This window comes from Scleropages formosus, chromosome 10 (assembly GCF_900964775.1).
Source record: "Scleropages formosus chromosome 10, fSclFor1.1, whole genome shotgun sequence".
NCBI lineage: Eukaryota > Metazoa > Chordata > Actinopteri > Osteoglossiformes > Osteoglossidae > Scleropages > Scleropages formosus.
Genome location: NC_041815.1, coordinates 26553700 through 26697878, shown reverse-complemented (window position 1 = coordinate 26697878; position 144179 = coordinate 26553700). Strand labels below are relative to the sequence as shown.

The following is a 144179-nucleotide window of genomic DNA, read 5'->3' as shown; positions in this document are numbered from 1 at the left end:
ATTTATTGGAGATAAGCGCAGTGAGGGCGCGCAGATTGAAGAGCTACTCAGTTTAGCAGAAAATGTGCTGATAATTGGATTCATTGTCACCTTGTGATGAAGAAGAAACCGCGATTCCTCTCGCAAGGCTTTGTTATTTCCAGGCGGTCGTCCGTCTTCCTGAAGTTTTGATAAAGGACGATCGAAAATTCGCTCGGATGTGTTTCCAAGGACTGCCAGTTTAGTCTCGCAAAGCTGACTTAATGCCCCCAGCGCACGATTGCTCCCCTGCAGAAGAACCTGTAGGCAATGACTAACCTCGGTAGACTTGTGACCTCCATCTCCGAGTGTGAGTCGTATCCTTTTGAAGGCGCGTTGGGAAGGAGAGCCGTTCGATCATCCCTCTGTGGCAGAAATCACGTGTGCAATACAGGGTCACGGTGGTCCAGAGCCCATCCTATAAGCATAGGGTGTGAGGCAGGGTGCACCCTGGACAACACACACAAATTCATTCGCACAGACACACACTAAGGAAGGTGTAAAGTTCCCGGTCGACCTGAAACACGTCTTTGAACTGTGGGAGGAAACCAGAGCACATGTGGGGAACCCACAGGAAGACGGGAGAAGATGCAATCGCCGCGCAGATTGAGACACGTCCGAACTCGTGCTAGAACCCGCAGCTCGGGACCGCGATGCACCAGCGGTGCCCTCCGTGACACTGCGCCGCGCTGCAGGTGAACCAGAGATGCGCATTTCAGAGTAATGCAGTGCCTTCTAGGATCGGTACCCCCGAACAGAGCGCTCCCCACTGCCTGTTATCGTACTCCAAAGTGCACCGTGTTCAGTGACAAATGACAAAATTTTCCGCTGGATAACAAGATTATAATGATTAAAATGCTGTTCAGGAGGCAGAGAACAGAGCGGAAACACACCGAGAAAGAATACACTGAGGTGTTGCCGTAGTCACGGCTCGCATTGCGGCTCTCGCGTGATTACATGCATATTCTTCGCATCTCGACACGCGGCACGTGGGTCTCTCGGTAGAGCTACACCGTCCCCACAGTTATGAAAGGTTTAATTTAATTTAACTTAATTTAATTTTTATTTAGGGGGGCACAGTGGCGCAGCGGGTTTCACTGGGTCCTGCTCTCCGGTGGGTCGGGGGTTCGAGTCCCGCTTGGGGTGCCTTGCGACGGACTGGCGTCCCATCCCGGATGTGTCCCCTCCTCCTCTGACCTTATGCCCTGTGTTGCTGGCTCCGGTTCGCCGCAACCTCACTTGGGACAGGTGGTTTCAGACTCTGTGTGTGTGTGTGTGTGATTTTTATTTATTTATTAATAGGTGTGCGTCACTTTGGAGAAAAGCGTCTGCTGAATGAATAAATGTAAATGTAATAATTTAACACATTTATTTACTCAATGCCTTGGCATTTCTAGGGCCCTAACGGTTAAGACACAGTTGCTCGGCAGGTGACCTGCTCTTGTACAACGTACCGTTAAACAAGGAGACCTTGTTTCGCTCCGGTGAATATTGCGCTGTGTATGAAACAAAAAAAAAAAAAAAACCACATTATGCTAATCTGGTTGGATAAAAGTTTTTGCTTAGCAAATAAATAACAATCCAATAATAGAACCCTTGGCCTTTGAAAACATCCCCCAGTGGGTTGCGAGGGCGAAAGCAGACGCGGGGTTGCGGGACGAATGAAAGGCAGTCTTTACTGCTTGTGATAAAATAATTACTTAATACATCTTTGTAATAATAAACCTATTATACAAGATCAGACAGGCTCTTTAAATCTGTCCTGGACACTTGCCGCCCACCAGTTAATATATTTGGGCTTTAAAAAACCTCTCTTACTCTGCCAAAGCACAAAGTGAAAAAAAAACCAGAGCCACCTACACACACAGGGAGGCACGCAAAGCGCACACGCTCGCAGAGCGATGACGGCAACATCGCAGCGATCCGTCATTCGGAGTTAAATGGACAGTGTGACTTTTGTCATTTACTGTCCTCCAGCTCGTGGCAGCTGTCAGTTTAGCGCTTATACGAAACGGTAATAAATCCCATTCCCTCATCCCAGGCGGAAGGTCTTAGAGGAGTCCGGGGGCTCGGGAGGATTTCTCCTCGTTACTTTGACGCGCGATGTCCTCGTCCGGGGGATGTGGTGGCGCGGTGCCGCAGCGGGTTGAACCACAGTCCTGCTCTCCGGTGGGTCTGGGGTTCGAGTCCTGCTGGGGGTGCCTTGCGATGGACTGGCGTCCCGTCCTGGGTGTGTCCCCTCCCTCTCCGGCCTTGCGCCCTGTGTTACCGGGTAGGCTCCGTGACCCCGTATGGGACGAGCGGTTCTGAAAATGTGTGTGTGTGTGTCCTTGTCCGCCCGGCCCAGTTAAGAAGCAAAGCTGTCTTCTCCTCCGGAAGACGACAGCGAGGGCGCGTCTCGTCCGCCGCTCTGAATGGGCAGGCGGCCCTCGCCCGGCTCACGATTTTGCGACGCGTTTTCCGTTCGGCCCGTTCTCCGCGCGCGGGTGCTCGGCTTCGGCGGCGTCTCTCGTTCCCGCGCGCGGCGAGGCAATGTGCGCGCGTGCGTGCGTTTCGGCAGCCGCGAGGCTTTCGGAGCCGCTCGGCGTAGAAAATTTCATCTTACACCTTGCGTTTTATTTGCCGGCCTCATCTGTTTCAGAACAGCCGTTGCACAAGGCCTCCATTGTGCTCCTGCGAGTTTAGCCTGTGCATTCCTCTCTCTCGCTCAGCCTGCAACTTCCCGCCAACTAATGTCTCCTTCGTATCCCTATCTCTGCTTTCCATCTCTGCGCAGCCCCATCATCTGCGCTCGTTTTACTCCCGCTTAGGTGGGGGTGCTGTGAAAGAATTCCGGCGTGCCACCGAGACCTTGCAAACATTTGCGGAGATCTGCCGATCTCCATTCCCATTTCCGTTCTCATTCGCATTCTCGTTCCCGTTCTCTTTCCCGTTTTCATTTCCATTCCCCGTGCCCATTTGTGTACTCATTCCCAATTCCCATTCTCATTCCCGTTCTCATCCAAATTCCCATCCTGATTCCCATTCAAATTCTCATTCCCAGCCTTATTCCCTTCTCATTTCCATTCCCGTTCTCATTCCCATTTTCTTTCTTATTCCCATTCCCCATGCCCATTTCTGTTCTCATTCCCAATTTCCATTCTCATTCCCGTTCCCGTTCTCATCCCCATTCCCATCCTGATTCCCATTCAAATTCTCATTCCCATTCTTATTCCCTTCTCATTTCCATTCCCGTTCTTGTTCCAGTTCTCATTCCCATTACCTTTCTTTTTCCTATTGTCATTCTTATTCCCATTCCCCATGTCCATTTCTGTTCTCATTCCCAATTTCCATTCTCATCCCCATTCCCATTCTGATTCCCATCTCCATTCCAATCGGGAATTGGCAGGAGCTCTGCCAGGACCTCCATCTCTGTCAAAGGTGTCGCGATGAGACGCCAGCTCCTCTGCGGTCGATACTCAGATGGCGTCACCATTCCGACGGCCCGACACATGGAACAAACGGCACGGAACTGCCGAGTGAAAACAGGCCACTGTCTTGTATTTTTGTTTAAGTTGATAGTGTTAAGTCATAATGAATAAAATGAGATCTTGGTGCGGAGTAAAAAAGGGGTGTTCGGTTTCTGTTCGAACCCGACCAGCTTGGGCTCAATTTAGTATCCTGCAGCGTATACATATAGTGGCCGTGTGAGTCATGAAGAAAAAGAACAAAAACGCTGAATCTGAACACTAGGCCATTATGAGTCTGCTAGTTATATATCATCCTTCTCCTGAATGGTCATAATAATAATGGAAAATACTGTGTAAAGGTCAACATGGGAAATATGCTGGCAAGAGAGAGGTTGATTAGCCCGTAAAAGCCAAGGCATATCAAGTATAAATTAGAGAAATACAGTAAAACAAGATGTGTTCCGGTGTGTCAATATCTATAATAACCAGTCCATATTTCACATGTCCTTTAAAATACGTACACGCGTTCAAAGACTCCCAGAAAACAATTATTCTTTTGCTTTTAATCTCATTTTATGTTAAAATCTATGTGTTGTGTAAGTCTATATGCTATCTATCATTTACATTTACATTTATTCATGGAGCAGATGCTTTTCTCCAAAGCGATGCACATTTTAGAGAAAAATACAGAGCGGGGTAGCTGGTAGTGTAGCTGTTGGCGGTTGACTCTTGGACTGCCTTTGACCCCAGGTTCGAATCCCACCTTCAGCTTGTCTCCCTGTGAGCACGGTATTTAACCTAATGTGATCCGGAAAAAAGTACCTCGTCGTATAAATAACTGTAAGTTGCTTTAGAGAAAAAAAAATTCCATCAACAGAAGGAAGGTTTGGATGCAGATGTGTGATTGTAGAATACAGCGAATTTGTCACATTCTACCATATGAACCAGTGTACATCACACCAGTAGCTGCATAAAGGCTGATCCATTATTCAACAGACTTCTTAAATTATTACATATAAATATACGTTTATCATGCACTTACAAGATCGGGGAGGGAGTGAGTCTGAAAGAGGTGAGTTTTGAGACCCTTCTTAAATGTAGAGAGAGATTCAGCAGTTCTGAGTGAGAGGGGAGCTAATTCCACCACACTGGAGCCAGACCTACCACTGTACGTTTGTATCAGAGGTGTTTTGAGTATAGACGGTAATGGCTCAGCAAGAAGCAAGAATATACTGAGTTAATGTGTTTCTTTTCATATACGTTTGTAATATATGTTTCTTTTAGCTGTGACGTATGCGGGAATGTGCGCCGACGAGACGGTGAGCTTATTTATTTCGAAAGAGTCAACCTCAGCCCCTCTCCCTGGTGGTGTTGCTGTCTTCCCATTATGGCGTTTTCTGCACAGATTATCATTATGAGTGTGAAATTAAGGAAACGGTGACCCCCCCCCCGAGCTTTAAATTAGAGAACATCTGGGTGGCTTTGCAAGTGTCCGTCATAAAACCCCAGCAGAGTCCTTCTAGCTGGAGTGTCCTAAGTGGTGGTCCAATTTCATGCTGTCGCCGCTGAAATTGAGCGGCGACCTCCGCGTTTAAAGGGGAAAGGGAAGAAGCTGGAAGATGCCTCCGGTTCTCCGAGCTCGTGGCTGACGGAGCCGCTTCGCCGTTTTGGCCCCCGGCGAAGGGAGGGGGTCAGAGTTGGCCTGGACTTCGCCCCCTGCAGCTTGTTCGCATTAGGACAGTAACCCTACTCTGTCTTCGGCCCTCGCGGCCCCGGCGCAGGAAGTCAGGTCAGCCAACAGACAGGCGTCTGCTTTCATGTCTCACCCTACATGCGTTTCATTTCATGCCCTTATTAGATTTCATGGGCCGTAGCGGCGTCCTAATTAATGTCGAAGCGCCTTGCCGTTGTGCGAAGCGTTACGGGAAAGCGACGCACCCCAGTGTTTGGAAACTAAACACATTAGGGGGTTTGCCAGCTCTGGCGTGACCTGCAGAGGGAGGGCAAGGCCCAGCAACCGCCCCCGGCTGCTCCTCTTGCTCCTCCGAAGGTAAATCCGGACGTCCGGGTGACCTCGCTCGAACTCGGCGTAATCGCATCAGCGCGACCGATAGCGTCGTCCGTTCGGTCGGTTCACGTTCCCGCACTCCTGCTCCTTCCCGCCCGACCGAGAGCATCCTCCCGTTTCATCCTCGGTGAGAGGCGGCTCGGAAAAGAATTTTAAACACGCCGAGACCCCGAAATGCGTTTCCATACATTGCGAGACGAAGGCGCTTCTCCAAAAGCTCTTTTTCGCAGCTTCGGGAGAGATGGGCGAGGGAGGAGGACGATTCAGAGGGAGCAGACAAGGAGAAATCAGCGTGAGGGGAAGGGAGAAGGAGATGAAAAGAGACATGGAGGAGATGGAGCGATGACAGATGGAGGGAGGCTTTGCGTGCGCCGCTATCGTCAGGCTTTCTGCCAGTGTCTGCAGGGAGCCCCGTTTCCTCCTGCATTGTGCGCGTGTCAGTTGTCCTCTGTTCCCTCGCCGCCCAACTCTCCGCGTTCTCCTCCTTCTCAGACTCACCTCCTCGCCTTCCTGGGGTCGACGACATCGCACAGCCGCTCGTGCGCCACCGTGATCAAAAAAGGGGAGACGGAGGGGCAGCAGGCGGCGCGGCGGTTGGAGCCGTGACCTCCTGTTCGAAGGGCGCAGATTCAAATCACAGCTCCTGCTCTAGTACCTTTACCCTGAACTGATGCAATGAAAGATAAATGCAGTAAATGATCATTCTAACACGCTTAGTGTAAAGTGACAATGTTTCAAGGTGCTTTGGAGAAAAGTGACAGCTAAACAAATCAATAACAGTGAAGTCAATGATGGAAAGCTGTACTCTGATTTATTAGGGGAAGAACAGAATTCGCACAAATGAGAAGTATAATAATGTCCCTTCACTGGTATAAACAAGGTGTTTTTATTGATTTATTTGTCTCACATTACTGTCTCACAGAGCCTGGGTGGTGCGAGAGGACATGGGTTCGATCCCCATTCACTCTGAGTGGAGTTTGCACGTTCTCCCCGTGTCTGTGTGGGTTTCCTCCGGGTGCTCTGGTTTCCTCCCACAGTCCAAAGACATGCTGTTCAGGTTCACCCATAGTGTGTGAGTGACAGAGAGAGTGTGTGTGTTCCACTGATGCCGTCATGGGCGGCCGAGAGAACCGGGACGGCAGGACCCAAGTCCGGAGTCGTTCATTTGGATTCAGGGGATCAGGCAAGTTCTCGGTGTCGGGGACAGGCGAATGGTCGGTCGATCGGCAGTCGGGATCAGAGCGGGGATCCATGGGCGAGGTCAGGAGACGAAGCGAAGAGTCTGTCGATCGGCGCTCGACGTTGAAACGAAGATCTGTGGACATGGTTGGGAAACAAGGCGAAGGGACGGAAACCGGAGGACGGGAACTGAGAACAAGGGTCGAGTGCGCACTGGACGTCACGAAGGAGGACGGTCGTCTCTGACGAGATTCCGCAAAGGTATGGGTGCTGAGGAGGGTCATTTAAAGGGTGAGCAGTTAATCAGGTGCTGGAGCAGAGTCAGGTGCTGGCGGTTGAGTTGTGGGTGTGGACGTGACAGATGTATGGATGAGTGACCCATTGTAAGTAGTGTATCTAGCAGTGTAAGTCACCGTGGTGAATAAGGTGTGTGGGCTGATGACGCTACATAGAGTTTATTGGAAATCGCTTTGAAGAAAAGCGTCTGCTAAATCAATAACTGCAAATGGAAATGATAACCCTTCCTCACATCAACATGCCGCAGGCCCGATCTTCTACAGCTTCTGCTCTTAAGCAACTTACACTTGTTTACCCATTAATACAGCCACACTACCAGCAGCGTACAGCACACTGCCTGCTACGTGTCGTTATAATCTCTGCAAACCGTACTCGTTGCACCACATGCAGATGTATATTCCGGTCAAGCGAAAGATGAATGAGCCTCTAAAGTGTGTCAGATTTTATTCAAGGCTGGAGCCTCAGAATTTGGCAGCGTCGTGTCGGCTGATGATGTCAGCGCAACTCACTCATCTTCCTGCCGTACTTTTAATTGACACCAAAGGCAGCCCGGGCAGCCTCTCCGGGGACGCAGCCGATCGGCAAGAGTTTTTAATCAAGGAACAGTTTGCTGAACGATCGCTTTGCTCTTGGCAGCCGCCGCAGGTATTGTCAGCAGTATCTGCAGTCCACTGACGCTCGGAGAAGTCTCCTCTTTTTCCCAGCGCTGGGGAAAGAGACGGCACCGCGGGTAGGGAGACGACGCGCCGGCGCTCGCCGTGTTACCTCCTGGCACAGGAGCAATACGGTATTGTTTTCAAGTTGTTACACGTCGGCATCCTCACCATGAGCGTCCACTTTCGAGAGGACGTTCGTACTATTTGACACTTTCCTCCAAAGCAACTTAGTTATTTACCCATTTATACAGCTGGGTAATTCTACTGGAGCTATTTAGAGGGTTAGTACCTTCACTGAGGGTACTATGGTATTAGTAGGGTTTAAATTTTGATCTTTTTGGAAGACAACGGCTCAGAATTTACATCGTGTAAATCAGGGGTCCCCAACCCCCCGGTCCGCGGCCCGTTAGGAACCGGGCCGCACGGCGGGAGGCGAGCGAAGCTTCATCTGTATTTACAGCCGCTCCCCATCGCTCGCATTACCGCCTGAGCTCCGCCTCCTGTCAGATCAGCGGCGGCATTAGATTCTCATAAGAGCGCGAACCCAACTGTGAACTGCGCATGCGAGGGATCTAGGTTGCGCGCTCCTCATGAGAATCTAATGCCGCCGCTGATCTGAGGTGGAGCTGAGGCGATGATGCTAGTGCTGGGGAGTGGCAGCAAATACAGATTAACATTAGCAGAGAGGTTTGACTGCACAGAGACCATAATAAATCAATTGCTTGCAGACTCGTATCAAAACCCGGCGAGTGACAAATAAGCTGCATCTGGCGGCAGGCTTTAAGTCAGAATCCGACACTTATTTTAGCCTTGCCCGCGTGGCCCGCCCTTTATTTTATTTACCACTTCCGTCCGCGCCTCTTTCCCGCACTTGTCTCAGTCACAGTTTTGGTAAGCCCACAAGCTAAACCTAGCCAAAATGAGTAAAAAACAAACGTTATAATAATTACAATGTAATGCTAATAGAAATGAAGTGCACAATAAATGTAATGCACTTGAATCATCCCAAAACCACCCCACCCAGTCTGTGGAAAAATTGTCTTCCACGAAACCGGTCCCTGGTGCCAAGAAGGTTGAGGACCACCGATGTAAACGTTCATATTATTCTGACGCTTTTCTCCAAAGTGACTAACGCTGTTATTTACTCACTGAGACAGCTGGGTAATTTTACTGGTAAGTACCTTGCTTAAGAGTACTACAGCTGCAGATGGGAACTGACCCTATGACCTTCTGGTCCAAAGGCAGCAGCTCTAACCACTACACTAGTAGCTGTCCTGATACATAGACTTAGAGTTAAAATTGCAGCGTCGCAGCTTCAAGATGGAAAGTTCGGGGTATTGTGTCGACATTACTGCGGTACACCTGCCATCTGATTGCGCTCAGAGCGAACGTGCTGGAAGCCCCAACGCTACGCCCAGGACGACGGACGTTCCCGCGCCCCGCAGCAACAAGGAGGCGGGCCAACGTCGCGGCTTTGATCGCACCCAAGAACGGCACCAAAGCCTCGACCTTCTGGCAGTCTTTGTACTTTGTTTACTTGTTTCCGTAGTTACGTAAGTAAGCGCGCGGCTAATGGTCGGCAAAGTATTCCGGTGACAGAGAGACATGTTTGCCTTCATAGTTATTGCAGTTTACACACTTGTTTATAGGAAGTAACCGATTCTTGCTTCCTGCAAATGGTCTAAGCGACTCTTCTCAGTGTCAGGATGGACTAATAGTTTTGCCCTCTGTGTCTTTGGACTCGGCGAGGGCCTCGGGGAGCAGTGTGTGCGGGAAAAGGTTACGCTCCGCCAGGTGTTCTCGCCACCGGCCGAGTCATCTCTATCCTCAAGAGCGTTCCCAGGATGGACCCCCCCCCGCCCTTCTCGCCATCCCCCCTGCCATCGTAAAGCTTCGCCATATGGGGCCGAATTAAAAAAAAACGCAAAAGGATGCATAAATTTTGGCACGGCTCGGTGAGGACGGCAGCCGAATGGGGGAGACGACGGATCGGACTCTCCCCGGGGCCCGGCTCGCCGCTGGCAGGTGGAGACCGTTCTGACGAGCGGACAAATCTGCACTTTCGCTGCCAGGACGGACGACCGGGCTAATGATCCGGCTTATTATTCTCGGGCGCACGATTCCCGGCGTCCGTGCCACGATTCGGAGATGACGGCTATATTTCGACAGAGACGTGGCTAGAGCAGGCGATCACCTTGGCAAACAATATCAGTCCCTATGTGAAAATGACTCTTCAGCTGTCACCCAGATGAACCTATGCAGTTGCGCAGAAATATTACTACGGTCGAGTCCCGGTAAAGCTGGTACAAGGTTTATATGTACTCTGACGTGTTTCTCCAGAGTGACTTACACTGTTAACCTACCAACTAATTTCAATAACTGCTTGTCCCAAGCAGGGTCACGGCAAGCTGGAGCCTATCGCGGGGACATTTGGCGCAAGGATGAAGTGGCGGGGGAGGGGGGCATACCCTGGACAGGATGCCAGTCTAGGTACCCAGGCGGGCAAAGATACTGGAGCAACTGCAGGGCGAGCACCTTGCTCAAGGGCACCACAGCCGGGGGCGTGGATCGAACCAGCAACCTCCGGAGCCAAAGGCAGCCACAGAAACCACGCCGTTAATCTACTTATAATTATTTACCCATTTACACAGCTGGGTAATTTTATTGGCGCAATTGAAGGTAAGTAGCTTGTTCAAGCGTATTGCAGTTGTAGATGAGATTCAAACCAGCAACCTTTTCCATCCAAAGGCAGCAGCTCCAACCGGTACGCTGCCAGCCGCCCCTACCGAGTGTTTTATAAGTACCGAGGGACGCCTCCGGCACATGCTGTAACGGTACACGGTTTGAAGAGTTCGCCGAAGTTCGCAACCCTCGGAGTTCGAGAAGTGTCTCCGGTCATTTCCCATGAGGCGGCGCTCCCCGTGCCGCGGGTTTTAAGTATGGCCGGAGTTAATATCCACTACACTGAAGAGCTGAGCGCATTCTCTACGCTCCGGGCAGAGTAGATGAGAGCTCTTGACCTTCACGTTCAGACGGGGTGGGGGTGGGTGTGGGGGGGGCAGAGAGTCGCATCGCGGACCTCGCGCTCCTGGCACGGTCCGACCCGCTCGCGCCGTGCCCCCCGTGACACCTCAGAGGACGTCTGCCCTCTGCCCAGGAATGCCCAAGTAACCCCCCCACTTCTTCTTTTCCCAAATCGTAGAAACCTGCTGATTTATTCAGGTTTTCCTCCAGGCTTTTTCGCTGCTTTGGTTTTGATTTTGTGCCCCAGCTGCAGGGAGTAAATATGTCACTAGGAGTTTGCAACACAACTTCGCTGTTTGTGGGATCACTTCCACGGAGCTGATTTATACCGCTCAACGGGTCAACCGGTCACGTTTCTCCCGCTTTGTCCGTCGTGGGCTTTGCTTCTGGTTCCGATTATGAGCTCGGCTGCAGTTGGGCACGCTGGGACAAACCCGCGCTTTGCGTTTTCCCCACCTGCGCGAAGCGGGTCCCGGGCATCTCGAGAGAGCGGCCGTGGGAAGCTTCACTCATTTCGCATCTTAGCGAACGGTCAGCCCGCGCAAACTGGATTCGTGCAGAGCATGATGGGAGAAGCCTCCTTTGGCGTTACAGTGCAGGAAGTAGCTGCGCGGGGTGGACGGGAGCTGTGCGGGACTGGATTAGAGACGCGGCACATCGCAGATCGGTTCCGAGCTGCTCGAGGTTTTGTCGCGTGAAAGACTGCGGCGCGGCACATCGGCGCAGTGGGTAACTCCGGCGCCTCACAGTTCCCGACTCTGGGCTCAAATGTGGGTTTCAGGCCAGCTCAGTCTGTTTCAGTTTGTATGTTCTTCCCATGTTTGTGTGGGTTTCCTCCAGGCGCTCTGGTTTCCTCCCACAGTCCAGCAGCACGTTTCAGTTGAACTGGTAATTTCGATGAAGCGATCGCTCTGCTGTGGGCCGCCATCCTGTCCATGGCGTACCCCGCCTCGGGCCCTTGGGTTGCAGGAAAGGCTCCGCACCACCGGACCCCTCACCGGACGAACGGTTGATGCAAGAAGGGGGGAAAAACTGGAGTAAAAGCTCCAGCATGTGCAGCCTGCGAGATGCATCGCTAACCACCCAGCGGTACAAGGTCCAGGCCCTTTTCCACGTGATTCAATGGGCGGAAGGTAAACTTGGGTAACAGGGAACCACAGAGGGTCACGTATCAGTCCAGCAGAGCTGTGCGAGCCAGAGGTTTTGGCTTTTCTCTCTAAGCCACTTCCCCCTCCTTAGCCTAAATAAAATAATAATGTCATTGGTAATTGGAATATTACATTTCAGAGCGCTGTCCGCTCTCGCTGTTGGCTTTAGGACGCAGCTTGGCCAGAGCAGCCGCACCACTCCTGCTAAAGGACTTAAGAGACAAGGTCCTCATCTCCTTCCAGATGTGTCTCCACTCTCTCTCTCTCTCTCTCTCTCTCTCGCTCGCCTCCTCTCTCCTCTCCTCTTCACCTCGAGCTGCTCACCTCTCTCCGCCTCTCCTGGCGATCCAAGCACAAAAAATTCCAGCGCCTAAGGCATAAATCATGTGCTCGATCAATGAGGCCAAAGTCAGGCTTGTCAGGCTAAATCAAAGCGAACCTGGTTGGGGTTCGCGGCTCCCGAAGCGCAGGCAAAATATTGTCACCTCGTTCCCATTTCCGCTGGAGTGAGCCTTCCCTGTACAGCGTTTAATGCAAATAATAACACCTTTCTCTGAAAGTGAAATGCTTAATTGGAATAATTACGCTAAACATCCGATTTTTTTTTAGCTGAAATGTGCTGCTATTTGATGAAATGCAGTTTTTTTTATGGAAAAATGATTCATAAACATAGGCACAGTTGCTTTAAGTGAGGAAAAAAACTGCAATAATGTGATTTAAAATGTAAAATGAAATAGATTTTTAATAACACGCTTGTTTGACAGTTGCTGTTGACAGTTGCCCCGGGCAACATAAAATATGAGTCAGTCAGTGGACAATTTTATTTCATTATTAATTTTTTTTTGCAGTTTTGCCCAAAGGGCGGTCTAAGCAATTCATGTGTTCACCTCTATAATACAGTTAGAAAATACATAATTAATTAATAATGTACATAATATGCGCTTATTAAATAAAATGTCAGTGGTTCCAAACACATGTCAGCACCGTTACCACTGTCGTTATGGTGCCGCACCGCGGTTGATAAAAACAAGGCTGACATTCATGAGAAAATGTGATTTTACCCTCCGCAGGGCAATTGAGTCGAAAGTCGTCTAAGTACAGGAGCGCATCTCTAATTTGATGAGTGTTTTCTCTTCAGTTACACCGCAAACATCCCTATTAAATGAATTCGCCGACAGTTACGTTGGAAAATTCCTGGGAAGGAAAGCGTAGGTTGGCCGCGTCTCCTCGACGCAAAATGGACAATAAAAATTATAATTGTGGCGGTTGTGGTAAAACTTTCTTACGTGGTAATTTAATGATGGCCAACTTCTCAGAAGCCTCGCTATTCCCATCCCGCCAACGCTGACGGTTCCCCATCCTCCCCTCGGCGGGGCACGCTGCCCTCATGCATCTCCATCGTCGTTCCTTAACCATCTCTCTCCGTGAGCAGCTTGCCAAGTCTGCCCTTGTTGTACCTAAGTGGGATCTCGGCCATCGGCTCAGCGGGTCTGGTCACCGTGGTCACCAGTGGTCACCTCACGGCCCTTTACCACACCCACCGCCTCCCCTCCCTCCATTCCCTTACGCACGGCTTCCGGGGTCTAAATCGTTCTCGTATATAGACGAGGATGTGTCAAAGCCGCAGTCGTTACTATTGGTTATTAGGGAAAATTGTAGCCCCACATCCACCCCCTCCCCACCCTGTCCCTTAGTGAATCTCTACACATGTTTCTTTAATAAAGGATCGTGGGGGTCTGCTGTCCCACGTGTTGCGGGGTTCAGCCGCGGAGCAGTCGGTTGTCTCCCCGTTCCTCAGTGACCCACGTTCTCGGGTTCCGCCCACAAAGCTGACGGCGATCACGCGACGGCCCTCGGACCCTCACCGGCGTCTCCGAATCCGTCGGCTTTTCGGCCGTGACGGCGACCGTCTGCGCGCGCCCTACCCGCCCGCGTTCTCCTTCTCTTCCTCACCGTCTCCATGCCTGTCAGGCACCTTCCAGTCAGGTCACTGTCAGCTTCCGTCCTCCAGGACAAGCCGGGCGCTGGACTTGTGTGCGTGCAGGTGAAGGCACTGCTTAAAATGCAGTTTTACCATAATAGATGCATTCATGCGATAAATTTGCATTTGACTGTTTAACCTTTCCCGCCGAGTGGCCTTTTCTCTCGCGGGGTGTAGCTGTCCGAGGTGCAAGTGGCAGCAAATCCTCCAGGTAATTTCGAAAAACAGGACATTCCTCTCCGTAAGATCTGCTGCCAGAGGGCAGGAAGGGCCAAAATTTGAATGTTCAAGATCAGAGCTCAGACAATAAAGAGGAAAGAGAGAGAGGGAGAGAGAGAGAAAAACCGGTGGCGAAAGGACGAAATGAACAGAGCGTGGTATTTGGTACCCAGTATGCACGAGTAGCGCTGATGTCTCACAGAGCCTGGGTGGTGCGAGAGGGTGTGGGTTCAACCCCCGCTCAGTCTGTGTGGAGTTTGCATGTTCTCCCCGTGTCCGTGTGGGGTTCCTCTGGGTGCTCTGGTTTCCTCCCACACTCCAAAGGCATGCTGTTCAGGTTCACCTGTAGTGTGTGAGTGAAAGAGAGAGCGTTTCACTGATGTATGAATGAGTGACGCAGTGTAAGTAGTGTATCTAGCAGTGTAAGTCACCGCGGTGAATAAGGAGTGTGGGCTGATAACACTACTTAGAGTTCATTGGAAGTTGCTTTGGAGAAAAGTAATGTAAGTACAGAGGAGCAATATCCTTAAAAGAAGCAAATAGGTCCCTGGTTTGTGTTATTAGTCACCTGAGTGCTGACAGGGCTGTTGGCGGGAGGGAGAGGTGGTCGGTGCAAGAGCAGGGAGAAAAGGGCCGTTTGTGAGCTCGGCTGTAGGGATGGATTTAAGTCGTCTTCCTGCAGTTCGGGGAGATCAGCGAGCGAGACTCCTGTCATCACCCCAGACCTCCCTTATCAGCAGGGCTCTCCGTTGCTCTCTTTCTCAGTCTGTCGAGCTTCTTCTTGTCTCGGGAAAAGGAGCGGCACCGGTTGGATCCAGGGCACCTGAACGTTTTAAACCCATCCTTCTCTGTAGGGTCGCTGTGTGGCGTAACCTTACCTCTGGAGATTTATGCGGATTTATTTCTCCGCTCATTCCGGACCGACGTGTCCCTCCCTAGTTCTACCTGTGAGGTGTGTGGCGGCTGTTCTGCTGTCTGCTCAGTCACTCGTTGTCAATAACTGCTTGTCCGATGGAGGACTGTATGAGCGTAGGGTATGAATACCTCCTTTTCATTTTGAGTGACCTACAACCCCGAGCTACCTAGAGATGTTTTCCTAGCCTTTACCGTAGTATCTATAAATTTAGGGCAATGCTTTTCTGTGAGAAGGTGGGTTTTGAACCTACAACCAGTGAGTCAGAGAGTAGCAGCTTTAATCACTGTACAACCTACCAACTCTGTGTGCCTGCAGACTAAGAGCACGTTAGAGTCACCAGATGACTGGAAACACTTCTTTCGACTGTGGGAGGAAACCAGAGCACCCGGCGGAAACCCGTTTGCGAACCAAGGGAAAACATGCAGACTCTACACAGGCTGAGCTGGATCCGAACCCAGAGTCCAGGAGCTGTGACAGATTAGTGCTCCGCCGCTGCCCCACGTTTGCTGGAGACTGAAGGGATCGTCTGGACGGCGCTCCGGCGAAAATGCTCTCTGGAGCAGGACGCTCTGCACGCTACAGTGAGAAGATCTCAGGCTCAGAGGCGGCGGTTGCTAAGACCAGGCTCTTCAAGGAACGAGAGGAGCTGAGAGAAATGGAGCTCGCTGCTCTGCAACCTGGGTGCTGGCAGGAGAGGATGCGGAGAACGTGGGTTCACCACGGGTCGCCGTACCTAAGGGGACGCGCTCCCTTGTTCCGAGCAACAGCCTCCCTCCGATGAACGCCCTACCTGGAGGAACATCGGGAGATCTGGTGACCTTCCTTACATGCTCCTCCTTGGGGGGGGATGTGGTGTCTCTCAGTAACCGGAACACCTTCTCTGGAAACGTGTAAAGGACACCACGACGGGCGGAAGTAAACCACGGTAAAATCCCCGCGGGTTGTTGCTGATGACACGGAATGAATGAAGGCGAAAAAAGTGGAAACTGCAAGCGTACAGCTACGCGGGACTCTTGCCACACCACATATTTGCTGCTTCGTCTCCATAAAGCACAGCGTTTTCCAGCGGCTGCGCTTTCCGTTGATGTTTCCGCTTTCGAAAGCGGAGCGTGTTCCGTCAGCCGGGGTGCCTGACGCGTCACACCGGGCGTCACGGGTCTGACCCTCCGCCGGACTTGCGGCAAGTGTTGGCAAAGGAGGGGAAATGCGGGGAAATGCAGCTTGGCGGGATTTCAGGAGGTCGAGCATGCAGATGCTCACCGTTACGGACTGGAGGTGCGTCACCGGACTGTGTGTGCGGGAGAGAAAGAGAGAGATAGTGGGATCTCGGAGCATTTTCAGACATTTCTTAGACGTCGGCCCCCACGCGTCTCACTGCCCTCCTCCCCCGGCGGCTGCTTCTCCCTCTCATTCTGGTCTCTTTATGAAGGAGCTCCCAGTAATGTGCTCTTCTGCCCCCCTGTCATCTGTTCTTCTCAATTAAGAGAGACCACCCTGTTTGTCTACAGAGTTCCTGATCCCAAAGCCAAATAAAAAATATATAAATAAAAAAAAAAAATCTCTATTCTGCACACATGAGGTGTGGGCTTTGTGTGTGTGCGCGCGCTCTTCAGTGACGGCACGCTAATGACAGTCTTTCCTTCTCTCCGTTGGGTAAAACCGGCCCGGTTAGCGCATAATGGCGCATGGGCTTTGTGACAGAGCAAACTGCTTATTAAGGACTTCACCGGGAACCTGCGGCGAAACGCCGAAGAGGACGGGCTGTCATCGAAATCTCCCCGAACAAAGGGGTGAGGACATCTGTGTTCCACCTAAAGCTTCCGTCAGCACTGGTGTTGGAGGGGGTGTGTTTTGAAACTGTAAAGAAAGAACCTGAAAAACCGTGACGTGCGTCTCAGCTATTTATTTATCTGCCACTTTTCAATAAAGTGACTTACAGCGTTGAGCTAAATACAATGATTTACGTTTATTCCACACTTTTCTCCAGAGCAACTTACAATGTTGAGATATTTACAATTATTTACCCTTTTCTACGGCTGGGTTCACTGGGGCAATTCAGGGTAAGTACCTTGCTCAGGGGTACTACGGGGTGGTCTGGTGGCACAGCAAGAAGCACTGCTGTCTCCCAGAACCTGGGTGCTGCAAGAGGATCTGGGTTCAACCCCTGCTGAGTCTGTGTGGAGTTTGCATGTTCTCCTTGTGTCTGCGTGGGGTTCCTCTGGGTGCTCTGGTTTCCTCCCACACTCCCAAGACATGCTGTTCAGGTTCACCCATAATTTGTGAGTGACAGAGAGAGTGTTTGTGTTCCACTGATGTATGGATGAGTGACCCAGTGTAGTGTAAGTAGTGTATCTAGCAGTGTAAGTCTTTGGGTGCTCTGGTTTCCTCCCACACTTCAGACATGCTGTTCAAATTCCCTGATAGTGTGTGAGTGACAGCGTGTTCCACTGATGTGTGGATGAGTGACCCAGTGTAAGTAGTGTATCTAGCAGTGTAAGTCACTGCGGTGAATAAGGTGTGTGGGCTGATAACACCACATAGAGTTCATTGGAAGTTGCTTTGGAGAAAAGTGTCTGCTGAATAAATAAATGTAAATGTACTACAGCAAGAGGTGGGGATCAAACCTGCAACCTTTGGGTCCAAAGGCACTAGCGCTACCTACTATGTTACCAGCTGTCCCCTGATTTACTACTTTACACTGCTGGGTAATTTCTACTGTGTCAGGTCAGGGTAGTGGGGGTGTGATGGCACAGCAGGTTTGGCCAGGTTCTGCTCTCTGGTGGGTCTTGGGTTCAAGTCCCACTTGGGGTGCTCTGTGATGGACTGGTGTCCCATCCTGGCTGTGTCCCCTCCCCTCCAGCCCTACACTCTGTGTTGCCGGGTTAGGCTCCAGCTTGTCAGGACAAGCGGTTTCAGTCAGTGTGTGTGTGTGTGTGTGTGTGTGATTCAAACCCGTCTCCTTTCTAACTTCTACATCCCCCTAATTTTGAGATACCTCATTTTATTCAGGTAATTTTAGTTCTCACACAGCGCTGAACGAAGAATCGGAGGCAAAATACAAATAAAAGGTTAGAAATAAATTAAATTGCTACAATAATTAATGGCATTCATCCAAAATATTCAGGAAAAAATTATTCCGTGTAATTTTAATAAGTGATATGTTTGTGTTTCCACACTGGCGTTTCAAATTCCTGCACCTTTGTGCACGTGTGTGTGTGTGTGTTGTGCATTCTCCACAGACTCCTGTGGTTTTATAGCACACGGTGTGGCACGGCCGTTGGGCTGCACGCCGATCGCTCCGCAGAAACATTTTTAATAACTGAGCTATGAGGAGTTGCAGGCCAGCAGAGACTGGGTCACTTTCCCCTCAAATGGTGGAATTTAATTAAAACCCAGACCATTACGACCGTTTACAAGCAACAGATGGTAAAATGTGGATAGGTGTCGTCCCCCCCCCCCCCCCCCCCCCCCCCCCCCCATACCAAAATACTGATTATTAGCTGCTGTAATATTTTACCCATGACCCAGTGAGGGACAGACCCCTGGCTATTACGGCTCAGCAGTTATAATGTTCTCCTCCTTTATCTCTAATGCTCTGTAAATAATCCAGCATTTGTGTGTGTTTTTCTGCCTGTGTCTGTGTTTCCTTTTTATGCAGATGAAGTCCAAGCGCAAAGAGACGGGACATGTAGCGCAGTCATGGTCACCCTTTCCCTGGTGTATTTCCACACTTCTTCAGATGTGCAGAGTTGGGGCTCGCGTGACACTATCAAACACTTCCTCAGCTTGGGACATTCTGGCGAGGGTTCGAAAAACATGGTGAGGTAATAAGGATGGGAAGCTTGGGGGCGCAGGGAGCAGTGCTTGCTGTCCTCACAGCACGCGGGTGATGCAAGAGGATGTGGGTTTGATCCCTGCTCACTCTGTGTGGAGTTTGCGTGTTTTCCCTGTGTCTGTGTGGGTTTCCTCCGGGTGCTCTGGTTTCCTCCCACACTCCAAAGACATGCTGCTCAGGTTCACCCATAGTGTGTGAGTGACAGAGAGTGTGTTCCACTGATGCATGGATGAGTGACCCAGTGTAAGTAGTGTATCTAGCAGCGTAAGTTACCACGGTGAATAAGGTATGTGGGCTGGTAACGCTACATAGAGTTCGTTGGAAGTTGCTTTGGAGAAAAGTGTCTGCTAAATAAACAAATGACTTTCCCCCTCAGATCACACCTTTCCAGAGAGGTGGAGGGGACGGAGGTCACTCTTCACAAGGGCACTTCTGCGGCCGCAGGACCGGGACTCCGGGGAGGCCGACCAGCTCGAAAGCGGACGCGTGACGACGGCGCTAATGGAAACCCGGCCCTGGGCTCGGCCGCCACCTCGCTCTCCTTGCTATCCTAACGAACGTGGCTCCCCCCCCTCGCGGGGACGGGTTATTGCTATGTAGAGCGCGGTTTGTTTCTCCGACACGCGGGCGGGGGCGATCGTTTCCGACACCTCGCCTGGGAGCAGAGCGCGCTCGCTTGTGCACAAACTCAGACGGGCCTTGTGGCTGTTTACTCGCGCGCCTGTCAGTCTGCTCCCAGCTGGGGCTTCTCCGTTTTCATCCTCGTCCCACTGTCTGTCGGAGTCGGCCCGGCAGCTGCGGTCCATACATATCCATCTCCTTCCCGCTCGCTCGGCTGCTCCGCTTCCGCTCGGTTCCGGGGACCGGCGCTAATAAAGACGGTCCTCTCGGCCAGCACCTCCACTACGAATAAATGCGGTGAGCTGCTACAATATTTATAAGACCCCCGGTGGCAGCCAGATTGTTGGAACCCCCAATATTTCTACGAATACATGGCTGTGCTGGAGAGGAAAACAGGGGGCTGCTCTCCAAAGCCCACCCAGGATTGCACCCTCTGTGCCACCCGTCCTGTGGGCGTAGGAGGCGCTAGCGATGGCGCGCGCACGCACGGCGAGCTCGCAACAGCAGAGCCGGAAACACAGCTGAAGCTTTCTGCAGCAGTACTGTGAAGTCGCGGTCTGCTCATCTCCGGAGCGCCGCGTTTGTACCATTCCGTATTGTTCGGCTCGCGTGGCACAACTTGCATATAATTTACATGTATTCGTTCAGCTAAAGCTCTTTTCTGCATCGTCTTGGAGCAACGGGCTGGACGGAAACAGCGTACGCCACTAAAAGTCAAAACTTATGATGAAAATGCACAGATACAGTAATTGTTACAGTTTATGGTATTAATTTCTCACTTCTCTAAACCTTCTTGTAGTGTGACATGGAGGAGTGTGTGAGGGTCAAAGACTGACTGGACAGGTAACGGTGAATGTACTCCACGGTTTATTTATCCTTCCTCTGATTCTTTAATTGTAGTAACTAAACAATGAAACCCAAATTGTTCTTACTAAACAACTACTACCACATTCACTTAGACACTTTTCTCCTAAGCAACTTCCAATGAACTCTATGTAGTGTTATGAGCCCACATACCTTATTCACCGCGGTGACTTACACTGCTAGATACACTACTTACACTGGGTCACTCATCCAGACATCAGTGGAACACAGTCTCTGTCACTCACACACTATAGAGGAACCTGAACAGCATGTCATTGGAGTGTGGGAGGAAACCAGAGCACCCAGAGGAACCCCACACAGACATGGGGAGAACATGCAAACGCCACACAGACTGAGTGGGGATCGAGCCCATGCCCTCATACACCCAGGTGCTGTGAGACAGTGGCTCTACCTGTTGTGCCACCCCCCTGCACAAGTACAACTACTCCTGTGATTCAAAAAAACTTGAGAGTACAGGACATGAACGCAAATCAAACCTCTAACAGAAAGCTCTCAAATTCTTTCTTAACTCACTTAAACTCTATCCCAGAGCACCTAAAGTTCAAACATTTTCTCACAAAACATTCTTCTTGCAAGCTTCTCTGTCCACAAAAGAAAAAAGAAGAAAACATCGGTCTCCACTCTGTCTTTTTAAAGTCCTCATTGTTCAGAATCGGCCGCACCTGGTGCTCGATTCCCCTTAGTGAACCCACACCAGTTGTGGCGACGAGTCCCAGCAGGGAGTGGGCTGAGCATGTTCCTGCTTAGCACATTTAGGTTTATACACTATGCAATTTACAATTATTCACCCATTTATACACACACACACACAGTCTGAACCACTTGTCCCATACAGGGTCATGGGGAGCTAGAGCCTAATCCAGCAACACAGGGTATAAGGCTGGAGGGGAGGGGACACACCCAGGACGGGATGCCAGTCCATCACAAGGCACCCCTAGCAGGACTCGAACCCCAGACCCACCGGAGAGCAGGACCCGGGCCAACCCTCTGCGCCGCCACCACAACCCCCCTTCCCATTTATACAGCTGGGTAATTTTTATTGCATCACTTGGAATTAGGATCCTTAATCAAGGGTCTGAGCATAAGCAAGGATTGAAACCCAAGTGCCACCAGGTTAAAAATGCTCTTATAGGCCATGGAAGCAAATTTTGCAAAACGTGGCGTGGACTCGGCTGCCAGGTTGGAGAGGCCGCGGTCTGCGTGTCAAAGGCAGAGCGGGCAGATGGGGCTTTGATTGAACATTTTGGTGACATATTCCTCTCCACCCGCAGCTGGGATGAAAGGGCAGTTTCCCATTAAAACACCTGTATATTTTACTGAGCCAATCTGGGTTTGAGGGGGGTGAAAAACCAAAAGCTTACAGTTCTGAAACAGTTCTGCTCAGGATAGGTACCCACAGCCAGCTGGACCCGAGTTCTGATGCTGGATCTCGGTTTGAGCTCCTTTTTTGGAACGGGGGGGACAGCCTCGCGTCCGCGCATCCCGAGTCGTGGACGAGTAGACGTCTTTTTACTCCGTCCAGCCTTCCTTTGTCGCAGAGACGCTCTCCCGGCCCTTTGAGCGCCGCAGAACCTTTGTCTTTGCGCGGATGAAAATAAATACGACTCGCCGACTGCAGTCTGAACAGCACATCAAACGACATCAAAGACGAGCCCACTGTTTGTCTCCGCCGTCCTCCTTTTTGTCCCGTTGCACCTTTCAAAAAATTACCTCTCCCGATGCTCGCCGTTTGATGTCGGCATCAATAGCGAGCGGGGTTTTTGTTTACGGTGGAATAAGAAGTCGTGCGTGTAACGCAAACGCAAAACGCCGTCCCCTTCCATTAAGGACATCAATTCTTGAGTCATGGTTTCAAGTGGTGCTCTCAGTGGCTTGAATTCATCATGCTAATGCGGAACCGCCACGGTCCCCCAGCCGCCGCGCGTTTCATCCCTCCGAGCCGGGCGCTGCTTTCAATTAGCGAGGTCCACAGTAATTTCCTAAGCTCAGGTTTCCTGGCGTGGACGGGTTCCACGGGCGCGCGCCCTACGGGCCTCCGCTCATCATGGCTTCGGCCTCTTACGTCTGAAGAAAGCCAAGGTCTCCTTCCAGAATGGATGTAGCTTGTTGGTGAATCTCCATCTATGATGGAGCGTGGAAGAGCAGCTCTAGTGAGTGCTTTGCCTCAAGGGAGTCTTCTCCTTCGGGCCTTTTGCACCGGTACAACGTCGGATCGCTTCCGTCTTCCAGTCGTATGAGGTTCTGCATCGTGCCACGAGAACAGGTTCCTTCTTGAGATGTTACAGAGATGTTGGATGTGTTTCTAGCCCTGGGGGCGGAGTCAAGGTGGAGGTAGAGTAGATTGCAAACTGGCATACGGAGGCTTTCTCTTGCGGAAACTCCGAAATCCCCAGGTGCAGGTCTCTCGGGCGGGAAGTGGCGCAACATCTGGCGAGAACACGTGCTTCGTTTACGTTGTGTCGCCTGGCTGCCCGAGGAGCTACGGGAGCGAAACGTAACCACTGACCAGGCATCGAGAACATCTCGGGCAATTCCTTTAATATCAGCCACAAGCAAAAACAATGAGAACTTTTCTTTTCCTGTTTCTTATACAGTAGGTACCTTGTGGTGGTGTGTGTGTGTGTGTGTGTGTGTGTGTGTGTGTGTGTGTGTGTGTGTGTGTGTGTGTGTGTGTGTGAGAATTAGAAGGTATGTTCTGAGCAGCTTTTCCAATGTATCTGCAGAACCTGCCTGTAATATACAGTGGGGGTTTTTTTTCTCCAGAATTTTCGTGCACAGTAACAGAAATTTGCCTCTCCACTGATCTTATCACTGCCTCTCAGTGATGCTTAGCTTTCGGAAAATGCACTAGGTGTCCATGAGCACGGCTCAGAATATAGTCTGAAAGGTATTCTGGAACGTACCATGAGTGGCACAGCGAGAAGCGCTGCTGTCTCACAGCACCTGGGTGGTGTGAGAGGACATGGGTTTGATCCCTGCTCAGTCTGTGTGGAGTTTGCATGTTCTCCCTGTGTCTTCCTCTGGGTGCTCTGGTTTCCTCCCACACTCCAAAGACATGCTGGTCAGGTTCACCCATAGTGTGTGAGTGCCACAGAGAGAGTGTGTGTGTGTTCCACTGATGTATGGATGAGTGACCCAGTGTAAGTAGTGTATCTAGCAGTGTAAGTCACCGCGGTGAATAAGGTGTGTGGGCTGATAGCACTACACAGAGTCCATTGGACGTCACTTTGGTGAAAAGCATATGCTAGGTGAATAAATGTAAATGTGCCGGTCTTTAATAAATTCAGTTCTGAGGCTTATAGGTTGCATAGTGAGACTTGTTGTTAGAGTTGGTGCCTTTTGACCCAAAGGTTCCAGGTTTGAATCCCGCCTCTAGTACCCTTGATCCAGACACTAACCCTAAATTGCTCCAGTAAAATTTTCCAGCTGTATAAATGGGTAAATCGTTGTAAGTTGCTTTGGAGAGAAGCATCATCGGAATGAATAAATGTAATTAGTACAGGTGTTGCATTATTTCTCTCTTTTTGTTTCCATTTCCTGCACCATCTGTGGTCAGTCAGCGAGCTTTTTGGGGAGACCAGCATTACAAAGGTCGCTAGTGAGAAGCGCCGCGGTTCAACCTGTCAGCATCGCACAGTGACGAAATGGATTTGCAGAATGAAGTCATCGAGCCAAAACTGTGTGACCGTCCTCCTCGTTAGTGCACGCTCAGGAACTCGCTCTGAAACTGGGATTGCGCGCCCAAGCGTGACCTCGCTCGCCTCGTCTGGGGCTTCCTGGAATCCCACGCAAATAAAAGCCGAGGGCCGCAAATGGAAGTAAAACAAACGCGGCGTTTCGCACCGTAACTACCGTGTTCGGAGGCCCTCGCCGCCGCTCCAAGCGATACCAGTTGTTAACCACAGTAACCTATAAAAAGAAAGGGAAAAATGAGCCGCATTAATAGCCTTGCATATTAACAGATGAAGGGGTGACGCTAATTGCCATTGTGTAAAAATGGCACCGAGAGGAAGAATACGTCAAGTCCTTAATCTGACCTTAATCTGCACGCGCTTCACATTCCCTGTCGCTTGTGGGAGAAAGCGGCTCGCTGAGATTCCCCGCTTGTTTTCCTGCAGACTTCGCCTTTCCCCAGGTACGTCGCAAACAGGTTAAATCGAGAAATTAAACGGGAGTAAAATGCGAAGGCAAACGTCACCTCGGACTTCCAGAATCACCGCGATGCACTTGGAGAGGCCAGAGGGCAATCTCCGCTGAGCTCGGTGCCATTACCTTCTGGCTATTTGCCTTAATCAGCATCTTCCTCGGAGGCACAGCCTGCAGTGAGCTCAAGAAGTGATGGATAAATAACATGCATAATTCAACCTTCAGCGGCGCAGCCGCGGAGCAGACGATTGCCACAGTTTCACTACAGACCGGAAAAGCGGCTTTGACTGGTACTGAAGAAGATCGCCTTCTTTGCAGTGGGTTATGACCGCCTGATGGTCACGGAAACTTCTTCTTTGCCAGAAGGACTGGGAGGTAAAAATGTAATAGTTGCACCAATAATGGAATGGATGGGAACGAGCTCCCTCTGCCACTCACAACTGCTGAATCCCACTCAGGCTTTCAAGGAGGGTCTTAAAACACATCTCCATCAGACCGCCTCCTGTCCAGATCTCCTACCCGCTCCGTAAATTTGCACTGCGGCCTCTGTCACCATTACCGTTGCAGTTCCTATCGGATGTACGTGCTGCGTTACCCACGTAATGTTTGCTGTGCTTTGGGACCCGTTTCTCTGCATCCATGCCTGAACTGGCGGAGAGCGCTTCTGTTTTCGCCGAGCCGAACATCGCTTTGGAGGAAAGCATCTGCTGAACGAACGAAAGGTAAACGAATAAATGCAAGGGAGCCTTATGGGAAGCGAACGTTGTTTCGTGTCGCCGGAGTCGTACGGAGGAAGGCCGGCAGCGGAGAGAAATGGTACACGCGTCCCGTTGTTAGGGGGCACGGAACGCAAGCCAGGCGCCATGTCGTGAGCCGAGTTTGCCTCTCGAGGTGGAAATTTGCAGCCGTTTCTGAGTGCCCGCGCTGTCGGCCGATCTTACGGGGGATTGGGGACTTGTTGTGACATCATTATTTATGCGTGGCGCGCGAGCGCATGAGGGCCCTGGCCGGGAGCGTAGCCCCGGTCCGCCCGTCCCGCCTGGCCCGCCGCGGTCATTAGGACCCCTGATCCGGCAGGGATTAATGAGGGCAGGAGGAGTCACGGCTCCTCGGAGACTCTGATTTATCGCGAACGCGCTGAGCCCGTGCCAAGCGAGTCCATGACAGATCTGAGCGTTGTAATTGCCTCCCGGCACAATGAGGTGTGTCAAATCAGGAGAGCGAGTCTGGCCTGGCAGATTACCTGGATTTTTCAAAGACCCGAGGCTGAAACCACGAAATTCACTGGCAGCGCTCCTTTTCTCATCTGCGCTTCAGAGTCGAGGCGAGACAGAACCAAAGGGCCCGCTAATGACGACTCTCGAACAACCGCAGCCCGTTTTTCGCAATTCGCACGCCCTCAGCTCCATGTGAAGATCGGCGCTTCGCGGCAAGTCCGATTTCAAAGGAGGAACTCGGCGCCGAAGCTCGGGCGGGTGCCTCGGCGAAAGTGACATGCAGCGCGGACACGTGCAACTGGCAGGAGGCCTGTGCCTTAGTCTAACCTAATGGCGCCGATCCCGTTTACGACGTTCTCCAGATCCGCTCCATCGGGTCGACGGTTGGGCGACGACCCGGAGAAAGTCTTCCGCGTCGGCCGCTTGACTGATGAGAGCTTCCAGGTTCAAAGCCAGAAGCAACCTTTGGAGGAGGGTCAGAAAGCAGAGGTTAATGCTGGAGATTTTCAGAGCAGATGCATTTTGCCAGTTGAAACTCATCTGGCATCCGTCTGATTATTTAAATCACAGTAATTAAGTTCTTTTGTTTGGATGGAAGGGGCTGGGGGGTGGGGGGGGGGGTGGGGTAAAGCTAGTTCTAGACCAGTTCCAGCAACTGGAGGACTGGAGCGCTTTGAGCTGTAGGGAGGTGTCGCAGTCCCAAGTGTACCTCACCTTCCCCCACCATGTACTTTCCCCTGTTTTACTCTACCCTTCAAAGTCAAAGAATGGGGGGGGGGGGGGGGGGGTTAAATTAAGGGCAACGTCCGTTTTCCTGCTTCTGGGTTCTGCTCTGGGTTCCTCCATCAATCTGATTTATCGGTTGTTTTCGTACAGGTGTGTTTCCAGCAGTCATCTGAAAGTGTTCTTCTGCTTCCTTCACACCTGAGTGACGCTTGTCCAGTTACAGCTCTCTTTCCACCTTCTCCACCGACCTGTGTGTCCCACTGCTCCCAGTCTCACCCTAACCCTACCCCTAACCCTAACCCTGACCCTAACCCATGTCTCTGGCTGTTCACTATCACAGAGCTGCTCATCACACATTTGGAAGCTCATCTTTTTGTCCAAATTCATCTTCTTTATACAGTCAGCGTGAGCATTTGCGCGTTTCTCGTTCAAGCACACGCATCACCGCTGTGTCCCAAGTAGCTGCTCAGCTGCCGCTGTCAGTCAGCGGAACGTTCCGGAGCAAATCCGGCACCTGCCTTTTCTCCGCTCGCTCTCCTGTCAATGTTCATTCTCTTTTTATTGTTATTATTTCAAACATGTCACTTTTATCTTCTGGGCTCCTTTTTGGTTCGCTGGATACATTTGGTTGCGATACAGACGTGCAACACGACCGGGTTGGCGTGAAGGTGGCAGGTGGATCATTTCACACACACACACACACACACACACATATACAGATGACAAGCATTAAGCGAGGGTGCGGAGGGTGCTCGGTGTTCGCTGCGGAGTAAAATGACCCTTTGGCTATCGCTGTGACAGCAGACCACCAGCATGGTCTGTTTCACCCCCTTATTTTCTCCCTTTTCACTCATGCGCTGCACTCGCGGACTGCAAGAGGCTCCATTATCGACCCGTTTCTCCACCCAGAAACATTCTGATGCATCCAAACCTTTTACCCTCTAATCAGGGATCACAATGGTGTTGAGACTGTTACTCGTTTTCCACTGTTATTAATTACATCGACGCAGAGCGCATCTCTCGTGTGAAAAAGGATGTTTTCTTTACGAAGAGCCCGCTGGCTCCACGTACACAAGCTCTTTGCTTTCCACGCATTTTTTCGAAGCATAAACACTGCAGAACAAAAGGAAAATGTAGCATTCTTTGGTTGTTTTTATTCCCAAATAAATAAAATCAAGTGTAAGTGTATTCAGCGTTTTTGCGTCATGGTTACCTTGATAACTTATGAGTTACCATGAATTTTTTAATGGTTACAGCCATTACTTTGCACTCAAAGAGCTCAGGTTTGAATCGCACCTCCTGCTGCAATACCCTTCGTCAAGGTACTTACTCTGAATTGACAGAGTAAAAATTACCCGACTGTATAAATGGGTAAATAACTATCACTGTAAACACTAAGTAACTTTGGAGAGAAATGTCAGCAAACTGAATAAATGTAAATGCAATATATTGCAAAACTCTGCTATATACTGTGGTATAACTGTGCAGTGCAGGGTCACTGCGGTCTGGAGCCTATCCTGGAAGCATAGGGCATGAGGCAAGGTTCGTTGGATGGCACAGCAATCCATCAGAGGGCAATCGCACACACACACATCCACACTGAGGGCAATATAGAGTCACCAGTCCACCAGAAACATGTCTTTGGACTGTGGGAGGAAACCAGAGCACCTGGAGGAAACCCACAGAAACAGTCTATCTTGTTGATTTTATTATGATGATGAGGATTATTATTATTATTTTCTTACTTATGCTTATCAGGGAGACTCAGCCAGTGAGATTGACATAATGGAGTCCACATTTTAGGCAATTCGAAGCGCATGCTGTCTCCTCTTGAGCAGAACGCACTGGAGAGCACCGCTCCCCATGGAACACCCATGTGCCATAATGCAGAATATGAAACAAGGCGCTGCGTATGGGCTTTCTGTTCCTTCGAGAGCGACGCTCCACACCGTGGAACACAAACCGATGTTTAAAGAGCCCTGCTCATTGTCAGCACACCGCATAAATCAGCGGCGGCTTCTTATCCTTTCTTTGTCGGTACGATTCAGCCTGTCTTTCATCCTGCTCGCTTTCATTACGGCCGCGTCCGCTGAACGCACACACACACACACAAACACATCGTGGACATTCATGAGCACAGAATCACTGACCACAATAAATACACACCAAACACAACCGGTGGAAACAACTGCAATCTGAAAGGTCACCAACATCCATAACTGTCAAATACACTTTGTTCTGAACCCTCCCCACGTGTCCAGCACCAGAGGAGAACCATTTTGGGGTCACTTGTTACATCCATAGGTCCCTCAACCAGACAGGTACTCCCCTCCCCTCTCAGTCTAAGACCCCACCCACCTTTACATTTATTTAGCACACTCTTTTCTCCAAAGTGACTTCCAATGAACTCTATGTAGTGTTACTATCAGCCCACACACCTTATTCACCATGGTGACTTACACTGCTAGATACACTGGGTCACTCATCCATACATCAGTGAACACACACACACACACACACACACACACACACACACACACACACACACACACACACACACACTATGGGTGAACCTGAACAGCATGTCTTTGGAGTGTGGGAGGAAACCAGAGCACCTGGAGGAAACTCACACAGACAAGGGGAGAACATGCAAACTCCACACAGCTTGAGTGGGGATCGAACCCATGTCCTCTCCCACCACCCAGGCTCTGTAAGACAGTAGCGCTACTCGCCGCGCCGCCATGCCACCCGTTTATGTAACATAACAGCAAGCACCTTTTTTATAAACATACTCACACAAAGCACACTTGTTCTGATAAATAATATGTGTGTTTATGCGTGACATTCAAACTGGAGTATTTGTCACATGAGATGGGAATTTGTGTCTCCTCCTGCACAGGAGGTGGCCGAGGAATCCGCCCCGGTCCTCCTCGGTGAAGGCAGTCCGGCTGCTCCGCAGAGCTCGGGTGCGGCGACCTCATCGCTTGTTGTTAAAGGATTATCTGACAATCGCTGTGATGATATCCAGTCCAGCACAGGCACGCAATCCGCCACAGTCCAAAACATCTGCTCAATTGCTGACTTTATGTTTAGAACCTGTACTTATGACAATGACTACAGTCTATGTTTTGTCCTCGGTATGTTCACCATAATGCTGGGATCCGTTCTTATGGGATGTAACCTGTCAAGCTTGTTTTGTTGCTTCCCACTCCGAGAACAAGTTGTTACATTCTGCCAGTGAGGAGACCACAGACAGATGATAAATAACAAATGTCTGTGGTTAGAAACGAACAGGTGAAATATTTCTCTTCTCTTATATTCTTTTTATTTCGGCAGGTGCTTCTCTCCAAAGCAACTTCCAGTGAACTCTAGGTAGTGTTACTCTCTAGCCTACACTCCTTATTCACCACGGTGACTTACACTGCTAGATGCACTACTTACAATGGGTCACTCATCCATACATCAGTGGAACACACACTCTGTCACTGACACACTACAGGGGAACCTGAACAGCATGTCTTTGGACTGTGGGAGGAAACCAGAGCAAAAAGAGGAAACCCACACAGACAGGGGAGAACATGCAAACTCCACACAGACTGAGTGGGATTCGAACCCACATCTTCTCACACTACCCAGGTGCTGTGAGACAGCAGCACTACTCGCTGTCCCTCCATGCCACCTGTTTACACAAATAAATACAATTTGTACTGTATACATCATAGCACACTCTTCCTCCTGTAGGGTGGAGGGTGAAATTTACTGAAATTATTGCATTGTTATTCTGATTTGCGTTGTAAAGCAACCCACTCCTATCACCCCTACTTTATGAATATTTGAGGAGATGGTAATTTACTGTTTTTAAAGGCTGCCTCTTTGTAGGATATGAAGACCCGAACCGCGGTACCGCTGAGTGTCGACCCCGAGCGCCGGAGCCATGGACGCGTTAGTGATTTCCCTCAAAGGCAGAACAGGAAAAGAGTCGCACAATTGGATTTCCTTCCTTTTCTTTCGTCTACGCAAAATTTAATTAAAGCTGAACTCGTCGCCGGTATAAAATGTCATTTTGTGCCTGCTTTTTAGCGTTCCAATGATAGGCTTCAGCGTGGCACGTGGCAGTAACCCATTCCACTTGGATTTGCTCTGCCTCTTTCACATCACACTGTCATCATGCATCCCTGTATTCTCGTCTTTTCCCTGTTATTTATAAATTTGCACCCTAATGGTCTCACATGAAATGTGTTGGAGCCGCAGTATGGATTTATTCCATCCGCCGCTGCTTTAAAGCCAGCAATTTTCTCTACAGCTGCCATGTTCTTCACATCCAGCAGTTGCTTTTTCCACAGACTAAATGGCTTTGTTGTGTTTCAAGAGCTCTGACCTGCAAGTGGGAAAAACACCGGGTGCCGACGCACCGAAGTAACACCTTATTTTGAATCAACTGCATGTTTACATTTATTCATTTAACTGACATTTTTCTCCAAAGTGAGAAATGTGTCATTGGGTGATTTCGTTGTTATGCGAACATCATAGTGTAGTTATACAAACCCAGTTGGTATAGCCTCGATCATAGAGTGTACTTATACAAAACTGGATGGTATAGCCTCGATCATAGAGCGTTACTTATACACACCTAGATGGTATAGCCTCGATCACAGAGTGTTACTTATACACACCTAGATGGTATAGCCTCAATCATAGAGTACTTATACACACCTAGATGGTATAGCCTCGATCACAGAGTGTTACTTATACACACCTAGATGGTATAGCCTCGATCATAGAGTGTACTTATACACACCTAGATGGTATAGCCTCGATCACAGAGTGTTACTTATACACACCTAGATGGTTATAGCCTCGATCATAGAGTGTACTTATACACACCTAGATGGTATAGCCTCGATCACAGAGTGTTACTTATACACACCTAGATGGTATAGCGTCGATGCAATAAAAAGACACGGTAAACACAAGATTTACGATGCTGCTGCCGGCATAACACAGCATACTGTTTTACAATAAACTTTTTTATAAGTAGAAAGAGTACACTGTAAAATAATGATAAAAAGTACAGTATAGTGGATAGATAAACCAATAACATAGGTGTTTATTATCATTATGAAGTATTATGGACTGCACATAACTGTAAGTGCTATACTTTATACGACTGGCAGCACAGTAGGTTTGCTTACACCAGTTCCAGCGTGAGCAAGTGGAAAAAAAAATTATCGCTAGTGATGTTGTAACCGTCAAAATGTTGCGCTACGATGTTACGATGACCACGACATCACAAGTCGATAAGAATTTTTCAGTTTCATTATAATCTTATCGGTCCGCTATCATATATGTGGTCAGTCGTTAAGCGAAATGTTAAGCGGCGCATGACTACTCATCCATGCTTGTACAGGTGACGCTACACACACCTGTCTAATTGATGCGCTAAGAACACTCTTCCCATCTAACAAGTGTGTGAGACGGGTGAATCTCTCGCCGTGCCGCATTTGCTGCGTCAGGTCTTACACTGCACACCCGAAGGGCTCGGAAGATGCCTCTGGCCGTGTTGCACTTCTTACTGCGGTCGAACCGAGCGGCCAGGCAGAAATGCCAGTTGGAAAAGGTCTGTGAATTAACGAGAAATGTGAGGTTTAATGGTCGTGAGGCTGTGCAGAAAAAAGCAGCACAGGAAGCCAGCGCCCACTTGAAATGTTCCCCTTGATATAAATCTGTTTTACTCCTTAAAATATGTCGCAGATGAGATGGAGATGTTATGAGATAAAGGAGCACATCTCCCAGGGATTAGCGGGGCCAGGGAACCGCGAGCGCTTTGCTCCAGGATGCCACAGACACCCGGGTGTCACTTGCTCCCGGCGCTCTCTTGGTCAAATCGTCCCGCATCCCCATCTGGTGGTTTTCAGTGTGTCGGGTTCGAAATGGCAGGGGAAAAAAAACCACCACGTGCCAAAAGTGTAATCCAACACTGTAATCCCAGCGCGCAGCAGGAGCCGTTTTCCCCAGACGGGTATGTGTGAAAGACTGACCCCGTTTAAATGAACTGTCGCAGCTCCAGTCGCAGCCATTGTTCCCATGAACTATTGTGGTCTCAACTCTTACTGCGGTATCGTGTGCAGCTCCTGGGTGTCGGGTGTGAAACTCGTTATAAATTACTCAGATGCAGGGAAACATAAATGCTTGTCGTGAAAAGAGCGAAGCTTTCGTTTTCTTGATTTTTTTTTTTTTGACACACAATGGCTTTGCAGAACCGATCCTGATATGTAACACGTCGAACGAGTCGCAGACCCGTGCGAAGCCGTTCCGGGCAATCCTGAAAGGAGCGAGACTTTACCTGACATGCCTCCGTCAGCTGCGTTCTCAGTCTCGCTGTTTTCTGTGTCTCCTTCCCCAACGAAGCGGTGCCTCCACAAGGCCGAGTCGCTGAGAGCACCGCGAAGGCCTGTGTGTGTCGCTTTGTGTGTGTGTTGGGGTATGAGGGGAAGCTAGGGGAGGTGGGCCCAGCGAGTTGCTGAGGTGATGGGAGTCGGGAACATGGGTCCTTGCCGGGGGAGTTGGCAGGGAAGAAGGGTTAGGGTGTCTGGAGAGCTGGATGGCAAAGGGGTACGAGAGGGTGAAGTGGAGAGGGAGTCCTTCCCTTTCCATCGGACCATTGTAAGACCCCCAAAGTGTAGTGGCAAGACTCTCCATCTCTCCATCAACCAGCAGCTGGCAGTGTGACTCGGGTTGGGGAGGGGGAGGTGGGTTCGATTAATTACCACCCAAAGGTGCTCCATTAGGAAGATGGGGGGGGTCATTCTTTAAAAGACGTTTTGAATTCACCTTTGTTCCCTGCAGATCTCAGCAGAAACACACACACACACACACACACACGTGGTGCTCCTGCAAGAGGGTTGCAGCTGAGATACCTGTTTCAGGTGTCCACCATTCTGACCCTTGACCCTGCGAGCACCTGACCCCTGGACGCACACAATGAGCCAAGCTGTCAGAGCTCCCTTTGTCCGCCGTCTTGTCAGTCGTCGGGGAGGGGGGGGGCGTCCTCCACGTCGCCCAATACCTGGCTGACGGCCGGAGAGATGCCCCACAGGTGGGTCACGTGAACAGAGCGAGCGGGGGCGGGGGAAACGTTTCAGGAAGTGGCTTTTCCCACACGTCGAGTTTCCGCACTCAGAACTTCTTAAATTCAATAAAAAGCAACTGCCGCTCGCCAGGTCAGAGGTCAATCCCTGCGTGAGATGTATTCACGGGCCGGGGATGAGCTCTTCATTCGGCGGTGAATAATCCATTTGGAGGACAGCGCAATCCTTCTGTGCGTCTGCCAGGCAGCCCCTCTTCATTTTCGCTCGGCTTCCTGAGGTACGAAGCTGAGAATGAATGGAAATGGATGGAAACGCGGTTCCTCGGTCCCCCCCGACGCAGCTTCGCCAGGCGGCACGAAAGAGGAGATTCCCTCTCTTTTTTTTTTTCGGAGGGAAACGCGAGGAGCGCAGAGGCGCTCGGTACCTTCCTCACGATTCTCAGAGACAGATGCCGTTCATGAAAGGAAGGAATCTGGAAGAGAGGAGAGATGAACCTTCCAAACGCAGAAATCTGGAAATAATTGCATGTGTCACCACTAAGAAGTATGTCTAAATCCCCTCTGAATGGATCTGCCTTTCAGTCCTGGCATTTAGGCTCGGCAGCGAGACAAACCAGCCCAAGGTGTCCAGCTATGAAGTCATTGAGCTGTCGAGGGCTCAAACGGCCCCAGCTGGGAAGAAAGACCCTCACCAAAGCCTCTCCCCTCCGCGCGCGGCGCTCAGAATCCGCCGTTTGTTATGTATTACCACCAGGCTGCGGTTGCCATGGCAACTCCCGCTCCCCCATGCCGAGCCCGGAGTGAGGCGCATTTAAATGGAAATATACCTTAAAACGATACATTTTAAACCCGACTCTTTTTCTTCCTCCCCTTGTCACGACACATTCTGGTACGACTCGTTGCACAGTAAAGGGAGCCCCGGCGGACGGCGATGTATGGCCCCGGCAGATTAAAAGGCCCGGTGCAGCTACTAATCTTTCCATGCGAGGGTAACAATAACGTCCCGAGGAGCTGGGTTAAAGGACGCCGGTTTGATTTAATTCAGGGTGTCGTGTTCCTGCAGCAGCCCAGTCAGCATGTTTAATTTGCTCCAAAAGTAGGGAAAAAAGACAAATTGGATCAGGAAGAATTGAAACGTGGTGCGGCCGACGACCGAGGTTCGCACGACTCTCAATTTAGAAATAATTCATCGAGTCATCGCCGTTTTTTTAGTCGATCGGAGCGAAAAGAAAACGTCGGAACCTGATGTGCGGGGCGTGGCGTGGCTGAGGTGCCTAAAGGGATTTTCTCTTCAAAGTTGCTCTTTCGTTACGCCTGTGTGCCGCACGCACGCCCAGGGAGCGCCTTTGAAGCCCGAGGCGCCGTGGGCAGCGGAGGTGTCGCTCGGCCAGGTCGCGTGACCCTGCGCCCCCCGCACCCGCGGGTGTGCGACCGAACCTGGATCAGCTGCGTCACTCGTTTCTTTATTTTAGGAGAAATAAATCCGAAATGCAGCAAAGGTGCAGCGGGCAGCACTGGTGCCTCGCGTTCCCTCGGCTGTAAGTTCGGACGTAGGTTCGAATCCCACTCAGTCTCTGTGCGGATTGTATATTATCCCCGTGTTCGTGTGGGGTTCCTTGGGGTTCAACAATATAACATAGGCGTTCTGTTCGGTCCCTTGTCTCATCTGGAGTAAACCTGGTAGTGTAGTGGTTAAAGCTGCTGCTTTTAGACCTAGAAGTTGCAGGTTTGAGTCCCACCTCTAGCTGTAGTACCTTTGAGCAATGTCCTTATAGTAAATTGTTCCACTGACTTTACCCAGATGTAAATAATTGTTGTTATCTTAACACTGTAAGCTGCTTTAGAGGAAAAGTGTTGGATAAATGCAAAGCCTGGTTTGGTGTCACTTGTGACCCTGAAGGTAACAGCAGAAAAATGAGGTGAAACGTAAACGGAAAAACACCTGTTGCCTACTACCGTGGGGCTGCATCTTATAGGAAAATAATGTTTAGCATCTCACTTGATTTTAATGACACATTTGACAATCAAAAGAAGTGGCCAGACTCGGCAGTTTGCGTTCGCTGTGGCTCGTCTACGTTCACGACTTTGAGCGCATATGGTTGCTGAAATGGGAAGCGCTGCTGACGGCACTGGTTCCGAATCCAGCGCCGGAAGAAGGTACCGTGACCGCATAAAGAGGATGATTAGTGCATCCGTCACCCTTAATGATAGTGTGTCGTGTGCGTTCCGCTGCTAGGGCGACTCTGTGGCACAAGCGGCGTTTGTCCCACGGTGTACGAACGGGGACAACCACACCATTGTCTGATGTTCAGTGGAGTGAGGAGAAGGAGCGGGAGGTGGGGGTGGGGGCAGGGTGGGAGTGGGCTCTCCTCTCCTCCATGATCTTCCTCCTGGGCGCAACATCACTCCAGCGCCTGCATTCAGCTGTCTGGACTCACACACTCATTGTCTGCTTTACATTCAGTGGAACAACCTGTCGAGGATCACTCCGGCAGCACCGCGGTAAACCCGTTCGGGACGTAGGGCACGCAGAGTGACGCCTCTTATAGCGGAGCAGCATCTCCCTTCTGCTTTCGTTATTATCGGTTATTCATTCACCTGACGCTCCCCTCCAGAGCATCTTACAATGTTAAGTTGTGACTCACCATGATTTCACTATTTATTCAGCTGGAGCAATTTGGGCTAAGAACCTTGCTCTGGGGTACTGCAGCGGGAGAGGCTACATCCTTCAGGGGCAAGGCAGCTGCTCTAACCGCTGCGCCCCCTGCTGGCTACTGTCTGAAGAACGCAGACCAGCTGGTTGAGCTGCGGAAACACCACGTCTGGAAATGACACCACGGGCTGTTCGCACACAGGCCGCCTTCGCCGGTTTAGTGCCGAGCGCTGCGGCGACCGCTACGAGCCGTCTGGGCTCCATCTCCGGGGCGCAGTCTTTGGGGACCGACTCTCGGGAACCCTGGGAAACAGCTGTCACGCCGCGGAGGCTGTTTTGCCACCTCAGTCTGCCCCCCCCACCACGTCTCGCACCGGCGTTTTGCGCACAACCGGGTGTCGCTCGCCGTTGCCTTGTCCCGCCAGCCCTCTAAATGTCCCCTTCGTTCGGATCGGATGGACGGTCGAGCGCTTAGCCGGGGCGAGGTGGGGGTGGGGGGGTCCGAGATGGGTTCGGGGGGGTGGGGAAGGGAGCTCGGCGCTGGGGACGGGGACGGGGGGGGGGGGGCACCTTTCCTCCCCCTTAATCCAGTCTTTGTGGAGGGGCTTAGAAGTGCGCAGGGGGAGAGGAGTCCAACTCCTGAGCTCCTCTGCTGCTGCTGCTGTAATTCCCCGGATCTCAGCGAGTCTCAGCCCAGTTTGAGACGTCGGCTCTGAACCAGAATCTTCCGTCTAAGTCGCATTCCTGAGGGAACCGGAGCCCCCCCCCCTTCTCCCTCTCTTTCTCTCTCCCCCCCCCCCCCCCCCCCCCCGTCTCTCTCTCTCTCATACTCAAGCTCCTCTTTCTACACAAACTCTTTAGGTAGTGACTACGGCTGGGCAGCAGGTGGCGCAGTGGTTAGAGGCACCACCTTTGGACCCAAACAACCCAGGTTTGCCTCCCACTTTGCCCTGTCATTCCTTTAGTCGAGGTACTTACTCTGATTTGAGACGGTAAAAATAGCCCTGCTGTATCAACTGGTAAATTAGCGTACGTTTCTTCGGAGAAGAGTGACGGGTAAATGCCCCGGCACCTGAGACACGACACACCCTCATTCTGGAGGAGATGGTCGTGTTTTTCCAGGCGCCCCGTCGGCCCCGCCGTGTTGAACACGGAGCGATAGACAGAGCGCAGGGTAAGTGAACCATAAATACTGGCTCCTTATGCATTTGTTGAGAAGCCAGAAGAGTCTGGGAGAAACTTTTATTTTCTTGAGAGGGAAACTAAGTGCTCATAAATCACGCAGCCTTCCTCTCCTGATTGTGTGCAATCACACCGTGTTTTTGAGTAATTGTTGCTAAATTTCATTTACACACCTGCATTGACTGAGCTGTTCGTTTTGTTAGCGAATTCAGCATTCTGCCCCCTCCGCTCCGTTACAGTTAATGAATCATTTTACCAGCTCCAGCTGCAGAGATGAGTCTGTTTTGCATATAAATGTACCCTCTCTCTCTCTCTCTCTCTCTCTCTCACACACACACACACACACACACACACACAGATAGAGGAGGACAGATACAAGTATTTTAAACATAAACAAATACAAACACACTTATTTGTGATCTACAACCCCCACATTCACCAACATTCACTCTTGCTTGCAAACACACACACACACACACACACACACACACACACACACACACACACACACACACACACACACACATGCACGCACGCACACTTTTTCTCTGGCCCCCTCTTTCTGAGAGGTGCTATAGGAATATTATTCGCTGGAACAGCATGTTTTTAGAAGAGCTTTCCAGGTTCCATCCATTACACACTCCGGAGCTGTGTGTTTTCCCGCTGAGGTCTTTTATGGAGCCCAGTCCCAGAATAAATGTACTGCATAAGATGGGACTGGAGGACCTGTTCAGCCCATACTGGAACCAGTGCGGCCACCGCACTGGGGAAGAGACTGGCTCGGATCTGAGCGGCGCAATTTAAAGTGCTGGAATAAATTTTCCGGAAAAATCCCTGGGGGGGGGTAACATCAGAGTGGAACCGCTGCTGGTTCTTTGAGTGGAATCTGATCTCATGCGAGGACCTTCCTTCTTCTCAAACTTTACATCTATTAATATGCAGAACATGCAGGATTTTTTAAATGCCTGCATCTTCATATTTGCATACTCTATAATCAATTTCATAATATAAATTTTGCCAGGATATCGCTTGGTGGGAGAAATCACAGACGTTCTGCTGCAGCACGGAGATGCTGGACAACAGACGACCTGCGGGTTCAAATGCAACATGAGGAAAACGCACAAATCAAGAAAAGGAAACATTTGCAGTGAATAATGTGCCGTATTTAGAAATTGGTTTATAGGGACGTACCGGAAAGATGCTGTAAAGAAATGCTGTATTGTTCTGTAATCCATTAGGGCTCCGTGTACGAAGGTTTGGATGCAGGCAGTTAAGTCTAAAAATGAGGCTGTGACCTTGCTGCATACAGCATCGACCGTGCTCCCCACCCCACTGGGGGCTGAGACCGCCTCCCTACGGCGTCTGACTACGGAAAGACCGGATCCGGTCTGGAAGGACCTGGATTGACCTCGCATGGCGCTGTTTTCACATCGGATGTGCATCATCTGTTGCTCCCACCTCTGCGTTCGCTGATGGATCGAGGAGACAAGGGAGCTGCGATATGCGTTTCGGCGCCATCAGCCTGAACCTTCAGCCAACGCTTCCCTCTTACATTCCCTCTGTCTCTCTCCTGCTCTCCGCTCCCTCACACGTCTCTCATCCGCAGCCGGTCCCACGTGCCCAGAAAAGAAACATCCTGCGCACGTCTGGTTTCTGTTCCAGCGCGTCTGCCTGGAAGATTGGAGCCGGCCTCCAGTCCTCAAAAAACAAGCAGGAGATATCTTGCCTGCTGCACACGTGTACCTTTGCATTATTTGCATGCCACAGGGGTACAGCAGCAGGGCGAACGCCGCGTTTTTGTCTATGTGGTTCGGATATGAGGTCACTCTGATTGGATTCGATACTGCCGAGCAAAACGGTTGAAATGCGCATTGAATAAGAGGTCATGTTCCGATTTGCCAGCTGCAGTCGGCATCTCTTCCTTACATTTATTTTTCAGACACTTTTCTCCTAAGCGGCTTCCAATGAACTCTACGTAGTGTTATCAGCCCACACACCTTATTCACCGCGGTGAATTACACTGCTAGATACACTACTTACACTGGGTCACTCATCCATACATCAGTGGAACACGCACACACTCTCTGTCACTCACACACCATGGGTGAACCTGGACAGCAGGTCTTTGGACTGCGGGAGGAAACCAGAGCACCCAGAGGAAACCCACATAGATGGGGAGAACATGCAAACTTTACACAGACTGAGCGGGGATCAAACCCACATACTCTCACACCATCTAGACGCTGTGAGATAGCAGCGCTAATCGCTGTGCCACCGTACCACCCACGCTGATGCATTTGACTGATGCTTTTCCCCAAAGTGACTTGCAACGTTAAGCGACTTCCCCATTGATAGTCCATTAGTTCCTACTGGCGATACTTACGGTAAGTGTCTTGCTCAAGGGTACTACAGCAGGAGGTGGCATTTCCAGTCTGCTGCTTTTCGATCCAAGGGCTGCAGTCTGAAACCCTATGATACCTGCTGCCCCCCTTCACTTCATGAAACTGGAGAAATTTCAGAACTCGTTCTGGCTGGGAAGTTCTTAATCTGTTTTCCCACTACTGCCTTTTGCTTCCTTGTCCTTCTGGGAGGTAGAAGGCTGACTGGACGTGTTTCGTGGAGCCCTTCGCCTCCTTGCCAGGAACACTTGTCAGAGAGTGAGGTTTTTGGCTCGCGCCATAATTGAAGTTGAAAAGGGTGGGAATGGGTTGCGGTAGAGCTGATGAATTGGAAAGCGAAATATCCAGTCACAGAGCCCGGTTCGTCTACAGAGCTCCTATCACTGGATCAGCTGGTCACCTGGTGGTGCGATCCATCACCAGTAGGTGTCCTGCTGTCATTAGCAGCATCTGATTTTCCGGAAAAAACCTTGTTGTTCATGGAGAAAAGCCTATTGAGGTGATAACTGGAGCATCGTGGTTACAGCTGCTAACTTTGGACGCAGAGGAGGCACATCTGAATCCCACACCCGGCTGTAGTGCCCTTGAGCAAGGTACAGATACTGAACTCCAACCAACCAAGCAAGCGATGTCAACAACCGCTGTTCTCGAGCGGGGTCGCGTCGAGCCGGAGCTTTACCTGGAAACACAGAGTGCAAGGCTGACGGGGGAGGGGACGCACCTAGGATGGGACGCCAGTCCATCTAATGAACTCCTAGAGTAAAAATTACCCCGCTGTATAAATGGTTAAGTCATTCTAAGCAGCTATCCTTTATGAGCTGCTTTAGTGAAAAGTGTAGGTTAAATGAGTAACCCTAAGTTAACCCTAACCCTAACCCTAAGTTAAAGTTGAGGTTTACTTATCCCCCTCTGCCGGATTTCCAGACGTGGCCTCAGTGCACCGGCTCGCCCAGACAAACACGCCGAACCACAACGTGTTTCGGCTCAGCCCTTCAACGGGGCGAGCGCCAACACACAAGAGTGATCTCTAAGTGTTTTGGCCCTCGTGAAAGAACCGAACTGAAACGTGAAGAAAACAAACTGCGCAGCAGCGCTGCTAACAGATGGATCGGTGGCTCCGCGAGGGAGGCCGTCTCGACCGCGTTTGAACCAGGAGTCCCTCCACGAGCGCTGCTCTGAGGCGGACGGGCCAAGGTATATTACCCCTTTCCGTAGCCTAACTGCGAAGCGGTGGAGACGCCGACAATTTCAGAGCACACGGAAATCTAAAGCGCGTTGGCCTTTTGCATTTAGGCAGCGCCCCGGCAAGGTTGATGATATGTTAAGAGGAGTCAGGTCAGACCAACGAGAAGGTCGGCTTTGAAGTTCTGAACGGATTCGGTGGAGAAGTGTTCAACGGAAAGGAATGTAGAAGACGTATGCGCTCAGCCGGCGCTCCCTCCGTCTCCATCATCAGATTTCCAGATACGGCTCAAGCCGCAAATAAACTGCAGATAAGTGAGAAATGGCAAATAAATGTTTCGGCAAGAAACTAATTCAGTCGTAAACGAACAAACGGGAGCGGAGTGAAACGAAAGACTCGGTATTAAATTGAAGGAGCAATGGCAGATAACAAAGTAATAATCCTGGTGATGAACTGGTCCATACACCTCCGCCTTTGTTCTGCGATGGCACCACTATAAGAGCATTCACCGTAAAAACTCATATATAATAACTACAGAGAAGGAAAACAGACAAATGTAAGGGAATGAACTTGAAGCCTTGCAGCGGTACTTTCTAAAGCTTTACATGTAGCCACAACGCACATTTTCATTTACACTCAACCTCTGTTGTTATTCAGTCTCCCGATACCCGACTTTTCACTTATTTAATCCGTTATTGGTTATATTAGTGCAGATTATTAACACCGGTTACCTTCAATCGCTCTCAATTTTCATTTATCCGGTCTGCAACGTACGGTCCAGGCTGCATCATTTGGTCCGGACGCAATGAACTGAGACCCCTTTTCAAATGTGTCCAAAGCAGCTGTGCATCAGAGAGTGTGAGATGCACTGCATTGTGGGAAACGTGTACCCACGCTCTCGGTTACATCCTGGCACTCTACATTTATTCATTTAGCTGACACTTTTCTGCAAAGCGACTTACGGTGTTAGCGTACCTACAATTATTTACCCATTCATACGGCTGGTTAACGTTACTGGAGCAATTTTAGGGTAAGTGCTTTGCTCAGCAGTCCTACAGCTGGAGGTGGGATTCAAACCTGCAACCATTGGGTCCAAAGGGAACAGCTCTAACCACTACTTGTGTTTCATGCTTTTTAATCTTTCTCAAAGCCAGTCCACACACACTATCATGGTAAGTTTAATTTATAAAATAATAGTACTTGTATTTTCATTTGTAAAATATCTATATTTTATGCATTATCTTATTGTTAGTAATTCTATTTTAATGCTCTGCACAAATTTTTCCTTATTTTCTTTATATTAGGGTCATCATTCAAGGCCCAACGGAGGCGCAGCAGGTTTTGCTGGGTCCTGCTCTCTGGAGGGTCTGGGGATCAAGTTCTGCTTGGGGTGCCTTGCGATGGACTCGTGTCCTGTCCTGGATGTGTTGCCAGGTTAGGCTCCGGCTCGCCACGACCCCGCTTGGGATACACACACACACACACACACACACACACACACACACACACACACACACACACACACACACACACATTTTCAGAACCACTTGTCCCATACGGGGTCACAGGGAGCCGGAGCCTACCCGGCAACACAGGGCGTAAGGCCGGAGGGGGAGGGGACACACCCAGGACGGGACGCCAGTCCGTCGCAAGGCACCCCAAGCGGGACTCGAACCCCAGACCCACCAGAGAGCAGGACTGCGCCACCACACCCCTCCCCCACTTGGGATAAGTGGTTGGAATTTTTCCATGTAAAGAAATAATAAATCAGTTTATTATCAGATTTTTTAAAAATATATATATTTATTTGGTCTGTTTTTGTGAAAAACAAAAAGAACCAGAAAGCAGGCATGTACTGTACTGGTCTTTTTTAACTTTAATGTTATACCTCAAATTTAAAAATGCATTTGTGTTATGGAAACCTGATTGTAGAGGTTCTACGGTCCTTGTGGGGCATGTGAAAATCTCCCTGAAGTACCCGAGTCACCGCTCCAAGGTGGCAGTGCTAGTAGCCCTGGTCTGGTAGAATGCACAAAAGAGCCAATAAATCCTGGTAAAATGATTGCTTATCAGGAAATGAATTGGCAGTAAATAAAGTAGAGGTCGCCAGGCCTAGTGTCCAGGGCCTTGGTAGGATGAAATAGCCACCGCTTCGTTTTGAATCCCGGTCACCACTCTGCCAAAGCGCAGTGTGCCAAACTGATGGATTGAGAAGTAAGACAAAGAAGTAACGATGCAGACAGAGGCTGATGGCGCCTGTCTGGTCTGTCTCGTCTCCTATTCTGTTTCGTGTAGACTGTCACTCTTCATACCCCCTTTCCTGATGCTTCTCCTCAGTTTCACTCCTTCTCCCTCCCTCACTGCCTTTTTCCCTGGGAATCAAAGGGAATCCTCAATGTGTTTGCGATTTGCAGTTTCGGGGGCTGGGTGGGGCGCAGAGGACGCTTTGACAGCCTGGTGACAGGTCGGGAAACAGGAGGATGCGAGAAGAGCGGGCTGATCCGTGGAGGTCTTCTTGCCGTCTTCCTTGCACACACCGCAAGCAACTTATACCCTCCTACATCACTTTTGACCCGGAGTTGAACCCATCCTCAAAGCGGAAGGACTGCTGAGGGGGTCGGGTCAGCGGGAAGGGGAGGACACACCCAACGAGCTGTGGAGAAAGACTCAAATGAGGTGCTGTGGTCTTCTGAAGACAAACCCCAAAAACTCACACGCACACCAGCACAAAGGCAGTAACCGCTTACCCCAGTCATGCCTCCACGCTCAACTTTGCTCCATGGAATGAAAACCAGAAGGATCGAAGCCCCAAAATCTCTCTCGTTGACTAACGAGCCTCGTGACACAACGTGCCCCAATTTGATAAATGTCTGTAAACACGGGACTTGGACCCTCGTAGAAGAAGTAACGCCAAACCAAATCTGGGCGGAAGGTGGTTTCTGTGCTTCTCTGTTTAATCGTTGACACTTGGAATAACATTGACTTTGTCAGTGTGTTTGGTACGGTTTTCCATCGAGATTATAGAAGAGGGAGCCTCTCGGGGTGGGTTTTCCACCACGGGTTTCGGGGATGGGGGGCGAACGAGTCGGCGCACACACTTGCGTTCGCTCTTACGCTTTGGACTTCCTACGTGCTTCTCATAGACCAACTTGTACCGCAGCATGACTGTCGCCTTTGCAGTGGAACAAGTGTGTTTGTTTTTTTTTTTCACCCACGAAACACAAGCTCGAAGGGGCCGAGGTCATCGAAACGGCGAAACGCGGCCGAAATCCCATCGTGATCGCAGCTACGATGGCGCTCTTGAAAAGGAGCGCCGTCTTTGTGCAACGTGAAAAGAAAGAGCCGCTCATCTCCCACTCCAGAAAATCGCGCCGTGCCGTTAAAGAGTTATTACAAAGCACACGGCTACTGATACTGACATTTGTACAGATTAACTTGTCAAGCGCAGGCTATAGAGATATCCCGAGAAATCTGTCTTTTTTATATACATTTTTTTTTTTTTCTTTATTTGAGGAATGTTAATAGTTGCTGGATACCTGATACGTTTCCTTGTCTGTCCCCGGAAAGAGCTCTCGAGGTTTTAAATTCAAGGAGAGCGAAACAGTTTAATCTTTTAAAGAATTTTTTAAGATACTCCATGCCTTTCAGAAAAGTCATTTTGATGGTAATGTAACCCTTTGACAAATGGCTCGGGCCGCTTCAATCAGCCCGGCACAAATGCACTTTCCAACAGAATTTCAATGCGCCATATGGCTTGGCTGTCAAGCTCGTCTGACATAAGATTAAGATTTCTCAAGATTGATAGTTAGTAATACTTTATTCTCCATCGTTACCATGTATTTTAATCCTGTACCGCAGCCCCACCCTCGATTCCCACCTGCCTCCCGCTCCCGTGTTTCAATATACATGGAATTATATCTTAGTCGACATTGTTTTCGGTCTGTGTGGGTGCTCTTATGCGCCTGGAGTTGTTAGGGGTATATATTGCGAATGAAATATTTCTTCGGGGAGATGCTTTTATTGTTATGTTCATGGAACGCTCTCCGAGAGATACTCCCCGTGAAACGCGTGGGAGGATGAGCAAAGGGAGCTGTCACGGAGACGCTCCTCGCGTTCTCCGTACCCCTGCTCATCCTTTCGGTTCGCTTCATCCCACTTGTGATGTGCGTTGATATACACCAGCAGGAGGCCAGCTAGACCAAAGCAGTTTTTTTAAAAAAAAAAAAACAATTAAATCCTGAATGTGTTTTATGGGATTTACAGGACATCCCCTCAGCACCGTCTGAGAAAAGTTGAAGAAAATTCTGAAATGGACCCACGGTCGTTTTTTGCTGAAGGAAGGAATCGGTGACGGCAGTAACTCAATATTTCCTGGTGTAAATATTCACTTACACGGATATTTAATCTTTTTTTCTCTGTCAGACACTTATATCAGGTCCAGATCTGCGGTGCACAAACTAACAAATCTAACTGCTCCGCAAATGATGATCATGACTGTACAGTATTTTACGTTGCTGTACTTCACAGCTCCAGCTCTGCTCATTCAGACTCTAAGAATGTTTTTTTAATAAGGCAGCTGCCTCACAGCCTTGGACTGCTACTGGCCGTGGGTTCGAGTCTGTGCAGAGTCTGCATGTTCTCCCCGAGTTCATGTGGGTTTCCTCCAGGTGCTCTGGTTTCCTCCCACAGCCCAAGCAGGTGTTTCAGGTGAGCTGGTGACACTCAGTTGCCCTCAGTATTTGGCTACCATGAATTGGACTGGTGTCCCGTCCAGGATGTACCCTCCCTAGGCCCCGTGCTTCTGGGATCGGGTCCAGACCGCTGCTACCCCGCACTGGGCAAGGAGTTACTGACAGCGGCTCAATGAATGTTCGTTATGAATGGTTTTAATGAGCCACTTCTGAGTTGGTCCTGACCCAGTCCCGAGGTCTGTTTTGACAGAAACAAGAAAGCCGCCCCTGACACCAAAGTGGCCAAAATAAAAGTTATTGATTTCACCTACTGTCTGCAGTTCTCATTTCCACTACTTCCTAAATCTTCTGCAAGTCCCTCTTATATGTTTCCACCTTTCTTTAACTGCCATCGTAAATTCCTGTTTCTGCCTCAGTTCGGGCTCTTTAATCCCGTTCCACATCCTCCCGGCGAGCCCTCGGGGCCTTTCCCAGTGTCATAATGTGCTGACCCAGAAAGCATCCAGTTCTTCGGACATCTCTCCGGTACTTCCAGCCCCGCCGGGACGCGTTTATCTTCGGTGCTTCGAACCCGATGGAGCTGCCTTCAGTGTCCCGGCCCTGGTCCGGTCCCCGGCGCAGCCCTGTTGACAGGTGCTCTGTCCTCCAGGCCAAGATTGATGGTCCTGGCTGCGTACAGTCAAGGCCAGTGACTGGGGAGAGACTAAACCCTTGAGATATATGGCCATAACTGCCCCCTGCTGTTAAGCCCTCTCAAGTTATGAATAACCCCTCTTTCAGTTCCCGTGTCCCCCTCAAGGTCAGATAAGCCCACTATGTTTTATTATAGCAAACGGTCTTTAAGTTTCGCCGTTCTGTGTGAGCGGGGGCCCCCTGAAATACGTGTGCCGGAACACCACCCGGATCGCTTCACTCACTCAGACCCTTAAGATTTAACTGGCACTTTTCATCAAAGTGTGCCAGTGACACGTGCATTTTTAATACTGACAAACGTTGCTTAACAACAGGGATACGTTCTGAAAAATGTGTCGTTGGGCTATTCTGTCGTCGTGCGAACGTCATAGAGTGTACTTACAGAAGCCTAGGTGGTATAGCCTTGATCGTAGAGTGTACTTATACTAACCTAGATGGTATAGCCTCCATCATAGAGTGTACTTATACAAACCTAGATGGTATAGCCTTGATCATAGAGTGTACTCATACAAACCTAGATGATATGGCCTCGATCGTAGAGTGTACTTATACAAACCTAGATGGTATAGCCTTGATCGTTCTCCTGCAATCCATAGCACCTTCTGCTTCTTGGAAGTAGATTTTCAGTTTTTATTTTATTTTTACTGAGCTGGGGTCAGACTTTGGGGTACACCTCCGGAGAAAGTGTCGGGATGGACAACAACGGGCCCCGTCATCCCACCGCGACGCACCTGCTCCAATACACACTCGTAGCTGGTGTTTACGGAAATGGCGGGACACGAAAGGCGTTCACTCGGTCCATGCTTTGACGAGCGCGAGCGAGCCTGTCCAACGGAAAACGCCAACACACACGGATGACCATCCCTTTTCCGGCAAAGCGGCGGCGCATTTTTTTCCTCTAGCTAAGCAAAGCCCGTAAGACACTCCTCCGTGCCGCAGAGAGAGAGGAGGAAAAATGAAAGGAGAGAGAGTATTTTATAGTCTGCAAAGGGCCATAAATCTGACGTCCTGTCAAAGCGAGTGGATGGAGGGACTCCTTGGGAAAAGTCCCCCAGCGAAACAATGGCAGCTCCAATTCCTCAGCTCCAGAGACTCAGTCTTCATTGGCGCTCTCTCCCCTCCTCCTCCTCCTTTTCGCTTCTTCCTTCCCCTTTTTTTGTTCTCGAGGTGACTGTAAATGCTGACTCTGTACAAGCCTGATACTGCTACATATATATTTATGTTATTTTTATGGGAGTAATGAATACTGTATGAGTGCCCCTTGTTGCTTGAAGCATGAATACAAATCAATAAATATTTTGCTTTGCCCAGTATAAATGACATCTCACCCCAGCCGTGCTCGTCCCCTTCTAAAGGTTTGCCTCACCCCTCTAAACCCTGTACTTCAATGGGTTCCGTCCAACTTTGACAAACAAAAACAATGTGATGGAAATTAAACGCCCAGTCTTTTTCCTGTTAATAAAAAGCAAAAAATGATAGGAATTATGGAAACAGTAGCTGTTGCTTTGCAATCAAAGGACTGGGGTTCGAATCCCAAATGCTCTGAACTGATACACAAAAAATGACCCTGATCGATTGGATAAATAAAAAAATTCATTGTAAGCAGCTTGGTGTTCAAATTAACACTGCACATTGCTTTGGAGAAAAGTCTCAGATAGATGAGTGTATGTATTCATTTAGTTGATGCTTTTCTCTAAAGCAGCTTATAATGTTACTTCGCCTGTTTATGCAGCTGAGTAATTTCAGATAAGGATATTGCTCAAAGGTATTACCACTGAAGGTGAGATTCAAACCTACAACTTCTGAGGCTACAGGAGCAGGTCTAACCCCTATGCTACTAGGTGCCTACCTTAAACTCTGCTGATATCGATGTGGTTCTTTCCAGGCTGCCCGACGTGTCTGCGGTTCGAAGGTGCGGTGCTGAACAGAGAGGGAGACAACAACCTTCATACCTGTTATGGGTTCAGCTCCGTGGGCCTTAACAAGTCGTTGTGAACGCAAGGTGAGCCAACCTTAAGCCCTAGTGCGGTCCCCCCTTCTTCAAAGACGTATTTTTTTTGAGTATCGATTGAACGTCTCACCTTTTCGTTTCTGCGCATCGCTGCAATGCATACGGAGCAAGTTCCCCGCGGCCCTCGGTGGTTTAGTTAAAATCCAGCGCTTGTCCAGAGTGTGATCCGCCCGGCGATGCGTTCCCACGGCAAGAGGGAAGTCAGAAGGAGAAGTTAACAGCGCAGAGAATCTGACGTGTGTAGGAGCACCGCATAGGAGCTGATTATATCACCTTCCGTTATGTAGCAGATCATTTACACGAGCGGGAAGAATGAGTAGCATAGAGTGAAATTGCCCGCTTTAATGTGGATGTTCGTGTTGTTCCACACAAACTCTGCTGATCGCAGCAGCATATCAATCTCGGTGAGTTTCTTATCGATCTCGAGGCTGTTATTGGAAGGATTGCTTGTCTGGCTGGTGTGATACTGGGGAAAGGACCAAGGTTTCCTTTAAATGGAATTTGCAAAAGCGTGTCTATTTTTAAATGAACTGAATTCCTGGGTCTTGTGCAAAAGTATGAATTTCTCTCTCCCCGCAGACACATTAATCACCTCCGTTTCCTCCACCGTGGGCTTCAGGGACAGCCTCGCCCCGTCGGGAGCCTTTATTTTAGCCCTTATCTGAACAACGAGAGAGAGAAGGCGTTGGAGGCGAAGGAGAGATTGGAGATGGGAGCTAAAGGCAGAAAGACACCAGTAAAGGATCATCAGATGAGAGCAACTGGAGAAAAGGTTTCATATCAACTTGTTGAATTTATTTTTTTCAGTGTACAGTATGTGGTTTAAATCATGTTTGCCTCTTGCTTTGAAACACCTTTAAATGCTCAACAACTTCGCCGTTCCTCGCCCTGCAGCTCCCCTTCACATGCACCCACTTGCCGCTCCCATGGTCACACACTTGGCTCCATCGCCCCTCGTTTCTATACTTGGAGTTCTTAGGTCTGTGGTCCGAAGACGTTCCCGTCCGTCTCTGCGGGAGAGGCCCAAGGGTGTGTTTTCGTACCAGGGCTCTTCGGCAAGGGTGCGAGAGGGCCAAAAATACAACAATGGTTGTTGTCAATATGCGACATTCAGGTGCTGTTTTGGAGCAGCACAGTGGCACAGTGGGTAGTACCAGTGCCTTGCAGCTTCTGGGTTGTGGGTTTGAATCCAGCTTAGTCTATGTGGAGTTTACACATTCCTTCTATGTTTGTGTAGGATTCCACCAGCTGCTCTGGTTTCCTCCCGCCCTCCAAATACATGTGTTTCAGGTGAAGTTGCTACCCTTAGTCTGTGTGTGCTCAAGTGAAGGAGTGTGTTTTTGGTTGGATGACTGGCATGCTGTCCAGGGTCTACACTGCCTTAAACCCAATTCCTTGGATAGGTTCTGTCCCACTGCAATCCTACACTGGGCAATGATAAGAAAGGTTTAATTATGTCATTTTTTTTTCATTTTCCATTCACACACACACTGTCTGAACCGCTTGTCCCATTCGGGGTCACAGGGAGCCGGAGCCGGAGCCTAACCCGGCAACACAGGGCGCAACGCTGGAGGGGGAGGGGACACACCCAGGACGGGACGCCAGTCCATCACAAGGCATCCCAAGTGGGACTCGAACCCCAGACCCACCAGAGAGCAGGACCCAATCCAACCCACTGTATCACTGCACCACCACGCTCCCCCATTTTCCATTCAGTTTAATTATATTAATCATACTTTTGGTGTTAGTTTGTATTAAATGTCAGTTTTTAGAAAAAATCACACATTTTTGAAATTAGTCAATTCTGGCAAATTTTGGCACCGGGTTCCAAGCACCGACTATCTCAGTACATTTTAGGATGTGATGATTTCTAGAATGTTCTGGTGTCTTCTAGAGTCTTCCAATGGCTGCAAAGCACCAAACTGAAACTGACGCTGTAGAAGAACTGCTGGTGTTTTTGTAGTCAGTAAACTTTATGTAATCTTAATCGATGCAAAAATCGACATAAGTAAGATCTTTGTGTAATTTGGGTTGTGCAATTTAAGGAGGGGGCTGTTTTGTCAGTTCATTGTGACAGTAGGTGCGGGTGGGTGTGTGTGTGTGTGTGTGTGTGTGTGCACGACACACACACACACACACACACACACACACACACACACACACACACAAATCTATAGATTCTATAGATAGAACAGCTTTCCTCCTCCGCTCGAGCTCCTCCAGCCCTCCACGATGCATCTGTCTCGCTGCTAGCTGTCCGATCCACTGACACTGCTTAGCGAGCCTCATTATCCACATTATCTGCTTGCTCGGCCCATAAATCTTGCGGTGCCGTGTTTGGACTGGTGGGGATTTTCTCGTGCGCCTGCACATGTCCGCACGGCGAGGCCCTCCGCCTTATTTACGTTAGCGGGAGAGTTACAGCGCGGCCGGCGGGAGGTGACGCCGTGCGCTGTGTTCACCGGCTGCCGCTGTCCCCGGACTCTGGCGAGGGGAGCGTCCTGCATTCCTTCTCCGTTTTTCACTGCTCTTAGAGGCATTCCTTGGCAGCGGCTGGTTCCGAAGCGTGGTTTTACACCGTGCCCCGCACCTCTACTACCATCTCTCTGCCCTCTCCCTCCCTCCCTCCTGCCTCTCCTGCCCCCCCTTTGCCTGCATTGTGCGGTGCGAGACGAGAACCGGAGCCTCGAACGAGTTCTTCGCACTCAATGGATGGGATAGAAAGACCAGATGAAGCAATTCTGCCTTCAAACCGGCTCACCTGCGCGGCGGGTGTGTATGAAGCACCCTGGAGCGTGCGCCGTGGCTCGGGCCGCCAACGTGCCGAATGCGCACTTGAGTACGCAAGTAGGGGTGGTGTTAAACCGGTGTGAAAAGTGCTCCTTTCACGCACCGAACCACACAACCCGACCTTCTGTAACGAGGCCATGGAAGCTGAGGGAAGTCGTCGGTTCGCGTGGCAAGTGTGACGAAAAACACACACGTGAGGAATAGTCAATGCGCTGTTTTTGTGGAGCGAGAGGGTGCGACGCGCCGTACGATCGGGAAGCCGTGTGTTGTCTCTTCCTGGGCTATGACCTCATCCATCAACGAGCAGCAGTTTTATACCACATTCGTCTCCTTCATTATATCGCAGTTCGCCATCAGTTGCGGTGACTTCACCTCATTAGTCAGCTGTCTAAACTTGTGTGTTTGGTGGTTTTGGAGCAGAGGACGTCATCTGGCTTTGTTCTGTTACAGGTCAAGGGGAGTTAGAGGAGCCAGACCATGTTCCTGTCTTTATTAAGGGACTCTGTCCATCCATCCATCCATCCATCCATCCATCCATCCATCCATCCATCCGTCCAGTCTTCCATCCAGCCGTCCATCTATCCATCCATCCATCTATCCACCCAGCCATCCGTCCATCCGTCCGTGATAACAACCTCTCCAGTGAAGGGTTCGGGTGGGTTAGAGTCTATCCTAGAGCCATAGGGTATGAGGCAGGGTACACCCTGGACAGGATGCCAGTCCATCACATGGCAATCACACACACTCATTCCCTCGCACACATACACACACTAAGAGCAATGCAGAGTCTCCTGAAACAAGACTTTGGACTGTGGCAGCGAACGAGAGCACCTGGAATAAGCCCATGTGAGGGCGAGGAGAGCATGAAAACTCCACGCAGACTGAGCAGGACTCGAAGTCCCATCTGGATCCAGATCCCAAGATTTGTGAGGCACCAGCGCTACACCACTGCGCCGCCCCAGAGGTACCTCAGTCGTCTTCCGTCATTCTCTCGTTCAGTGGTCACTATGGTGCCTTTCAGAAGCTACAGGCTCCTCCCACACACCAACATCCCCCGTGTTCCTTGACAACTAGGAGGTGTAGAATTATAATTTGTTTAAGTTCTGCCCTCCTGTCCACCAGGCCTGAGACAAGAGAAGGTGCTCCCCTTACCGCGCTCTGGTCCACCCACAAACAAACTCATATGGATCCGACGACCCAGTTTAATGGTCAATTACTGGGGTGAAGTTACGGTTCCCGCAGTAACTGTCTCTGAATTTGCATTCTGAGGGTTCATTGGAAAACTAACTGCACTCACGAGGTACCATATTTACCCTTGTGAGCACCGTATATCCGGCGATTGACCCCCCCACCGCACTCTAGGGAGGGGACCGGAGAGGAGCTGACGCCAGACGCTGTCTGAGGCCGAGTTCGTCCCCCGCTCACCTTGTGTCCATTTGGACCAAACGCACAAGCGCGGAGGCCGTCTGGTGGACGGCACTTATTTATTAACCCAAAATATCATCCCATCCCGTCCACCCTCTGCCATTTAGGGTCTCTATGCCGTGAAGGATGTCGCGCCGAGTCGAGAGCCTCTTCGCTGGCAGGTCGAACTCCCGCCGCGTCGTACCGTGGCTCCACTTGGCTTCGCTACTCAATACTTTAACATCGGTAATCAGCGGCTGCAAACCGTCTCTGTTGCTCCACCTTTTTGGCTGATCTCATCCCACCTGCGCCCCATTCCCGCACCGTCCCGGAGCCGGCATCTTAATCCGTTTTGCCGACCCTTCTTAGCGGTAATTTAGACAACCGTCCGCTCTCGAGCACATTGTTTAATTCCACGCACATTCTCTCGTTCCATTATTATAAGTGGCGCTGAACGTCGACCATATGTGGACGTTTGAATTCGGGTGCCGTGGTCTGGAGGCCGAGAGCTTCGCAGACGGATTCACGCGGCGCCTGCAGCGGCGCAGTGTTGTGCTTGGATGGCGGAGCTAATATTAATTATCTGCTTCGGGTCGTCGGCACAAACCGGTGGGTTGTGCGGACGCGTCTCGCTCCGAACCGGCTTTTGCGTGTGCGGAGCCCCAAAGCAGGTCGTGTCCGCCAAGGCCTCGTGAGCGAAGGCGCGGGTCGCAGATCCAATCTTAGTGTGTCGCTCGAATAAACAGCGGCATTCCTTTGGCAGATGCCTTGTTTTACTTCCACTCTCCAAGCCGTCTGAAGAAAAATGCGAAGAATACGGCCAGATGTGCGATCAAAAGGTGGAAAAACACTGTTGTTTGGAAGCCAAGTTCCAGTCGTCACCGCGGGAGGGAAAAAGGCCCCCGGATCAGATCCAGCACACAAAGGCGCCGCGGCTGTTGCCAACTTTGGACCGCCGGCTTTTCTCAAACTGCCAGCGACCACGCAGCCTTTCGCAAAGGAGCTCCTTTCTCTCCAGCCCGCTCTCTTTCTCTCTCTCTCTCCGGGTGAACGAGCAGGCTGCGATAAGTGACGGCTGTTTGTGTTATCTCTCCCCCCCGGCCCCCCCCCGGATACCGCCGAGGATCACCGTGTCACGGATCCAGATCACGGGGATCGGACCAGCCGCTGGACACCACGACTGCGGGCTCTCGCTAGACTCGCACGACCATGCGACTACACTAAACATCAAAACCTCACTCTGTTTTTCTGTTACGCAGCTGGTAGTTTAGTGGTTAGAGTTGCCTTGGAACCCAAAGGTTGCCGGTTTGCATCCCACCTCCAGCTGTAGTACCCTAGAGCAAGGTACTAACCCTAAATTGCTCCAGTAAAGTTACCCAGCTGTACCAAATTGGTAAATAAATGTATGTAAAATAATTCTTTATTCTTGTCCCATGTGGCTAGACGGACGTGCATATTCATAGAAGAGGGTGAGCTGAGGAGATAATGGAGGAAAGAAGGTAGGTTTGACTGGGTGATGCATTTTAGTGCAGGGGTGGCCCTCTGACCCTTGAGCACTACACCGGGGGTATTGAATGATAACCACTTGGGGTCCCTGATGACCAGAGCCAGTGCGCGCCACCTCCTTGCGTGATAATGTCATTTTTTCGACATAATATGACAACGATCCGAAAATGAGGATGCGTGTTCCCCCCGGGTCGGCGCTCAGGGACTCCGCCTCGTCGGTGCCGCGTTGCCGTAGCCCCAGGGAGGTCTGGCATTGCCGCGCCGCCGCGAAAAAGGCCATTACGACCGCGCCGGGCTCTCTCCGGCACCGGCGACGTTGGGGTAAATAATGCGGTTCACGCTTAAGGGCGGCTGCTGCTGTAAATACGTGAAGCTGAGAGGTGGCAGGACACGGCAGGCCTGCGAGCGCGTCTTGTAAAAATCGGCGCCCTTGATTAGACACGTTCCTAATATTGTCCTCGGCTCACGAGCTCGACCTCACGCTGGTTCTTTAAAAGTGTAAAATGCTGCATTTGGAGCCTGTTTCCCGTGCACCGTAACAGCGAGCCGCTTAAAAGTCCCACAGGGTCGCAACTGTGCTGTAGACCTGGGTCTCGATCCAAGTCATGGAGGAATTACTATCGAAAATGCCAGATTTTCAAAATAATGTCCCTTCAATAAAAGCCCGCGAGTCTTTGCCAAGAAATCTGGTTAATCTTTATAATACCTGTACATTTGTTGCCTTCACATTTAAAACTATAAATATACGGCATGCAGAAGGTTCTGGAAAGTGTGCTAGACGCTCACGTATAAAATCCACGACTCGCTGGTCTGTGTCCAGGTCTTTAAATGAAAGCTGAAGGAAAATGTTTGCAGCTCCTTGAAACGCAGCGAAACAAAGCAGCCTTGTGCGGACCAGGACCGTGTGCGATATATTCCTTTAACTTAAGTCGAGGAGGACGAAATAATAATAATAATAATAATAAGGGAAAATAAACTATATTTTGCCAGGTGTGCAGGTTGATGTGGTGGCTCAGGGGGTAGCGCTAGTGCCTCACAGCTTTTGGGTGTGGGTTTGAATCCGGCACAGTTTGTGTGAAGTTTCCGTGTGTTTGTGTGGGTCTTCTCCAAGGTTCCAGATGAATTGGTGACTCTAAATTGTGTGTGTGTGTGTGTGATTGCCCTGTGATAGACTGGCATCCATCCAGGTGTACCCTGTCCCACACCCTGTGTTTCCCGGATAGACTTCACACCACGGTGACCCTGCAGCGGAGAAGTGGTTAACGTTCGTGGAAAAAAGGACTCAGGTTCACACAAGGACGACACAGAGTTACACTCTGCCTCTTTGTTCTCAGGCCCCGTTGTTCTGTTTTACACTGATTTTACATTGATCTAGTTCGTTGAATTCCTGCTCTTGCCGAAGGAGCTGAAAGCAGAAATTTAGCAGGGATCGAAAACATTCAATAAGGCAGATAAATTTCAAAACTGCTTCAAGACAGAATATGTCAAAGGGTGCTGAAGGAGAAGAGCAAAAAACATCCATGAGTTCAAACACGAAAACTTTTGGGTTCTCGACTCTCTCGGTGATTCTCAGGCCTTGCGAGAGTGTTTCAAGCCCGTGGAGATTTGCTACTGCTTGCCGCTGTCCACCTCCTTAACCACCCGCCTCTCCACCCCATTTCCATCTTCACCACCTTCCCATCTCCATCTCCACCCTCATCTCCATCTCCACTCCCTTCTTCATCTCCATCTCTGTTTCCATCTCCATCTCCTTCTCCATCCTCTTCTCCATCTCCATCTCCATCTCCAGCCTTTTCCTCCACACATCCTCCTCCTGGCTCTTCCCTTACTGCTTCTCCATCCTCTCTGTTCCTCCCAAACATCCTCCTCTCTCCCCTGTGGAAATTTCACCCTCGTTTCTATGGCAACTCCAGAAAAAAAAAACGGAACATCTTGTTTAGCTCTGTCCCTGGCGAGAATATAAATCAAGCCTGTACCATTGTCATGTTCCATAGAGGTCTTCGAGAGTCGTGCTCTGTAAGCCTCGTGCGCGTGGATGTCTTGCTCTTCGCTGCAGGTTGTTCGGCCCAGAAGATTTGTGAGGTAATAGTGTACGAAGACAAGGTTACAACGCAATATCTTTCACAGCTGTATTTTTTTACAGATATTCACAGCGAGCGACACACACTGTATGGCAAACAACCACACACACTTCTATTGGACAGTAAAAAGAAGCCTCCAGGATTGACTTGGTTCCCTTTGTCTTTATTACTGAGCGTCTATGAAATTTGCTCTTTTATTATATTGAATATTATGACTTTGAATAAATATCGTGTGTCATTTGTATACAACCCTGAAATGTAGCACACACTCCGGGCAGCGGTTAGTGCCGCTGCCTTGGGATCGAAAGACCTGGGCTCATTGCCCGCCTCTGGCTCTAGGATCCTTGGTGAAGGTGCTTACTCTGAATAGGTGCAGTGAATATTACCCTGCTGTAAATGGGTAAATCAGTGTAAGCTGCTTCGGAGAAAAATACAGTGGTGCCCCCTTAACCATGGTTCCGCTTTCCGCGGTTTCAGTCAACCGCAGTCCAAAAATATTAAATGGAAAATTCCGGAAATAAACAATTCATAAGTTTTAAATTGCGCGCCGCTTTGAGTACCGTGATGAAATCAGTACAATAGGATAGTGTTAGAGAGAGAGAAAGAGAGGGTGGCGCAGCAAACAGTGCTGCTGTCTCACAGTGCCTGGGTGGTGTGAGAGGGTGTGGGTTCGATCCATCCTCAGTCTGTGTGGAGTTTGCATGTTCTTCCTGTGTCTGTGTGGGTTTCCTCTGGGTGCTCTGGTTTCCTCCCACAGTCCAAAGACATGCTGTTCAGGTTCTGCTGTAGTGTGTCAGTGACAGAGTGTGTGTGTTCCACTGATGTATGGATGAGTGACCCAGTGTAAGTCTGTGGTGAATAAGGTGTGTGGGCTGATAACACTACATAGAGTTCATTGGAAATTGCTTTGGAGGAAAGTATCTGCTAGATAAGTAAATTTAATTTTAGGTTATGGCCTACAAATGCATCAATAGAACTGCTCCCAGATATCTACAAGACTTGATCAACCGCTACACCCCAACCAGACCGCTACGCTCATCTACTTCTGCCCACTTGGTGGTCCCGCGCACGAAAGGTAAAGCACGGAGGTTTGCGGTTCTGGCTCCGTCGTGGTGGAACGACCTCCCCCTCTCACTCAGAACTGCTGAAACTCTGTCTACATTCAAGAGGGGTCTGAAAACTCACCTTTTCCGGACTCACTTCGCCCATCATCTCTGAAGCTCATATATAGTGTAAATGTTCATGCACCATAACTTCGTGATTGTGCCCAGATGAGCCTTTACGCAGCTACTCCTGCATTGTATGTAAATGTTTGTGTAAATTTAAAAAAAAACAAACAAAAATCGTAGGAAGGTGATCAGGAATCGTCTATTCTGAGTTCTATGCACCTACTCGCGTGATAAAAATCGGTGCATAAAGTGGAAAGAAACAAACTAGGTTTACTTAAGAATCGCACGTCTGCAGCCACGTCTCTTTCTCCTAATGCAATGCACAAATTCTCCGAGATGTGCGTCACTTTCGGAGAAAAGCGTCTGCTAAATGAATAAACGTAAATGTAAAGCGAGACCACATTCGCATTTTTATTACAGTATATTTTCCTAATTGTTCTATTAATAGTTATTGTTGCTCATCTCTTATTGTGCCTCATTTATAAATTAAACTTTATCATAAGTGTGTATGTATAGAACAAACATAGTACTGCACATATAAGGTTCGGTACTATCTGCGGTTTCAGGCATCCGCTGGGGGTCTTGGAACATATCCTCCGTGGATAAGGGGGGGCTACCGTACCGAATAAACGAGTGAATTGTGATAAATACTCATGTCCAGCCAATTCATAAATGGCTCGGTGCAGCACGCTCCCGTGACGGGTCTCCGCAGAAGGCAACGCTTTCCGCTCTCCGTTGTGGTTCCAACCGTCGCCTCCCGCACTTTTCCCATCGTGTTCGGTCGCCCTCGTCCGTCGGCTTCCGAGCCCCCCGTCAGCTCCTGCTAATTCCCGTCGTCGGAGGAGTGTTGGAAAAAGGCCTCGCTGCCCCATGTGCTGAGTGCTGCTCTTATAGAACTTTAATAAGCCATCACATGCATGGCTGAAGTCGGACACGTCCCCGAACGCTGTTTCTGCCCTCCTCTCGGCTCCCATAAACCCTTGTTTTCCTCTTTTTTTTTCCGGAAAGAAAGGTGCCCTGAACATCTAGAGCAGAGGTTTTTAACCGTTTCCAGGTCGCGGGTCCCTTTAAGAGTCACCTTCAAGCAAAGGAGCCCTCCTAGAAAAAGGCCCATAAATACATTCGGAGAAAATGTTGCTCTCGGTTTATCGCTCTGAAACTCGATCGCCTTCACGGAGAATCACGTCATGGATAGAAATAGTATCGCCACATTTTCGTTGTGTTTTTTACTTTTCAGTTACGCTGTTCAGACAGTGAGAGCATCAGCATTTTTTGTTGTATTTTTAACTTTGCGAACCTCCGATTTCGAGATTTCTCAAAGTTACTGTTTTATTCTTCGGTTTTGCAACCAGGTTTTTAATTTTTTTTTTCTTTAAATTTTTCACGTATTTTTTTTCAGCGGTTGCTCTTTCCACCTTTTTCCTTAGAGTTCTGACAAACCCGTAGAGAAGACAATCTACAGCCGCAGCCGGATCCCAACCCACTCGGTCACTGCAGGGCGAGCACTGGGGTGGTTTGAAGACGTCCCGTCCGATTTTTGCCTCCCGGTCGCAGCTCCGTGACGCAGTGACGCCGTGCTCTCGTGCCCCGTCAGCACCGCCGGCTCCTTGCACCTCCCGAGCTACTCTGTCAGCATCTGAACCACGGTGAAGCAACACTGAGCCACCTGCTACTGTAATTAGTGCGCCGCTTCCTCGCATTTAAATATTCAGCCAGAGACACAATAAAAAGGGAGGATTATGAATTTTCAAAGAGGGGAAAAATGCTTTAGTTTCCTTTAGTAAAATGGAGAATAGAGATGTCAATCTATGAGCATAATGACTGTCTGGGCTATAAGCAGGAAATCCTCTAAGCTGGAAACAGGGGCCACTTGTGCCATCAACCACCCCATGCGGAACGAGAGCCCTACGAGTGATGGGATTAATTCTGCTCGCAAGGGCCACACTTCACGGGAGATTTTTCGTGGGATCGGGAACCAAAGGGAGGTCACGCGCGTCGAGCGTCCTTCGACTTCCGCCACCGTCCGGCATCTTCCGGGAGCGACGCGGCCCGGGTTTCCTCGAAGAGCGATCGGGACCGAGGAGGGTCGCCCGGCTGCCGTCCGCCCTCTGTAAATATTCCTAATCTGAATTGGAAATGCAACGCTGTCATTTCTTGTGCCGTCTCCAGAGACGCAGATGTCCCACATGCTATCGCGTGCCATTAACTCCTGCGCACCCTCATCCCGGTGCTTTAACCGCCTTTTTTCCTCCAAAGAAATTGACTAATCTAATCTTTCCCGAAACCACCGCCTTCGACGATCTGACCGGGCGGCTGGGAAGCGCGTTGACAAAGGGCCTTCGGATTGTGATGACAAAAGCAATTTCCCCTCCGGATGTAATGAGAAAGACCCCTATTTCACGTCAGCTTGCCGCACAGCAGCCAATACTCGGCCCTTCAGCTCCGGTTAGTCCGGGCCGCACCGACCCTCCCTGTCAGGTGCAGGCTGCCTCCTACCAACACGTGTGAGATGCAGCCAGAGCACAAAAACGTCTCATTTCACAGAGACGTCACCGGCCGAGGACGGGCGTCTCACGCTGGCCAGGGGGGCGGTTGCTAAAGTGCTGGTTAACGCTGCTGTCTTCGGACCCATAGGCCGCAGGTTCGAATCCCACCTCCAGGTATGATACCCTTGAGAAAGGTACTTACCCTAAATTGCTCCAGTAAAATTACCCCGCTGTATAAATACGTAAATAACTAAGTGTTCCCCCACTGACCCTTCCGAACGCCCACCGACAGTGCCCGAAATCGGTCAATTTTTTATTTACACGGCCCGATTGAAGAGTTCAGAGGTGTCGAGGTCACGGCCCGGACACCAGTAGCAGGAGCGCCTGCCGTCCAGTCCTCCGGTCGTCACATCCAGCAGCCCAACCCCTACACCGCGGTGGCAGCTGCGAAACTCGGGAACAGCGGTCGAGAGACTTTGGAGACGCCTAGAAGAGGTACGGGCGGCGCGCTGAAGACAGTGTGAGAAAATGCGCTGCTGCCGCACATCTTTTGAGCCGTTTTTTTCCGAGCCCCACAAGAACAGGACAGAGTGTTAAACAAGGTTCTTACAAGGTACTTTGAAAGCATCCCAACCATGAGGAGTCTCAGACAATAGCCAATGGTCTTTTTTCAGTCAACACCAGTATTTCTTAAGTTATGGGTCTGATACCCAATCAAGTTTCTCTGGAACAGCTTACAGCGTTCGGTAAGTACTGTGGCCTACAGCGTGAAGTACTGCACTGACACTAATTCACCCATTTATAGAGCAGGGTAAATTTTACTGCATCATTTTACGACAAGTTTCTCGATCAAAGGTACTACAGCAGGAGGTGGGATTCGAACCCAGGCCCTTTCCAGGAAGCAGCTCCACCCGCTGCGCCACCTGATGAGAGGAGTTCATGTGAAAATTCGGGGTTCAGATTAATTCTGTTTATTTATCACTGCCGAGTTATTCATGTTGTACACCTCTGTGCGTGTGTGTGTGTGTGTGTGTTTAAGCTCACCTGCAGCCTCTCTATCCAGCCACTCTTTAAACATCCTCTATTATCCTGCTGTTTTCACTCCGCGGCCATAAAAACAGAGGCCTTTGAGTGCAGATGATGGGTTGTGTGTGCAGGCGGGACACTAAGGCCTCGGTTCATTATTCTGGGGGTTGGATGGACTGTTCAAGAACACAACACACACTTTTATGACTCCCTGGTCAGCATTTACCATAGTAACTCAGTTAGTGGTCAGGGTAGCATTCTGCTACAGAGTCACCTGTCATTGTTCACATTCATTTGTTTATCTGACACTTTTCTCTGCAGCAACTTACAGCATTAATGGAATAACCTACAATTATTCACCCATTTATACAAGTGGGTAATTTTACTGCAGCAATTTAGGATAAGTACCCTCCTTAAGGGTACAACAGCAGGAGGCAGGATTCAAACCTGCAACCCTTGGGTCCAAAGGCAGCAGTTGTAACCACTATACTACCAGCTGCCCCTTTACCAAGCTCCCTTTTCATTCATTCTCTCCAAAGCAACTTTAAGTGTGATGTTTGCACACCAAGCTACTTACACTGATTTACTCCTTTATACAGCTGGGTCATTTTTACTGCGTCACTTCAGGTAAGTACCTCAACTGGTACTACAGCAGGAGCAGGAATTGAACCTGTGTCCTTCGGCACCAAGGTGATGCCTCAATTCAGGCAGATTCCAACCAATGTCTGCAACTGCTTGTCTTGAGTCAAGCCCAAGCCTAACAGGGTGTGGGGACAAACCAAGGATGGGACACCAGTCCATCACGAGGCAAACAAGCAGGACTCAAACCCCAGACTCGCCACACAGGAGGCACTGGCCAAACCCACTGCACCACCACACCCTCTGCCCAGTGCCGCTCTATCTGGAATATTTACTTTGCGTCCCGTTCTCCTGCAAACACCCCCCCGGCAGGAGAGCAAATGTCTGCAGCCTCGTCGTGACTCTTTACCAAGGTTTTTTCAGTCAAAGTCTGGGCCGATCAGAGCGCCGACACCACTAGGTAGCGGGGGGGGGGGGACACGTTCTGTGTCAAAGGAGCTATACTGAGGGGGAGACGCGGTTTCCCGAAGACCCCCGCCCCGGGACAACGTCAGGTGCTTTGACTGTTAATGGGGCAGGAGGGCCGGGGGGAGCGGGGTTCGGAGCCGGTCCGCCTGTTACGATGCGCCCATAAGAGGACCTGAAGTTCAGAGACTGGAGATCAGTCACGGAGGGCGGGGGGTGAGGCGGCTGCGGGAGAATGGGCTCCTCACATCAGAGCGGCCCCCGGCTCGAGCGGCCAGAGCCTCCGAGCTCCACTTCAAACACCATTAAGTGTGTTTACACTCGGCGCTGAAGCCCCGTATAAATAAAAGGGAGCCGAGTCTGGTGCGAACGGCAGGCGGACCCAAGGCCGGCATTAGCGGCCCCACTCCGAACAGCGCCCTTGGGGGGTGGGGCACGACGAGGGCGCCGTAGGACATACGGAGAAGCGTCCCGCAGGACCTCTTTCATCCGGCCAGCAACTACAGGAAGGCAGTGTGTGTGTGTGTGTGTGTGTGTGTGTGTGTGTGTGTGTGGGAACAATGAACTCAAAGCACTGCACACACAGACCCAGCAGCGCGCATCGTAACACATTCTGATTACACAAATCATGCATCTTTATATCCATGTCTGTGGCTTCCCGCTCAACCGCGCTGTACTGTAATTAACCGCGGTAATTTCGGAGGAACCGCGAAACTTTTCGGAAACCCCTCCCTGAAAACAGCCCTCTACCGCTGACACGCTATCTGATAGTATTAAAGACGACAGCAGTTCAAACGGATCCTACTTTAATAAGAATGCACTTCGGCACTCCTTTATTTCTTCATTTTGCTATTATTTTACAATTTACAAACTAGATATAAAAGACCATAAATAAATGACATAAGTTACATGTACCTAAATTCATCAAAAAAGGAGAAACACAAAAAAAGCAATCTATATGACTACATCATATGCAGAATGCATACAATAAAAATAAATCATGTCTTGTTAGTTTTTCCCATAACAAACTAAAATTTTAATGCATTGTACAGTACATTCTATGTTACCCTCCTCCCATCGTAGTCCTTGCATATTCCAAACAGGTCCTTGAAGGATAAAAGGAAAAAAAAAAAACTAAATTTCCATTGCAGAGGGCTGAAGCGTTTGAAGTACGTGAGCATCAAACAGTCATTAAAAAAAAAAGAAACATAAATCACACGATGACCGACCTTTGAAACAGGTCTCACTGACATTTGGTGTTAAAAAATTAAAAAAATGAAGAAAAAATAAAAATTAACATAGTGTACACTGTTTTTCCCTTTTTTAAAACAGTCCTGCGGAAAGCGTGGTAGAAGTACGTTTGTGTACCTGTTGGAACAGTCCTCTGCGTTCCGGGGGCCCGGAGGACCGGGAGCCGCGATGTCGCACCCCTAACCCCCCCACCTCTCCGCGGGGCTCCCGGGATCCGCGTACCGGTCGACGAACGACCGGGCCAAGTTCAACGGTTCTCCAGCTCCGTGGACCGCGAGGCCTCATCCGCCCCGTCTTCTCCGTCGGTCCATCTCGAAGTATGTTTCCGCGTGGCTGGCGGGAGGGGCTTGGGAAAGGGGGCGGGGCACCACCCGCCGCGGTCCCCAAGGCCGAAGGTTGCTGCGGTTACACTCCTCGGGCCCTCTCGTCCGCAGAGACCGGTGAGGCGGAGAGTCAAATCCGGGACTCTCTCAGATTTACTGTACACGTCATTTTTTTTTTTTTTGTTCTCCAAATGTTTATTATTTTGTTCATTTCTCTGCGTCTCTCGTAAATGTACAGGTCGAGAGCAGCGTACCCTGTGTAGTTTGCGACGGACGGACAGCAAGCCAGGCTTTTTTTTTTTTTTTTTTTTTTTTCTCTTTCTTTTCCCGTTGCCTTCTTCCACAATGACAACGGTGGACACAACTAGATTTACTGGTAGCACTTAGTAGACATTCTGTCACACACACTGCGCAGCTGTGACATGCAAACAAAATCCGATTTAAAAAAAAAAAAAAAAAGAAAAAAAAACAGTAAAATAAGTAAATAATCTGCAGGAGCAACATCGTTTATATTACATTCCTCTAATGTTTTTAGTGTCATCATTAGTTTTTTTTTTTTTTTTTTTTTTTTTTTTATTAAAAAGGCAATGGATGTTAAGTTCTTCTTTTTTGTCTTTCTGTCTTTTTCAGGTTCTGGGAGGTCGGCGTCCTCGTCCCGGCGGCCGAGGGGCATCGAGCAGAGAGTGGCGAGGTGGTTCTCTTCTGTTCCTGTCTTGCGAGGAGCGCGTGCTGCGATGACGATGGGCTACGGCGGCTGGTTCACATACTGGAGGACAGCAGGGGGCGCAGTGGTTAGAGCCGTCACCTTGCAATAGGGAGACCCGGGTTCTAAGCCCCCCCACCCGCTGTAGTTGCACTGAATCGACCCAATAAAAATGACCCAGCTGTACAAATAGGTAAACTATAAGTAACCGTCTAACATAGTAAAAGAAGGAAATGATAAAAAAAAATTAATTATGTATCAGATGATAACAATCACACGGCACACTAAGTAGGAGGGACAGAAATAAGTCTGTTTCGGGGAGTCAGTGTGCCGGGACCACCCCCTCTCCCTCCCTCTCGCTCTTTCCCTCTCCCCTCCCCTCCCCTCCCCGCCCCCTCCTTGGCTGCCAAATCACGCCATCACCAGCCTGCAACCCAATTAATCAATTTTCAGTGACACGCCACACTGAATGTTAGATAAACAGCTGATCGTTCCAAATTGATCGCTCTCCGCTAGCCCGGAGGTCCACCTATCACATTACGGCACCCTTGGCAAGGAAATGCCAACCTAGCGGCAATAACTCAAGATAAGAGAAGAAGACAGTTCCCAAATCTAACTAATAATAAAAAGGCAGATCATTTTAGAGTGGAATTTCACTTCTAATCTTGCATCTTAAACCTGTGTCATTTTTTTTTTTTTTTTTTTTTTTTTTTTTAACTGCACCTAAAACCTGTTCAGTGGGAAGTCATTGCAGAACAGATCTTGTGCTCCACACAGTCTTGACCAATATGGTCTTTACTTGTTATTAGTAGTTGTACTTAATAATTTCTATTATTGATTCACATTATCTAATGTCTTTGTCCAGGGAAACTTACACATGGACTGCAACAAGCTGCTTAGAAGTATCTACAAATCCACACACCAGAACAATGGAACACACTTATACACAATGAGCTTCCTCTGTTCCTCAGAGCTGCTGAATCCCGCTTAGCATTCGAGAAGGGTCTCAAAACCCATTACTTTCTGATCCACTTCTCTGCTTATCTATCTACTCCTTAAAGTTGCACTATGTTGTTTGTCATAAAATACCTTTGTTTTTAATATCAGTTCTCCATGCAGCTACCTGTGTGAGGTGCACCGGCAAAAACGGTCGTTGTGCGTCACTTTGGAGTACCGCTGAAACACATCTTGGAGAGAACGTGCAAACTCCATGCCGACCAAGTTGGATTTAAACCCATCTCTGAACCCGCAGGCCAGGGGAGCGAGTGCCAGCTGTGCCACTGTGCTCCCTTAATATTGAATCAGATTAGACACACAACCATTTCTTTCCCAAGCAGACATTTATATTTACAAGTCACGATTGTTTGTTTAGCAGTTGATTTTCTCTAAAGCAACAAACTCAGAGCAAACAAAGGTGCATTTCATTAACCGATGGAGAGACACAGATGCAGAAAACACGATTCTCAAGGTACAGTCACTTTGTCCAAAACCATCGTTTTGCCGGCGCACATCACACAGGTGGCTGTATATACAATTGACGGGGAGTACTTTTCAGCAGATAACGTAGTGAACATTTATGACAGGAAACAAGGAGAGGAGAGGGTTCGAAAGAGATGCGTTTTGAAACCCTTCTTGAACACCGAGGGGGATTCAGCAGCTCTGAGGGATGGAGGGAGCCCATTCGAGCACATTGCAGCCAGAACCGGGAGCCTTTGGGCTTTTCATTTTGGACCGCTAGTGCATGGGACCACCAAGCAGCCAGAGGTGGAGGAGGTATGGGACAGGAACGGGACACACACACACACACACACACACACACACACACACACACACACACACACACACACACACACACACCACCTGCCCAGCTACCGCAGCTCATGTCGGACTGCATGACGGAGGCAGCGAACGACAGCCTGCTACTGCTCATCGTCTCTCCCCACCCCACGCCAGCAACAGCGGCGCACGGGCAGGCGGCTCCTCATTTATTTTTCAACAGCTCTGACAAGGCGGAGCCCGAAGCAGGTGCCCCAAAGACGGCGGCCCTCGCCTTGAATAAATGATCAAATAAGGAGCACGGTCGTTTTTATAGCTGCTCCGGCGTGTCTTCAAACGTGCGTCCTGCACTTTCTGTTTTACACAGAAACTGTTTAGCCGTAAGAGCGCGGAGCTCTGCTCCCGTCAGGGAGATGTTTTCATCCGCGGCCGCTGCTCGGGCTCCACCCAAAAGCCCCCGAACCAGCAAAAAGCTTTTTGGACCAACTTTCCATTCCGCTGCGTCTCCGGCAAGACTCCCATTCATTTTACGACATGAATAAATCACACGGAAAAGCCAACGGCCTTTGTGAGTCTCCACTTAAAGACGGAAGTACCGGGTTCGAGAACATGCGCCAAACATTCATGATGCTCACCTTTATTCAGCATTGGAGGAACTTCCAATAATAAGGCATGTTTTCTTTATCACTTTTGCTGTTTTGTTTTTTTTTTTTTTTTTTTCTGTTTTTTCCAACCGGGAAGGAACTTTTGGTAACGTCAGGCTGGTTCCCTTTCGGTCCGGGAAGAAAAAAAATGGCCAGCGTTGAGCCGGTCCACAAAGCATGTGCAGCCAAACGTAGGTAGAACATCTGGACATGGAAGGAAGGTCTATATACAACGACGGGTTTGGGTTGGGGGGGGAGCAGGAAAGACGCTCCTTCTCATCAAAGCCTCTCCCAGAATGTCCTGAGGAAAAAATATTTCATTCCAACAAATTAAAAGCAACAAACCAATGGGAAAAAGAAAAAACACCCCATAAGCCCCACCCGAAAAAGGTGCTTCCACGAAGATGGGGTAGCGCAGTTTCAGCGAGTCTCCTGAACAAACACCCTCATTAACGTCTGACATGGCAGCAAATTGCGGAAAAAATGGCAAAAAACAAAGCATTAAAAAAAAAAAAAAAAAAAAAAAAACACGCACGATTGTGGATGTCTCGCAAGAAGAACTCTTGGAGCAAATTTGACGAGAAGGACAAAAAAAAAAAAAAAATAATAATAATCTTTCCCAGTTCTGCGGTATCTCTGAAGGCACACCAGTTGGGCCTCTGCTGAACCTGTCGTTCCCTTACAACGCTGCAGATGGACAATATCCGGTCGTGAAAGAGCAGGAATGAATCTTTATAAAAGTGCCTTTGTTTCTGCATTTCTCGTCTTCTGCCTTCTTTTTTTTTTTAAAAAAAAAAAAAAAAAAAAAAAAAAAAAAGGAAAAATTCAAATTTAAAGTGCATGGATGAGGTAAACTATTTTACTATTTCGTTCCGTTTCAAAAAGCAGTTGTTATGAGTTTGCCGGCTCTCGGCTCAGACGGGAACCATTCTGCCTTGGATCTGTTGCATTTGAGACATCATCCCCTGGACGCTGGTGAGGATCTTGTTCTGGTGCGCCGCCGAAGAGATCCCTATCCTCGCCATATCCCTGTCCGCCAGAGAAAAAAAAAAAAAAAAAAAAACACATCAGTCAATAAACGTTCACAGAACGGTCACTGACACAACATCCGCTTAAAAGCTCAAGATATTGTAAAACTGTAACATAAACTGGGTATTCTTATATTTAAAAATAAGAAAAATGATGGCATCGCCCATAAAACAACATATTACTGCTAATTCATTTAACTGGGGCTTTTTTCCAATGCAACATGCAATGTTACTTTTACACTCTAAGTTACATACCCTGATTTACCCAGCTGGGTCATTTTTACCATGCCAACTCAGGAGAAGTACCTCGACTGAGAATACTACAGTATCCGTAGGATTCAAACCTGGATCTTCCAAAGGCAAGCGCTCTAATTTTACTTAATGTTTTTACGTTAATCTGACTCTTTCCTCCACGTAAGTTTATTACAGTTATTTAGCCATTCATACAGCAGGGTAATTTTACTGGAGCAATTTAGGGTAAGTAATTTGCTCAAGGGTACTAGACCTGGAAGGGGGGATTTGAACCAGAATCTCAAATCACTGCGCTACCAACTGTATTGCATATTATATAGAAAGTATATCTAATGTTATTATTCAATAACAACAGTTATACAGTAGCCCCTCCTTACCCGCAGGGGATAAATTCCAAGAACCACAGTGGATGCCTGAAACCGTGGATAGTACTGAACCTTATTTTTACTATGTTTTTTCCCATATAGATGAAGAAGAAAGAAAACTAAGGACCGATGCCTAGGTCCTCATAACTATTGATTTTTTAAATAAAATATTTTTCTTAAAAAAAAAAAAAAAAAAAAAAAAAAAAGAGGGGGTGTGGTGGTGCAGCAAGTTTGGCTGGGTCCCGCTCTCTGGCAGGTCTGGGGTTTGAGTCCTGCTTCGGGTGCCTTGCGACGGACTGGCGTCCCGTCCTGGGTGTGTCCCCTCCCCCTCCAGTTTTGCACCCTGTGTTGCCGGATTAGGCTCCCGCTTGCCGCGACCCCACTTCGGACAAGCGGCTTCAGCCAGTGTGTGTGTGTGTGTGTGTGTATTTAAAGAAAAAAAAAAAATTGAAAAAAAAAAAAAGGTTATGTGAACAAAAGCGCTACGATACCGTGGCAGTCGATCTCATAACGAGATGCTACTAAGTGACTAATGGGTGGGCAGCGTATACAGCGTGGATACGCCGGACAAAGGGATGATTCACATTCCGGGGGGGGGGGCGGCACAAGATTTCATCACACCACACCACTCAGAACAGCGCGCAATTGAAATCTCATTACTTGTTTAATTCTGGAATTTTCCATTTAATATTTTTGGGTAACCGAAACTGCGGAAAGCGAACCCGCGGATAAGGGGGGGACTGCTGTATGAAGAAGTAGAAAAGCTTGCGGAGTCACATCGTTGCTGCGGCGTACTCACTCCTCCGTCATCTGCACGACGGCCTCCAGCGCGGTGTATCCGGCAGCCGCGAAGTTGTCCTTGTAACGCTCCATCTTGATGGCCTGCAGCCAGTCGGCCACGGAGCCCAGCGAGGAGAACTCCGGGCTGCTGGGATCCAGAAGGGTGGTGTTCGGCCTGGGAGCGACAGGGGACAGCAGCTTAACGGCAGCGCTCTCCGGCTCCTGCTCCGCGCTCGATAACAAGCGAGCAAAAATAAAAAAATAAATAAATAAATGTAAAAGAGCGCCGGATCCGCAGCGGAGCAACAAGCTCAATTAAATTAAAGCCTCAGGTGAAGTCAGAAGCAGAAATCGCCCGCAGCCAGCGAGCGCTCGAGATCCCCATCGCAGGCGCCGTGACAGGCAGTAAGACATAATGTAGACACTGACCACTTCTGACTGACTGTACAAGTGCTGCAAAAGTAAAAGTTTGTAGCTGAATTAGCTACTATCTGGGACCTCTGGCCCTCATCTGCTCCATTCGTCCCATCATTATGATAAGCTAAGTTAAATGCAATTTCCTCTTTGCCCAGGCTTGGTTAATCCACATGGATGGAGGAAACCGTAATGGAGTGTGACATTTAGTGTAACCAGCTGGTATTCTCAGCTTTAATGATTAATTAATTGGTCACTGCTCTTCTTCCTTCAAACTGGAGTCTGAGCCTTCAAATGTTTTTTTTTTTTTAGACTCTCAATTGGCACAAAGAGTCCGGCCGGAGCTGACAATGCATTTGCATAAATGCATATCAATATATGCAAATGAGATCATTTATATCTACGCACGTCACGTTGCCTCCCGTTGCTGGGTGGAGATGGTGCAACGCTGTGGAAGAGGTACGGCGGATCGCTGTGGGTTCCCGCGTCGTCGAGAGAAACTGAACGGCACGGGAGGGCAAAGGGGTGGTCCCTGCACCTGGGGACGTGGGGGCTCTACAGTCAGGGCTGAGAGACAAAGGTGGGAAGGGGGTACTCCTTGGTCTGGGGGAATTTACTATTTACAAGGGTGGACCTTGCATCACACACATTTACACACCTGCTTTGACAGTGTTTCCTCACTCCTGTCAATCAGAGAACTCCTCAGCTATGCCTTTAAATCCAGGATGGACAACCCACCGTGCTACATTCTCATCCACGGTTTACCAGGCTTCCCCCAGCTGATCAGCATGGTGACCCTGTTCATACCCCTGTTCAACCGCCCTCCTGGGGACAAGTGAGCTCGACGGAGAGCAGATGAACAGCGCTGAGGCGCCCCTTGTGCCACGTGAACCACGCTGCAGTAGAGTAAACCCCCCCAACAGGAGCCTGGCTGCCCCCTTTGTCTCCATTTCTGTTAATGTAAACTCCTAATTAGTCGGCCAGGACTCCTTTTCTCGTTCCATTAATGATGATCCAGCCATTAACAGGAACAGGGATTCCACACCCTCTTTGACGGTAATAAACGTAAGTGGATCGTCTTCAGCATGAATGGAATTAAAAAGTAACTAATGGCCTCCAGGTTCAACGGTCAGATTGTAAAAAAGAAAAAAAGACAAAGTTCTTGTACAAAACAAACAAGGCCATGAAAACATGAACTAAAGTAAAAATAGTGCCGCCGGTTACCGACCGTCTGGATTAACGGCTATGCGTCGATTAGCTCAAGGCACACGAATGGGAGGCGACAGGTGCCCTACCTGTGTGTAAGCGAATGTGAGGAGCAACGGAACGTATGAAAGTATTTCGGAATGACAGCAGACAGCGATTCACACACCCCGCGCCACGCTTCGGGCCGCTGTCGTGTCACGGCTCTCTTTGTGAGCGGCGCCGCCGCCGGCACCACTGCAGGCCCCGCCCTTCCAACAGCTGGAGAGAACGAGAGCTCACCTGGTCGTCTCGCCCCCTGTCCTTTTCAGGCTGTTGGGATTGCGGATCAACTTGTCGAGCATGTTGACGATCTGGCTGAACTTGGGTCGCTCGCCGCGGTCCTTCTGCCAGCAGTCCAACATGAGCTGGTGGAGAGCCACGGGGCAGTCCATGGGCGGGGGCAGCCGGTAGCCTTCCTCGATGGCCTTGATCACCTGGGAGGGGGTTCACAGAGGATTAGGGGTAGCGGACAGGTACAGGGCATCCCGGACCCCACATGGCTCATCTTCAGGGCTCTTTCCATCATGTCACCATAATGGTGGTGAGGAGTCATGGGCTTATGGGAAAACAGCTGTTGCCATGCAACCGATGTGGAGAAGGCAAGGCCTTGTTTTTGTTTATTGCTTCTCCATATCGGTTGCATGGCAACAGCTATGAGCAATTATAACACCGTAAAGAAGAACTTACATCCTGGTTGCTCATGTCCCAGTATGGCCGCTCTCCGTATGACATCACTTCCCACATGACAATTCCGTAGCTCCACACATCGGAGGCGGAGGTGAACTTCCTGTAGGCGATGGCCTCGGGGGCAGTCCACCTGATGGGGATCTTCCCACCCTGCGATTGATACATTCCTGTTATTTCCTTTCAAATGGCATGTGCACACAGACAGAAACACACACACACACACAAACTTCACACACCACAGTTATTCATTTGCATCCGAGAATCTCCTCAACAGGCCTCGACAAATCACCTTCAGAGAGAAGACGCTGATTTATGTCGTTAGGCTGATGTCCCATGTGGCGCACTTTAAGAGTGCTGAAGTTGCCAGAGAGTCTGCAAGTGCCAAAAGCCCACACTTTCCCTCGTCTTACCCGTGTGGTGTAGGCTGCCTCGGGGTCGTCCTCCAGCACACGCGACATGCCAAAGTCTGAAACCTTGCACACCAGGTTGCTGTTGACCAGGATGTTGCGGGCAGCCAGGTCACGGTGCACGTAACTCATGTCCGAGAGGTACTTCATGCCTGAGGCGATGCCGCGCAAGATGCCCACAAGTTGGATCACAGTGAAGCGCCCGTCGTTCTTCTGAACAAGAGAAATACCATTGCCATCACTCACCTGTGCCAACACTCAGGCCGCTGAAGAAATGAGGAATGAGGGGAACGCTACCACATTGCATACTGCGTTTACTCGGTCGATAATCCGAGGACAGCGGCACAGAGCCTTCTGCCATCTCCATTTATAACTTACCCTTAAAAATGCATCCAGCGACCCATTCTCCATGTACTCCGTGATGATCATGACTGGTTTACCTGCAGGACAAAGAGGGAGATTATCTATTTCCATCCACTTCCATCAACTGCTTGCCCTCTGTAGGGTATTGATATGATCTAGAGCCTATTCCACAAGTAGAGTGTGAGTCAGGGTACACCATGGACAGGACACCAGTCCATCACAGAGCAATCACACACACACACACACACACACACACACACACACACACACACAGGGCAATTTAGAGTCACCAATTCACCTGAAACACCTGTGTAGGAAACCAGAGCACCTAGAGGAAACCGACAAGAACACTGGAGAACATGCAAACTTCACACAGACTGAACCAGATTCAAATCCAGAGATCAGGGGCTGTAAAGCACCAGCGCTACCCTCTGCGCATCTTGGGACGTTAGACAAAGACTAAGGTAAAGCCTAAGCTAATGAAGTGGGACAAAGGAAAGGTCTTGCAAGAGCATCTATCTTCCCTGCCTCACTTCAGCTGACATTGTGTGGATTGGACCAGGGTCCCCGTGAATTATTTATTATTTAGGAACAGCATAAGAGTCCCATCTGCCACATTAAACCCTCTCTGGCATTCCAAGGCCTGCCGTGAGGGCTTTATTTCACTGGAGGAATTCCCACAGGGGGTAAAACACATGATGGCTACGATCCCGACGGGCTCCTGAAAGACCTCAAACAGTTTGTGGTTTTGTGTTACTGAGGGGTACTCAAAATGTTCAGAAACTCTCAAGACAGATACACACACACACACGGAGACATCCCTCGATTTAAAAAAAAAAAAAAAAAAAAAAAATTAAACCTGTTCCTGAAAACAGTGTGGATATCAAAATTTCGGATAATGAAAGCCTATTTTCCACTGAGCGAGGAAAAATAATGCGTTCCCAGTCCATCCAAAAACCTGCAAACCAATTTTCCCAAATATCACTAGATGCCTGAGATTTAAAACACCTATATAACCATCAACTCACGATTTTAGTAGTTAGAAAAAACTTACACACTTACTGCTCCAGGGTAATTCCACCTTTCGCCCTTAACTGATCAGTTCTCCACAAGATAAGCAATAAATCAAAAGGGATCCACAGGGCATGTCATGTTAATTGTGAACAACTTTCTAAAACTGCCCACTGCTGCTAAATTATACATATGCAAAAAACCGTCATAAACTCTTCCTGCTAATTGTTTTGCTGTCTCTTCAATATGTCAGTTAAATAACACACTTTATACGGCTGTCAGTCGAAGCCTGTGGAATTTCATACACTTCCCAAAATGCCCTGCTCTCTTACACCAACACTCTCACATTCCCAATACACCAATCGATCTGAAGAGATCTGGATGCAGGCACACCAACTAAAGTACTATTATCGTACTTCCGCTTTACTTGTGCGATGTGCAAATGTCAGGTTTTTTTGGATATGCTTCAGATAAATTTTGCTATACTGGTTTGTTTTTTTGTTCTGTGAATCGAAAATCAAACTCCACCATGGACGGTGCTAAGCACGGCTGAGAAAGGGGGAGGGTTGGGCGTGGGGCTAGCTACCCCACCCCGTAAAAACCTTGCCAACTGCAGAAACACCAACAAGGAAACTTCAAGACATCTCAGTTCTTAGGGATGCCTGGAGTGCCCTTGTTGGCAGCCTGTGCCCCAGGAGTGGTGGAAGGCATATGAAGAAGAAGAAATCGAAGATCAGGAATCAAAAGCCAAGAGCGGTTACACCGAAATTTTGGTTAAAGAGTTTGTAAGTCGATGGATACCTGCACGAGGGTATATTCTTTAAAGCTGGTTTAGTAGAGTTTAGCTGCTGCCAGGCTGTTCTGGAAAAGGGTAGTCATGGTGCTGAGAGTGTTGGATTGGCATGATAGAAATGAAAATGCACAACTACAAATCAGCTCTTCCAGACATCTTTGTGCATTCGTCGCTCAGACGCCATGAACTTGTTAAGAGCGACTCTCCCCAATGCAGTCAAAAAAGCCTGCCCTTTGACCTTTCTCTCCCCCTTCTTTCTGTTCTCCCATCCAATTTACATGTTAATTTTTTGTTTACTGCTGTGCCTGCGGGCCTCGAGTACGTCATTACCCGCTTGTCACTGCCGCGGCTGTAAAGCGCCCGTGGTTCCCGGGAGCATAAGAAAGGCAACAGAACGGGTCAAGCCAGCCATATTGGAGATCGACGTGATCGTTTTAATTTACCCGCAGCCACATTATGCAAATGGAACCTCGGTACTGAAGATGCCGCAACAGAACAAGCCACACATTGCATCTTTGGGACTGTAATTGTGGCCCTGCTCAGTCGTGCTTGGACGTTTGTTTTGTTTATCTATTAATGCACGTTAAACATAATAAACAATTAACAGCACCTAATTGGCCCTGCTGGAAATTAAGTTAAAGTGTTGTGGGCCAAGGGTGGGGGGAGCAAGGCCCCTTTCAACAATCTTTGAGAATATTTTCAATTAAAATAATAGCTTCCACCCACACATGCAAGTGTGAAGGCCTAATCAAGAAGAAAACAATAATTGAATTTTTCTCCCTAAAGAGGAAAAAAAAAAAAAATTTAACCAAGAAATAATGATAGCAAAACAAAGCAATGCTTTTCTTTGCCACGTACTTTGAACATACAGGTGGTCCTCCAGTTACAACATATGACTTGTGATGACGCGGACTTAGGATAGGCGCCCAATTAACCTTATTATGTTATTTTGAAGTCCCAAGGTCATAACATCTAACACCAACGGATCCATCTGCTATATGGTGACATCAGTTGGTTACGTATTCATTACTGTCTGGGTGAGGGTGCAGTATTCATTCATGAATGCAGTACAGTATTAACTACAAGAGTCATAAGTACCTGCACTGTATTTATATGATGATTGTTCTGTATTAGTGTTATTTTACCATGAATAATGCGTGAAATTAATGGAAAAATATAAGGCCTTTTATAAAACATAGCATTCATGCACGTTAATTACATATGCTTACAGTTCATATAATACAGTATAAGGGGATTTTTGAACAACAACATACGAGGGAGTCATCGGATAGGAGGACCACCTGTAAGTTGTGCTCGCCCGTGTTATTACCAGCAGTAATTCATTATTAGTACCGCCGGGATACAGGCAGGGAGCCCAGCCACGTGTGTGTGGGATGGACCTGGTGTGCCGCTCACGCTGCCCAGACACTGCAGCCCTTTCAGGTTCTGCTCTGATAAAACCGCATTCTTCAACTCCGCTCTCGTTCGGCCTCCTGCCTCTGTTGTTGAAAAGCCCGATTGCTGATAAGCGGCCGAGAAGGAGGGTTGGGAGACCGGAGGCGGGGGGGCGGCGTACAACCCGGGCTCTTTCGGCCGGGCCCCTCGCAGACGACCGTGCGACAAGATGTGAGCTTATCTCCCCGGGAGGAAGGCAGATAAACGCCGGGGGTTTGTTGTCAGGATACACAGCACCAGTCCGTCCGGCCTCCGCATCTCCTGGCCGCGGCTCCGCGGCGCGGGCGGCCAAGCCGAACACTTCGCCCTTTCCGAAAGACCTATCGAACCTCATCCGCTTTTAGAGACGCCAGAAAAATTAGAAACAAATTTGCTGGGGCAACGGATGCCAGATGCGTTTGCGTCGGATGTACCGAGCAAACAAAAACGGCCGTGTAATTAAGCAATTACACAAGTCTGTTTGGGTCCAGACGAATGACAGCTTCCGTGATTTGCACGCTGACATACGGCCTCGAAATATGTTTTTATTTATCGTCGTGCTACGAGCTGCTCGCTTATGCACGTGCAGGGATCGGGGGTTATCGTTTCTGCTGAAAGGAAAAAAAGTGATCAAGGACAACCTGTCTGGCAGATAGTGTATCACCGCGGGCCGGCGGACATTTCTAGAGCTGACACCGTGATTAATGGCCCTTTCACAGCGTAACCATTTTTTGCGACACATTAGCTCATGGAAAGGCCCCTTCCATCTGTCATGTTCCCAGGAGAAAACTCCCCCACGCTTCAGGTCTGGGGGCTTTGACATTGTGTCTCTGGCCAGCAAAGATGGGGAAAAGAGGCCAGACCGGTCTCGGCCCCCCGCGGTTTACAGGTGGGCTTCGACCAACAACACGTGTGACTTACGACGACCCGGACTGACGTCCCGTCGGCCTTATTGTTTTTGAGCCCCGACGTTTGGTCGTAATGTCTAACCGCCCCGACGGCGCTACGGTAACCTCGACAGGCCGTGCGGCTGCAGGGCACAATAATTGCTGGGTAATTACTAGGGCCACGGGCTACGGGGCTGGGTTCTACTGGAGGCTCTTACGGACTCGGTCAGTGCGTCCGTCAGCGACTACGTGACTTTTCCAAAAACTTTGCTTAATTTGCGGGACATTTGTGATTCCACACAACTGACTTTTCATTGACCGGTGAAAGCGAGCACATTCTGGTTGAGCAGAAAAGAAAAGCAAACGAAAGCAGATTTAGAAACGAAAGTGAAAATAAATGTGCGGCATGAAAATACAATTAAAATACTGCATTGTGTTGACATTATTATTATCGTTCTACTTTAGCGTTATTTTGACAGGAATAATGTGTGAAATTTGAGGGAAAAAATATACCAAAGCCCCGCGACACACCTTTGAGGACCACCTGTATTGCAAAATGCCCCCCTTTCATGCTTAGCGTTTGCCTAACCAGTTTTTGAGGCTTTGAGATTCATGGGTTTATTTGTAAATAAGCAAATAATGTAGAGCAAGAATAAGGGACTGTTTTGAATTTTTTGGGAGATTCCATAAGGCAGAAACCAGATGTGGATGGGAAAGTGTCTCCACAGCCCTTCCGAGTAAGGAATGTTGGGGATGCTCACGAGGACTTACATTTGGTAACGACGCCCTCCAGGTGAATGATGTTGGGGTGGTCAAACTGGCCCATGATGCTGGCCTCGCTCAGGAAGTCCCGTCTCTGTTTGTCGGTGTAGCCCGCCTTGAGGGTCTTGATGGCCACGCAGATCTCCCGCTTGCCGGGCATCTTCAGGCGTCCGCTGCACACCTCCCCGAACTCACCTGCCGGAAAGGAGGGGGCGGGACGTCAACGGAGAGGAGCTCGGGTGCAGTCAGCAAGGATCCCGGTGGGAAGAAGGTGGAGCTGCAACCCAAGTCCAGGAGAAACCAGGAAATAACTCAGAATTTACCGATTCCGATAACTTTTTCGATCTTGATGCAGGATGCGTCGATCTCTTTGGCGAACTCCCGAACGGCCTGGTTCGGGTCTTCGTACGTGAACGGATCCACATATATCCTCACACCTGCGGGAGAGGACAAGCGGGGATGAGCACACAGGAGAAACAGGGGACATCTGCTTTCAATCCCCTCCATCTTGCTGGCAGCTCCAGCTTTTATCCACTTTCAGTCTATTTTAACGTCAGCGCCATAAATTTACCTCATTTATTTCACAGTTTAGTTGTCATTGTTGGCACCGGGCCGTACCTTGGTGTAAGTGTTTCTCTTCGTCGGAATCCTGCTTAGCCTTGCTGTACTTGCTCCTCCTGTAATAAAGAACACGGTAATGACAATGATTACAAGAGGGAATAATGGTTTGGAGGCGGCAGCCAGGAAGGAGCACAAATTCCTTCCACATACCCTGTTCTAGAAATCCCAGGTTGGCAGGAGACTCTGCTATTAAATGCCATCCCAGCACTGGAACCGTAAACCGGGGATGGGAATTTTCCCGGTCTTTACAAAAGATGATCCAATGACCAGAAACAGGAGTACTAATTGTTTGTCTTTTTCGGTAACTTTAAACTGCCCAACCCAAGAGAACAGCGGAACAAAAAAAAAAAACCAAAAAAAAACAAAAGGGCGACTGAGAAGCAGAAATCCCACAGACCACCTGCCTAGCCAGAAGGGGACAGGGGCACAAAACGGCTACTGTTGGAGCAGCCCCATTGTGACCGGTCCCCTCCGCTTTAATCGCTGCCCCTGCCGCCTCACCCTCACCTTTCCCACTGTCACCTGTCGACCCGGGGACCTGCGTGGGGTGGGAGGGGCCAGTGCCGCCGACTCATACGACAAGGAGTCCCGTGACACAGAAACCCCCCCCCCCCCCTCCGGGATGGAGGGTGTTGAGCGGGGTGGGGCCGTTCCACATGGGTTCACTCCACCGTTAGCCCAGGAGCACAGGAAACACGCGGGAATGTGAGACTGTTGTTATACTGCGGTAATTACTGGGGCCGCAGGCTGCGGGGCCGGGTTTTACTGGAGGCTCGGAGCGGGGATGGAGTATGGGGCAACAGGTGGGGTAGTGGGTCGAGTCCTCATCTGGCGCCCGAAGCACTCGGGCTCGCAACCCACTTCCGAGGCGGTACCCTCGAGCGAGGTACGCAGCATAGGATCTGTACTTAGCAATGAATTATTTTTATAATTTATTTTCCAAATGTTGTACTTCGTGTCTATCCGTGTCTATTTTCTTCTTTATTCTAATTGTTATTTGTTCATTCTGTGTTGTTATGTGTCGTGCATTAGGCTACTGTGTCTGTGAACTGCTCTCCAGGGATTAATAAAGAACCATCCTATCCCTATCCTGTCCTATCCCACTAACCCTGGACTGATACGGTAAAAATTACCCATCTGAGTAAACCACTTCAAGTAGCTTAGTGTGCAAACCTAATGTTGTACGTCACACTGAAGAAAAGTGTCTGGTATATATATATAAAATAAACTCCCTGAGGGTCCTAGTTGCGCGTATGAGTGTGTGTGTGTGTGTGTGTGTGTGTGTGGGGGGGGTGGTCTTTACAGCAAGGTGACGGGGCTCCTGTCGCTCCGGGCTGCTGAGGCTACTTTAGGAACAACGGAAGCACCAGGCGCTCTCTCGGGGGCCTCTATGACAAGCCACCTCCTTTGTGATCCCCGCAAAGCCACTGTGTGCTCATGGCCACCGACGCCGCTGAGAACTGCTCTTCAAACAGGCTCCCGATGCCCAGCGGCCCTTAACTGGGGCTCCGAGAAAACAAAGGGGCCAAATTAATTAGCTTATGTTTGTTCAGCGTGTCCTCAAGGAGAAAGCCAGAGGGGGGAGAGAAAAAAAAAAAAATCAACCTGCATAATTTATTACTCTTTTTTACAAGCGTCCTCACAGGGCAATAAATACAGCGCTGCTAATCGAGATGAGCACAACGATAAAAATACACCGAACTGAATCTGTAAGGCGCGTCTTTGCAGGTGTGACACCGGAGAGGACGCATCCCCAGAGCAAAATGTTCTCGCCGTATATTTCCATTTACTCATTTTTTCTGACGCTTTTCTCCAAAGCGACTTGCAGCGTTTGGATACTTAGTTATTTTCCCCTTTATACAGCTGGGTAATTCTGCTGGAGCTTTTCAGGGTAAGTACCTTGCTCAAGGGGACTACAGCTGGAGGTGGGATTCGAACCGGCGACCTTTGAGTCCAAGGGCAGCGTAAAATATGCAATTTATGCAAAGGCCATAATAATATGCAGTCATATGTGAAAGCCCCCATACACTGACCCGGTCTTAGCTACTAGATAAATACCTCCCATTTGCATATATAACAAAAAAACCACCTGGCGCCTGGAAAAAAAGTCAAAGAAGGAATAATTGTTGCTGTGCCATTACTGTTGGGCTAAAGGAGAATAGCGAGTGATTGCATCTCCCCGCTGTCCTGCTATCAATCTTGTCCCTGGAATAATGAAAGCCATCAACTACGGGACGGCGGGGCAGTATGTCGGCACCCGTCAGCGTCCGTCAGCGTCCGACAGCCCGTTTCCCAGCATCCTCCCGTAATCACATTCCGAGTCGCTCCAATCCGCTTATGATGTTTTGCGGCGAAAGATATTTTTGGGCCATTTCGCGAGCGCGTTCGGATCCCCTCGCGCCGGCGGCTTTTTTTCGACGTCGTCCCCCTCGGTTTGCCTCTACGAGAGGCGGAACGGGAGCGCGATGTTCTTCAAGGCCAACTGCGGGCGACCTTGCGCACGCGGATGACGCGGTTAACAAGCCGGACGGACTAATGAGGATAACAGCAAGCGGACACCGGCTACGTGGGATTTTTATATTCTGCCGAGCTTTCCGAGGTTGGGAGGGCGGCTGCGTGTGTGCGTGTGTGTGCGCGTGTGTGCCGGGGGAGTGGGGGCGGAGAAGGAGTCCCAACTGGGCCGGAGAACCATGGAGAGCAGCCATCGACACACCAGACATTTAATCAGCGAGGACTGCGAGGCGTCTGTCAAAAAGCCTCCAACAAGCAGGGGAACTGTCAGCTGCCAGCAGACAGAGCTCCACCAGAGGCCTCCCCCTCGGGAGAGAGAGGCGGGAGAGGGATGGAGAGAGCCGGAGGCTGGGGGAGAAGGAGAGAGACGAGGGAAGCGGGAGGCAGAGAGAAAGGAGAAAAAAGTACACGGAAAAGAGACGGCAAGCGGACCGTGAACGACTGACTCAGGAGGGCCGATGTGGAGATGAGGAAACAGCGGAGGACGAGGAGGAGGAGGAGGGGGAGAAGGAGGGCGGGGGGGTCCGCGGGTGGTGCGACGAGACTCACCTCCTGCTGATGACGAAGGCGCTGATGAGGATGATGAGGAGGACCACGCTCCCCACCACAGACACCAGGAGAACCGTGGGGTTGGCTCCGTCGCCGATGACCGGGGAAGGAACTGAGACGGTCGCACAGACACGCAGATGGTCAAACCGGAGATACCGAATGAACGTGGCAGCTCCTCCTGTGACCGCGCCGGGCGAAGGCGATGACCACGGTAGAAGCACAACATGTACCGCGTCCCCCCCTCCCACCCACGCCGCTCACCGGAGTTGGTCATGAACTCGAAGGGGGTGCTGAAGTCCCCGTAACCAGCTGCGGTGCGGGCGCGCACGTGGAACACGTAGGAGGTCAGCGGGTTCAAACCCTTGATGTCGGCGTTGCGGGATGCGGTCTTGATGATGCGGTAGCTCCTCTCGTTCTGATCCTGAACCAAAGACAGACAGACGCTTATGGAGCGTCGGCTCCGTTTTTTCCAAACGCACCTGTGTCACACTTATAACGTCAGTGGCATAAATCGATGACTTCACTTCCTCCCTCCCGCTCCCTGTCTCCACGTTCCGCTTTTCCGCCGTCATCCCCAGCCCGGAATCTCCACACGCCTGGCCTGTAATTATAAGACCGGCAGCACCGAAGCTCACGGCGAGGGCTGAAGAACCGAGAGGATCGACTTCCCCCGAACTCGAAAGCTCGCCACCCTCGTAGTGAGAACGGCGCCGTTTTCTTTATTCCGCCCACGCGCTCCGTGTCGTGGTGGAGACGGCGATCGTTAAACCAGAGCTCCGACTCGCAGGAAGCCGGCTCATCGTTTAGTCACCGCCCAGCCTACACTGCATTTCCCAGAAGACACCTCACCTTCTCGTAGTATTTGACCTCATATTCGAGGATGACCCCGTTGGGCCTCTCCGGCTCCTGCCACGACAGGGACACCGTGTGCCTTGTAATGTCCTTGGCCTGGATGGAGGTGACAGGGGAAGGTGCTGGAGAGAGAGAGGGAGAGGGAGAGGGAGAGAGAGAGAGAGAGAGAGAGAGAGAGAGAGAGGTGTTTCTAAGGGCTTTAATAAGCTCCTCGATTCCTCAAGAGATTTCCAGCCTCTTTTGTACGCAGATAATGCAAAACTAAGTCTCTCTTTGTTTCACATTTTCCTTTTTCCTCATTTCTCCACATAAAGAAGATGCAGAGAAAGGTAAACATGAATGAAGGGAATTTCACAATGGTTAATCAATTTGTTTTTCAGCTTGGCTCTCCCACAAAGGCCCGGGGCTCCGCGAATGACCGGTGCACAAAACACTCGCCGGCGACTCAAATAAAGCCCTTTTTCTTGCCCAGAACCGCCGCGGCCAGGGCTCGTACCCGTCGGCCCCGCCCCCTCGCCCTTCATTTCACTGACCTCCTTATAGTGTCTCTACAGCCATTTGATCCGCGCCTCCTTTTCCCCACGAAAAGCCAACCGGGCTGCTGGAGGCCAAGACCGAAACAGTCTCGCCGATGTTCCGACGCGTCCTTAACACGTCCGTACATGCAAACACGCTTTTTAATTGCAAAGATTTTCCTTTCCGCGCAGCTGACAAATTAATTGCCTAATTATTCATTTACTTATTTATTCATGCCTACGTGAGAATTACACATTTCGCCCCAAAGCATATTTCCCCAACATTTGGTTGGTTGCTTTATTAATTTTAATCAGAAATTACATTAAAAACAGGTTCAGATGGAAAAACTGCTGTAATTACCATGTTGTTTGTAATACAAAAACGGGGGTTTTTTTGTATAAAGATGAATACGATGTCGGAATCGAGCGAGATTTTTCACGTGATCGGCGTTGGATGACAAATCCTGAAAAATGCGCAAGTAGCGCCTCGGTACGACGGTGCAAAACATTTCCGAGGAGCCGGGCCCGATCGGGTCCAATCCGGTCCGGCGCAGTCCGGTGCAGCGCGGTCCAGCCAAGCCCGAAGGTAATCACTTTAAATTATTTCCAGCCCCTTTTAAGACATTAAGTGTGATGATGTATGTCTTTTCTCTAAACTCTGATTATGATTGCATTACTTTCCTTTTTGACCAGGAGCTCCAGAATCCATGCGAACGAAACCAGGCTTTTAAGAACGGATAGTGTTCAGACCCCCGACTGGAGCTACAAGTTCAATTGATCACTTTGCGAGGGCAGACTTCTCCCCGGCGGGGTAAATAGATTTACCCCGCTCGTGTGATCCCACGGGCTAATATGTTGCGTCTGCGTTAAACAATTAGGCCGTGCCATTTGTGTTGCCCAGATCAATCTTACTCTAACGCGTCTGGCAACAAAACCAATTTAGGGGTCCCCGGGGTGGACGCTTGGGTGATCCTCGCACGCCGGGACCCGGGTTGTCTTTCGCCCTCACATGTTCCTCGCATTCATCATTTTTCACCATGTGGCAGATATTGCAATTTAATCGTGTTGTGCTGCTGGTTTCATTTTTAAATAATGGGAGGTTAACGATGAGCGATTTTGGATGCGTGCCCTTGCTTGTGGACGCGGCGTCGCGGGCACTCGGGCGTTTTGGGGAAGCGGCAGCGCGAGCGGAAAAAATGGCACGTAACACAGTGGATTTTCTGTGTAATTTGAGATTAGGAAAACGATAGCGTCCGCAGAAATGGATTTTCTGTAGGCTGCGCTTAATTCTGCGAGAACCCGTGAGCGGGGACGCAGAAACGGCCTCGCCTCACCTCACGGTCGGGCGTACGGACCGCGGACGCACACCTGCGCGGCTCCCCGACCGGCGCACATTGGAGGCCGACGGTGACGTGCATAAATTTGGCCTGACAATGCGGACGCCCAAGCGGACTTTGGGACGCTGCGAAACTCTACCCTGCAATCCTTTAAGTGCTTTGTTCCGGATATTCACCCCTCAGACAAAGGCGCCAGTGTGCTTTCGCCGCTGCCTGGTGTAGCCCGGGCCTGCTCATTGCGAGCGCGGTCACACCGCTGAGCGGATTACAAGCCATGTGAAAATATTCCCCTCCGACCGGGAGAGAACCGAGGACCGGACTGCAGGAGAAGCCAGTTCAGCACCACGTATTCATGTTATTATTTGTGCACAGCCTCTGCCTAAAATGTGGAAAAAAACAAGAAAATGTGGGCAGCAGCAGGGGGCGTAGCGGTTAAAGCTGCTGCTTCTGCACACAGATTGCAGGTTTGAATCCCACCTCCTGCTGCAGCGCCCTTGTTCGAGGCTCTTACCCTGAACTGGCACAGTGAAAGGTAACCCGGCTGTATAAAAGGGTAAATAACAGTAAGCAGCTTAACGCTGTAAGTCACCTCGGGGAAAATCATCAGCTAAACGAATGAACATGATATGGTTCGAGGCTTAAAAACCTAAGCGACAGGACTTATAGGACTCATGTGAGCATCGGGTGCGCCTTACTGGATTTCCCACAACTCGAAGCCACAGCTGCGGCGGGGTGGGGGCCCGGGGGTCTGGAATTCTCCTGCAATTTAAAAATGTGCTTCAAAAATACTTTTTCATGGCCCGGCGACTGTATCGGCCTTTGAAGCAGGTTGAGTTACACGAGCAGCGTGCGATAAAGCTGAGCTGAGAAATGTGTCCCTGGAGAGAGACACGGCACACAGCCTCTTTCTCTCACTCCTCTCCCCCACTTTCCCTCTTCCCTGTCGCTGGGAAGGGGCCCAAGGATAGCAGGAGCCCGCAACCCGGTTCTCTCCTCGCACGTCTGGGTGCGTCTCTCCTTCCCATGGAAAGGAAGCGCGTCGTCGCCCCAAACACACATGCGCACCCGCACTTCCTGAGCATTATTCCAGGCGATCGGAGCGAGGTTCGTGCTTTAATGCGGACAGTCGCACCTGAACCTCGCGGAAAACGATGCTGGAGCAGCGTGCCTTCGAAGGGACGCGGGTACGAGCGCACGTTCCCATGGCGTTTTGCCCTGCGGAAGCTCCATTGCCCTGTCGATGCGCACGGAAAAATACGGGGTTCGATATGAAAGACATTCCTGATGATATTCCTCTCCGAAGCTGGAAAGACATATGGCCACCAGATTGCCGTCTGCGAGTCGGAGGACGTTGATTTGCGACATCAGAGGAAATATGCAAAGCGGGAGCCGTCTCTCACCGCACACGGGAAAGGGCTCCTTCTGCTCGCCGCCGTTACCCTCGCGCCCGGTGGAGCCGCCGCTTTGGAGAAGACTGCTTGGTGAACGGGGACGCGGTCAGCCTCCTTCGTGGGCTCGGCGAAAAGAGGCACTCGGAGCGAGACCCTTAGCCGTAACGCCAAGCTGTTATTTGCAATAGAGCGCTGCGAAGCGCACGCCAAGCCCCTAACGAGGTAGTTAGGGTTATTGGCTTTGGCGAAGCGATATGGGCCAATAAAAACAGAGCGTCGAAATTTCGGACAGCATGACCGTTACCGGGTGTGGAGTTCGGGGCGAGAGGCCGGATGCGGGGTGGAAACAGAGTGTAGGATCTTGGGTGGCGGGCAGAGGAGTCTAACGGTCGACGGGCGGCGCGATTTGCAGCGCCATCAATGTTTTTTGAGGAGGAATGCGAGCTTGAGTCTGGCGGGTTGCCGGGGGCTTAGGAGGGGGGTGGGTCGCGGCCTCGCTGTTCGAACTGTAAGTGAAGAGCGCTGGTCCACAGCCCATAAACAGGACAGAACTCACATTTACAGCCTGCGCTGTTTCAAAGCTGCTGCCCCTCCCCAGTGGGGCCTGCTTACAGAGCCATGGGGACACTTCGGGGGTCTGGGGGTGGGGCGATGAGGGGCGCTGTAGCTGATTTATGAGCCAGATTGTTCATGGTGAAATTTGGAATCCCATCCCCCTCCCAGGCCCCACCACTTTTCTACCGTCCAGAAACCCAAATCCTGATCAAGGTCTGCAAAAGTACATTTTTTTTCTTTTTTTTACGGGAATAAAATATAGTAGAGGTGACTCATATGTCTTTTAGAAAAAAGGGACAGATAAAGATGATTAATGGCCCTACTGCAATATGGATTAGCAGAGTAAAATTATCCTGCCAGGGCAAAAGAAACTGTATTTGTGCAGCAAGGCAATAAATACAATCAGCGTGTGTTTTTCTCACTAACGTGGCTTTAACTGATATCCCGAGAGCCTCGCAGCCAGCGATGATCCACTTCGTGTCGCAAATGTATGTGAATTGGAGAGAACACAGAGGGCTTGTGAAAGAGCCTCAAAGCAGCCAAAGAAAATATATCTGTTTTTTTCAGGCGGGGTGTCGGAGCCAAAGTTGTCCGCGAGGTCCAGGGCATAGCCCTCCGGCCTTACGCAATTCCCCGGGCTCTGACATAATCCTCGTCTGGCTTATTTAGGGCCTCCTTTGTTTTTGGACCTCAGGGAAGGCGGGGGGGGGAGGAGAGAGAATTTCCCGCCCCTTACCTCTCCCTTCCTCTTCTCCTTCTGTGTACAAACAATGGCCTGGCCGAGCACCGCGTGGCCAGCCGGGGTGCTGCGGCTTTGCCCGGGGTGGTCAGCAACCCGTTTCCCCCCCGTCTTGGAGGACTTGTCATTGTTAAAGCAGTTTTCAGGGCTTCGTAAAAAAACCATGATTGGGCCATCCAAATGGCAATTAAAAGATAATAGCCGCTCAGTGGGAACGGCGACACTGTTTACAGCTGTCGTGGCAACACGCGCACCAAAAGGCCCCCTCCTGGCAGACAAAATGCGGGCGTCATCAGTCTTCGGGCCTCGACTCGCTGCGGCCTTGTTAGCCGGCGGAGCCTCCATCATCTCCCTCCCATTTCCCCGCTCTCTGACCAGATAAATCAAACGTGAGCGACCTTGAGAAGGAATAGCTAGATGAATGGAAATTAAAGATAAAAACACAAAACAAAACAAAGGAGCACTTAGCGTGATACCGAGCGGCGGGCTACAAAACAGGCGGGTAATAATCATTTATCTGGGAAAGGTCACCGCAGTAAAACACATTTACACAAGAAGAGGAGCGGAACAATTCCGGCACTGTGAATGCCACCAGCTTCTGCCAGCGGTCTTTCTTTCCAAGGACAGCCTTTGTGGACCAAACGGGCTGTTCCACCCATCATTCCACTCAGTAAAACATGGACAAAACATCAACAAAACCCGTCATCATCTTAACTGTGATAAGCGCGCTAATCTATGACCCCGGTAATAAGACTGGGAGCGGCTATCTCCCACACCCCTGCTTGGCCATCAATCCAAGCCGAAGCGTGAGCCGGAGAACACGTCCTCGCCAGCCCTGCCTCGTTGGGTTGACGTTAATTGCCAGTGCGCATTAATAGTCCGCCTTGGTCGTTTGTGGGACACGACGACACAAACGGACTGAGAGCCGTGGAGGTTGGCGCGTCGCTGAGATGGTCACCATCCAACGCAAAAGATGCTCCAAACACAGACCATCCTCTTTATCCGACGGTGACTTATCCGAGAACTCGCGTATCCGGTGGCCTTCCTTCATTCGGGAAAAAATATCCGAGAGATTCGCTCTTCCGAGGGTCAAGCAAAAAATCGCAAGCGGAGCCGAAACTTGTCGAATGCGGTCGACACAGAGTAGGGCGCTGTGAGCTCCAAGCGTAGTACCTCAGCACTCTTTGTGAACACGGCTGCCTTCGAGATTTTTGCCACATTTTCTCATGTTTTTTATGTAATTATTTTAGTAATCAATGAAGCTTAAACAACCAGTGGCAATGGACATTTTGTCGAAGATCAAGAGACTATGGAAGCCTGGTGATCTGGAAAACAGTGACAACGCTTACAAAGTCATTGAGTAATGTACACGGTACCCACGCAGTAAATGGTCTGGACTGATTATCTAACCTGGTCTCAGGACCCCTCACACTAACACGCACTCACCAGCCTGGTTGGTGGTGACGGTGACCGATACGGCCTGATCGGAGCTGGGGCTCTGCTTGGACACGCCATTGACGGCCCAGATCTCGAAGGTGTAGTTGGTGTGGGCCTGCAGGTCCGTGATGGAGACGCGCGTGCCCCGCAGGTTCAGCTGCTGGGGGGAGAAGTGCACGCCATTTCCACAGGGCTGGCAGCGCTGGGGGTCCGCCCCGCATCGCTTGCACACCACGTTGTAGCTCAGGTCCTGCCGGCCGCCCGTGGACACCGGCGGGCTCCATTCCAGGTTTACCGACGTTTCGTTCACGTTGGAGATGAGATGCTGAGGAGCAGAGGGAGGGCCTGGAGAGGGAGGGAAGGAAGGATTAGCAGGAAGGCTGTATACAAACTATCGATAGACTCTCTTTTGAAGTTTTTGCTGTCTCCTTAAAATTAAATGAATTCCTTGCTACGTTTTCAGTTTGTCGAATTTTATTTAAAACAAGGCATCAGGTAGCATAGTGGTAAGTGATGCCACCTTGAACTCAATGGACCTGGCTTTGTACTTTTGATCAAGGTACAGACAGATACAGAATGCTGCTGCCCGAGCTGTGTTTGACTTGCCAAAGCGTTCGCATGTATCTCCTCTACTCGTCTTTCTGCACGGGCTTCCTATAGCTGCCCGCATCAAATTTGAGACCCTGGTTATGGCCTACAAATGTATCGGTAGAACTGCTCCCAGAGCTCTACAGAGCTCGATCAACCGCTACACCCCATCCAGACTGCTACACTCTTCCACTTCTGCCCATTTGGTGGTCCCACCCACGAAAGGTAAAGCACGAAGGTTCTCGGTTCTGACTCCGTTGTGGAACGACCTCCCTCCTCACTCAGATCTGCTGAAACTCTGTCCACATTTAAAAAGGGTCTGAAAACTCTCCTTTTCCAGACTCACTTCGCCCATCACCTCTTAAGATCATGTAAGCTATAAATGTTCATGATCACGCTCAGATCAATCCTTTCCACAGCTACTCCTGTAATGTAACGTAAATGTTTATATGTATCGCAACAAAAAAATTACTGACATCGCCACGCAAAATGAGGATGGAAACTCGAGGGAAGACCGGAGAGACCGAACACGGCATCAGCCGAGAGCATGTGTGCCGCGGGGGTCGGCACTGTCGCGACGGTCAGCCTCCGCTCGTCGATTCACGAGGCCAAGACAAAGGGAAGGAAGGAGGCCACGGAGATGGTTCCCTCATGAAAACGTAGCCTTCGGTGGGTGGGGGAGCAGAGGGTCGAAAGCGAGACAGACAGAACTGCCGAGGCTGAGCGACAGCGACGGGTTCAGACCGCGCCCCGGCCGACACGGGGCCCGGGTGAGCGTGAGAGCAGAGGACGAGAGAGCGAGTACTTAATTAGAGATCCCTTCAGGATGACCAGCACCTTCATTTCCTCTCCTCCTGAAAGGCCCATTATGGGGCCTCATTAAGCGGCGTGATAAAGGCGCCCTCATTGAGCGCTAATCCGCACCGCTCCTCTCCACACTGCAGCACCGTTATGGATAGACTTTCTAATTTAAGGCACTGGAAGGATCGTCACCGTAATGTCCTTTTTCTAAACCTTTTTTGGCTTTCAAACTCGTGCCTAAAAGCCCTACTTAATGGCTTTTAATATTTAATATTGAACAAAGCTTTTTTTATTGTCATTATTAATGAACCGAGGAGTCGACGCGACCTCAGGCTTCTTTGGGTCAGTGATATATACATATATATATATAGAGCGCAATCCCGCATCAATGGGACTCCCTTCGGCCGTGGTTTCGGGGGGTAGGAACCGTATTTACTACTGTCGCGGTACAATTTCACCGCGGTGCGTTGGCAAATTCTGAGAGTTGCCACGCCGGACACTTCCGTCTGGAACGATCCTCTTAGTTTCTCACCGCGTCTGATTGACAGCAGTTAATTAAGTCTTGCAGGCAACAGCGTTTCCAAAGGCGGTGTGTGAAATGCGGTGAACGGCTCGACGAGGTCCATCTGGCTCCTGCTGACCAGTCGCCGGCCGCCATGTCACCATCTTGAGGCGCAGCCTGCGAGCGTAGAGTGCCGGCGTCCATTTCGAGCTTCTATTACTCTTGGAACCCGGCAGCAAATCCTCTCTGGTCCCACCATCCCCCCCTCCCCCACACCTGGCGGCTGCCAAACCACAGCGTATTCATCCCTGTAAGGAAATCTGGAATCTGAAAAGTGCATTAAGGGAACGAAGACAGAAAGGGAAGAGCGTTCCAAGAGGTACGGAGTCCACCGCAACGCTCGGGTTTCCACTCGAAGGCCAGGTCCCGGCGAGCGGACACGACCAGCCGAGCGCAGGATAAATCCCGCGGCAGCTGCGGCGAAAGGAACGCGTGAGCGGAGGGACGCTGCGATTGGAGAATGGTTCCGCATCGAGCGCTGACCTCTGCCCAGGGCCACGGGAGGGAAAACACCTTTAAGTTACACTTAATTTCGCCATCACTCCTCTCAGCGAATGAGAGAAAGGGCCAAGAAAGGACGCACAGCTGCCCGGGCGATGGCCATCATCGACCCCATGTCATCCCGGCTTGTTGCGCCGCGTTGTGGGGACCTGCTGGTCCTCCTCGAGACGTCACAGGGACAATACAGCAGCGCTCACGGGTCAAAGACCCAAGATAAGAGTGAAAAGGTATCTGCAGCAGATCGCAGGGCAGCGTCTTTGGGGGGGCATGGGTTCGAGTGTGACCCATAATATTATTATATGGGGGAAAAACATAACCCTTCAACTGAGAGCTTGACCCCGGATTCTTGTTTCGATGTGATCTCTCTTTAGCGCAGAGGTCGTACACAGCGGTGCGGCTCCTCCCTCTTCGGCCCCCGACTCACGTCTCGGTGAACTCGGTGAACCGGGAGTCGCACACGTATGCAGTTAGGGCAGAGTGAGGAGATTAAGAGACGCAGACGTTGTTTTATCTGAATGCAGCTGAGACATTAAGAGGTCATAAATTAGTATGATTTCATTTGTTTGATGCTTCTCTCCAAAGTGGCTGAAAATGTTGGGTTCATACACTAAGCTACTTAGCATGGGACACGACAGGATAGGATGGGAAGGATAGGATAGGATAGGATAGGATAGGACAGGACAGGACAGGACAGAACAGGATAGGACAGGACAGGACAGAATAGGATAGGATAGGATAGGATAGGATAGGATAGGACAGGACAGGACAGGACTGGATAGGATAGGAAAGGACAGGACAGAATAGGATAGGATAGAATAGGACAGGACAGGACAGGAAGGATAGGATAGGATAGGATAGGACAGGGCTGAACAGGACAGGACAGGACAGGACAGGATAGGATAGGATAGGACAGGACAGGATAGGATAGGATAGGACAGGACAGGACAGAATAGGATAGGATAGGATAGGATAGGACAGGACAGGACAGGACAGGACTGGATAGGATAGGACAGGACAGGACAGAATAGGATAGGATAGGATAGGATAGGACAGGATAGGATAGGACAGGGCTGAACAGGACAGGACAGGACAGGATAGGATAGGATAGGATAGGATAGGACAGGACAGGACAGGACTGGATAGGATAGGATAGGATAGGATAGGACAGGACAGAATAGGATAGGATAGGATAGGATAGGACAGGACAGAATAGGATAGGATAGGATAGGATAGGACAGGACTGGATAGGAAGGATAGGATAGGATAGGATAGGACAGGGCTGAACAGGACAGGACAGGATAGGATAGGATAGGACAGGACAGGACAGGACTGGATAGGATAGGATAGGACAGGACAGGATAGGATAGGATAGGACAGGACAGGACAGAATAGGATAGGATAGGATAGGATAGGACAGGACAGGACAGGACAGGACAGGACAGGACAGGATAGGATAGGACAGGACAGGACAGGACAGAATAGGATAAGATAGGATAGGATAGGATAGGACAGGGCTGAACAGGACAGGACAGGACAGGACAGAATAGGATAGGATAGGATAGGACAGGACAGGATAGGATAGGATAGGATAGGACAGGACAGGACAGAATAGGACAGGATAGGACAGGGCTGAACAGGACAGGACAAGATAGGACAGGACAGGACAGAATAGGATAGGATAGGACAGGATAGGACAGGGCTGAACAGGACAGGACAGGACAGGATAGGATTGGATAGGATAGGATAGGACAGGACAGGACAGGACAGGATAGGATAGGATAGGACAGGACAGGACAGAATAGGATAGGATAGGATAGGACAGGACAGGACAGAATAGGATAGGATGGGAAAGGATAGGACAGGATAGGACAGGGCTGAACAGGACAGGACAGGATAGGATAGGACAGGACAGGACAGGACAGAATAGGATAGGATAGGATAGGACAGGACAGGAAAGGATAGGACAGGACAGAATAGGATAGGATAGGATAGGATAGGACAGGACAGAATAGGATAGGATTGGATAGGATAGGACAGGACAGGACAGGACAGGACAGAATAGGATAGGACAGGACAGGACAGAATAGGATAGGATGGGATAGGATGGGAAAGGATGGGAAAGGATAGGACAGGATAGGACAGGACAGGACAGAATAGGATAGGATAGGATAGGATAGGACAGGACAGGACAGGACAGGACAGAATAGGATAGGATAGGATAGGATAGGACAGGACAGGACAGAATAGGATAGGATAGGATAGGATAGGATAGGACAGGACAGGACAGGACAGAACAGGATTAGATAGGATAGGATAGGATAGGACAGGACAGGACAGAACAGGATAGGACAGGACAGGACAGAATAGGATAGGATAGGATAGGACAGGACAGGACTGGATAGGATAGGACAGGACAGAACAGGATAGGATAGGATTGGATAGGATAGGATAGGACAGGACAGGACAGGACAGGATAGGATAGGATAGGACAGGACAGGACAGAATAGGATAGGATAGGATAGGACAGGACAGGACAGGACAGGACAGAATAGGATAGGATAGGATAGGACAGGACAGGACAGGACAGAATAGGATAGGATAGGATTGGATAGGATAGGATAGGACAGGACAGGACAGGACAGGATAGGACAGGACAGAATAGGATAGGATAGGATGGGAAAGGAAAGGACAGGACAGGACAGGATAGGACAGGACAGGACAGGACAGGATAGGATAGGACAGGACAGGACAGGACAGGATAGGATAGGATAGGATAGGATAGGATAGGATGGGAAAGGATAGGACAGGACAGGATAGGACAGGACAGGATAGGATAGGACAGGACAGGACAGGACTGGATAGGATAGGACAGGACAGGACAGGACAGGATAGGATAGGATAGGATAGGACAGGACAGGACAGAATAGGATAGGATAGGATAGGATAGGATAGGACAGGACAGGACAGGATAGGATAGGACAGGACAGGACAGGAGAGAATAGGATAGGATGGGAAAGGATAGGACAGGACAGGACAGGATAGGACAGGACAGGACAGGACAGGATAGGACAGGACAGGACAGGACAGGACAGGATAGGATAGGACAGGATAGGATAGGACAGAATAGGATAGGATGGGAAAGGATAAGACAGGACAGGACAGGACAGGACAGCACAGAATAGGATAGGATAGGATAGGACACCACAGAATAGGAAAGAACACGTACTATATTATTCCCTGCAGGGAAATTCACAGTTCACTTCAGGGTTAGTACCTTGACTACAGGTACTGCAGCAGAAGAAGGGATCAGACCCTGAGACCTTTGAGTGCATGGAGTAACAGGTAGTGTGTGTGTGTGTGTGTGTGTGTGCGTGCGTGTTCTGGCAGAACACATATTGATTATGAGTTGACACTGGGGGAGAAACCATCGAAGTCTTATGAGACAGAGAGAGAGAGAGTGTGTGTGTGTGTGTGTGTGATCTGTACAGCACAGCGGTGCACTTACGGGTGCAGGGCATGGAGGCCGGATCCGTCTCGGCGCGGAAGTAGCCCTTGTCACAGTTGCAGGAGGTGGCGCCCTCTCTGGTGGAGTAGCTGTGCAGGGGGCACTTGGAGCAGCTGCCGTCCGTGGACAGGGCGCGGTAGTAGCCGATCTTACAGGCTGCAGGATGGCGAGAGGAGCCGCGTGAACCACGGCGCGTACAGATCACGCTTCTACACACTTACACCGGTTTTCTTGCGGGTTTCGGGGACACGGAGTAATTTACACTGATTTTACAGTGATTTTACATATCACCGTGGACTTCAAAGCGAGACATGTTCGCGGTGGCATCGAACTCGCGCACGACAGCACTCCTTTGTGCCCTGCGTGCATTTTTGTGCCTTCCTCTGACACAGGCTGTAAAACGCGGTAAAGACGGGCGCGGGCGGGGAGGAACGAGGGAAGCAGAGACGGGGAAGAGTAATGGATCGGGGTATTTTTACAGCCTGCGCTGACATGGCCGACATGGCACCGAACTTGGGAGGAAGGAGGCATGTGAGGAATTGTGGGTCGTCTGTGATTTTTCAAAGTACCACACACACGCTCACACGCTCGGGGACGTTTCGCTCTTCGCGCTTCCTCTCCTTTAATTTAACATCCCTTCCCGCACTGCTGTCATTACTCCTTCCACGGGTTTTTATTGCCTGCGGACGCAGGAACGCGGAGCCTGGAAAGCGTGTGTGTGTGCGCGTGTGTGTGTGTGTGTGTGTGTGCCAGCCATATCTGAGGAATGCTGCACGCTCCTTATCTGAACACTCGAGTCACGCCTGTGTCTCTGTTGGCCGGGCAGCCGTATCTCTGCCTTCCATCTCGCCGTCATTTCGTCACTTTTATTGGGCTCCTATCACTCGCTATCAGCCGAGGCATTTCGGACGCAACGATCAAAGTTCGGCGATCTTTTATTTACCCCTGTAAAGCTAATGTACCCTATTAAAATGACTTCCCACCAGGGTGCGGTAAGTTTCACTGTAATTTGGTCCCCATCTGGGTAACCGCACCAGAGCTTTTCACCCACTTTCAGTACAGCGGGTTTAATTCTGACTTTTTTTTTTTTTAATTTATTCCCCATCTTTCGCCCAAAAAAGAAAAAAAAAATGAAATTAATAAAGTTGGGTCTGGACCAAAGATTAGTGCTCCGCTTGGGGGAGGGTGTTCAAAGGACTCGATGGGCCAAATCCCGTCTGTCATCAGAACAGGGACCTGCCAACAGTGCATTTCTTTCCCTTGCCGGCAAGTCGAGAAACGGTGGTTCTACGGCCCACCTGAGGGGGGGTGGGGGCGCTTCCAGGTTCGGCTCCCATAAGGGCATCGTGGGAACTGCGCATCCAAACGACGAGGTTCCCTTCCTCCGCTCTCTGCCCTGACCGAGTCACGTGCCCGTGTACCAGTTGAAGGTAACCGCAGTCTGCAGCCCCCCTTGAAGACCAGGTGTGGCCGCTAAAACCGAGAGCGGGGTCCGTACCGCGGTACACCGGGTCTCCGGGGGTTAACAAATATGTCCGGTCACGGTGCTTACGGGCCGTAACCGAGAAGAAAGTAGGACAGTCCAAAGGCCACATCTCCACGGAAACGCCTAGTCGACCTGCAATAAACTGCGTTTGACTTTCGTTCACAAGCCGGGCTCGGGCGCGATTAGGTTCGAGGGCAGCGGATCGCCGCCCGCTGAGTTCCCGTCGACTAAAACCCCCCCCAATTGATGGGGTCGAGCTCGTCGATGGACCAGAGGCTCCTTTGACTGGAGAGAAGGGCGGTTAATGAAACCTAGAGCACCAAACGGTGGATGAACTAGAGATTCAAAGGGGCATTTCGACCTTCGGTGTCGCGCGCGCACACACAAACACACACACACACACACACACACGCACGTTGGCCGTTGTGGCCATGTTTGACCTCAAAACGCCCGCCTTTATCGAGGCGTGCTGGCCAGGGAGGAGGGGGGTGAAGGCATGTTTTAACAGGGGCTGTGGAGAGAGTTAATTGAGGGTTGTGATTCTGGACCTTCCGGTCAGCGGAGAGCCCCGCCCCCCCCGACCCCCCACCCCCTCGACTCCCGGGCGTTACTGGATTGTTCACCCGCGACCCAGGCCTCAGCACCCGACCCGGCTCAAAGCACCCAGCTGTCCCGGCGACCGGCACTTTTGACCAGAACATGACAGGCCAGGATCCCCCGCAGTCATGAAAGCAGCACCCCCGCCCCCCACCACCACCACCCCCCCATCACCAAAACCTGAGATAACAAAGCCCTGGCAGGCTACTGGTTAGCATGGGTAACAAAAGCCTGATTACCGCAGGACTTGTGCAGAGGAGGTTGTATTGGACTCCACTGATTAAGTTTTACTCTAATAATTGAGCCGTCCGGCATGGGTGTAATTACCCCCCCACCCCCAGTCACAACCCCATTATTAAGTGCACTTAATCCAACCCCTTTGAGCTCTAAAGGAAACTAAACAGCGACTGAGCACCAGGATTATGAGGCTATTTGAATACTTGTTTCTTTGTTTATTCGTGTCCCCCGAAGAACCGCGAACGCAGGCGACTACGTTTGGCGACGACGCCCCCCCCCAACCCCCGAGAGCGAACGCGTGGGAATGTTACTTTTACCTTGTTTCATAAATGCGGGGTATCGCCCGCCACGCAAATTTGTACTCATGGAGCGGTATGTGGTTTTATGCTAGAGCTGCCAGCTTGGACCCGGGTTCAAATCCTCGATGAGGGTACTGATGTGGCAAAAATGACCCAGCTTTGCAAATAAGTAAATCAGTGGAAGTGGCTCAGGGTACAAACCTCACACTGTAAGTCGCTTTGGAGAGAAGTGAATTAACAAGGGAGCTAATATAACTGGTAAGGTAGCAGTTAGAGCTGCAGAGTTTGGCCCTTAAGGTTGCAGGTTCGAATCCTGGGATTCGAACCTGCAACCTTAAGAGCCAAACTCAGCAGCTCCAACCACTAACCTGCATCCTGCCTCATCTTGCCCTTCAGTAAGTTACCCTAAACTGCTCCACTAAAATTACCCAGCTGTATAAATGGGTAAACAATTGTAAGCTGCTGTGGAGAAAAGCGAATGAGTAAATTTAAGGAAAGCAATGGTTGTAACACTCCAGTTTTGTGCTGTCTCTCTGCGTGTGTGTGTGTGTGTGTGTGTGTGTGTGTGCCACACTGAGGAGTTTCTCGTCGGAGCAGAGAATCATCGGCAGGGGGAATACCACAGAACAAGGTGTAGAGACGGATGGCTCACAAAAAGCCCCATGGGGGGATGGTCCACCGGCGGAATGTCCTCAGACGTACAGCGTCCCTTGGCCTCGACTGTCCACCCCTCGCACCAAAAGGTCCCCCGCTTTTACGGCGCCACCCCCATCTGTCTGGCTCTGCGCTCTCCACCAGACTGCCGTGCGTTCGCTGCCAAATTTTGCAGCCCAGAGATCAAAGGCGGCGAAGAGAGCGATACCCCAGTGTTCTCCACCACAGCGCCTGCAGCAGCATCGCTCGTACCCGGGACCGTCCTTTCCTCCCTGCCCTCATTCAGCCATTCTCTCTCGCTGCCGCTTTTGTCTCAGCCGCTCCTTTAGTCCCTCTCGCTGCTTCTTTTCTCCCGTCCTGTGTGTGTGGGGATGGGGGCCATTCAGGGACTTGATGGGGTTAACGAAGTGCTTGGCTGCAGTAATTCCACCCCACCCCACCCCCCCCACACACACAGAGAGTGAAAAGGGTTCCTCTTTGCACGACCGCCCAAAAAGTGGCGGGTGGGGGGCTCTCCTGCCTCACATCATAAACAAGCAGGAACAAGCAGCATAAAAGACAAAAGGAGGCGTCAAACCCAACATCTCGCGCCCTGAGCCGCACCGGGACCCCCCCATTTTATCGCGTAAAAATAAAAAACTCAACAACTGCAAACAATTTGGTTTTATTTCACCGTATTAAAGTCCGAGGGGCTCATTTGCGGTGAAATTCAGCTCTTGGCAAGAAGGAACCCCCCACCCCCCTACAACAGCAGATCACATTTCTCCCGCTCGGTGATGAGATTCCCGATTGGGCTGAGAGAATTCTAAATGTTTACCTCCTTTAATCGCACACTGATCAAGTAACTTGGGAACGTGACAATTATTATTATTACTTATTATTATTACTTCATTCATCCAACTCTTTTCTCCACTGACTTACATGAGGTTTGTACTCTAAGCTGCTTACACTGATTTACCCAGTTATACAGCTGGATCATTTCCACTGTGTCAGTTGAGGGCAAGGGCCTTGATCAAGGGTGGGATTCAAACCCACACCTTTCAGGTTCAAGTGAGGGGAATCTAAGCACTGCACCACCTGCTACCCTGCGATGGTAGAGGGCGAACCACCGGCTCCCGGGGGCCGTAGCCACGGGCGGCCCGAGGCTGCGACCCCCGAGAGTCGCTTGTTTGGCTTTCAGCCTCTGGACACGTGTCGAAGCCCAGAGCAACAGAGCGACACCTGCCGCACCTCGAAACGTGTAGCTGAAAGGCGCCCTGCTGTGTTTAAGATGGAGAACCCCCCCCCCCACCACCACCAATCCGAGGCTTTGTGTCAAAGACCTGGCAGGCGGACGGTGCGGCCGAGGGCCGGGAAGTAAACAAGCGCAGAACCGTGGGGGCCATTGTCTCCTGACATTTCCTGCAAAGCTCCAGAGGACGCCCCGCTGGACGGGTCGAGTCGACACAGGGGAAATATCTGCATCTTCCTGCCTTTGTTTACCGAGAAAACAGTCGCATTTCAGTCAAAACCGGGGGGGAGGTTGCGGGTGGGGGGGGGGGGGGGGCAATTATGCAAATACGTCCGAGGAGGCTGGCGCATCCACATACACGTGTGTACGGCGTGAATTTAGCAGGAGAAATGTCCAGGACAGAAGTGGAGAAAAGGTCAACTGTATCTCCACAAAGAGCTGCCTATAAGTGAGGCATTTATTATTACTACACACACACACACCTTCTGAACTGCTTGTCCCATACAGGGTTATAGGGAACCATAGCCTAACCCAGCAACAAACCCAAGACGGGACGCCAGGCCATCGCAAGGCACCCCAAGTGGGATTTGAACCCCAGACCTACCGGCAAGTAGGACCCGGTCCAACCCACTGCGCCACCACATTCCCCACTTACTATTATTACTTGTATGGAAAATGACATCAGTAATAAAATAAATAGTTTATCCAAACTGCATATCAAGGATCTGTGATTCATCTGATGTCTTTCCCCCAGGTGATTTACCATGTTTGTACACTAAGCTTCCCCTTTACACAACACGGGCATTTTGAGTGTGTCATATTTGGGTAAATATCAGTGGTGCTACTGCTGGAGGTGGGATTCAAACTCAGGTCCTTCTGCTGTAATGTGCTGATCTAAGCACTACGTCACCTGCTGCTCTGTGAGCCTTTTGTCCAGCTCCTTAACTACAGTTCTAGCTCTTTCTAGGGGTCGGGGGTGTTGGTGCCACTTCCCTTCCACGAGCCCTCTGTAGAAGACAAGGCTAGTTGGTGTGAGGACACACCAAACACTGGTAGGAGGTGAGGACGATTTGGCTGCTCTAACAACCCAATGGTGTCCCCCAAGGGATTCGCACCTCAAGCACCCCCCCTCCCACACACACACACACACACACACACACACACAGCCACACACACAGAGTCCTGCAGCCGTGCCTAAGCGACGCTCCCACCCGCACTGCCGTTGAGCATCTGCAAAACACCCCACTGCAACCTCTTCCCCAAAACACACTCCCACAAAGTCCCCCAACACACTTCTGCCCACCCCACCCCTCCCACGCTTCGGTACAAGTCCTCACACACCACGGCTCCACGGAGACACACAGCACACACAGGGATTGTTTTCAGGCTCTTGGGTTCGGTGATGTGCTGGAGGTGTGCAGACAGTGTGTATCCTGACACCTTGTGCTGCGCTCTGTGTGTGTGTACATGCCACTCTTGACGTCAGCCCCCAGTAAAAGGGTGTAAATCGGATTGCTCCATCCCGCGCTCACTTTCCCTGGGTCACACCCGCCCTCGTGTGCAGGGAAGGTGAGATGGGCCCATTTGGCCTGAGAAACGGAGAGCCCCCCACGGACGGCGGCGTCTGGGTTCGGTTTCCTTTCTCGTGTGTTTTTGGCGCTTCCTCTCACCTCCCGTTTACACCAGGCTGCGCCGTCCACTGTCGGCCTATTACTAAACCCTAGTTGCGCTCATAGTCCGCAGCAGGGGGCGTAGCGGTTAGAGTTCGATTCCCACCTCCAACTGTCGTGCCTTTAATCAAGGTGCTTACCCTAAACTGTATAAATGGTAAATCAGTGTAAGCTGCTTAACGCGGTAAGTCACTTTGGAGAAAGTGCCAGAGGAATAAATAAAATGTCAACGATTCTGGGCGAAGAAAAGCACGTGTCACCGCTAATCACACACACAGTCTGACGCGCTTGTCCCATACGGGGGTTGCGGGGAACCGGAGCCTAACCCGGCAACACAGGGCGTAAGGCCGGAGGGGGAGGGGACACACCCAGGACGGGACGCCAGTCCGTCGCAAGGCACCCCAAGCGGGACTCGAACCCCAGACCCACAGGAGAGCAGGACCCGGTCCAACCCACTGCACCACCATGCCCCCCATGTCACTGCTAATTCATGCCAAAAATTATAATGCTGACTATTGTGATGATAGCGCCATTGCCTTGCACTCCCAGGACCCGGGTTCGAATCCCCTCTCCTGCTGTAGTACCAGCAGGAGTGTCAGAGACCCTGACTTGTACAGTAAAAAATTACCCTGTAAATCAGTAAGTGTGTAAGGAGCTGACAGTGCAAATCTCATATCGCGAGTATCTTTGGAGAGAACTGTTACATTAATAAGTAACAATAAAAAAAACCTTTTATGTTGGGAGAAAATATGACAACCTGATATTCGGGTTAATGGCTCACGGCGAGAGGCTGTTACAGAGCTGCTGTGCCCCGCCCTGCCGGGCGCTAACGCCAACGCCGCACCCAAGGACGCACCTGCAGGGGCTGGAGGAAGCGGGGGGGGAGGCAGCCGAAAACGACGGGTGCGTTAAGACCTGCCTCTCTCTTAAATCGTGCGCACGGGTGCAGGGGAACGTTGTTAAAAATCCGTTTAGCGGTGTAGGGCACCGCGGTATTGATTTCTCCTAACAGGGGTTGTGACTTAGCGGCCATACTTGTTTAAAGACAGCCTTGGGCCTGTAATCACCCCCTCCCCCCCGCCCCCACTCCCACCTCCCATTCACCCCTCACATCCACGGCAATTTATCCAGCCAGCTTGGCGGCTCCTCGGCCACCTGTACCTCCCGTTCGGCTGTCTTTGCAGTCTTCAGGACTCTCTCTCACTCCCTCTCTCTCGCTCTCTCTCTCTCTCTCTCTCTCTCTCTCTCCCCCCCTCCCTTCCACCCCTCTCGGGTGCGGAACTTCAAGGAAGAGCTCTGCAGTGTCCGACGGCGCTCGCGATGTAGATTTATAATCTGGCCGACGTGCCCCACGCTGCCGAATCGCCACGGTTCTCTCCCTCTCTCGCTCGTCCCGGCCGGAGCCGGCGCTCTGGGACCGAGTGAAAGGCGCAGCAGCTATCCAGGCCCTCCACGTCCCCTCGCTTTGTGCGCAGCCCCCACAGGATAAACCCAACATAATTGTGAGTGTATCATATTTACTGAGGGGGGAATCTGGCATGGAGCCCCTGATTAAGGTCTTTTTCTTATTAAAACTCAGTGCTTTCAGCCTGAGACTCCAGCCCATCAGATTAGTTTTTTTTTTTTGCTTTTTTCTAAATCCTACCTTCTTTTTTCGAGATGTCGAGGAATTGCCCCGTGATTAGGGGGCCGGTCTTTGAGTCCTTCGGGGACGTTCTTGGCTCTGCGGAAGACGAGAATCTACTGCTCAGGTCGGATTTTGGCGGCTCCGCGTAAAACCCGAGGCGGGGACGAACGGCTCAGACGCTCGCCGAGGTGCTCGCCGTTTAGCCGCCATTGTCCGAAGCGACGGAGGACGGCCGGGAGAACATCGCCCCCCCCCCCCCCTCCCCATCCAGCCATTTTGTCCTGGAGCCATCTCCAACAAAGACAAGAACCTTGTATTTATGTAATCAGGACGTGTTGGAATTTACCGCGGTACGGGTCGGCAGATCGGCGGCCTCGCTCAGACGCAGGTTAGCCTTCGACCGAGGTGGGCCGAGCGTGAACGCGTAGGATGGGCATGCGTCCGAAGGAGCGCGGTGTTCTTCCTCCCCCGTAGTCCCGACCAAGAACCTTGATTTTTTGCTCTCCTCCGGGGCCGACGTGCGGAACTATGAAAGCGCACCTTTCCGACCGGCAGACTGATGGCCTCGCCCTTCTGCCGCAGCCCCCCCCCATTCTCCTGCCCCACCGCCTCCTCTTTGCGGATTAACGTCGGGGCTCCCCCTCGATCAAGCTGTCTCGGTTCGGGACCCCTTATGGACAAACCCCCTTTTCTGCCCATTGGCCCAGCTGTCCGGGGGCTTCCACAGCACCGCGAAGCGAGAGCAGCGGGACCAGCGCCACGCCGCGCCAGGAGGAGCGAGGACCGTCCGGCACTGGGGAGAGGACGCATAATGAGGGGGGAGAGAGTGGTATTGATTCAGGGGCTTTTGACATGCTAATTTGCTTAGCGACGCTTTTAATCGCCCCCCCCCCCCCGCCACTTCCCAGCCCCGGCTTCAAAGGGAGACGGCCTTTCAAAGATAGAGAATGCGGTCGCGGTCGCCGATGGGAGAGCGAGCGCCCGGCCTCAGAGGGCTGCTCCGGCTCCCAGACCGCGGCGCAGGCGAGGACCCCATAAACCCAACACAATGCGCAGTTCAAGGGGGGACGGACTCCGGCGTTCCCCGCCGGCCTCGAGGCGACCGCGATTTTGGAAACCGCAGCACCTTCTCCTGCTTTCATTTGCAGCGTTCCCTCCGTGCAGAAGGCGGGAGAAAGACGCTACGCGTGAGCGATGACGGGATCCCGGATGACATACGAGCCACGGGGAACGGATCACGACCGGCGAGGGGAAGCGCGTTCCGGTCACGGTCCTCGACCGGCCTCTTCCCGCACCAAACTGGCGGCAGCTCGGGGCGACGGCCGGGCGCTAAACACGTGCGAGTCCGTGATTTATTCCTCGCCGGCGAGTCAGAGGAAGAACCCTTTCGACAGCACTAAAACAATATCAGGGTTTCGAAGGGGAGGAAAAAACTGAAATGCCACTGAAGAAATAAACACAAAGATATTTTTTGGAATAATTCTTGAAAAATTAATTTTGCGCTCTTCCGGCCCGCGCGACACTTTATTGTGACGTGAAGGAAAAACAATGCGCCGGACTTTCCCTGCCGCAAATATGAGATGAACTTACATATAGACGTAATAAGTAGGGGACAGCCAGTAGCATAGTGGTTGGAGCTCCTGCCTTTGGCTCCAGTGGTTACAGGTTTGAATCCCACCTTCTGCTGTAGTACCCTTGAGCAAGGTGCTTACTCTCCATTGCGGCAGTAGAATTACCCAGTTGTATAAAGGGGTAAATAATTGTAAGTTGCTGTGGAGAAGAGTGTATAGATGTTGATGTGAATAATAGTGGAGGGTGACCAAGTGCACTAACCATCTTGCTATCTTGACTGCAAAGGTGCTTTTGGCCAGACAGAGTGTCTCGAAAAGTGCCTCCTGGTACGTCCCTGTCTAGAATTGTCCCCCAAAACAGCCCAGCAGGTGACTTTGCTGAGGTGGTCAAGTTAAATTTCGCTGTGAATCGAAGACAACCAGCAAAAACAAAGCAGGTACCAGTGGGGGGCTTCCTTCTGCACACACTGACCTGCTGACTCCTCGAGGAGAGAGGCGCACAAAGCGGGAGCAGGGGTCCAGCGGGAGAATGCAGCCAAAGTCAAACAGCGATCTGGCAGGGGGGTGAGCGCTGATCAACCAGGCACCGTGCTCAAATGTTGAGCGAAAGACAGTAAAAAGTGAGTAAAACCGCGGCGAAGGCTGAACGGAGAACCCGTAAGCACCCTCGGCGTTTCCGCCCGGCAATACTCTCCGAGCTTTTAGTGACAGTGTCGAGCAGAGCTACTACAGCTGGCGTGATTACACATATTTACAGTCATTTAACACATCGTCTAGGTAACTGGGGGAAAAACTTTTAACGTCGAAGTTCACGAGCGCCGTATAACAGCACGTTGCCGCCCCCTCCAAGTGCAAAGCCAGCGTCCGCGTGCGGTTTGAGAACGCAACCACGGTGTGTGTACAAGTGTTTGGAGTCACGGGGAACGATAGCGAAGTGGGATTTTTGCAGGGAATTTCGGTGGAGCTACTCGACATTCCCTGTGTGCACGTCGCATGGAGGAGGATACATCTGAACCGGGGTTGGGGGGGGGGGCGGCAAATGGAACTGATACCTGAGAGGGATGCAGACGCTGCTGGCCTGCACGCACACACACACACACACACACACACACACACACACACACACACACGCCAGGCTGCAGACACGGCTGCCACGGAGGCATCGCAGCCACAGCTTAGAGACAAGGGTGCCGGGGTGGGGGGAGGAGGGCCGGGGCGACACCACGGGAAAAGCGGGTGGGCTGGTACCAGGTGCGGCAGCACCTCCGACACTCGAGCCTGTTAGACGGCGGCGGAGGAGCGAAAGCGCGCACCAAACAAACACAAACGCTCGCCAAACCGACGGGACGGGAAACCCGGCACGGAGAGACGCCTCCAGAAACATGCGCCGCTTTATCGAACCGCAGGGAGAAGGAGCTCGATCGGAGCCAGACTCGTTTGCATGAAATCCAAATCGTCAGTCTCCCGCATAAATCAGCTGAAAGAGGAAGGCGGAGTGCGGTGGCAGGGGGGATGACGGGGTGGGCGGGGGCCGCATCAGCTTTGCGTACGGGGGACACACCACATATGCAAATGAGGAATCTGCTCATCTCCAAAGAGCAAAACTTTTCTTTTAACCCCTCAACCAGCCCCCCCCCCGCCACCCCTTCCTCCGAGAGCTGACAATCTTCCTTTCAGCGCCCAAGAGGCGACTCATAACAGCGACAGAGGGCTCCGTGACAGGAATCAGCGCGTGGTTTCCCATCGAGAGCGGGCGCATCCTTGAATATTCATTCCGCGGCCGCGCTGGGGAGCTCCACCCATTGTCCCGCCGAATGGAAGCGGAGGGGCGGATACGAGAAACACTGACCGGAGCCAAACGCACATCTGCTCGCGATGAAGGGCCGCGAGAGGAGATAAACGAACGCGACCGTTTCAGACGTCAGCCTCTCTGGCCAGGCAAAGGATGATGGGATTGCTTATTGCGCAATCCGCTCTGTGTGCGTGTTTGTGTTTTTTGCCCAGCCTGCGGTCAAAATGCTTGTCATGTGACCCGTCTTCACTGTATTTCTGAGATGTGAAAGCATCCGCGCGTCACGAGCAATATGTTACTGCGAGCAGAAAGACCGCAGGAGGTGCAGCACTTTGCCCCCATATATAACCGATCTCTTTCTTGGCGCAATTCTCCGCCTTGTGTTTTTAACACCAGCTGAAGGTACATTTTTCACCTCTAGGGTGTAAAGTATGTGAGCGGAGCACGGGTTTCCGAGGCTGCTGAGTATCAGAGCTGTAGGTGTAATTCCCACAATTCCCTGCCGGACCCGAGACCATGCAAATGGCGGAGTTGTAAAGAGCGGTAATTAAGGCGACACGCACCGTCCGCCGAGTTCCCGCATTTCGCCACTTTAACGAGGTCTTAATGAAAAGGCGTCGAGGGCCGCATCCTCGGCGTGCTGCGCCGGGACGGTCGACGCTGCACCGCATGGGTGGGGTTGGGGGGGCGCTCGGCAGGACACGCTGGTTACATGTTTCATTTCTTCACGCAATCACACCTCGACCGCTCGTTTGGTTTTTCCCTTGGCGCCGGGGCCTCGGCAGCCGGATCGGGTGCAGACAATGGAGTCGGTCGCCTTCCCGAGGGCCCCGCCTCACCGCGCGCGTCCGCCCGCCCCTCCGAGCTCCGAGCCCCGCATCCAAACAGATGAGTAGCGGGAAAGTAACCCACGACCCGGTAAAAAAGAAAGTGAAAAGAGAGTGAAAAGCCCCCTTCCGCCCCCTTGCCCTGCTCCGTCCCCCTGCCCCCAACACCTCTGCCCTCGCTCCTCGGCTCCGCGTCCGTCCCGCCCGTCGGACCCCAGCTGTCAAACTTTTGAGGTCTTAATCAATCTTAGCCCTGACCCCTGTCTGACAAGGGGGGAAGATGGATGAGGAAGTGAGGCAACTCTGACCTCCTCCAGTGTTCGTCCCGCCGCGGCCCCTGCGGCCCCCGCCGCCCCCAACAATAGGGCAGGGGGTCCATTCACAACTGCTGGGGTCCGGGGGTCTGTTCGACCCCCCATCGCAGTCAATGGGATTTTCGCACGGCCCTCGGGACCGCCCCACCCCGCATCGCCGTCCTCACATTGGAGGTGAACCTCTCGGCTCGCCCCCCCCCCCCCCGGCAGGACGCGCATGGAAATATTAAACAGATAACCAGCGCACTTCAAGGCTGGGAGAGAAGACAACCTTTTAACCCCTCGCAGCTCCCGTCAAAGAGCTAAATCTCCGTGGAGAGCGGGGAAGATTCGGCGGCGCTCGGGCGCAGAATTCGGCGACACCGCCACTGACGTCCATCGCTGGGACCGCTGCTAAAAAGCGCCGGAGACAGAAATTTCCTTCGTACCCCGAAACCTTTTTCATCCAACCTGTCTGTCACGCTACATAATTTTTAATTACCGTCCTTCTCAGCGCCGTCGCGACTCGGTTTTACCACAAGGAAAGGAAAGTTCCTTCTGCGGAGGCATCGGTGTTCTGGCAATGAAACGAATATTACATTTGAACTAAGATTTTTTTTTTTTGTTGTTGAATCTCCATTTGAAAAGATCTTCCCGTCCAGAGTGAATTCCAACCCCCCCTCCTTCGGTTCACTTTGAAATACAGCACATGGGGAACCGAGAACTGCTCCCTACTGGCCAGAGGCTCCCGGTGCACCCGACAGGACGGCCGAGGATCCTGGGAATCGCACCCGAAAGCGCCCCCTGCCATCTGTGCCGGGGCTGCCTTTTTTCCAAATGCCACACTCGAACCCCGGCCCTCCTCAGTTCCACCCAGTGGAGCAATTAGCTTCTGGGAGACGCAGCGCCGGCCCGTAAATACGGAGAAGAACGGCTGGCCTGGCACTGACCCCCTGCGGAGCAGCCCACTGCTTTCAGGCCTCAGCAACCGGGTGCCATAAAGCTGCCAAGAGCGGCCCAGCAGGCCAGCAGTTACCCCCCCCCCCCCCCTCCGCAAGGCGGTCCTCCACAACGCCCCCCCACTCCACTCGGCCGCTCTCCTGCTGCCGGACGTCGAGGGCCATCGAGCCACGAGCTCGTCCCCGAGACGCCAAAGAGGGGACGCGTCCCCACATCGCACGAGTCCCGCTCCTCTGCGCCACCCACCCAAACCACCCCCCCCCCCCCCGTTTGAGCATTATTGTGTTCGCCCGTTTTGTAAGCGGCGCACATCCTCTCTCCCTCTCGAGAGAGAGCGAGGGGGAGGGCTTCCGACACGGAGCTAATTAGAGCCGATCCGGCTAACAAACACAACAATATCGTCACGCCGCTGTTCAAACAAATAATTACCGCGCGCAGTTATAAAAACTCATTTCGTTTCACAGGGAGACGGCGCCTTAAGTGACAGCGCCCATCGAAGGCGCCGCAGCGAGAGGCCGCCTCCCCCTCCAACAAAGTTCCCTCCACACTGCCCCCCCCCCACCCTTTCCCCAATCCATTCAGCGCCTCCTCCCGTGTGCTACTTTCTGTATAACGGCGGTGGAAATAGAAATGTCCGCGGAAAAGTGGAAATAGCCAATAGGACACTCCAACACAATTAAGGCGCCAAGGCAAGATTTGCGGCCCCTTAGGAAATGCCCGGCGGCTCACAAAGAGCACGTCAAACCGGTAGGGGGAAAAAAAGGCTCACACTGTCCTGCGCTTCTAAAACAGTGAATAGTTCATTTAGCGGATGAAAGCGCTGGAAGCACAGCTGACTGCTCAATAGCTTTGCATAGGGGCTTTTAAAAGCACCACCCCCCCCCCCCCCGGCCCCCGCCACCCCCTTCCCTTCCCTTTTTTTCCTCGTTCGGTAAATGAGCCTGGCAAGCCGAGCACGGTCGCGGCTGCCGCCGGGCTCGCAGGGCACGTCCTGTCAGGATTAAACAGGCATTACCACCCGGGGCACCTGGAGCTCGGCTGAGCCGCTCATCCGACTCCGACACCCCCCGCCCCCCCCCACACGCCATCCCCGGTCCCGCAGCGGTTGCTAATTAGTCCATTTACACTCATCACTGTTAAATTACGAAGACTGATACGCATGTAACACCGGAGCGGAGAGAGGGAGGAAGAGGAGGGGTGGCGAGCACCGCCGGAGAAGGTGATTAAAGCACAGGCCCTCACCCTGGCACTCTCCGTTGCGCTCCTCGAACCCGGTGTTGCAGAGGCAGTTCCCGATGGGCACCAACCACTCCCCGTCGGCGCCGCAGTACATCTTGGGTACGTCCTTCTCCTCCGAGTTGTTGACGCAGGAGCCCCGCACCTCCACCAGCGACGAGGTGTCGGCCCCCGTGATGGTGTCCGGGAACTGGGCCAAGTTGCGCACGGTCAGGGGGCACTTCTTGTAGAAGACGCGCACGGAGACCAGGGCGATGCACGCGCCCACGTCCTGGAAGGCCAGGTAGAAGCCCTTGCGCGTGAGCGCGCCCACGTCCCGCACCTCCGTGTTGAGCTTCATGATGCGATCCCCAATATCCACCTGGGTGAAGCTCTCGTCGGCAGCGATGGTGTCGATCTTGCCGAACTGGTTCTCTCTGATGTAGCGCTCCTTGTCGTTGTTGGACTCGTAGTAGTAGAGGTTGAATGTCTCTTTGCAGGTGCCCATCACCCCGGGGAGGCTGTTACAGTCCCGCAGCGTGAACTTGATCTCTATGTAGACCCGCTGGGCTCCTCCGCGGGCGATCCAGTCCGTCCGCAGCCAGTTGTTCTGGTTGGGCTCCATGACGTTGCACACCTGGTAGGTGCGGATTGGCGTGTTCTTCTCATCCATGATGCTCACCTCCTCCCACTGAGGAAACAGGGTGACAGGGTGGAAATGGTTTAGGTAATAATAGCTGGCATTTGACTGAAGGAGAGCCCTCCGGGGGGCCAATCAATTTTGAACAATGTATGCATTACATCTTTTAGTGCTCCACATACTCTAAATATAGAACGAAAAGCCCAGACCTTGACTACAGTGACATGAAAACAACCTCCTAATGTGGCCTAAAGGTAACAGGTAACACTGAACACCACTGATCCTTTAATTAATTGTCAGTGTGCCGCCAAGGAGGTGGGAAACAAACCTTCGAAAGCCGGTTGTTCCAAGACTTGAAATACACTCTCAATTTTCACCGTAGATTTAGAACAGTCTTCACATCGCCTGTTTTTCGTGAGCGGAGCCCTGTCGGCACGTTCAAGTTTAAATATTAATGTTGTGTTGCTAATTTTATAATCATGTTAAAATCACCACAGGTCATCATCTAGGACTGCAGAGGGATGTTACTCTGATTTATGAACCTATGGCTTTTTGAAAATTATTATTATTTTTAACGGTGGATCCCTCATAATGAAGTTCTTCTAAGACAGGAATGTGTAATAAAAAACCGCTTTTTATCTAAACAGTCTAGCACCCCCCCCCCCCTCTCCCCCCCAAGGCTCCATATTAAAGGGAAAACCAACATTCAGACACCCTCACGCTGTAAATGCCCCCTGGTTGTAAAGAAAGGGGCAATTGTTGGTGGTTGGCCGCTGCGGCCCTTCGGAAAGAGCGGCCGCAACCTTGTCAATCAGCGCGGCCTTTAAAAACTGTTTTTAAAATATAAAGTAAAGCAGAGCCGAGAGCGAGGGGCGAGTCCGTGACCCCCCACGCATGGCAGCCGCGTGGAGCGGAGCGCACCACTGTCAAGTTCAACACGGTGGCCCCATCAGCGCTTCGCTTAGCAGCACAATACTACCGTATTACCGCGATTTACCCTGAATGGGCCGCGCATGTCAGTAAGGCCGCGCACTCGTGCATTTTTTTAATGATAATAACGGATGCAATGGATTTAATGTAACTATTCATTAGGTTCTACTGGTGAGCAAAGTCCGAGTTGGCATGGTAGTAAGTATTATGTTAATATTATTTATTATATTATATATTTAGACAAGATGAAATATAGGCGAAAGGTGCAAATTGTGAAATCACGACTCGGGTAGGCCGAGAACAGTAATAATCATGGTAATGCGGTAAAACATTTGTTGAACCTCGGCCCACCTGTGCACTTTTCACTGACTCGTGTAGATGTGTAAAAATGTGTAAAAACGAAGAGCTGGTCACCGATGCCCCGTGATGAGACACTCCTGTCCATCAACAACCCGCTCGTTTCCCGTGTTACTTTACACGTTATTTTACCCCCCGGGGGCAACAAGCGAAGCCCCGTCCCCGCGGCGCGTCCACGCACAGGGTTCACGCCGCGCACGGGGTCTTTCCTGGGGAATCCGGAGCCCTGAAGTTACTAAGCGTCCCTGTCCCGGACCGGGGTGGGTGCTTTCTCGGTGTCCACTTACCCCTCCTTCTGTGGGACTGGCGACCCAGCCGAGCTCTCCTTGGACCGACCTGGAGTCCAGCAGCGTCACTGCAGCGGGGGACACAACGGCGACATGTTTACGGACCGGCCGCTACCGATCGGCGACCACGAAGAGACACTTTGAGAATATCCAGCGAACGCGATTTTTAAGTGTATTTAAACCTTAAATTTAAACGGGCACAAAAATCTGCATCACAGATGTTACATTATTATTTATTGCGATTCTTTGTATCAGTGGCTGACTCACTCACCCCCCACCAACACCGCCCCTCAAGAAAAATGCTTCTAAAACTTCTTCACTTTTTTTTAAATGAAAGATTATTAAAAATTAATAACTTCAGTTCTGTGGCGGGTCAGCGTTCGAGCGCGGAGACAATGAAGGAGACGAGGGAGTGACGCGGGTTCGAGCTGAAAAGTGCGAAAAAAGGCAGAAAGACTCAAAGAGTCAGTCGGAGACAATCGAGGACGGACTCACTGACATGCGTTTTATTTGTGAGAAATAAGCGCGGCGATAATAATAATGATAATAATAATAAGAAGAATAAGAATAATAATCCATCCTACGATTGCCGCTCCCCAAAATGACACGAAAATAAAACGCAGGTTCGACGACAGTGAAACTGCGTCGATCGCCTGTCGTTTGCTTCTCGCTCGAGTCAGTGTGGATCGATAACTTTATCCAATTGTTTTAATAAAAACACGAAAATTGCGCTGGAAATATCAGAGGGAACATTTCCACCGGCTTCTTGTGAGGAGCAGAAAAACAGGGCACTTTTCGCACAGACTGAACAGAAGTTGTACACGTATTGTGGTGTACAGAGTACAGTGAGTGTATCGTGCGCGTTATTTACACCTTAGAAAACCCACTTTTTATCTTCAGGTCGCGCAGCGATTTACAGTTTTTTTTTAACATTCATATGAAAGTAGAATGAAGTCGAGATGAGTGTTTTCTGCAGTACTTGCTCGCGGTTTGTGTTCTCATTGGGGTCTTTGGGTTTCAGCTCGGAACGCATTCCCCCCCCCCCCTCCGCACACACACACACACACACACACACGTACATACACACACAGGGCGCGCTGCAGGACGCGCGCTCCTCTCCCTCATTCGTAAAGATAAAACGGAGTTCTTTAAAAGCTCCCGCCGGTCCGGTTCGGGTCGAAGCCCCTCGGGAACCTCCAGACGAGAGAGGGAGAGGAAGAAGAGCTGAGCGGCCGCTCCGCTCCGGTCCGGTCCGGTGCGGAGCGCGGACAGCGCGCGGACAGCGCGCGGAAGCGGGAGGCAGAGCGGAGGAGCGCCGCGCGCCGTCTTCTCACTCGGCTCGGACCCGAGCCGCCAGAAGTCAAGTCCAGATGAAGGAGCGGAAGATCCAGCAGAGCGCCGAGTGTCCCCGCCGCCGCCGGCCCCGCTCCGCTCACTCTCTCCGCGTCCTTACCTTCGTTCGGGGGGTAAATCCGCGCCGCCGACACCACGGCCGTGCACATGATGATCCCGAGGAGGAGAAGAGAGGTCGCCGCGAACGCGAGTCCGGCCATGGGGGTCGCCTGTGTGTGTCGTCTTCCTTCGCGCGCGGGTCCGAGGCTCCGAAGGTCCGAGGGTCCGAGCGGCTCTATCCCTGTGGAATAAGTGCGTGAGTGTGTGAGGCGGCGGTGCGTTCACATCAGCCTCATCACTCAGAGCACACACACACACACCACACACCCCTCACACACCTCCCCCACCGCCGACATCATCACCGGGGGGCGTTTCTGCCCCTCTGACGCGCCTGTCACTCCACACCGGGGCAGAAAGAGAGGATCGCGGCGCAGCAGTCATCGGAGTCATCGCTCTCATCGCTGTCGTCGCAGTCACCGCAGTCATCGCAGTCATCACCGCCCCATCACTTTCACCACGGTCACTGCAGTCATCACAGACATCACTTTAATCACAGCCGTTGGGGTCATCACTCACCGGCGTCATCCCTGTCATCGCAGTCACCCCCCCCCCCCCACCCATCCTGGTCTCACCGCCAGTCATCACCTGTCTCGTGTACCTCAAACCACTGTCCATCACTCATCAGTCAGTCACCTGCAGCACGGTGTGCGCGAGGGCTGCTTCACCTGTGCACGTGCCTCCTGAGCATCTTCCGACATATTTAACACAACATGATGATGAACTGAGCTGAACGCCGCGCGAAGAGAAGCTGAAAGCAGCTTATTCCGCGAGACAGTCTCCATCATCATGCGCACCGCGAGCATCATCATGTCATCATTTTTTTTTTTTTTCCAGTATGAATTATGTCTCTGCTCTCTTTTTTCCTGCATGTTTTTTGCAATGGACGCCTCCTCATTTCAGTGCTCAGCTGTCTGTACGTCCCCTTTGTCTCATTCCCTTCAAACCACCGAAGCTGTTTTACATGTCATGCACATGAATGATTTACATGTAAATTACTTAAATATATAGTACCAAAACTATGAAAATTACTCGCGTCACTTTCAACTACTGGTTATATTGTGTAGCAGCAGTGCTGATGTTAATGATTTTTTTTTTCTAACGTATCACCTTGCGCATCGATAGAAAATATGAGTTTGAACTGTTCTAGTAATCAAATGAGGCTGCAGTGTTCCTGCAGTCCGTGACGGCGGAGAGCGCCACCTGGCGGCCGTGCTGGTAAGTGCAAGGCTGCGGACCTGGGCCAGGAATGACTGACCTTCTCAACCGTTTCATACATAAAGTCACCAAGTGCAGCACGTTCCCACATTTTTCTTGTTTTAAAACTCAGTAATCAGCACCGCTCTTGGTGTTTTATTACAGTATTGCTTGCGCTGCCGGAGGATTTCATCTTAAATCCACATTTACTGCACTCTGAGTGTTGGGAGTCCTTGACTCGAAAACATCGAGAGCCCTGCTCCTTGTGTATGTATTGATGGGAAGAAAAGGATTTAAGAGGCATGGATAGGCTGCCATATTATCAAATATTTAAAAGCGAAATGGGCGTCAGAGAGATTTCACATTTTTATTATCAAACGATTCCGTGGTGGGAACATGTTTCATAGCAGTTAATGAAAACAAGAGGTTTTCGCAGAAACCCTGAAAGAAAAGAGGATACTTCTGCTGTGGAGACTGATGTCCCTTCATCGTTCTGTCCAGCATTCCTCGTTGCTCCTTGTTTTTTCATGTTGCTCCGTGTTCCTTCATCATGTACCTCCAATTTGCTCCATGATGGTCCTTGTTGCTTCATGCTCTTCCATGTTGCTTTGTGTTAGTTCATGCTTCTCCATGTTACTCACTGTTGATCCATGTTGCTCTCTGTTGCTTCATCTTGCTTTATGTTGCTCCATTTGGCTCCAGTTTACTCCATGATGGTATCCATGTTCCTCCATGTTGCTCCACGTTGCTTCATGTTGTTCCATGTGGCTTCAGTTTGCTCCATAAATGGTCTTTGTTGCTTCATGTTGCTCCATGTTACTTCATGTACCTCCAGTCTTCTCCTTGTTGCTCCTTGTTGCTTCACGTTGCTTCATGTTGCTCTGTATTATTTCATGTTTCTCCGTGTTGCTCACTGTTGATCCACATTGTTCTCTGCTGCTCCATCTTGCTTCATGTTTCTCTGTGTTTCTTCCCACTGTTTTATGCTCTTCCACTTTGCTCCAAGTTTCTTTATGTTGTTCCACATTACTCCATGTACACCTACACATCTTCCCATTTCTCTGGAGAGATTGTTCAGTTCTTCGGGTCACCGCAGTCTGTGAATTATGTAAACTCCACATAATAAACGGTCTTATTCAGACCTTTCCAGCACTACGTTGAGCACCAACCTCAGTGCACATTGACACTACCAAAGACAAGTGAAGCAGTTTATTCAATAACACGTGTTACCTTCGTTCCCACAGCCGCCTCCCAGCTACCCACGTTTCTCCAGGAACTCGCCTTTGCGTGGCCAAGATTCGAGTTTTACTTTTTGTTTTACTTTATTTTAATTTTTACTAGCAGTGTTAAAGGGTTCAGCACAGCAACTGTCAGAAACACTGGTGCTGGTGGGAGGGTTGTCCGTGGGAGGAAGAAGAAGACGAAGAAGAAGAAGGAAAACAAGGGTATGTGACTCCGCTTCTAAGGCTCCTCACCAGATACAGTGTGTCTCCTAAAACCTTGGAGTGAATGGGAGTAAAACAATCTCACTTACACATTTTTAATAGGCTCACTCGGCAGCACACACCGCACGTAGGAATACCCATTCAGTTCGGACATCGTTGGACAAATGTGTTATTTCAAGTGTTACATTCCGGATATTCTTTTCCCTCTGCATCTTTAAGACGTTTTCCTCTTGTGTCACATTTCCTAGGACATGTTTCTAGGTGATTTAGGATCCCTCTGCTGATGCGGGCTGTGTTGTTTTATGTCAAATTGAGATTAATTGGCTGTCAGTCATGAAGTCTTGATGATATTTTTTTTCCTCACTGTGAAGTAATGTGGGCCTAAAAGCTATGAGCAATAATTAATAATTGTTCTATATGCATGAGTTGCAGAGGAGCGATAAACGCGCATTAGTGTGCCGTTGGTCACGTGCGCTCGGCAGAACGCAACCGATTCGGCTAAATATAGAAGGACGTGCCCTGGAAATTCACCAGGCGTCAGGTTCTGCCCTGCTGTGCCGTCGGAAAGCGCATCGAAGTGGGTAACGGGAGAATACACACACACACACACACACACACACACACACACACACACACACACACACACACACGCGCGCGCAGGTCCCTCCAGCCAAAGTGCTCTTCTTCATTTAAAAGTCTCACAAGTGAGATTCATAGAGTAGTTAGAGGATAATTTTAATTAGAGCGGATGTGTTATGAACCCCCCCATACTCATAAACCTTGGAACCGTCACCTGAGGGCTCCGTGTGATAATTTACATATACAGACAAGAAGGCTCTCAAATGCCATATTTCTCAATCCATCCATTATCAGTAATCACTTGTACAGTGCAGAGATGTGGTCCAGAGTCTATTCTGGAAACAGAGGGATTGATGTAGGGAAGGCCTTAGACAGGACACCAGGCCATTGCAGGGTAAGCACACACACTTTTCACTCACGCATACACAAACACACACAAATGACAATTTCGATTCCCCGGGTCACTGGGAACACATGTTCGGACTGTGGGAGGAAACCAGAGCATCCGGAAGAAACATGCAAACTCCATGCAGACTGAGCCAGATTTGCACCCAGGAGGTGTGAGACACCAGTGCTACCCATTGAGCCACCGCACCACCCCGCACCTATGACGATAAAGTAGAAAAGTAGCTACGAGCAAAGAACAGTGTCCATATTTGCTACGTATCAGTACGCCTAATATGTGGATGTGATTTGTCTATTTTTGCAACACTTAGCCTTCCGCATATTTGCAGAGGTTTTAATTTGTATACATCCTTGTTAAGGCTGTGATGCTGGTAAACTTAACTGGAGAAGCGCTGAAGTCGGTACCTTAAGACGACCTTCAACGGATGGATGGCTGACACGGTGTTATCCATTGTGGCGACTGTGCAACATGTAAAATTGCGTCCTAATTAGGAAACGCTCACAAAACATATCCGTTGCCTCTGATCGTTTGCATATTATGTCTCTGAGACAGCGCTCGGTTTCTGCAAACTGTGTCCCATCTGTTTTCTCTGTATGCCAGTGCGATTCTTTAAGCACGGCCAGGATTTGTGAAAGGGTGCAAAGAGGTACCTTCGGAGTGGTGTAGGAAATTACATTATGATTGAAGAGCAGGTGACGTTCATTTCTCTGCGTCTCCAGGGAAGCCATATTGCGTCTTTGTGGCTGTTCGGTTGCTGCGGCCCAAAAATCTCGCCATGTATAATGAACTCGATAAAGCATCTGGCGTTCGGGGATGGCTACGCTCAACATCGGTTGTCAGCAGGCCTGACGGGATGAATGGCGGTTTTCGGATCTCCGCGACAGGCTGCGCAACCATAATGGCCGCATTAGCCGAAGAGGCGGTGCCGAGGAGCCGAGCCAATGGGAGCGAAGGCGGAGCGGCGAGGCCTATTGATCGCGGGCCCCGCTGGGGGGTGCCCGCAGTGGGCGTCCGTGACACCCGAGGGCACGGTCACGCATCGGAACCGTTGTTTTCGCCCATTTGTGTCACTGCATTTTTGATTGATTGCTCTCGGATAATTTCCTTTTCTCCTCCGAACGCACAGGGCTTTTCGAAAGGACCCACTTCAACGGAACCACTTCTCGTTGTTTTTTTTTTTTTGTTTCGTCTTCAGAAACCCCAGATGGCATCTGCCCACACATCTGCATTGTGTGCCGCTAACAGAAGCTCGGCGAGCTCCGGCGTACGCCTTGCCTCCATGTGTCGGCGGACTTTAATTGCTGACTGTCAAAAGCAAGATGTCGACCCCGTTCCCTGTACCCTCCCCCTGCGCTCGTAGTGCTGCCCTTAAATGAGGGGCTTCCTTCTCATCCACCGCCAAATGGAGCCCCGTACCGGGTTGACAGCAGTTTCAGTGCAGTGGTTAAGGAACCAGGCAACCATAAGGTTGCTTGTTCAAGTCCACGGAGTGCCCCTTGAGCAGGGTACTTAACTTGAATGGACATGGTAAAATATTGGACTGTATAAAGGGGCAGCAGGTAGGACAACGATTAGAGTCATCACCTTCTGATTGAAGGATTTGCTTCGAATCCCGCTTTTGGTGTACCCCCCTTGATCATGCTACTTAACCTGAACCGACACAGTAAAAAATGACCCAGCTGTAGTATACAACCCTAGCACTGTAGATCGCTTTGGACAAAAGTGTCAGCTAGATCAATAAATTGTAATGAAGGGGAGAAATTCTGAATTCTTTACAATGAAGTCAACCGCTACACCCCAACCAGACCACTTCACTCTTCTTCTTCTGCCCGCTTGGTGGTGCGATGCACGAAAGGTGAAGCACAAAGGATCTCGGTTCTGGCTCCATTGTGATGGAACGACCTCCCCTTCTCACTCAGAACTGCTGAATCTCTGTCCACATTTGAAAAGGGTCTTAAAAACTCGCCTCTTCCAGACTCACTTCGCCCATAATCTCTTAAACTCATGTAAGGTGGAAATGTTCATGCACTATAACTTTAAGCCTATGCCCAGATAAACCTTTACACAGCTGCTCCTGTAACGCAACATAAATGTTTATACATATTTCAAAAAAAAAATATATATATTAGTAGGAAGGTCATCGGGAATCATCGATATTCTGAAAGTTTCATGCAGCTACTCATATGATAAACATTAATTCATATGGTGGAAAGTAACAAGCTACCTGTACTTAAGAATCACACGTCTGCAACCGTGTCTCTCTTTCTCCTAATGTAATGAACACACTGTATTTTCTATGAGATGCTCGTCACTTTGGAGAAAAGTGTCTGCTAAATGAAGAAATGTAAATGTAAGTCATCGGCTAAGCGTGAGAACAGGAGAGTGACGCCGCACAAAGTGCCACATGGGCTCTGAGCCCAGAGGAATCCAGGACACGTGGGTGTCCGTCCTTAAAGCAGGCTCATCTGCATCATCATGGTGGTCATTCTCTGCACTCTGCCCCACAGGGCCAGTTGAACTCAGCAAAACATACCCCACGGTGGAGGGGTGGGGGGTCATCTTGTGCGGTTCCATTTTCTCGCCATGTACTGTCAATAAAACACTGCTGGAAGTGAATGTTTTAGGCGAGGTACCAGCACGGTGCAGTTCGCGGGAGTGCGGTCACATGTAAGTGCAGCGCGAAAGCCTGAGAACCGCGTACGGGGGTCGAACCCAGCGCCGGCAGAAGAAATGAATGGGAAGGGAGACGGGAGCATAATTACAGCGGCAGCGGAAATCCAGGTTTCGGCCGGAGCCAAACGTATTATAGGTGTTTTACGATGAAGTCACGGCATCTCAGGCGGCAAACGAGCGGTTTCGTTCCCTCCTCGCGCACGGGGAGGCCAAATCTGTCCGCCGCCAATGTTGAACGGCGCAGGAGAACGTGCTCGGTAACGCGTTTGTAAAATTAAAATCGGCCACAAATAGCACGAGAGGTATAAGAGCGCGCCAACGCTCGGCTGCGAGGGAAACGTCCCGGCGTTATGAAAGAGGGCCGTGCGGACTGAGTCATTTTCATCAGACCGTCGCAAGTGCAAAACCACCGCAGCGCCCACTCAGACAGCCGGTTCGTTCATTAGCCTCATTTTTCGCTCATGCAAACACGCGAGTCTCTGTTAGGAGCCAAAAACAACGAGCCGTCTCTGTGTACTTCGGACATGTATGGACCCCAAATGGGGCAGGCGACGCACCAGCTGACCGCCTTTAGATTGATGGGCTCGTTGCGGTCGAATAGCTAATCGATAGGAAGCTCACTTTGAAGACATTATTCAATACGGTTTTTTAACTTCAATCCATCAACTTGACCGCGTTATAGAAATGAATAACTGCATCGCCGTTTTATTACAGACTGCAGACTCTTGGCAGCACGCCTTATTATCTTAATCACCGCGCGGTAATGACAACAGTAATGTACAGCAGACTGAATGAATTTGCCGTCTTTGCCCAATTTGTGCCTTTGCAGGTAACGGGAGTTTTTTGGAAAGAAAATTTCGGGAGGGAACTCTGAGACCAGACCCCTGGACCCGTGTAGCGGTCAGTCGGTCACGGTGTACGTAAAGGCCCGCCAAACGGGATGGGCCACCTCTCTTGGCAGCAGGTGCGAGCCCTCCAGCCAGTCGCCCGCAATCACAGTCTAACACTTGCGGCTCCCGAATGAGCCCTTCGCCTTGTAACAGTCCATGTACAGACCGGGAAGGTTAAACAGGCAGAGACCCCCGACACCCCCGTCGCCGAATCACACCAACACCCCCCCCGTTCCCAGTGATGGCCGTCTCTCTGTACGGACCCCCCCGGGCTGGCTCTCTATGCCTCGGTGCGAGGTGGACGAGCCGGCAGCCGGCAGAACGCTGTCCTACGTCCTCCTCCAGAGAGGGGATTCTGGGGAGGCAGGTGGGGGATCGATAAAGCCCCGGGGGGGCGCCCGGAGCAAGCAATCCCCCCTTTCCACAAAGGGGGGGCACCACAGCCACCGCTCTTCAGGGCTTTTCATTCTGCTGTTTTTGTTTCACTGCCGTTTTGTTCCTGAAATGTCAGGCGCCCTCGCTGTGTGGCCGGGGTCCTGCGGGGGTCTTCTGGAAGAGACAGGTACGTGGGGACGGCCTAAAAGCCATCCTCAGAGGCGCCGGGTAGTCGCGGTGCGTTAATTCTCCTTCCAGGTGAAGCGAGACCAGTTAATGTCTTCAGCCGTCCCAACTCAGGGCCAGAGAAAGGCTGGTCATCCTGGTCAGTGAGTTGCAGCAAGGAGGAGCTCCAGAGTCGCCGCCCACAGCCTCGATCGGGGTCCTTTCACAGGACTATAAGGGTGGGAGTGTGGACTTGAAGGTCAATAAAAAAGTGCCAACATTTTCTGGCGAGGTGCTGCACACAGTAGAAGACAACAAACTCAGAGAGACGTCTTTTTCCCCGAGACTTTATTCATTTTTCTGATGCTTTTCCTCAAAGTAACTGGTAACATTATGTTACTTAGAGCGACTTTGTCCATTTAAACAGCGGGGTAATTTTTACTGTACCAATTTAGCAAGTACCTTTCTCAAAGGTGCTGCAGTAGGAGTTGAGATCTGAACCATGGATAGTAGCTTTAACCCCAATACCATTTGGTGCCCAACTGGTCAGTTTTACTCTATCAATTTAGTGCATGTACTATGACCAAAAATACTACAGTAAGAATAGAGATTGGATCCCATGTCTTTTGAACACCAGACAGTGGTCCTATCCACTGCGGTACATAAGGTTAGTACAGTCGGAGTTAAAATTTGAAGCAGGGGCAGCCGTTCTAACCCCAACACCATATGGTGCCCAGCTGGTCAGTTTCACTCTATGAATTTAGGGTATGTACTTTGTTCAAAGCTACTACAGCAACAGCAAGGATTTGAACCTATGTCCTTTGAGCTTCAGGCAGTGGCTCTGAGTTACTGCACTACAGACACAGACAGCTGGTAGGGTAGTGGTTCAGACAACTGCCTTTAGCCCCAAAGGTCCCAGGTTTGAGCCTTACCTCTAGCTGTAGTACCCCAGAGTAAGGTACTTACCCTCAATTGCTCCAGTAAAAAATGACCCTGCTTTATAAATGGGTAAGTAATTGTGACCTTAACATTGTAAGTTGCTTTGGAGAAAAGCCTCAGCTAAATGACTAAATATAAAAAATATTGCCTAATTTTCCCCTTTGCAGTGTGGAATTAAGTATGAGTACTTACCACGTGTTTTATCACAGACACATTAGAACCCGGCACATAAACTGGCTACAGATGGTCATTATCTCCAGGCAGATTTCCTTAACCGGGACAAATACTTGGCCCTCCCAGCAAGTCCCACATTGTCCTTTTCAGGGGATGTATGAAATACCGTGTTACCTCATGCACCCTCTATATGCCCATCCCTCCGAGACCCAAGCGTGACTTCATGCACACAGCCAGGGTGAGCAGTTCATTGCCTCCTTAAAAAAACCATCTTTCACTGGCAAACATATTCCAAACCGGCGTTTCAATGCAAATGAGCCGGTGTCCCGAATCCTTAGATTAGCCGACGTCGGCGTGCGAATCCACGGTGATTTGGCGGAATGTTAATGGAGGAACTTTCATTAGAACTCTTTAGGTGGGACCTGTACGTGTCGATGTTTTAATTCCACATACATCAGAGAGAGGGAGAGATGGAGAGGGAGCGAGGGAGAAGGGGATGGGGTCAGGGGGGTGGGTGGGTGGGGGGGGGGGTGAAGATCGAAAAGGAGAAACAGGGAAATGAGAGCTAAGAAGCTCATTTGTTACCCAGAAGGCTTGTCTGTCACAGCCTAAGGGATATTGAGTAAATTTCCTACTAAGAGAGAAATCAGTCAATAAAGATAATTAGTTATTTAAAGTTTTTAAATTTCCTGGAATTCTACTTTTAATGTTGCCATCAATAAACCTATTAATAATGATATAATTATTGTCTGTTATCTATAGCACCGTTCTGATTGCATAAAAGGTCCCTCCAGGTTCACTGAAGTATTACGACTGCAATCGTCCTTGCTGTGTGTGTTAGTCGCGTCCGAAAATGTAGGCAATGTGGAGACGAAGTGGGCGGAAAGGGGCGATTAAACGTGGATGATTTAATGGGGAATAAATGTATTCCCTTGTATTATTGTTCATTTGACAGCTGCTGAGGGTTACACTCTAAAGTTTTGTGTTTTTACTCCATCCTCTGTAAAAAATGTGAAATCATGGCATGTAGGGGGGGGGGTTGCAGACAGGGCTGGAGGCGGTGGCGGCGCTGGGGGTGGCAGGGAAGGCAGAACCAGGGAGTCTGAAACAGAAGCCGAGGTTCTGGGACTGTAGGAAGGGAGGTGATTAAAATGTTGGAGGCATCGCAGAGGCTACCCCCCCTCCCCCGTACCCCCCCTACCCCCCACACCGTGACAGCTGTCAGGGCTTATTGATCAGCTGTGTGCTGTCAGCCAGGGCTCTATCTGCACCGGCAGCGGTGTCGGTGCCGCACCACGTAGACCCCACCCGAAACCGCTCGCTCGTTGCGTGCCCCTTTCACCCGGCCGAATACCACACACCCGCTGCCCCGATGCCCCCCTTGTTCAGCTGCCCTCCCCCAGCCTCACCCACCGCACCCCATCCCCGAATCCACACACTCGTAGAAGACAGTCAGGTAGCTTCCTGATGCTGAAATAGCAATTACCTTTCTCACAGAGCACCACGAGTTCTCAGCCCCCCCTTCCCCAGCCCCAGCCTCACTCCCACCCCCCAGAGGACAGGACGCTCCTCATTAGCTATGTAAATATTGCATTAGCTCTACCTCTTTGTGCTCTGGGGGGACAACAGCGCCGTCGCTTGTGTTTCATCTGTCGAGGCTTGCGAGGGAAGTCAGCTCACCTTCACACCCCCCCACCCCCCCGCTTCTCGCTTCCCCCTCTTTTCACTTTCATTTCTCCTGCAGCGCGAGGAAGAGGCGAAACTCGGACCTGCGAAGCCCAGTATAAACATTAAAATATTAAATGGGGAAACGGAAATGAGGCCCATCCGTTCGACTCGGCGCTCTAAAGCACACGACACTTATTCACAACCAGAGGTTAATGGATTCACCCTTAGAGCTCTATTCAATATTAATCCATGTTCAGCTCCTAATATTGCTGTGGGAAATCATGTTTGTGCTGTAACGCTTGTCGCCGTCTGTGAAATATCCCACAACAAAGGGCGCGAAGTCTGCGGAGGCTCCTACCCGACAGCAGGTAGCATCATTTCATATTAATGTTGACTGAATGATTGGGAAACATCGCTTAATTCTAAGAAGAAATGAACATTTAGCTGTGCTTTAAAATGTGAATCGCAGGTAACGTCGTTCAAGGCTTTTTACCAAGATCACCGTAGAAAATGCTGCTCTAACCAACATTTCTGATGGGTTTTTTTAATGAAAAGGAAAGTTTCTATCGTTGTGGCAAGAGATCAAAATAGATTTGAAATGAAAACCTGTGGTCTTTAATTAGGTTAGTATTAATAACAATTTGTCTATGCCTTAAAATTTTGACCTCATATTGTTCTTTTTTCCGTTACATACAGTATATAATAAATTCCATCCTGATCCCTTGTGTCATGCTAACCTATTACTTAAGAACTAAACGGGGACTCATTTAAAGATTGCAGGCTAGAAATACAGTAAAAACCTCTCTTAGATATATACTAATTGGTTCATGTTATAATTTAACATTTCTCACATAATCACATTAAGACCCTCGATAAAAATTGATCACTACCCATAATGCTAATAACCTTATCAATAACAGCCATCATGACTTGGATAACTGAGTAAGATGCACAGAACGGTTCAATCGTAAGGCATGCTGGACCTCTGGCCACTGTCCGCTATCCCACACCACCTCTCGAACCCCAGTGACATCCCACACCTGTGTACCCGAGTCAGCACAGCCCATATTAGCCGCTGAGGCGCTAAGCTGCATAACATCCCAGAGGATCAGTTACCTTTACATTCCTGCATTATTATATTACATGATTTATTTCCTGTGGGTGCCCGGCGATGCGCTCCAGGGATTCCCTTCAGCGCACCCATATATTATCACATGCATAGCAATAGGCTTCATTAAATGGAGATAAAAATGGATGATGCCTAAAACACAGTCTAATTGGGTGTCTCTCATGTGTCCCTCTGGCTGCTGCGTACAGATACTGAATGAGTTGCAGCATCTCGGTATGTAGTCTTAACCCCACTCCAACCCTTAACAGTAACCATAAACCTATCCCTATCCCTGTGCCTGTCCCTAACCCTAATGCTAACTACTTAGATTAACACACACACATTTTCAGAACCGCTTGTCCCTTACGGGGTCACGGGGAACCGGAGCCTACCCGGCAACACAGGGCGTAAGGCCGGAGGGGGAAGGGGACACACCCAGGATGGGACGCCAGTCCGCCGCAAGGCACCCCAAGCGGGACTTGAACCCCAGACCCACCGGAGAGCAGGACTGCGGTCCAACCCACTGCGCCACCGCACCCCCGGTTACTTAGATTAACCCTATCCCTAAACCCTAATCCAAACCTTAACAGTAACCATAAACCTATCCCTATCCCTGTCCCCAACCCTATCCCAAACCCTAACCCTATTTCTATCCCTATCCCTAATCATGACTCTGAACCTAACCCTATCTCTTACCCTAACACACACACACACACACACACACACAATGTCTACAACCGGTTGTCCCAAGTGGGGGTCGCGGCAAACCAGAGCCTAACCCGGCAACACAGGGCGCAAGGCTGAAGGGGGAGGGGACCCGAACCCTATCCCTATCCCCAACCCAAAACCTAACACTATCCCTCTCCCTATCTCTCAGACTAACCCTAATCCTAGCCCTAATTCTAACTCTTAACTCAATGATCACCAGGGATTATCATCACACACGTGACTCACACACAGGTAGAGCAACACACGAACCAAAGCGCGAAGAGAAGAACACTCTTTGAAATCCATTTCCGTCAGTCCCGTCAACCACACAGACTAGGCCCGTCTAATTGTCCACCAGCATTGAGCCCACAAGTCATCCCTGAAGGACTGTAAAGACACTCGTTGAAAAATGTCCAACAAAACTGTTTGTATAGCATTTATCAGTGATGCAGGGATGATAGGAACGTGCTGCAACTTTTGAAACACGAAGTGCGTCGTTGCAAGTTTGGCTCAGGGTTTAAAAGACAGTAGGACATTAACCCATGTGTGGGGTACGAATCCTGGCCAGCGATCATTTTGTCTCATTCAAAAGGTTCAACATCCCATCAAAAAAGCCATCAATGAAATCTCTGCTCCTGGTACCGCCAGCTGCCAGGCCAGGTTTTATCGTACTGCACCATACCCTGAACCTCTGAGAATGCCCGTCTTGTGATGAACTGCGACTTACTTTCCGTCACTTTCTCTGCAGAGAAATGATATGCAAAGCAACATTCCGTTTAAACGTTTAAGACCATAAATTAACAACAGCCTTTGATTTCCTCGTTGAACCGTATTAAATTTTAAAGAGCTGAAATGAAGCGGCAATGCTCTCCTTTGAATAACGTGCCAGATGTGGGGCAGAAGAGTCCGTCTGTCACTCCCACAAGGTGACCACCATGAGCCCGCCCCATGGGCACCCAGAGACAGGATCCTACTGGCTATTCAGCAGCTTGACCCACCAGACCCACCCACTCCCGACCCCTCCATAGACCCCAGAGGTGTTGGGGTGCAGAAGGGAATCTGCCTTCAGACGTCTGAGATAAGGGCTCTTAAAAATAGACTTTGAAGAACCCAATGAAACACGTGCTAAGAGATGGTGGCGTTGACCCACCGTTCTCAGTGATCCCAGTGTGTCTCCTTTGGTCGAGACTGCACCCTGAGAGGGGCCAGTGGTTTCTTGGCATTGAGACAAATGTTGCTTTTTTTTCCCTAGCTAAACAACACTGAGGGGGACACGGTGGCACAGCAGGTTTGGTCAGGGCCTACTCTCTGGCGGGTCTGGGGTTTGAGTCCTGCTCGGGGTGCCTTGCGATGGACTTGCGTCCTGTCCTGGGTGTGTCACCTCCCTCCTCCGGCCTTGCTCCCTGCGTTGCTGGGTTAGGCTCCAGTTTGTCGCGACCCCACTTGGGACAAACGGTTTCAGGCAGTGTGTGTAAACAACACTGGTTTTGTCATTTTGAAGTCTCCGGTGTTTTTCACCTGCCTGTAAGATCATGGTGGATCTGGCATGTTCCCATAATCCCCTTGTTCAGTTCATATATACATACATGATCATCTGAAGGTTTTGGAATGTGTTTTTACGTTTCCTAGGAAGTAGACCAGGGTCCACTGGAAACTTTCGGCATCATTTAAAAATAGAGAATGCCCTCCATAAAGTGCGTTAGGTCTCGGATTTACGGCCGTACAGTTTGGGAGATACATTTAAATAACACACGTCCTCTGTAGAGGACAAAAACGAACAGATTGGTCTCAGTGAATGTGAGAGTGGTGAAGGAAGATATTGGATAGTTCCCTCAGGTTGTTCTGCCTTTGAGAAAGCAAATACCTTTACATCCTAAAATAAAATTGCTTTGGTATAATACCCCATACTTCCCAGAATGCTGCACTATTTTCACTACTTTTTTTTAAAATGTACAGTTTCAGGTAAATTTGCACAATCTCTGTCTGCATCGGCTGTGCCCTGTGAAATCTAAGCTCGTCCGAGCGCTGTTTAAACTCTATCCGACTCTCGGTGCCCAAACTACTCTCCGTCTAATCAGAATCCATTAGCCACCCATTAAAATTCTTTTGTCCAATTTTACAGGAATTTTACCTGTGCTGAAAAGAAGGGGACAACAGCGGCTGCGGAGGGCCGAGTTTGGGCACAATAGGGCCTTTTCACATTGGGTACGGCTTTATTAATGTAAATGACAGGGTCGAGCCTCGGCGTGCGTGTGGGTGCGTGTGTGTGTGTGTGTGTGTGTGTGTGTGTGTGTGTGTGTTGGGCCACCGCCCGAATGCAAAGTTTTCCCAAACGCTCGAGTGTTCATTGGGCTTTTAATGGTCGCTTCTTTCAGAGCACATTTCCCTTGATTGATCGGCGCAAAGCGACTCGCGTGTTTATTCAATCAGAGGTGGCCGGGTGGCGCTCTGCCGGTGATTAGCGCGGCGCGGCGTGTGACGCGAGAGGAACGCCGCTCCGAAACGCACTCCATCATTTTCCGACAAATGAACTAATGCATTTTCATCAGCTCCCACCACGAGGCGTTTATCCGCTGTCCCAGGTCACTGAGTCATGAGATTAAATGATAAATTCCATATACTTTTCTGTCAAACTAAATTACAGCCGACTCTGAAATTACAGGGAATTACCGAGCAGTCAGGTGGGCAACGGCGATGAAGGCGCACCCTGATATTTAGCGCAGGGTATCAGGGTGCGAGGGGCGGCACGGTGAGGGGCAACATGCAAGCGCTGCTTTCAGTATCTCAGCACTTGGAGCGCAGTCAGTCAGTCAAGAAGTATTTAATGATGTTTTTTAAAAGAACACATTTCTTCATAAACATGGAAGTTTCTAAGTCCATCTCTCTCTAGATTCCTCGGGACAGTGTGGCAGAAATCGAAGGGACCGGTCCATGATCCATGGGACAATCGAGGCGTCCTTAAAAACCACTTGTTTGAATTCCACCTCCTGCTGCAGCACCTTTGAGCAAGGTATTTACCCTAAACTACTCCAGTAAATTTACCCAGCTATATAAATGTACATATATTTATTCATTTAGCTGATACTTTTCTACAATGTCAAGCAACTTACAATTACTTACCCATTTATACAGCTGGGCAATTTTACTGGAGCTATTTGCATAAGGGGGGGATGCAGTGGCACAGCAGGTTTGGCCTCTGCCTGCTCTCTGGTGGGTTTTCGGTTCAAGTCCTGGTGGGGGTGCCTTGTGACAGACTGGGGTCCTGCCCTGGGTATGTCCCCTCTGGCCTTGCACCCTGTGTTGTTGGGTTAGGCTCCAGCTTAGCACAAGCAGCTTCAGACAGTGTGTGTGTATATTTATGGTGAGTACCTTTCTCAAGGGTAATACAGCTGGTAGTAAGACTTGAACCTCCAACCTTTGGGTCCAAAGGCAATAGCTGTAGCCACAATGCTACCTGGTGCCCCATCTCAATCTCTGTATGGTTTAGCCACAACTTGTGGTAGCACAAAATTATGTGTTTTATTGACATGTTGAACACAGACGCATACTATTCAACACTGGATGGTGTGTCAGAAACTCCAAATCCACATCTGGAGCAAACCGTTCTCATAAGGAATCATATAACAGCATACTAATGGAGAACTTTCCAGAAAAAGAGCAGTGGTAAATTTTAACACCCGTAACAACCCTCTATCTGTCAATAAGATAAATGTGAGACCCAGCGTTAAATCAGCTGTCACTAAGTTTACACGGTGTTGCTCTTTCCTATCTGACTTGATTTACCGCCTCGAAAAGATGATTTTACTCATATATCAGTTGTTTAAGGCTCATGATTTTACTATGTTCTGCGAGTCTGGATGTTCTGCATGCGTTGGACTCCAGCCTGTCACCCCTCCCACTGCCCGACTCCCTTCCCGACCCACAAATCTGCGGCACCATCAGGCGAAGACAACCGGGCAGGAGACTCCGAGCGCCACAGCTGAGTGTGTGTCGATGCCCCCCCATCCCCTGCGATCCAGCAGCTGGACGTTCGACTCACACACGAGAACCGCTTTGCGTTTAACAGCGGCTCCTATAAAAAGTTAAAACAGGAGGAGAAAAAAAAGAGGCGCAGAGGCCGCTGAATAATGAGGCTTGTCACGATGGTAATCTCCTTGGGTGTGCGCTAATATTGCGCCCCCACCGCAGCGTGTCTGCGATAAAAAGAGCAGTCATAAAACAAGCTATTAAACGCATTCATCCAGGATTAAGCTTCCATTACGACAGACCCAACTCTACAGAAATTGTAATCTCCTCGTAACGTTTGCGGGGAAGCACTTCCCGGGCTGCCATTGATGCCTGCGACTTTGAGCGACGCTTTGTTTCTAAAAGTGACACCGAACGGCTGGATTTCTGAGCGTGTCGTGATGTTCTCCCCCTCCGGATCTTCTCCTCTCCTCCTCCGTCCCCCGGTACGTTGACTTAACGGGGCGCCGAGCCCATCTGCTAACATTTTCGCTGGCTTGGGATGCCCGGCGAATGCAAATGAGGTGGGGAACGGTTGGCGGCTCCATTAGCTCCAGGGGATGACCTGCTCCTTCTAAGTCATGAGTTAACAATCCACCGCCGCCCCGCGCACAGGAACAGCAGGGGAGAGCAAAGGAGAAAGCGCATATAAAGGAAAAGAATAACATCACTCATACATTTATTTCCTATTTCACATATACCTGTGATGGACTGGCATCCCATCCAGGCTGCCACCTCCCCCCAAGCCTTGTGCCCATTGATTCTGGGATAGGCTCTTGATGGTAATATTCCTGGCATCCCATGGTGCACCCTGCCTCAGGCCCAGTTCTTCCAGGATAGGCTCCGGACCACCACGACCCCACATTGGACATGCACGGATGGATGAACGGATGAATATGATGACTCAGTGTCTCCCTGATTTTCAGGAAGATGGGAAGAGTCTGAGACGAATCCTTGAAGAACACAAGACTAAGCGAAGACAGGGCCGCGGATCCCGGGCAGTCCACAGCGTGTGGCTCCCAAAGAGAGCGAACAGCAGCTGGTCACCGATCCCCTAAACATCCACTGTCCCAACTCACAACTGGGCTGAGCTGTGGCAGAACGCAGAGGTAGAGGCAAATGCGCATGTCATCTCCTTCTTTACAGCTCCATTCGTACCCTGCTGCCGTGGGGGCGGTTCCCCCCCGTATTCGCAGGTAGATGTGGCCTCGGAGGAAATAGCCGCTGGGTGGGTGGGTGTGAAGGTGCTCGGCTCCACATTCTGTAGATGCCGACAGGACACGGTAAAACAAGGTGATTTCTTGCCTTTGTTCGTTTCCTTCTGGGACACACCTCCCTCGAATCTGTTTCACACTATACATCTTTCAGATGGCCCCATCACCAAAAATGAGCTTCTCACATTATACATTCAGTCACTTAGCAGACACTTTTCTCCAGAAGGACTTACAATGGGTAGTATGTAGTGTTATCAGCCCACACACCTTATTCACCACAGTGACTTACACTGCATCACTTATCTATATATCAGTGGAACACACTCTCTCCATCACTCACACACTATGGGTGAGCCAGAACAGCATGTCTTGGGACTGTAGGAGGAAACCCATGCAGACATAGGGAGAACATGTAAACTCCATAGAGACTGAGCAGGGATCAAACCCAAGTTCTCTCACACCACTCAGGTGCTGTGAGACAGCAGTGCTACTCACTGAGCCACCATGCCACCTCATTTCCTATTCGATACATGCTGAATATAAAACTCGAAGGCAACGAATACACAGACCGTCCTGAATAGGTCTCTCCACAGTCACTGTGTTTATTGAAATGCACAACGTACCGCTAAATGTACCGTCGCTTCCTAGCTGTTATTGCGAGCGAATGGTTACTGTCCTTAAGGAATCCTGCTCTTTAACTCTTCTTCTTGATCGTATGGGGCTGGGAAGCGGAGGCAGGACTGTGGTCCAGCTTCTTTACATCTCCAGCTGTGTTGTCCTGTAGCAGCTGGGATGTGTGAGACGGGTGAACGGTTCGGGGGGTGCAGATTGTTTACTGAGGGTTGACGTGGACACTGAGAACCCCTATACTGAACACATTTTAGATTATATATATACTCACAGGGGGTGCGGGGGCGCGGTGGGTTGGACTGCAGTCCTACTCTCCGGTGGGTCTGGGGTTCAAGTCCTGCTTGGGGTGCCTTGTGGCGGACTGGTGTCCCGTCCTGGGTGTGTCCCCTTCTCCCTCCGGCCTTATGCCCTGTGTTGCCGGGTAGGTTCTGGTTCCCCGTGACCCCATAGGGGACAAGTGGTTCTGAAAATGTGTGTGTGTATATACTCACAGGCCCTCTTTTACCATAGTAAAATGCCCGGGAGGACTGGGCAGCTGCTGGTTCTTGGACTCCCAGAGGATTATTTTTCCTTTTTTCCTTCCCTCAGTTGCCAGTTGGCTTTTTTAAATAGCTAGTTATATCTTATTATACCTTTGCTGAATTTTGTGCCATATTTCATATTTGTGCTGTATTTTCTGGGATTTTGTTCAGCACCCTGTGTCACTCCAGGGAGAAGAGTGTTGCGTATAAATAACAATAAATTGAAATTGAGAAGACATCATCCAGCTTTTTTCATGGTTATAGAGGTAACAAGTTGCAAGGGGGTCCACGGTCACAGAAGTGTCACTGGGTCAAAATTAATACGTTTTACAGGATTCTTGAACCATATTCTAATCGGCCGCTGCACTCATGTTCTCCGTATGGACTTAATTCTATAAGTTAATCAAATCCTGCCAAAAAACTTTTGGGAAAAAAAGGACTTTTTTCCCCCACTGGTTTATATTAAATTGTTGTATATTATATTATTGTATATTATATTGGACCACTCAAAGGGTCAAGGTGTGAACCCCAAGTCTTGCTGTATTCAGGGTTTACACAGCAAAAATTACCCATATAGAGCCGTATAGATGGGTATGTCATTTTGAGGGACTTGGGTGTACAAACCTCACACTGTAAGTGCTTTGGGAAAGAGTCTCAGCTGAATAAATAAATAATAATAGTAAATGTCTGTTGTTGTTAGTAAAAGAAATTTATTATCCTTTTTATTTGTTAATAAAAGGCCCTCACTATGTTGTTAAATTATTTCCACGTTGCCTGACAACACTAGAGTTACAGGCTGGTTTTCAGCCTGATTAATAATCAGACCGCAGTGAGCGTCATGCTGTCACCTTGAAAATGTGGGATGTGGTGAGGGGAGTGTGTGGTGTGTGTGTGTGTGTGTGTGTGTGTGTGTGTGTGTGTGTGTTTTATATGTAGGGTGAGACTGTATAAACAGGTACTTGCAGCAGGTCAACACCCAAGCGTTGGTACACATGCAGCCCAGGTGGGAGACACTAAGGGGAATTCTGTGCCAGTGTGTTACCTCCTCCTCCACGGTCACGGGGTGGGGGTGGGATGGGGTGCGATGGGGGGGGGGTCGTTCAAACGCACCTCCTGTTTGTTCAGCCTGTCCCAGTTTGTCCCAAACACAAGAGGCCAGCATTCACGGTGGGATGCGAGCTGCTGCCAGCCCCCTCCCAGTCCTCCTCTTTCCACTTTATACAAAAAAAAATCAGTGCCGCATCTTTAACATACCTGGCGAAAGAGTACCTGTTTCGAACCCTTAACCCTGGAAATTTAACAAGGACCCTCTGGGACTTCCTCATGGGCTGTCGAAAGTAAGCAGAGCTTCGGGTTTCCGAGGGGTCGTGGGGTTATCAGGTGAGTCAACTTCCATAAAGCAATAAAACAATATTCATCAATACAGTGTAGAAGGTTAAAAAGGGCAAAAAAAAAAACATTGTTCCTGTGTAAAAGGGGGTTAGGAAAAGGCCTCATTTTGATTTGTTGTACCCTTCTGTTTTTTTTACTTTTTAGTTACTTGTGTCCTGTGATGGACTGGTGTCCTGCCCAGGTGTACACCGGCTAGTCTGCAGCCCTGTGTTTCCGGGATGGGCTCCGGACCACCACCGCCCTGACTGGGACAGGTGGTTAATGACTGTGGGTGCTGTATTCGTACCGTTGCATCTTACTTATCTAAACTCTGCTCAGCTGTGAGTTCACAGAAACCAGCTGTCTTTATTGCATCGTGGCCCTGTAGTGTGTGTGTGCTCGATCTCAGGTTCCGCAACCCATCTCAAAACCCCAGCATTTGGGTCAGGACGCTGATCAGTTCTGGGTGTTCAACGCTAAGATGGGGGACAGTACTAGTGTTTCGATTCATTTTGGTCTACGTCGCCACTGTGGCAGCACCCTAGATGGGCCCTATCCCACCGTGCCAGAAAGAGGAACAGCGGGTTCCTCCAGCTCATGTGACTGCTGCGGGGTTGGACCAGGACCAGGACGACTGTCCCACGCTGGTTCCATGTGCGTTCAAAGATTAAAAACACACCAGGGTCGCACCCATGCAGATGATGCTTGTCTGGACACTATTGACATGCCAAGACGGATGAGCACAGGGGGTTGGGGAAGTGTCACAGGGGGTGGGGGGGGGTTATAATGTAATGCCTTTCAGACCCTCATTCCACCAAACTTGGCAGCCCCTCCCCCCACTCCTTTTCATCCCCTGACGGAGACCTGCCGCTATGGACAAATTCTGCCCTCCAGGGCCGAGCGATTTGAGGAGCTCGGTTAAAACCACTTTAATTTTCCAAAATCTGCTTCCACCCCTCCCAGCAGGTGCCTCTGTGTGTCCCCACGAGCCGGAGCGGAGGATTTCGTCCCCTTTCCCCAGTAAACAAAGCAGTAATTACGGAGGGAGCCCCCGTCAGGCCGCACCCTCGGAGCGCGCACCCCGCCGGCGCGGTGCAAATGTAAAGCCAGGGGTGGCACAAAGGAACAAAGAGGAGGGAAAGCACATTTCACACTTAACGTCCTGCCGTTGAGGCGCTGCGCACACACGCTACAGCTGGACGCCGGAGTCGAGCTGCTCTCCTAATTACTGCACTTGCATCCACGGCGATTTACAGTTTCCACCCTTGTATAGGTGGACAATTCAGGGTAAGGGCTTAAAAAACAGCGGGTTTCCAGGTCCAGGTCCTTAACCGCTGTGCTACCTGCTGCAGCCCTCAGGCAGAAGCGGAGGTGTCAGGGTGGGGGTTGGCCGAACGCGGGCTCTTCATTTCCTAGTCGTGTCGTCCTTGCCAACGAGGTCCTACGCGCCGACGTGGCATTCGTGTTTTGTTAATCATTAAATGTAACGTGTCCAGGGTGCGAGTCATTTACCGCCATCGCAACAGCAATCAGGCGTCCTCGTCGCATGCAAATGTGTCCCGTCGCACCGCCCGGCCCCACGCTTCATCTCCGAGACAAATAACCCAAGTTTTTTTTTATTCGCGAAAAGCTGCAAATTACCATTTCACTTCTTTACCCTTCAAGCCCCGTGCGAAGTGCACTGTAATAAACATGGTAAATCTGCATTGTCGTTCAGTGCGGATGACATTCCCGATGGCCCCAACACAGCACAGCTGACAGTACAGTACAGTCATGCAGCAGTGCTGTAAACTGGGGTAAACACTTAATATGCATCAATTAACCTACACAACAGTCAAATTTATACATATTTAATGTTTTCCTCATATTCATGTATTTACTGTATTCGTTTAGCAGATGTTTTTTGTACAAAGCAGCTTAGAACGATTGTTAACCAGTATTTAGTGGACACCTTCACCCAAGGTGACTTACAGTGCTGGATAAACGACACTACATTCCCTACAATTATTACACTTTTTTATATAGCAGAGCAATAAGACACACACACACACACACACACACACACAGAGTCATTTACTCAGACACATGCACACTAAGGCAACTTAGAGTCACCAGTCCACCTGAAGGACATGTCTTTTGGCTGTGGGAGGAAACCAGAGCGCCCAGATGAAACACGCGTGAACCCAGGATGGAGCTCCACAAAGATCTGAACCCACGTCCAAACCCGCAGCCCAGGAGACACGAGGCACAGACATGGACGACTGCTCTGCTTGTAACAAAGCAAGCGAACGTGTCCCCGAGATCTTAGTGTTCTACCCACACACCATCCTGAACACTCAGGTTGATGGACGATAAAATGTGAGTGTGTCAGAAAACGGTCCTGATGCTCGTGATCCTTCACGATTGGCGTTTCCCCTGCGGGTCTCCCCCATTTATTGCCTCGAGCATCATTCCAAACAGAGCATCGCTAGGGAAGGATCAAAACCAGCAGACCAGTATGGATTTTTGCGGGAGGACAGAAACGGGGACCATATGGGACAGCTGTTTAGGGGCTTCGGGTGTCAATCACGTCCCGGAGAGGGTGGGGGGCTCGGTTACAGGCGACATCTGAGCGGCTGAGGGTCCCTTTCAGCCAAGCGGTGCTGCAAGTCTCACGGCACGCGGCACTGAGAGCTTCCGAACGAACCGCCGTCCAGCACACACCCGTCTCCTCGGTCCAAACACACACACACCCACACACGCGTGTGCCTACATCTTCATCTTGAAAACAAAAGGAGATCAATGAAAGAAAAACTTTGCTGGCCATTGATCACAGCTGGGATCTGTTTGCTCAGCATCCCTCCCCGTGGCCTTTCCAGGGGCAACGGCGACATGAAGAGTCCAACAGAAGGGCCTCGAGGAATGAGCGCTGGGTGAATCTTGATCGGGTTCTGTTTCAGTCCGTTCTGTGTTATTTCTCTCCTGGTTTCTCTGAGAGGTGCGAGTGCAGATCGAGAGCGGCGCTGTTTACTTTTTATTCGAAGTTTATATCAGCATCAAGCACATTTCTTAGCATTTCCATAGTGACAAACGCAACAAAATCTGCTTAAATGAACCACAAAAAGAGCAGCGGCAGCTGGAGCCTTCAGCCGTATACCTGTCATGCTTGAAAATTTCACTAGACCCGGCCTTGATTCATCCCTGTGGGTGCGTGTGTGTGTTTGTCGCTGTGTGTTTTGGTAGCAGGACATCTCGTGTGCATTGTCACTGCGCCGACCAGAATTAGCGGCCTGGCGAGGGGCTCTGGAAGTCCCCAAAGCTCGTCCCCGGCATCCGACTCGGGTCGAATCTGATCGGCTCAGGTTTTTCACTCCCGGGTTCTTTAGGATGGGTTTCTGAGAGCTCCTACATGTCATCGGTGCGAACCAACGCTCAGTTTACAAGGTGCTCGCTTCGGTGACCTTTGTTGTACCCCGAGATATGCCTGTTTGAGTTATGAGTATTCGGCTTTTCGAGGAGTCTTGTTCAATACCCCGACCCACCGTTTACGAGGCAATTCTTTGCATTTACAAGTACAAAATTTGGCTTTTGCACACTTCCCGACAGAACGGTGCAAGACCAGAGCCCAGAGTTATAGTTTGGCTCATGATGTATTAAGTTCTCGACCTCCATCAGCCCTTGTTTTGCTGGTTTCACCTGTGATAATTGCAATGATTATGGTCCGATATTAGTCTTTCCAAACTTTTGATAGTCCCATTTGGTCTGTTCAAACTGATCATGGTCCTGTTTGGTCTGTCCAAACTGATAATAGTTCCATTTGGATTGTCTACGCTGATCATGGTCCCAACTGGGCTGTCCAAACTGATCATGGTCCCATTTTGGTCTGTCCAAACTGCTTAAGGTCCCAATTTAGTCTGTCCGAACTTACGATGGTCCCATTTGGACTGTCCAAACTGATGATGGTCCCATTTGATCTGTTCAAACTGACCATGGTCCCATGTGGGCTGTCCAGATCATGTCCATTTGCCCAATGAGTGCAAATTCATCATCACTGTTTTCATAGATTTTTCTCTTCGCTGTTGTGTTTTGGTTTTTTTTTTGCATTAGAGGTTAAATTAATACATAAACACTGAGTGTCATATGTATTCATGCTTTGCTTGTGTGTGTTTGTTAAATGTACAGTCAATAACAGCTACTAAAGAGCTGAATGAGCTCAAGTCGCAGACATACCGTATTACAGAGTAAATAATAAAGTAATCTACCCTGTTACAATAACTAATGTTACCTATTAAGGTAACTGTGTCCATTTTTATTTGATCTGGTGATATTTTACCATAAATGGGTGCCAGTTTTGGAGCTCAGGAACACACACAATGTTTACTAATGGTAATTATAGCTTCGATTTATGAGAACTCACCTTACAAAGGGTTTTTCGGGAACAAATTGCCTTTGTTAGCTGGGGGAAGACTGTACATAACAATGATGACCTTTTCTAGCACTGCACCGGTGGAGCTGAACGGTCGTGTGTTTTCATTATTTCTGTAAGATATGGATCGGAAACATATCCTTTTATCTCCTCAGCACAAACGCAAACGACTGCTTTCCTACATTCCACTCTGTGTAGCTACACCAACAAAGTCTTTTGGCGGCACAAAGGTGAAGCGGGAACAAAAGCGGCCCTAACCCTATCGACCTCATCCCCCCACCGGGGACAGAGAGACTTTAAAATTCACACATTTAAAGCAGATAGATGCTGAGGCCTCCTGGTGGCAATTAGCATGCAGGGTCCTTTCAGCCTGACTCCTCCAGGTACGCCCACGGGTACCGCGGGGAGGCGGATTCTGCAGCCCGCCGCCTCCTCATCTGAAAGAGGGCTGCTGTGGAGTGGGTGGACAGGCACTGCCCGAGGGAGACGGAGAGGGATGCGTCCGCACAAAGCCCCCCACCCCCTCCTCGAGGCCATGCCGGACTATGGAGGGCGGCTTGGGAAGGAGGAGGAGGAACCGAATGCGGCAGCAGGAGTTTCAGCCTCCCGGAGAGGGCTTTTCGGGACGAGGCGGCTGAATCAAACCTGCCCATTGATTTCTCCCTCCGCTCTGTCAACATCCTCAGCGCAGATCCCTTTCATTTAGACTGATAAGACAGGCCAGAATTCCTTGCTGTCGCCCCCCACCCACCGGTCGCCCATTCCTCGCCTGCCCTTTCACGGGAAACGCGGTGGCCTCGATTAATCGCCGTTTCATTACAGCTGCCTTGATCTGCAGACATGGATAAACACCATTTATCAGGGCCCGTGTCGCTCCCCAGCTCAGACAACGCAGACGGATGGCGATAAAATGACATTCCTCGCGCCGGTGTGTCCGGGAGCCGGGCCGCGGGTCTCTTCAAGTGTCCGCATCGTGCACATAAATTGAGCATCGGGGTCCAACGATAGCCTTGGCTTCGTCGCCGCGCCTGTATTTCTCACTGTCAGCAGAGATGGACGTCACAGAACTTAAATATGATGGATGAGGGTTGTGTAAAGTTTCAGTTTCCAGTCAAAGTTTCGCCAAATTAATGTGTTTTTAATGCATAATTTAAAGTGCCAGCGAACCGAATACAGCTGATAACTCTTATGGCCTAAATAACACAACTGGACTGCACTGGAAACACAGCGCACACCCGAGAACGCCTGAGTGTTTACAGCGAAAGCAGCCGGGCTGTCTGTACTGACAGCGCTGCATTGTCATGGTAATGACAGTATTCACGGGTGGCTTTATGGGATGAAAGTCCAATCAAGTGACATAGAATGACAGCAGCTTGGTGGGTGGAGGTATATTTAGGCAGCGCATCATGGGAACCATACAGCCGAGGAAGGAATATGAGGGGTTAGAAGGAGAACCCCATACGATGAGGTCTGATTCCCCCATCCCAGCTGGGTCCAAGGGCTCCAAGTGGCCCCAAAAAAGAAAGTATGAAGACATCCTACCATTGCGCTTCAAGTATTTGTAGTATACATAGACGTGTAATTTCATTCTGAATTAATCTATCTATCTATCTATCTATCTATCTATCTATCTATCTATCGTGAATCCCCCCATTGTCCACAACACTTTTTGGAAGCTACACCTTTGCTTTCAGGAACGATCCCTGAAGTTCTTCAGCATGTGGAATGAAACATCAGCCGTTTCGTCACATGTCAGTGCTGCATGAATGAGAATTGCATTTTGGGGCCAGAATGCCTTTCTTCTCCAATCATCATAAATCGAATTATTGCCCAGGCAAAGGCAGCGGAGATAAATCACTTTTAATGCATGTCCTACACAGCGTATATTTTCGGCGTGGCACCGTCAGACTCGAAACTCCATAAAAAAAAACTATAAAACATAGTTTAAAGGTGCGAGTGTTTATAAATAAATAATTAGCTGAGCACAGAAGGGAAGGGAATGGATGTTTTATTTATGAGGCTGGTAAAAGTGTGAAATATCACCCTGACGACACAAAGACGCTGATTAATTTGGTTAAGTAGCAACCGCCTGCAGTGAAATAGTGAAACTGGACCGAGGAGGACCAGCGTCACCCCCCCCGTCTCCATCATGCGTCCCTCCACTTGATTAAGAACACATCCTTTCCATTACATTAGTGCATGCCCAAACAGCCAATTAGGTGGATTAAAATCATAAAGCAGGACGTGATCTTTTTTGTTAGATTTAAGCTGAATTTATTTTACTGTTGTAAAAATGGCCCCATTAAATAATGATAAGATATGCAGAGCTAAGTTCATCTTTTTTTAACGACTAACTCTTGCGCTAATTCAACAGGGATGTCTGCTGGGCCGCCGCGATGGAGCGCAGCCCCGGTTGATGGGAAACACAGACAGGAGATAACTGACGCATTGCAGCGGTTCCCACACCCGTAGTCCCTTCCCATGTTTCTCTTTGTCCAACACCGGAGTCTCCGTCTGCTGTGGACCGAGGAGGTTCAGCCTGTTTGCTGAGGTCCAGCTACGCTCCGGGCTCCCTCCGCGAGCTGCTTGGACGCGCCGTCTGAGGGCTGATGCTCGCAGCGTCGGCCTCTCCTGGCACTCGCCCACATAGCGCTGTGACTGCCAGGGAGTCCAGGGGAGAGTCGAAGACACGTCAGCGTGTCCCTCGTCGCATGCTTTGAGTGGGCGTGACACGAGCGCCACGGCACCACTGATCCACATCGCTCTACTTTTGCGGTTCGAACAGGGTACTGATGGAGCTGTATATACAGTACATATTTACATTAATATACATTAAAACAACAAGGAGATACAGTAAATAACTGTTGGAGTACACATTTTTCTTACATCATTATTATTACTCTTATTATGTGATGATTTTCTCTGGAGTATTATATTATTATATTATAGATTTACCAAGTCATTATTATTATTATTATTATTATTATTCACTAAATGGTATTCAAATAAGACAGGTTGAGCACTGCAAAGAGATAAAGGTGGGATGTGCTATCATGGATAACATTTGGTGAGAAATGTAATAAAGCAACTTTTTAAGCTTATAATGAGAATAATGAGTATAATCTTTAATGATTTTTTATCATTTATTAATAAGAAAAAACTGAAAGAATTGTTTGCTAATAGCTGTTAGGTTCAGCTAATTTTAGCACAGTGCCCAGCATTTTTGGCTCTGACAGTCATCTGGAAGGGAAGGTATGGACGTGCGGTGTCCCCACAAAGCTGAGCAAACCGCTCGTGTCCCAGCATTCCTCTCTGGTCAGATCATCTCACAATCTGCACTTCCACTGGTAATGCTGAAAATCTAATTACTTAAGAAATTACATCACTACATCAAAATACCGTGGCCAATAGGAACGGACGAATCAAATACAAAATATGAAGGGGTTAAAAATGGTAAAACTTTTTTTTCCTCCTCCTTGAAATAATGTTGTTTTTTCAGTGTCCATTTGTCACTTGCAGATAAGGCTGGTGAGACACCTGCCCTTGTAATGAGCTCTAGGGAGGAGGGGGGTGGTGCAAAAGCACTCCTTTCTCACTGAGCTCTTGTGAAGGGGTGACGCTGGGAGGTAAATACCCCAAAGAGATAATATGCTCCAGCGGGAACATAATGAGAAATCTCTATTAATATTAACTGGATAGGTGCAGGATGAGGGTTAATCTTAGTACATGCTGACCAACCCCTTCCCCAACACATGGAAACATTGAGGTTTGGCACATTTTTGGACACTTTTGGACATTTTTGCTATTACCCATGACACCACAGGTGCCCTAGAGAAGAGAAGGTGTGAGCACAAGGAGCAGGTCACCAGAAGGAGACCAGCAGTGGAGGAGCAAAGGGTCGAGGGGGAATGTATGTGGATGGCAAATTATGAAGGTGGGCAGGGACTGAATGGAGAACCGGGCAGCAAGGTGAAGACCTGGGTCTCGGGTTTAATTGAGGCTACGACAGGGGGGCATGTGCAAGGAACCAGAGTGATGTTCCATTTGTAGTGGGGGAAAAGCACCAAGTACACAGTGACTGAAGAATTTAGAGTCGCAGTCACCCAGGGCCCAGACTTGGAGTTGAGGACTAGAGCTGGTGAACATGGTAAGAGCAGCAGCACAGGAGATATGCTGGGGGATAGCAGGGAAGGGTTAAGGGTGATTTTAAGGTTTTGGACAGAGAGATGATGGAGACTGTGACAGTGTCAGATGTTACAGACAAGGGGTTTCTATGCCATGAATGGGGAGGGGCTGGAGGATGTTCTCGTTGAACTGCTGAGTGTCCATACAGGGTGTACAAGATGCTCAGATGTTTGACCAGCCACACGGAAGTGATACGAATGGAAGAAGATGAATATCTGGGTGCTGGAGAAGGTCGAGAATGGCAGCAAGGCTTTCTGGCAGAGGTTCAGTAAGGGATTAATAGGTTTCATTCATAGACAACAGGGTGAGTGTTAGGAGGTTGAAGAGGTTGAGGAGGTTCAGCCCGGTATTATCCAAGTCAGCCTTCCTCCCTTATCTCCTCAACTTCTCTCGGGCGATTGCCGTTCTTTGTGGCGGGAGCCGAAGGCACCAGGCTTTCGTGGTTACGGAGAAGTAAAGCGTTGTCCATGGGCAGAGAACGGGCTATAGCTTCCCAGGGTAAGTAGCGAGGGACCAGAAGAAGTTCGGAAGATTTGCAATAAGAAGCGCTAGGAAGATGAGAGGGGAACGAAACGAAGGCCTTTCGGTTGTGTTGTAAGGTCCCTTCTCAATTCATAGCTCATTTGCTTGTTTCCAGTCACAGAGCCGACATCTATGATCACAGCCAACCGGCTGCCAGGCGCTGCTGTCATACCCCAGAGAAAGGCCTTCAGACGGAAGGCAAACAGCGGCGGCAAAACAACAACAAAATTATGCAAGATCTCTCGGGTACGCAGAGGGCGCGCTCAAACGAGCATGATTTACATGTTTTATGTATGCCATTTAATGTAACCCCTTAATGAGAATTTATACCCAAACGACCCCCCCCCACCACTTCCTCCCTGGGGGACAGTAATCCGCGACAGCAGCTCGGGACAGGCGGCGTGCGCCGGGAACATAATTCCCCGATGTGGGTCCAATCAATCACAGCGCCATTATGTGAGTGTTGTAAACGACAAGGAGCTCTATTAAAGCCCAGCCCCTTTCTAGCAGCTTGTCAAAGAGGAGCTATATACTGTATATACATATATACAGATATATATACAAACATATATATATATATATCTCCACTTTGAATACATTAAACTATGAATGTGTGTGTGCATGTGTGTGTGTGTGTGTGTGTGTATATATTTATGAATATATACAGACACACACACATGCACATACATATATGCACATACTCACAGTGCTGCTTGAAAGAATGGTAACCCCTTGTGTCCTTTCATTTTACCACGAAACGGGTATTTAATGAGGATCAGTGTTTCTCATGTGACATAATAGGTGTGTAATGACCAATTCCATACGTTACTTTAGAGGAAATCGTGTGTGTAGTTGAGACACACAAGAGGTGCAGGTATAAAATTAAGTGAAGCCCAAGTTGAACCGGTTAAACCAAGTAGGTAAATAGAATCAGGGGTGTAAATCACAGTCACTTACTAATTTTATGTTTATTTTAAGATTTTGTACAAGGGTAATGATCTTAGTGTGGGGTTCACACACTTCCATGTAGCACTGTGTGTGCGTGTGTGTGTGCGTGTGTGTGTGTGTGTGTGTGCATGTGTGTGTACACATATGAGCTGCAGCCCCTCGTCGCACTGACTGCACACAACACCGGACCAAAGGACATCATCGTGCCGCAGCTCCGCTCACGTACTCCACAAACATGAAGTGCTTAAGTGTACATTTGCATTTCCATAATGCAGTTCCATTAGAGGAATTCCATTTTTTTTCCTCCATTCCCCCCCCCCCCCCCCCCGCCAAATTCTCAAAACAAGCATCCTCTCCGACTTCCTGTCACTTTCATACGGATGATAATTTTGTTGCCATGGCCCTGTGACATAACTCCCACCTGCCGCTGACAGGTTCAAATGAAGAGAAGCGGGAGGTCGGCCGGCAGGGCCGGGCCTGAAGCGGAACCTTTTAGCGCGGTATTATCGGTGTCTTCTAAAGCCACATCTGTGCCGCTGTGAAAGTGCTGCAGTTTCACAGCAATAATGGAAGAAAATGTTGTCATGCAGACAATGGCTGGTTTTTATGGTTATGTAATATGTAAATTGTGAGCAATGAGTTGAGAGTGGAGAGCATCTACTGGGACATAGAGCACTATGTGCATGTGTATGTGTGTGTGTGTGTGTGTATATGCATGTCTCTCTGTGTGTGTGTGTGTGTGTGTGTGTGTGTGTGTGTGTGTGTGTGTGTGTGGGACTTGCCAACGTATCACCCCAGCTGTCCATTCTTAGCCAGGACCTGCACTGTGGAGATAGTGCCGTACGCAGCAGCCCACCCCACTGCCTCCGCTCACACATGGGGGGGGAGGGGGTGTCCATAAGGATCTGGCGTGATGCCTGGTGTCCCTCTGTGAAGCACGTCGCCCCTGCAAGGTCACCCAAGGTCATCGCAGCACAGAGGCGCAGTTGGAAAAGGGCCTGTTTACCAAGCAGGGCTGTTTAGGCGTCTCTATGGTAACAAGGTCTAATCGGGAGAAGATAATTGGACTAGCAACTGGCACAGTGCTAGTAGAGTCCAGCCAGAGTATAATAGTTAAGGGTACAAGTTCATGAGCTGGTTTGAGACCCTTCCGCTTGTTAAGGCTCGTTGAGTGTCAAGCACAGTTCTTCTAGAATGTTCTGTCCTCCGCTTGTGTCCTACGTGTCAAAAGGGGTGCGTCCGCACCGCTGCGATCGAGTCCATCCATCTGGTGGCTGCTTGCGCTCTTCTTTTTCCCTCCAGCTTTTCCAAGCATTCCTTCCTTTCCAAAGGAATCCGATCTTCCCACGACGCGTCCAAAGCGTAACGACCTCCGTCTCATCGCTTGTGCTTCCAGCGAGAGATCTAGTTTGATTTGATACAACATCCATCTGTTTGTGCTCCTGGAGCACATGGTGCCTTTTTAAAAGTCTTGTCCAGTCCATGCCCTTCATGGGCTACTTCTTCAATGTCCAGTTTTCACAACCCCTGAAGAGTGACAGCAGTTTAAATTGCTTGAGAGCATTAATCGACTAAATACCCTGTTGTATAAATGGGCAAAATTAAATCACTTCTGAGTAAAGTGTTGGCTGAGGAGCAAAAAAATTATAAAGACAGCTGGTAGCGTATTGGTTTGAGCCTTTGGACCCAAAGGTCGCAGGTTCAAATCCCACCTCTGGCTATGGCACCCTTGAGTGAGGTCTTTAACCATGAGTTGCTCCAGTAAAATTACCCAGCTGTATAAATGGGTAAATAATTGTCGGCAAATTAACAGAGTAAGTCGCTTTGGAGAAAAGTATCAGACAAATGAGCAAAAGTAAAAATAATGTAAATGACTGTAGCTCATTTGGGGGTGCAGTGGTGCAGTGGGTTGGACCGGGTCCTGCTCTCCGGTGGGTCTGGGGTTCAAGTCCCCCTTGGGGTGCCTTGGGACGGACTGGTGTCCCGTCCTGGGTGTGTCCCCTCCCCCTCCGGTCTTACGCCCTGTGTTACCAGGTTGGCTCCGGTTCCCCGTGACCCCATATGGGACAAGCGGTTCTGAAAATGTCTGTGTGTGACTGTAGCTCATCAGTGAGCGGTAGAGAGTCAGGTGAGGTGGTGTGTCGTGCCGTGGCCCTTTGCCCCACAGCGGATGGTGCGACAGCGGGGGATGGGGTTGTTTCCGCGCCCATTTGGCTGAGTGTGGGGAGCCCCACCTCTACAAGAACCTTCCGGAATAACAGGCATCTTTCGTGTCGTCAAGCGGAGACGCTCGTAAAACGCAAGGAAGCCGACAGCTGCCGCTCACCTGTTTGTGCTCCGTCTCTTCAAAGGTGCCTTTTCCTGGCGAGGGGAAGGAGCGGCAAGGGAGTGTGTGTTCCGCAAAACAAAGTGCCACGTCTAAAGGTCTGTTTGGGCGCGAAATTACTCTCTGAAGTCGGAATAGAGATTTCGTATAGTCGCCCAGGTGGTGAAAAACTGAGATTTTAAAAAGTAGAAGAGGAATCACATGTGTCGCGCCGTCGCCGCCGA

At 50.2% G+C, this 144179-nt stretch overlaps 1 protein-coding gene across 2 annotated transcripts; it reads right to left on the bottom strand.

The window, feature by feature from the left end:
• Positions 1 to 66539: 66539 nt before the first annotated feature.
• epha4a (eph receptor A4a) lies at positions 66540 to 113285 on the bottom strand. 2 transcript variants are annotated; one of them, XM_018748638.2, is made up of 18 exons: positions 111506 to 111626; positions 110053 to 110120; positions 107866 to 108529; positions 93380 to 93535; positions 87432 to 87767; positions 81446 to 81570; positions 80858 to 81017; positions 80597 to 80708; positions 77534 to 77592; positions 77239 to 77352; positions 76925 to 77110; positions 72044 to 72105; positions 71669 to 71878; positions 71259 to 71408; positions 70812 to 71005; positions 69735 to 69893; positions 68932 to 69087; positions 66540 to 67516 (listed from the first exon to the last, which is right to left on the bottom strand). In XM_018748638.2, the coding sequence occupies exons 1-18, from the start codon at positions 111603 to 111605 to the stop codon at positions 67402 to 67404; spliced, it is 3126 nt and encodes a 1041-aa protein (XP_018604154.2). In that variant the 5' UTR covers positions 111606 to 111626; the 3' UTR covers positions 66540 to 67401. The 2 variants fall into 2 exon arrangements, with proteins under 2 accessions (XP_018604154.2, XP_018604155.1); XM_018748639.2 differs by lacking the exon at positions 69735 to 69893 and having other exon boundaries at positions 111506 to 113285.
• Between the last annotated feature and the right edge of the window lie 30894 nt (positions 113286 to 144179).

What these genes read in the sequence shown, in the direction of transcription:
- epha4a (XM_018748638.2), bottom strand. Translation starts at nt 111,605, where the DNA reads ATGGCCGGACTCGCGTTCGCGGCGACCTCTCTTCTCCTCCTCGGGATC. An exon ending in GGCCTCCATGCCCTGCACCC is followed by an intron (nt 87,768 to 93,379) that starts GTAAGTGCACCG and finishes CTCCCTCTCCAG; the next exon opens with GCCCTCCCTCTGCTCCTCAG. An exon ending in GCAACGGGAGGCAACGTGAC is followed by an intron (nt 69,088 to 69,734) that starts GTGCGTAGATAT and finishes TGTCGCTCCCAG; the next exon opens with GCCGAACACCACCCTTCTGG.